We start from the raw sequence: 144,179 nt of genomic DNA, 5'->3' as shown, positions 1-144,179 counted from the left end.
CAGAATGGGGATTTCCTTAACAGGGAAGGATACCTGTTCTGCACAGGTATGCATCAATCATCGGTCTACCTGTTTTGGCATCACTGACAGTCAAGCCAGCTGTTCTTCCCATGGCAGCTGAAGGTTGTAGAGTTACAAACCCTTCCCTGGAGGCTCTTTTCATTGGGAGAATCAGCCCTTTACCTTTGCTGCCATAGGTACAATTTTGTTTCTAGGTCACCTTTGGGAGGGCTTGCAGAAGGTATGTCAGATCCCTGGCACATGACACTGGAAGCTACCGTGTAGAGAGTAGCTTTGTTGCTCTCATGCATCCAGTAGGCATGTAGTGGGAGGAAACCAAGGGGAATGGAGTTTCCCTTGTCTCTCTGCTGCAGCATCTTGATCTCTTGGGCAATGATTGGATCTTCCTGGCTACACATGGATTCTGGAGAGGACAGAATTCCCCCAAGATGTCATCCAGGTAAACCGATTGCTGAAAGCATGAAAAGTTGATATCCTGTGTTCAGAACTGGAAGTTCATCTGGGAGTCCATCTTCTCTCTGGGTGATGGTTTTACAACGGTTGCGTCTTGTCCTCTCTATTTGTCCATTCAACCTCAGGAGCTGGAGGATTAACCTGCTGGCACTCAGGAGCCCCACAGATGCTCAAAAGCAGCAACAGGCACTGTTACCCGATGCCGTTCCCTGGCAAGAAGTTGGTAATGAAACTGAAGGGATCACAGCAGGCAAGAATCTCTTTCTTTCCATTATAATTCTTCACATTCTTCCCATTTGCTTGTACACCCATTGTCAGCATAAATTTGGGGAAAAAAATAAGGCATTTCTGCTGTTTACCACTAGGGGGAGCATTGGTGATATAGATCCTCCACTTTAATCTGCGGTGGAATCTAAAAAGGATTAGACAAACTAATTCTCTTGCCTGGAATGAAAGCAGGAACCTGATGATGATGATGATGATGATGATGATGATGATGATGATGATGATGATGATGATGATGATGATGGGGGGGGGGGTCTCACCAAAAACAATATAACAAATTGAGGATTTTCGTAGAACTATAGTATATATAGTAGAGCAGCAATATTTATTCCTTCCAGTCAAGTTTTAGGGTGTTCTCAATTTGATTTTATTCTCTCAAGGGAACTATGGAGCATATGTTGATTCCCTCCCCCCCGCTCCAAAAAAACTATTTTCAAAATATCAGTGGCAGTTGCTCTGCAGACCAGTGGAAAAGAAACAGTAAGAATTCAGTACATATGTCCCTAATGTATCTATGGGGCAAGAGAATTAGTAAAGTAAAGTAAAGTAAAGTAAAGTAAAGTAAAGTAAAGTAAAGTAAACTAAACTAAACTAAACTAAACTAAACTAAACTAAACTAAACTAAACTAAACTAAACTAAACTAAACTAAAGAGATCTGCAAGATGCTAATCCCAGTTTGCTGATTTAAGCATTCATTTTATATTTTCATCTCATTTAATTCAGGACCATGATGATATATTTCATCCAGAACTTTACAACATTGAAATCATTCCTCCTTTTTCTTTTCTGTCTTCAGTCCTTACCCTCTATTCTCTGTCTCTTGCTGTCTCACTGGGACAAACCTCCAATTCTGAAGTTTTGGGGGAAATCATCTCATACTGTCACCCTAATAATGAGTGATTATCAGATTCTACTGAGTGATTATCAGATTCTACTGAAACTACTAATTCTGAACAAATTAACACATAAGACTGGACACCAATTTTTTAATGACTTTGCTTAATACTTTCCAAATTTGTAATTCATTTTTCTTGATGGTGAGAGATTTCTGGCTCTTTTCCCATCTTTGCATTATCCTCTCTGGCCAGCAGGAGGAGCAGCACCTCTGTGCAGATGTTGTTCTGCACTTGACAGAAGGGGCTGAATTATTTTTTCCAGACATCAAAGAGGTTTTAAAGGACGCTTGAGGAATTATGGGAATGGTACTGCCAGATCAGATGGACTGCTTATAAGGAGAAAATAGGATGGGACATAGTGAGCAGGACACAACTGGTTATCAGGATAAAGGTGAGAGTTGTATTACCAAGTGTCTGATGTGGACAGGTTATACCTGTTGAATTCTACTTGTCACATAGTGCATGTAGGTGCAGAAGGTGTCAGAAAGTGAAAGAGAGAGAGTGGTCCTATTTTTTTGAGGAGTGTAGGGTTATGAACATGGAGAATGTACAAACAGGTTTGAAAATGTGGCATAGTTTGAGTTGCCAAATGTCTATAAAAGGATCACCTGTGGCTTTAAGTTTTATAACTGGCGGGCTTTTCTTTTTTTTTTTAATGAAATAGAGACATGCTCACCCTCTAATGGCTGAATGAACTCTGCATCCTTTTGTTAAAGACCACAGCTGGACAGAGGGTGACTAAAGCATTAGCAGCTGTAAAGACAACGCAGGCCTTGCTTCAGGATGAATACAGGTAATTTTCACTGACCACAATTGGGATCAGCAACTCCACTGCTTAGCAGCACAGTTGTAAAGTGAAATGTCATGTGACCACACCCAACTTACAATGGCAGTTTGTCAGTTCCAGCTGTGGTTAAGTGAATCACCTACGGTCATTAAGCACAATGTCACATGACTGCGACTTGTGACTTCCTGCTGGCTTCCCCACTGACTTTGCTTGTCGGAAGCTGGCTGTGAAGGTCACAAATGGCGATCACGTGTCCATGGGACACTGACGGTTGTAAATGTGTGTTGTTTTCAAAATGCCCAAATTGCAAACACACGACTGCAGGGACACAGCATTGGCTAAAACTTCAAGGACTGTCGTAAGTCTCCTTTCTCAGTGCCCTCATAACTTTGAACAGTTGCTGAATGAGTGACTGGTAAGCGAGGACTACCTGTACAGTAAGCGTGCATGTAATCTCTCCTCCTCAAACATGCACACTGAAGAGGATACATTTATACCTTCTGTGCACTCAGCGCAAAGATCTGGAAATACATTTACAGGCACCCATGCTGAATGCATGAAGGGGAAGCACGCTTTTGTGGCTGAGGAGACATACTTGATACGAAGGACAGGGAAACGATGCCCCAAAGCCTGGGCAAGAATTTTTGGTGGCTTTTTTTCTTAGTCATGTTTGAGCTAGTAGGAATTCTATGCCGATTTTAGAGCTTTTGCAAAAAGTTTTGCATGAATTCTGCCTGAAATAGCAAGAAACCTTGAAATTCCAATAGTGGGATTCACTGCATGAGATTCAGGGACTACATACAAGTAATCACAGTTGCTAGCTTCTGATGTAGAAATTAGGGGAATGAGCTTGCCATCCTCATCCTTCCTGCAACGTTCACATGTGCAAGTGAACATCTGCACAGAATGTAACCTAAGTTACTATTCAATAAAGCCTATCAACAGATCCAGGTTTTTGGCTACATTCCCACTACCCAAGTCTTCATTTTAGTATTACTCAGTCCAGTTCTCTTGAGTTTGCATGACACTTTGAGTGATGAATGAGACAGACTTGGCTAGACTATTATGGTTACATGCACAGCATCTGTGGGCTGTTATATTCTGAATGGTTATATGGGGAAGGACTCTGGAATGTGCAACTTGGTTCTGAAGTGGTATGTATAGATGGATGAACACCTCAGAACAGGAGACGTCCTGTGCCTCCTGTTCAAAAAATGATTTCATAGAAAGCCAGAGTTGACATGCCATTGAGTTTGAACTCCCTGCTCAGTGCAGGAATCCAATTTAAGCATCCAGACTAAGGGCTGTTGAGTTAACATTTGAACATATTAAATGACGCTGAAAGTTGCCGGCCAGAAATGGCTGACGCTTCAGCAGTTTGAGTCCAGCCTTCACGTTAAACAGGGTGAGCTCCTGTTTCCTCCCCAGTTCCTGTCAACCCAACAGGTTGAAAACTCACGTGAGTAGATAAATGGGTACTCTCACTCCGGTGGGAGGAAAAATGCTGGCGGCGCCTTGCAAAAGGGAGCAGTTGCCGGTAAGCGCAAAAAACCGCGCTCACCCAAAAAGGGCGCGAAGCAACGGAAACCCTGCCTCCTGCGCTTGCCAGCTGGGCTCTGCTCTAGGAAGGAGGCTCTGGCAAACCACTTCCGAAACACCTTGCCTTGAAAACTGCAAGGACTTGTCCAAGTAGTCACTGCAGAGTCGGTAATGACTGAGCGCAGATTAAAAAAAAAAAAAAAAGAGGTCTAATGCATGTTGGCAAGCTTGTTTTCCATGCCTAAGGCTTTCTTGTCCCAATCAAGGTTATTTAAGGTACTTCACAGAAGCCTTCCCATGTGTTCCATTCTTCCTACATTCATATAATGTTCTAACCCTGCTTTTTAATTTTTTTCCCCCAGTGTTGTTATATGCTCTATATTATTATTGCAATGGTTATGTTAATCACTTCTCAGCTGTCTGGAAAAAGGCATTACGGTACTTAGACCTATATATTCGTTCATGTGTGTGTATGTGTGCATGTGAAAAGTGTGCATGTCTGTGTGTTTTGCTTTATTGGTGCAGGGCTGTAGGGGTGGATTATAGATTTATAGCCCACATAGTCCTTTGAAGAAGCCTATTGTTAATCCTATTGTAGCCCTTTTTTATTTTTCTTGTCTTTTGGGATTTCTCAGATCCCATGAAGCTACATCATTTTAGCTTTTCCTTACTCCCACAGGTATCATATTCCCCATCTTCCTCTTGTACCTCTTCCTCAAAGTCACTCAGAGCATATGTACATTTTAGAAAAGGTAACACTGAGGTTGAGTTGACCTCAGCGTTATTTCATGGGTACACTGTGTGCTTTTCTTAGTAATTATATGGAAAGTGGTCTGCTAGTGCCTTCTTCTGTATGGTCTAGTCCACAGTATTATTTCCTGATATTCTCCTACCCAAGAACTCTCTGATCCTGATCCTGCTTAGTTCTGAAGCCTAGAAAAGTTCATCCAGATGCCACCAGCTGGAGAATTTGGATTCCCAGCTACTCTTGCTGAACTACAACACTCTCCTACTTATAGATCATCAGTCTACTTTGTTCTGCTCAAACAGCTGTTGCATTTCAGCTCAGGGGAGGGCTAATCTCAGATTCTTCCAAACATTTCGGACTCTAACTCTTAACATCCTTGATCATCAGGTATGCCAGCTGGATTTTGTGGCAGTTAGAATCCAAAAATCTGAAATCTGAATCTGCCTACTCAAAAGCTAGGACATTGTAGTTCCCTACCCAATATAACCTAGAAACCTTGCTGAAACTAAACTGGACTGGGCCTAGTCACTGTTTGGATGGAAAAATACCTAGGAACCTTGTAGTACATTGCCTTGAATTTTGTATGGATGGAAGATAGGATGAGATTAGCATGCATAATTAACCAGTTAAATTATGGTTTCAGAGGTTGATGGTGGAAGTCCAATTTCTGCTAACAGTGGAGTCCACTGATATAGCTATTTCCACCAAAGTGCAAATTTGTAAGAAGATGCCTAATAGAACTGATGCACACATCCACCTTTCCATATCTGTCATTCTTCATCACCTTCCTGTGTTTTCTGGGATTTGAGACATTGGAGGAAGAGAGCCCTCTTGGTCTATGCTAGCCAAAAATAAGGAGGAGTCTGATTTCACCTCTTCTGACTAACAATTTTTATTAAAAGACATCAGCTTTTCTGAGCTATAGCTCACTTCATCAGATGTATAGTAATGCATTATAATTACAAACTGGTAAGGTACTTGTAATCTGTCTCACATGTAACCTGCATCTATATAAAAACTTGTCTTCCTCTCCCTTCCCCCCACCATCCCAATTAAAATCCTACATCAGTTTAGCCACTCCATGCATCTGCTGAAGTAAGCTGCAGCTCATGAAATCTGATGCCTTTTAATAAAATTTGTTAGTCAGAAAAGGTGAAACCAGACTCTTTCTGGAATTTGAAGGAACTCAAGGGAAGGTTAGCATTTTGGACATCTGCTACTCTTTTCTTTTTTCCTTTTCCACAGATGGTTGAAACGTACACAATGAAAGAAAAATTAAAGCAGAAGTTTACAAAATTCAGCAAAGAACAGATTGGAGGAAAGGGAGAGACTAATCTGAAAATAACTTTAGAAAAAAGCCAAAAGATTAATGGTTTCTAGAATTTTGGAGAGTCTGATATTAGAATGGGGTAGAGGTGGAACAGATTTCTATTGCTTGACTACTGTGAGTTGAAATGGAGAGATTTGCACAGCTTTTGGAGCTAAAGTTTCATTGCATTTCACTAAATCATAATTAGGTCTGAGGGCAAAATTGAAGGATGGGGTTTGCAGGGAAAGAGATAGGTTTGAAATTTGGGCAGAACATGATAGACTAGGATCACAGGAGTAATAAAGACTGCTTAGAATTTGATAGTTCATGGCCAGATCACTACATGGCTAAAGCAGACTTTGTAATATCCAGAATGTTCAGCTGAGAATATTAAGAAGGATGTTGTGTGGGATGGAGGTGCGTGCGGGTTAAATTCAGAAAAAGAGAGTTACTTTGGATTGATATTGCCTGAAGTACCATTGTGAAAACTGTGAAACTGTGAAAAGATTTTGGGTATTTCAGAAATAATATTAGTTGAAGTTTTGTGAAGTTTGGAAGCTGAAGTGTTACCCCAAGGAGACTTAAATTAACATTTCCAGTTAGCTCCAAAGCTTAGTTCACCAAATTGAGTTTGGATCTTTTTTAACCTCAACTAACCTCAGATGGTAATTGTCAATGTAACATGCTGGTTGTGGGGAATCTGGTCATCCAGGAAGATGATGGTGGTGGTGGTAATGGTAATGATGATGGCTTAAATAGTTGAGTTGTGAGTTAATTAACACTTCCCTTTCTCCCTTCCTCACCCACTTCTATAATGCTTCCATCCTTCCTCTTCCACCTCAGGATCTGCTCTCATAGTCCATGTTTGCAAACCCAAGAGAAACATCTTTGTGACTCAGCTCCTTCTGAAGAAGCAGCAGGAGCTAGTCCAAGAATGCAATGAGTCATTTCAGGGTGACAAGCCAGTTCTGGCCAGTTTCACCTCATTGTTGAAGTCCCAACTGCAAGATGAAGCTGAAGTTTTTCTGAAAAACACATCCATCATTACAAATCTCCCATTTGCTTTAGAAGCCATTTTGCTAAGCATTAGTACTGGTACTACATTTACCATAGGGACTATGGGAGGTGCGAGCACATCTGCATTGTGAGGAACAGCATTGGGGAACTTGAAGGCTCAGAAGGCTAAGAATGTGGTTGAAGAATATTGCACGGTTGAAGAAGATGATAAGATGTCAAATGAGAAGAGTCTCTTTCTCTGATGGGATACATCTTGAAGGTTGGCAGAGTCTGGAGCCTACACCTTCTTCTACAGTAAGACTGTACCTCTTCTCTAGCCACAGATATCCCAAAGGGTAGGTTATGCATGAACTCCTCTATCCTAACAACTATGAAGAATCAGTCCTTTATTGTACAACAGCTAAGGAATAGCAACAAAATTACATGCTTTTCAGCATCAAGATTTGGATATGCTGGTGATGATAAAGACTAGGGCAGCATGCTCCCTCTAGTGGTAAAGAAAGACATAATGCTTTCACTGAGTCCTTCCCTCCTTCCTTTGACAGGCACTTGATGAATTGCCAATCCTTTTTCATTACATGTATCTTTGCTGTAACAACTACCCTAAGTTAATAAGCAGAAAGGAGGGGAATAGGAAATCTCATTCTTGGCTGGCCTCTAGTATCAGCGTAGCCATGGAACTATTTGCTGACATCCGTTGCCTTTCCATGAGAAATCCATTCTGGGATGAATTGTTTTAGGTGCAAAACTAAAGCAGTATAAAGTGGGCATACCTGTCATCTCTCAAATTGCATTGTAAGCAACTCCCTTATCCTTTGTGGAAAAGAGATGCACTATGAAGTAAGGAAATCAGAAAGACTCTAAAAGTGTGGAATTTGGTTGTACCCTCCTCTCTCTCTTTCTCTCTCTCTCTGTACCTCTTTTCATCTCTTTTCAAATGATCAATAACGTGCAAAAGACACAACTGACTTTTGACAATTCCCTGCAGATTCAGTCTTTCAGTTGCAGAATGCGAGGTAAACTGCAATTCCCAATTCTGTTTGGATAGCAGCATGGTCTGCTGGGAAATTTGCAGCGACTCATGGGAACAAAGCCTCTCATCTCATCCTCAGGGAATTCTTCCTTCCTTCACATTCTCATCAAATCTGTTTCATTGTGCCCAGAAACAAAGCAAGGAAGACATTACCTTCTAAGATTCCAAATGCATCTGTGTTTCCTGCATTACATCCAAGGGCCTTAATTTGTATAGTTAGTAACGCCTTGCGTACCTTACCTCTTGCGTAATCTTGCTGGAAATTTATTTATTTATTTTATTTAGCCTTTTGGCTTGGATTTTCTACCCCGCCCCCGCCCCCCCCGACTCGCCTTCATGGACTACAGACTAGAGACTCAAACCTTCACTGCTGTAGGTCTAACCACCAATTTATTAATCTCTCTCACAACATGCTTTTGCAAGATCCAAACTGATTTCCTTGGAACATGCAAAAGAACATCAGGTTTTCTGGGAGCTCTGCCCATTTCAGTACTGTAGCCTCAGGTGTCCTACGGACTTAATTTCTGAGAACAGAATCCAGATGTTGAACAGGCTGTAGTCAAAACAAATCTATTGGCAAGACACGAGAGCAGGCTAGAAGGAGGATTTCCATCTTCAGACTTTTACTTTAGAACTTGGACCATGTCACTGTCCAGACAGATGCTGTAGAAGCAATTTGATGATTGGGTAGATGTATGGGTGTGGGATTTGGCCCAGTAAGGGTGGCCTTAAAAGTCTTTCTACTGTTAACACTTCTACTGGTCTCTCAATTGTCCATCATTGGAGAATGGGCTTTCTTAAAATTAAAAAACCAAAGAGATATAAAGAGGAAAATTGCCGTCACTCTTCTTTGATTAGGAGCTTTTTTCCTGGATCTTACAATACCTGTTCCCATGATTGTTTCATCTGTAGTCTAAGTGGAAACCTATCAAGCTTTGCCAGAAACTTCTAACTGGATATGTCTTCTCTGAACATTCTTAAGAGTTTCCTGAGTTCTGTCCTAAATCCTCTGTTCCCTGTAGTTTTGAGCATTACAAATCCTTTGTTGGAGGATTTATCTAGATCTGGGAGGGGGGGATGGGCAGGAATCTGGCTTAGATGACCCATTCTCTCACTTCTCTCAATACACTCTATCTCAATATCATCAATTCAGGCAGGCAGATTAGCCTGGGACACTACTGTAACCACTACCAGTCTCCTCCATTTTTTCCTACTGAGCTGCTGCAGAGGAGCAGTCATCTAGAGATGGGGTCTATTTCTGGTATGTTTCTAATGCAATGCTTGGTCTTGGGCATTTCATTTTGGGACATTAAAATGGCAGGGACCCAATAAAAGGAGGTGAGCTGGGCTTATGGATCCATGAACAGTAATATTGCTGCTGGTGAAACAAGCCTGGGTTTCCTGGAAGAGCAGGGAGATTGGTGGCTACCATAACAGTGGTAATTAGTGAGATCCCTGGCAGCATGGGGCATCAGTGACTGTCCAGTAGTGTTGGATCCCAATAATGCAGGGCCTGAGAAATGGGTTTCTTTATTGAGAGCTGTGTTCTCTGAGGGATAATTTGGTGGAGGCTGCATGCTAATGGTAGGAAAACAGAACCAAAATAATGAAATACATTAATAATTGGAAATTCATTCTACATCAAGATTCCAGTGGCTGCTGAAGTAGAAGAACAGGAAGAGCCACCAGCTGCCTTGGGTCTCAAACACGACGTATTTTCATCTCACTTCTCTTGAGAGAATAGTAGAAGCCTTTCCATTGGAACCAGTTAATGCCATTGGCATAGGACAGATGGGGTCCACCAAGGTAGAAGCCATTGAGGTTGGAAAAATGGCAGCTCTTGAACCACCAGGCACCTGATGAGAGGGCTGCACAGTTCTGTACATAAAGGTCTTGGTCACGGTCAAATGTGGAGAACTTCTGGCCACTGTGATAGGACAATGAATCACCTGGTGGGATCATCAAGAGAAATAATGGTAAAAATGGAGACTTCAAAAAGCCTTTAAGAATAAAGAATAGTGTCCTTGGGGTGTCTATTTGAGAGTAAGTTCATTGGACCCTAAGTATTCTGGCCAGGGACTGCAGGCCCTGGGATGTTTTCCTGTGAATGGGCACACCTCATAATTTATGTTTCAAGATTGGAGGGAACATGCTGTAAAAATCTTTTAAATGGCTTCTGATTTTCCCAAAAGAAACTCTGATCCCATATACAAAGGTGCAGAGTAAAACACCTGTCTTAGGGAGAGAGAAAGAGCTGGCTGTAGATACCTCTTGAAGACACATATTAGTATTTGGACCCCCATGGCCAAGTAGGGCTTTGGAAATTATAGACCCAATACAACAGAAGGACACGAAGTTGGGGATAGTTGATCTATATATTAGGCTGGGGACAAGCACCATCCTAATATTCAGAATACCACTCAGTTCCACATTAATTCTATCCAAATCCCTCATTACCAAGTCTGAGACAAGGCAATACCTTCCATCTTAAAAAAAAAAAAAAAAAAAGTCAGATGCAAATGCATCATGACTGTCATTTTGTAGGATTTCCTGCCTACTTTTGAGACCCAGTCTTACTCCATTTGGTACTCAAATGGGACTGGTAACCTGGGGCCCCTTACCTGCCCCTCCATCAGTAAAGCCAGATACATGGAGCGTGTAGCCATCCTCTTCTGCACTGATTGCATTTGGAGAAAGTGAGAAGTCAGCATATTTGGCAAAGGCTGTATTATTCTCAAAGTCTTCCAGCTCCACACGTAGTTCATATTTCTGCTTCAGGGTCAGGAGGTGGATATTTTGCAGTCCTGGATCAGGTGGGAAATAGAAAACAGCTAGTGGGCACATGGCTCTGACACCTTGGGAAAAAGTCCAAAACACCTCCATTAATTTTTCTACCCTTTGGGGATGACCCCCATTCTCTTGACAAAAAACTGCTGGCCAGACAGAAAAGCCAGAAAGTTCTTGGCTGGGCTTGCTGGCCTAGACTCACAATAAACACAGCAATTGCACTTCATGCTGTAGTTTTCTGGCCCAGTTTTCAGCTGCTTAGGGGAGAAACCCAAACATTTTACTTTCCAAAAGTTTCTGGCAAAGGGAGATGTCTGGATCAAGAGATGCATAGAAGTATGGGACTGGGAAGAAGCCAGTGAGGGAAAGGATGGGAAAAATCAAGGGCCTTTGGCAGAGAATTTACAGGATCCTCAGAAAAGAGGAGAAGGAGGAGAAGGAGAAGAAGGAGAAAGCAAAAGGAGGAATTTCCTTGTACCCATTCATATTTACCCAGCCAATATTCACTGTCTGCTCTGCCAAAGCCAAACTTGTAGTCATTCCATCCCCGAAAGAAACTGATTGACCCATTGAAGCGTTTCTGGAAAACCTGGAGAGCAGAGTATAAGAGTTGTGGGGAAAGATAATTGTTAAATTAACATCAATTTGTCAAAAGTTACCCTGAGGTCAACACCATGGAAAGGAAGTAATGAAGGAGGTTGCACATTATGCTAAACTATATTGCTGAAACATGGTTCATTGAACAATCCAAAATGGCAGGATTCATACACTACGTTAAGCCTTACTCTAGCAGCCTTGGTTTTAACACACACACACAGTTCAGCACCTTCCTATTTGTACCTTCCTATTTCAAATATATATTTGCTTCTTCTACTTCTGGCCTTTATATCCCACTATTCCATGCTGTACACTATCTCACTTCTACATTGGCTAACAAAACAAGGAATAGTACTGAATTATCAGATAGCAACAAACATTAACTAGAATGACAGCTAAATCAGGAATGAGAAACAAGATCTCATTAGATCAGCTAGGGACAGAATTATCATAACATAGCTATAAAAATCCAGATGTCTGCTGCAGGGTAGCAAAGGCTTTGTGTTTTCTATATTCTATCCAAATTTTTTGCAGCCTGGATTTTAGAAATCCTAAATTGGAAGCATGAGAGAGTAACAAAACTATCTCTGATAGAAAAATATCTGTAGAAGTATGGGGTTCTTATGTGATTTTGTGGCATTGTTCCATAAACAGGGAGACACCACAGAAAAGGCTGAAAAAGCATTTAGGTTGATCCTAAGTGCTTCTGACATTCAAATTAAAGGGTGAAAAGATTCACATGAGACACAGATACCTTGGCCCCATGAGAAAGAGTGACTTAGGACCTGGACTGGGAAGATCCAGGTTCATGTGGGGACTTGATATTAGAGCTCAATGAGTTATTTTGGCCAATCCCTCTCTTCCAGACCAATTTACCTCATAGGGCTCTGTGGGGATAAAATGAGGGGAGACACCTTTCCATATTTGCTCCCTTGAACTCCCAAGGGGGGAAAAAAGTTAGGATATGGAAGCTACAAGGTTTCTGAAAGCTTTATATTGAACAACACCAGCACCACAAATTATGCCTGGAAGTACAACTGGAAAGCAGGCCAGGATCAAAGAAAACAAGGTTATGAGAACTTCCACACGACTAGCACTGAACACCTGCTACTAATCTAGCCCAGTCCTAGGATTTCTAGTGCCCTTAGGATTTCTAGTGCCCTTTGTTTTCTTGGATCCCATTCCAAGGACTTCATTACCGTCCATTTTCCATCATCAGTGGTCATGTCACAGTACACAGGAACGGGGACATTGGGACCTGCTGGAAAGATGAGGTACACGCCATCTGTCTCTGAGCCTTGATCGTATATATCTTCACAGTCAAGTGGAAAGGAATCTTCTCCACATGGTTGTGGTTGCTGAGCTGTCCCAGTGGAGGAAAAATATATTATTTTAAAGTTAAATAACCCATCATGCCTAGAACATTATTTTGGCTTCCAACTGACCATTCCCTTTTAAAACAGAGTTAGTAGTCCAAGACAGTAATAGTGAATCTATTGTTGTTCGTGTTATTTTACAAATATCACAATTATTTTTTTCAAGGTCACCTTCTATTTGGACAAAACAACAACAACAACCATTCAATAAGGAAAATTGTTTATAAAATCTATGTACCTTTGGGGAAATGTTAAAAATATGTCTAAATCTGGACATGTAATGAAATACATATAAATGCTAATGTGAAGTTTGAAGGAAAAAAAAAACAAAGTTTCAATGAACAAAATGTATGACTTGAATTTTATTTATTTGACTGCGGCCTCAGCTTTTAAAGCCATTCTCAGAAACACCATGGTTTCACTTCACATTAGCATTTATATGTATTTCATTACATGTCCAGATTTAGACATATTTTTAACATTTCCCCAAAGGTACATAGATTTTATAAACAATTTTCCTTATTGAATGGTTGTTGTTGTTTTTTTGTGGGGGGGAAGCATATTATTTTCATAAATATATGCACTTCAATACAGTCTTTTCCATTACACACATTTATTTTCATTTTGGAGATTTGGGGGCAATTGTAAAATTTTGGGAATGGTAACTTTTAAAGTACAGTACAGGTTTGTTACCCTGAAAATGCAAAATTAGATTGTTTGTCATTCAGAAATGATCTAAATGAATTTCTCCCCAATTTGTAGTCTATGTTATCTGCTTGAGATTCATTCAGAAGAGGTTAATGATTATTTTTAGATAGCTTGAACCTATGAAGTTTCTGAATGTTATGTATCTAGACTCCCATTTTCTATTCTAGACCATTCCAGACAAAGATTATACTCAGGTACCAGGTCAAAACCTACCTAAATCCACACTCCAATGCCTAGATCAATGTTCCTATGTTAATCAGTCACTGTAGGAATCACCTGATAAGGTCATCTAAGACACTGATTGGGTGAGTTTGAATGCCACCCCCTTTCTTCTTCACCCACACCTTTCTCCAGGCATAAGGAATAATGGTTTTCCTTTCTGGATAGATTTCAGCCATATAAGCATTTATCTTGGCTTCCCATTGAAACAGGTATTCATAGGTTATGGGGATTGTACATATGTGCATGTATGTAGTAACTAATAGTCACCAACCATAACAAGCCCTCAATATTCATATAAGCAAGCACCTTCTAGCCAAAAACACCTATTAAGGAGCTGTTTTAGTTATTAGTTACGTCAAAGGCCATGTTTTGATTCTGTGCAGGCATAACAAGTGTTGACTTTTACACTGTAGTAGCTTCCATCAACTAAAATTTTTCCAGAAATTCTTCCATACATGGGAAGATATGTGTTCTGCCTTCCAGTGCAGATTAAACAATATATGTGGGGGAAAATCCAGCAGATCTTCTGCCCATTATAGTAGGATCATCTGACATCGCTTGAGCCTCATGAATATGTAGAAATATCATCCTCTATATTACTAACAGAATTGTTATTGGGAAGGAAGAAAACAGTGGAAGGCAATATCCTGAAAGAGCAGGCTGGCCAATAGTAACCCTAAAATATTTTGTTACCAAGGGGGGACTGTTCAGTGTGCATGCCACAAAGGCTACATGTTGCCTACTTCATTCAAATTCTATTCTTCCTCCAGTAAGATGAGATATTCTGTTTTATCATCCCAACAGATTACTGATGTCGTGAGTGCAGATGATAATGGACAGAAATTTTCAATCCATCTTCAGTGCTAAGCAAGGATGTGATCACAAGGCTCCATAGCTCAAGGCTGGTGCAGTCTATTATACCAGGGCTGGGCTTTTTCAGTTCTTGCAAATCAATGCACCTGAGCAACGAGATCACTGTTTAAGGTCCCTTCACCATCTGAAGTATGAAGGCAGTAAACAGCAAGAGGGCCTTTTCCATCATGGTACCTAGATGGTACAGCGCCCTCTTCAAGGAGACCTCTCTGATTCATCATTAGTGCCCAGTCAGCAATCAGAAACAGGATATTTCAAAAGACTTTCAGATAAAGGCAAACATGTGGCTTAAATGCTCCCCATAACGCTAGCTTTGTTTTTTCCTATTAATTTCTCCTAACCCCAGGTGGGTTTGTGTGGGTTTTTTTAAATAATTGTTCAATTGCTGAATTAGCACTCTTCTGAAGTATTGGTTAGGAATTTTTTAGATATAAAGATGGGATATACATATTGTAACTGTACAAGGGATCATTGCAGAAGCTATGGGATAGGAGAATCATAGCTCAGCTAAACAATATCTACATTGTGTGAAAGAAAGGCCCTGACTGTTTCAGCTCTAGGTATCTCCAGTAAAAAGGCAGCGTATGATCACAAAAATCTGTCCTTGGAAACCTGGAACACTGCTCTCAAAGTAGCCATTTCTGGACTAGATGGACAATAGACCTGGTACTTCTTGTGTATTTCAAGGTTCTCTGTATTGCATTGTAAAAATAAAGGGACAGCCCTTCCAAGAAAAATTATTGTTGGATATTTTGGATATTCCAAAATATTTAACTATGGTGAAATATGATCCAACAATCAAAGAAGCAAAAGGTAAGCCGGGCAATTCTCAAGCCACGTATGGCCTCTCGAGCTGAGACTTTCTGGCTTGTGGTTTTCTGTCTCAATTTGATGGCAAACAGCTGTTCAGAAGCTGAAAAGATAATTTAAATGCTTGTTTGTATCTTTTGTGCTGTCTTGAAAGCGGACTACCTTTTGATGTTCTTTATTTATTGTTAAAATCATGGCTCAGTCTGCTCTGAAGCCTGGCCCTAGCCCAGATAAAAACATGTATGCAAAGAGCAGCTCTGGGCAAGGAAAGTTTGTCTGCCTAGAAATGTTTTAACAACTGGACTTGGCTGATCTCAGAAGCTATCTAGGGTCAGCCCTGATTAATATTTGGATCGGGACTATTACGGAATGCCATGGCTGTTAGTTAGACTGGGAAATCAAAGAAACCACAATGCAATGTCAAACTTTCATAATGCTGCCAAGAAAACTTGGCCAGTTATAGTCACCAGGAGTTAAGCTTGAGTTGAGGGCTTCTCTACTTTTTAGCACAAGTGATATATTTAATAGTAGAGGAAGATGCTTTATACTGAATCGTGCCAATGACACAAATACACCTGAGGCAGGGGTAACTGGCCCTAGCTGTAAGAGCCCCTGTTTGAACCAATAAACTTTAGAAAACAAACTTGGTTGTGGTCTGCTATAGGGCTGATATACAATCATAAAGGTACTGAAGCATTTGCCAGGGGATGTATGATGGGTGGGGGTTCCATGGCAGACAATACACAAACTTAATGTGGGCTGGTTAGGGCAGTGACTAAATGACAGGAAAGAGAGAGCAGCTTGGGTGTGCAAACCCCAGGCTCTGGAACACATGAAGCCTTGAGGTCTTTAACTGATGAATAAAGTTGGAATGGAGACCCAGTCTGGTGTAGTGGTTAAGGCATCAGGCTAGACACTGGGACACTGTGAGTTCTAGTCCTGCCTTAGGCATGAAGCCAACTGGGTAACCTTGGGCCAGTCACTCTATCTCAGTCCTAGGAAGTAGGCCATGGCAAACCACTTCTGAAATCTTGCCAAGAAAACTGCAGGGACTTGTCAAGACAGTCACTAGGAGTCAAGATTAATTTGAAGGGACCAAAAAAAAAAAAAGTTGGCATGGAGGAGGGGCATCTGAGAGGCTTGCCTCAGGGCCCAGAGAATTCTACTTATGCCCCTGAGTCATATCATTGGTCCATCAAGCTCTGTATTGCCTACATTAAATGCAAATCTTCATGGTCTTAGATAAGAATATTCCTGTCAAACCTGAAGATGGCTGAAATTCCTTCATGTAAAGTAGGTGTTCAACCACTGGCTTCTTTCAGATGGCATAGTATGGAAGGAGCATATAGAGGATTCTGAGTATGTGACATAAATCAGCCTCAAGGGCATTTACCTGAGTTGATGGCCTGTCCTTGCAATGTTGGCAGCTGAATTAGGAAGAGGAGGAACAGAGAGATGGGCAGGGATGAAGAGGTCTGAAAAAGCTAGAAAGAAACACCATGACTGAGGAACATACTGAGGAAAGAGGTATCATCATCATCATCATCATCATCATCATCATCATCATCATCATCATCATCATCATCACCATCATTGATGGTACCTTTAACTCCATCAAACAACAACATCTGCCTATCCCAGGTCCTTGGGAAGGACTTGATAGGTGGATAAAAATGCCAAATCCAGTCTAAACAACTGGCTGACTGTGTGACCAACAATAATAATAAACGTATACACTGCCTGATTCCCAGCAACTCTTGCTGGCTGAGACACATTGAACTGATACATTTCAAATTCTCTACCAAGAAAAATAAAATAGAAATAGAAAGCTGCCATGTGTGCTTAACTTGCCCAGGGATTAATTTGTGCTGAACTCTTCCTTTTCACCATTTTCACACATAAAATATTACCATGGCAAAAGGTAAAATCATACTTTGGTGTCTCAAATGAAAAATGTGGATTCAGGGTTGGGCAACCATCCTCGGCTAGCACCCTCAGTGAGGGACTACCTTAATGTGGTTGTGGGGCTTGCATGTTCTGAGGAGGATGAGAAAACTATGTCAGAGGTTCAACCATACTGGACAGGTTTCATCAGAGGAGCCAGATGAAGGGTGCCTTTCCTATAAACAATATGATGAGACCTAATTTACAGAAACCTATACCAGATCAGTTGTCACCCAGGTCAACAATGACTACACTAGGTGTTCTAGTTTCTGGATATCTGATGACAAGCGGACTACAGGACTCAGGACTGTTGACTGAGCAACCAGGGCCAGCAGCTGCAGGACCACTGGAAGAAAGTTGTTTACCCATTGCAAATATACAAAGACTGAAAACAAAGAAATAATGGCCTGCAACTACAAATCAAGTCCAACAAGAAGAGGATATCTGAAAAAAAAAAATGCACCACTTCTGGAAAGAACAACATCTAGAATCAGAAATAATAGAACAGAAGCTAGCAGATCAATGTCAATTTATAATACAAAATAAAGTATTCACAGAAGTAGAATTGGATGAACTGCAAAGGTCTACCCAGGGCAAAGAAATTGAAGCCTTGCCAGAAATAATTCAGACTATAGAGGGAAACCAGGGGGAGTCCCCAGTAAAGGAAGCCAACATGACTAAGGAATCATTTTCTTTCCCAAACCAGGCACCTTCTTCTCTGCCTTCTCCTCAGAAAGAACAAAGCCCTCTAACTAAAACGCAAGAGGAATTAAAACAAAGAATAACTGAGCATCTAGAACAGCACAAAAACAACAGAATAAGGTTGCCCACATTGAAGCTTGTTACAAAGAAACAGCTAGCACAAGCAATAAATGATACCAAAACTATAATATCAAATATAAGCACCAGCTCATGGCAAGAAACAAACCAATTAATGTACAGCACAACTGCAGTTATAACTGAATTCCTTGGATGCAAAATCAACAAACAAGAAAAAAAGCCAAACAGTGCACCACCAAAATGGAAGATCAGGTTGGAAAATGAGATCAACATGTTAAGATCAGATGCAAGCAAGCTACAACAGATGAAAGAAAAGTAGCTGAAGAACAAAAAGACCAAAGTTTATGTGATCAAGAAATATCACCTAGAAACAAGGAAGATCAAGGAAGCACTGGTAATTATAAGGCAGCAAATAGCAGCCATATCCAAGAAGATCAGCAGATATGAAAATAAAATTGCACACTACAGGCAGAATCTCCAATTTCAGTCAAATCAGAAACGTTTCTACCAATCCACTGATATTGCAATGAACTAGTCAACATCTGACAAGGAAGAAACAGTGCAGTTCTGCGTGCAGCTATGGACAACCCAAAGAAATACAACAAGAATGCAGCTTGGATAAACAAGGTAGATAAGAATAAAAAAGAAGCTGAAATGAAAAAAAAAAAAACTTGTAATAACAGCAGAAATGGTGGAAAAAGGGACAAGGAATATCACGAATCGGTCAGTACCAGGTGAAGATGAACTGCATGGTTTTTGGTTGAAACATCTGGCAAAACCTACCTGATAATGAAAGATCCAACAAAATGGGCAACACCAGGCAACTACAAGCCAATTACCTGCTTACCAACATTTTTCACATTGCTAACTGGTATCCTAACTGATGCAGTCCCATAGCATCTGGCTGAAAATGAGCTTTTTCCATCTGAGTAGAAAGGAAACTGCCCAAAGAGCGGAGGAACAAAATTTCAGCCCCTAATTAACAAGTTGATTTTGGAAAACTGCAAAATAAAGGAAGACAACCTAGGTGTAGCTTGGATTGATTACAAGAAAGCATTTGACTCCCTACCACATGATTGGGTAATCAAGTGCCTAGAAATGACAGGACTCAGTAGAAACATCAGAAGCTTTGTGCAAAGTTCAATGGCACAATGGAAGACAGAGTTGTTGGTCAATGGTGATAGATGTTACATTACAAGAGAAATCTTTCAAGGAGACTCCCTACCACCACTACGTTTGTCATTGCATTGATTCCTCTGTCAACAATGCTGAACAAGTGAAGCCATGGCTATCAAACATCAAAAACATCTCTCAGACTATCCCACCTCCTTTACATGGACGATCTGAAACTGTATGGAAAAACACAATCTGAAATACAGTAGAATTGCTGTTCAACACTGTCTGAATATACAGCCAAGATATTGCAATGGAGGTTTGGACTGGACAAATGTGCCACCCTTACCATCAACAGGGGAAAAATAGTGAAAACTGAAGGAATCAAGTTGTCCTATGGAAATAACATCAAGAGTCTGGAAGAAGAAAATCGCTATAAATACCTGGGCATCCTCCAAGCTGACATCAAGCACACTGAAATCAAGAAGAAGGTTAGTAGTCAATACATCATGAGCGTGAAGAAGATCTTAAAGTCCAAACTCAGTGGAGGAAATACTATCAAGGCAATTAACACCTGGGCAATTCCAGTCATTAGATATACAGCTGGAATAGTGGACCGGACTCAAGCAGCACTAGAAGCCCTGGATAGGAAGACCAGAAAAATAATGACCATGAATCATGTCCTTCATCTATGCAGTAATGTTGACAGACTCTACTTACCAAGAAGCATAGGTGGGCATGGAATGTTGCAATTACACAAGACAGTTGAAAAAGAAAAAGGGCATTGGAAGAATATCTGAAGGACAGTGAAGAAGATGCACTGAAGCTACTACCCCATTAAGGCTTACTGAATATGAAGAGACCAAACTGGCCTACGAAAAAACTAAACGAAGAATAGAAAAGAGACATGGCAAGGCAAAGTATTACATGGCCAGTACACACACACACACACACACACACACACACACAAAACTAGCAGGCAAAGCAGGTAACAAGACTTGGCAATGGCTAACAGCAGAAAAGTTGAAGAAGAGACAGAGGGGCTAATTCTGGCTGCATAAGACCAAGCCTTAAGAACAAATGCATAGAAAGCCAGAATTGAGAAGACAGCAACAGACAGCAAATGCTGCCCTGTAAAGAAGCTAAAGAAACAGTGGACCACCCAGTCAGCTGCTGCAAGAAGATCGCACAGGTTGACTACAGACAATGGCATGACAAAATAGCAACAATGGTGCATTGGAATATCTGCAAGAAATACCATGTGCCTGCCAGCAAGAACTGGTGGGACCACAAGCTGACAAAGTAATAGAAAACAAAGAAGCTAAAGTGCTCTGGGACTTTAGAATTCAAACAGACAATCACCAGCCACACAACACCCCAGACTTAACAATTGTTGACAAGAAAGACAAAAAAGTCTGGATAGTGGACATTGCAATACCTGGAGACAGCAGAATAGAAGAGAAAGAACTGGAGAAAATCACAAATTATAAAGACCTGCAAATAGAAATAGAACAGCTATGGCAAAAGAAAGCAAAGATAGTACCAACAGTAATAGGTCCCTTAGATGCAATCCCAAAACATCTGGAGCACCTCTTGAACACCATCGGCATTGACAAAATCACCATCAGTCAATTGCAAAGGCAGCTTTACTTGGAACAGCTTACATCCTGTGATGATACCTTTAACACCATCAAACAACAACATCTGCCTATCCCAGGTCCTTGGGAAGGACTTGATAGGTGGATAAAAATGGCAAATGCAGTCTAAACATCTGGCTGACTACGCAACCAGCAATAAATGTATAAGCTGCATGATTCCCTCAACTCTTGCTGGCCGAGACACATTGTCCTGACACATATGGCATTCTCTACCAAGAAAAATAACATAAAAATAGAAAGCTGCTATGTGTGCTTAGCTTGCCCAAGGCTTATTTGTGTTGAACCCTTCCTTTTGGCCATTTTCACACATAAAATATTACCATGGCAAAAGGTAAAATCATAGTTCATTATCTCAAGTGAAAAATGTGGGTTCAGGGTTGGACAATGATTTTGCTGCCAGGAACCTTCTTTTTCATTTACTGATTTTTGGACTAGCAGGAACCACAGTAATCTCAATGGAGATGGCACAGCTGGAATGCTCATCTCTCCATTTTGGGGAATGCACGTGTGAGGATCTTTCCATGTTCTAGTTGCTTAGTATTTTTAAATACAATATTTATGTACTATAGTCTGCTGTTATTGTTGTTGTTTGTTTGTTTTTAAAGTTTTGTGTGGTTCTTTGCATCCTATTTGTAGAACAAAATAGGTATGTATCTGCTTTTTGTTTAAGGACATAAGTCAAGCCCAGCCATATCAGAAGAAAGGTCTGTTTCATTTAGCATCTTGTTTCCCTACAATGGCCAAACAGAATCCCTCAAGAATCTTCTAGGCAAGTATGTGTCACAGATATCATAGATGTGTATTAGGAGGATATATTTATTTATGTGTTAATTTTATATCCTGCCTTTTCTCCAGGAATTCAAGGCAACCCACACAGGGATCTTCCTTCATTTAATCCTCACAGCAACAATCTGGTGAGATAGGCAGGGCCCAGAGAAAGGGACTGGCCAAAAGTTACCCAGTGGGATTCCATGTCTGAAGGTAAACATGAGTCTCCCAAATCCTAGTCTTAGTCCAACACTTTAACCATTCCAGCATGCTTGGTCTCAGCTTGCACACTCAGCATCATACCTAAAAGCTACTGAAGCTGGCTTTCACCATTTCTTTTGCCTGCAAATCCCATTCATCACACCTGACACTGAAATAGACCATTACAAAAGTCAATTTGATTGGGAGTGAGGAGAAAATATCAAATTCCAACTGAAAGAATCAAACCTTAATTCACAGCCTAATTCACCTCCCTTCCACAAATATCTGTTGCCCCACAACTTCGGATTCTTCACTGACTTACCTTCATGTTCTTTTGTACTTCCTGAGCTGTCAGTCTTGTTGCTTTGTATATAGGGCTTTCCTTTTTTATTTTGAAGCTGCTTCTTCCACTCTCCTTTGCAGAACTTTAGTTGTACACCTCCCACTCACACTGCTGTCTGCCCACTAACGTCCCCCAAAAACCAAGGAACAGACACGATGTGTAAATCCTGGATTTATAGCCCAGAGAGAAGTCACAGAATGAGGGGGGAGGAATGTGTTATAGAAAATCAAGACAGGAAATGAAAAGTTGGAGAGAAGAGGGGAAACACAGAACAAGCCAAGAGCTAGATGCTTTCCAGGGCTGTTGGCATGAATGTAATGCTGTTATACGCCCTTCTCACACACGTGCAAGAAGGTCCCCCCCCACACACACACACACACACAATCTCTCTCTCTCCCTGTGTTTGTGTGAGCATATTGGAAAGGGTGTTAAATTCTAACTTTGGATGGGAGAAAATATTCTTCAGAGCCAGAACATTTGGGATGTATTCTGGGAAGTCCCCAAGGGAGTTTCCAGTAAAATAAAAACTGGTGGTCTTGAAGTTAGGATTCTTATATACTGTGGAAGAAGAGTGTGACCTAGTAACGGCAAGAGCCACAAGACCTAGGGTTCTTGCTCACCGACAAGTTAAAGGGAGCTGGTAGAAAACTATACCAGCATAACATGTGTTGCCCTCACTGGTGATCCCTAACCTTACAGAAGCACAATTCCAACACATGTTGCTTCCTTATTTTCAGAGTTGAACGGATTCGCCTGGCTTTGTTTCTTTTTCCTCTCACCAAATGTTATGAGCCAGGAGGAAAACATCCATTAATCACTCTCTTTAATGTAGGCTGGGGCTGGGGAAGGAGATGAATTTTAACAGATGGCTATAGCAGTGGATTTAGCTATCTGTCCAAAACTGCACTCATTTCCCATAACTGCTCTTTTGCAAAGCACTCGTCTAGAAGAGGGGCGCCATAAACCCATATCTAAAAGTGATCTAGCTGATTATCAACTAATATCAGAAAATCACTAAACTTGTTGTGCTGTGAAGCAGCAGAGAGAGAGACTCACCCCTTCTCTTCCTCTCTCTCTTCACTATTGCTGGTCAGCTACTCTCAAAGCTGGTTCAGATCTCCAGCTCAGAGTTTGCATGGAAACATCTGCCATGTACCAGGGTGGGGTTGGAGTTTGAGACAGAAAGAGAGATGGACTGGTTTGGAAGAACAGGATTGTTCAAAGCAGAAGGGCCTTGGAAAACAGTGCCATGGGACTGGAGGGAAAGGAGTGCTCCCACACCAGCATAAAGTGATCAATATGTGCCAGATTGACCCCACCTACAAGAGTCATCTGAGTGCACCACCAACAGAATGGTCAATGAAGCAGATCAGACTGTAACTGCAGTAAAACTAGAGGCAGGAAAAGGAGGAAAACACTAATGCTATATAATTAAGGAAGACTTAAAAGCTGCCTCAGCTGTGGGTTGGAGATCAGGTGAAGGCAACATCATGAGGGACACTACTGAAAAAAGAGGCTGCTGGGGGCTTCTTTGTACCCCAGGTATGTGAGGAAACACTCTTCTTTTTCACTGAACCCCCAGCAGTTAAACAGCAGAAAGAAAAAGGATCATCTACTGTGGCCCCACTTTTGCAAAACAGAATTGTTTTAAACGCTGTATACTGGGGCAGGCCAGTGACCTGCAGCCTGACTTGGAAAACTTTGCAAACAATTCAAGCTTCTGACAAGAATGATCTATCCCTATAAGATAGGAAGAGATAAGGAAATCTGAGAGAGAAAAACAGATGCAGAAATAGAAACAATAAGTGACTCCATGCATGTTAGCTCTGGATGAACCCACTGTCTCCTTTGCCCGTTCCACATATGAGCATGGTTTCACCCTTCATCCCAAGAGATAGAAGATCTTGTTGTTTCATTATGATCATTTTTAAGCTACCCCTGCCCAGTTTCAAAATCATTATCTTGCCGGGGGGGGGGGGCATTCTCCCTCCACTTCATCTTCCCCACCTCCAGGATCAAACTCCAATTGTATGATGAACTAGATTGTACTACGCCAAAGTTTATTTCATAATAAAATAAGATCAGTCAATTTTTAAGATGTTACAAGACTCTTTCTTTAGAAACTGAAATCTTCCACATGTACTACAGTTACTCTCCATTGTCATCTAAGAGGATTTTTTCCCCAGATGCAATTTTGAACTGAAATTGGGAATGGGAGCATTTTGTTTCCCAAAGGACGTGGATTTCAATTCTTACCTTTTAAAATAATAGTAGTAGTAGTAGTAGTAGTAGTAGTAGTAGTAGTAGTAGTAATCACAACAACAACAACGCCAAAAATTATCCATTATGCCACCAAATTTGAGGGATGTAATCTATGGCACTGGGGGAGCATCATGAGTCCTGTGGGTGGATTTCAGGTCTTTTTATGTTTATATCAAATTAAGATAGAAAAAAAAATAAACAATTAGGAAACTAATCAAGATTAGCTGGATACTTATTTTCCTAGGATGATGAGCCTATTGGACATTCTCAGAGAATAAGAGAAGAGTCCTCTTCTTCACATTAAAATCCAAAAATGCATTGCAGGGGGCTAAGGATTTGTCAAAGCACAATGTATTTTACAAATCAAGCCCATGCAGTCAGAAGTGAGCATCAAAATACTTCCGGTGGAGTTTATTCCCAGTGAACTGCACAGGATTGAAGTCATGCTGGTATTATTATCTGCTGCTTTTTTCATGTCTGGGCATGTACATGCTGTTGCTCTGAGTTCCTGAACACCAAAATGTACAATAAATTTACCTTGATTCTTTTCAGTTCTTTTCTAATAGCCCCTTTCAGGTATATGTCAGAGCCAGATGAGTTACTGGTTTCTCTTCACAACCAATTCACCTGAAGAAACACTGCTTCGCTGGCTGAAGTCACTGAAATCTGGGGTCCCAGGGGACTTCCACAGGTTCCAAGAGAATCCATCACCTTCTTTTCAGAGGAGAGTTACTCTAATCTTCCCTTCACTGCCCAAATGTATTGTTAACAATTGGCATTCACAAGGCATCAATTTCAAATCTAAGCTGGAAAGACAGCCCAGCTAGCACGTCCCACCTTTGGATCGCTCTACATTTTCCATCTGTTTACAACATTTATTTACTTAAAATGCTCTTCTCCCAACTTCTTGCATGCTTTTGGAGGCTTGCAATAATTATAAAAATCCTAGGGCTATCATAAATTGGCTGCTCTTGCTGCTGTTATGATTCTTCTTATAAATGTTTCCTTCCAGCTTCATCCTATAGATGTTTTTACAAAAGATTTCATTACAGTGAATAGGGATAAAACTCTGGAATATGGCCAAATGTAGCAGATTCCCTCTTCTATGCCATATCTGCCATATGGCTACCCTATCTGGGTTGCCAAAATCCAGATAACCACTAGTTGGTAGCAAAAAGATACAGAAAGTCTTTTCTGCCATCTAGTGATCAACTGGATTTTCGCAACTCATTCATTTAGTTGTTTATTCAAACATTTCTATACCACCCTACTTCCAAAGACTAAAGGCAGTTAGCAATATAGTCAAACGGAAATATACCATATACATGTGAGAAAAGTAGTAGATGTTAACCCTTCGGGGTAGTCCAGACAAGAAGCACAACCATGAGTACTAAACTCTATCTTTTTTGTAAGATTACATTAACAGAATCTTGCAAGGCTGAAAGTATTTCTCCCCTCCTCTCCTTTTACTGTCTGGAAAACTAGGAAGGGTCCCTTCTGAAATGCTTCCCATGCCTCCTCTCCTTCCTTCTGTGGGCCAAGACATCTTTTGCATGCTGGTTGTCCAGTCTGTGGCTCTTCCTCCTGTCTCCCAAGGTCATTCCCACATACCATTACAATTTCTTGTGCAAAGCCTCCTGGACTGATTTGCTACCATCTCCATATCTGGCTTGGAGAGATACCATTTTGAAGTTCTGGAGAACCACGGCTTAACAAATAAGTGGTAGGCAACCAACAAATGGCTTGTAGCCCATCAGGCCTTTTTCTTCTTCTCCTTTTTGGGGGGAAGAAATAGCAAGCAAAATAGTAGGCTTAGCCTTACTTGAAATCATCCTGAATGCTCAAAGAGCAAAAAGGGAGGGGAGATGAATGAACCCACATTTTAGTAATGTTTCCACATCAGTAACCCCTCTCCTATGGAGAAGAGGGAATAATGTAGTCCCTGAATGAGTGGAGATTCCTGGTTGGCTGGGGAATTCTGGGAGTGCAAGTCCACATATTTTAAAGTTGCCAAGGATGAGAAACACTGCTCTGAGTGATGCATATCAGAGTGAAAGTATTTTACCTATGCAGATATCAAGAAAAAAATTCATTAAATATAAACAAAGTATATAAAAGCTACCCACATTCAGTGCCAATGTCAGTCTCCAAAGACCTTCCAAAAAAGCCAGGTTCTTACAAGCGCTTGGAAGCCCTGATAAACTGCTGACAACTGTTGCTTTGGAGACAAGCTTTCCAAAGGGAGGGAGTTCCTGTAGAGAATGCCAGTTTCCATGACCTCTCCCATCATACCTCATGATAGATGAGGACTCTCAGCAGGCATTCTCTGTTTGTTCTGACTGAGCAGGCAGACTCCATTCAGGAAGTCTCGCAGCTATCGAGGCCCTTAGCCCTGTGCTTTTCAACCTATGTGATCTATCACTATGACTATTGATGGGTGTTATTATGTGGACTCACCCAGAATATTGAACCATAAATTGTGGTTTCTAAACTGTATTCATGGAACCCACCTAAGCCAGTCAACCACATTTTGCCTTACTGCAATATGTGAAACCAGGCACTGAGAAGCTACCCTAAAATGCAGTGCTAATAAAGGCCTCAGTAAAAGGCAGCATTGAAAAATAAAGTCTTCAAGACTCAGCTGTCAAGGCTGGCTGAGAAGTTGGCTGTCCTAACTGTTGTTGTTCATATTTACTTGCCAACAATCTATCCTATATTAACTGTTGAAACGAGGCATATTCATACATTGACCATCAGAGTTTCCTTTTTATGGTCCATTTAATTATATAGTGGAATTAAGCTAGGACCTGCTTTTTTTTTTTTTAAGTCATTTGCAAAGCAATACTACCTAAGCAAAACAAGGACAAAACTGGGACACTGGTTTGCCAGGGACTGTTACCACTTCCAAAAACCACAAAACAAAACATGGTAATATCCGATGAAAAGATTGCTTCATCAGGCATGTCCATGGATCCATTGCTACCCAGCAGCAGCCAAATCACTGGCTTGTAGTTCTGGAAGAGAAGGAAACAGGACTACCCTACTAGTTCACTGAGAATTAATTCCTCCCTCTTTTGATGGCCAATTTGATGGTAAGATACAGTTTTGTTATTGGTCTTTGCAAACTGCTCATGAAGCTCCTTTGGCTAAAGAACATGGCACAAAATAATAATCCAACTATGATATAGATCATAATTGAATTGGCATGTTTCCCTGGACAACAATATCTGAGGCTCTTTTATGTTGATTGCATAATGGTAGGCAGTATGCAATGGCCAACTATTGGATGTGCTTGATCCTATTAATATCTCAGCTTCTGCTAACTTGATTCTTAACATCAATGGATTAATGTATGTGTTTTTCAAAATATGTGACTTTATCTTGCATCTCCCCACCTCTGCCTTTATCTATTATATTTGTGTAGCCAACATCCAAAATCTACTCTGTCTGCTTTGTTCACCAGACAAAATAATCCTTTGCCAACTAGCTCTCACACCAGAAATATGTTTTGACAGAAACGTCATGCAACAATACTGTGCTGTGTGAAGAGTGAGGATCTGCAGGTATAGGAAGAAGTGTTGTTTGTATTATCACTGTAAAAATGACAGCTAGTAGACTGGATTTAGGTATCAATTGGTATTTTTCAAGGTTTTTGCTATGTTTTGCATGACATACACATGAACACATCACATTTTAATTTATCTCAGTCCATGTGGTTAATGTATGGCTCAGAGAATTGTGTGAATCCAGAAAATTTGGTTGAGTAATCCATGGTTAAATTAACCATAGTTAATTTATATTGTATAACCATTGACTTTGTTTCTATTCTTATAGATAGCCAGGTAACATTCTGACTCTATATTTCAACTAAGATGTATATTGGGAATAAATCTTGAATGCAGGAGAACTTATTTCAAAAGCATTAGATCATGCATCACTCCTTTAAGGTATCATAAGACTATAAACTGGAAACCTTTTGAACCTACTGAAAATTTGTTCAGTCATTGAATGTTGTGAAGCGAAAACCCATTGAAGAGTATAAACTGAAGACCTACGTATTAGGACACCAGTGAAAATCTCCTGAGAGAAGGCAATAAAAGACTACTCCAAATGAAAACATTTTTTCCCTGAATTTTTATCCTTCTCAAATTAAAATCAGTCATATATAATGGTCATTCTATTACAATGAAAAAGGTAGGTTTTAAGAGGTGCTGCCTCAAAACCAAGGGAGATGGATGACCTTCAACCTTTCTCTCCAGATTTCTAAAATAGAAATACCCAGATTTTATTCCTCCATAGATATAAATACATCCATGCTTTCCAAATAGGGCAGGGAAAAAAATTCCAAAATATTGATGACTATAAATTGAAAACTTGAATTAACTGAAAGGATCTTCAATTAACAGAGGCCAAATACTGTTCTAGTTATACCCTTCCTAAAGATGAAAGTGTATAATTATATCATACCCTTCCTAACTATGTTTATTCTTCGTTTTTCATGTTCTGAGTAGTAAATATGTGATCTTCTGACTGAAGGTGTCCAGTTCCAGTCCATCTCAATTTGCTGATGCCTAAGATGTCAGTGTGTAGTCAATTCATTTCATCTTTCACTATGTTGAGCTTTCCTACAGGAAAGCTTACATAGTGAGCTTGGAGTCTTACATTCCAAGTTCCCACTTTAATTCTGTCTCTTCAGCTTCAGATTACATTTTCCTGCATGGCAACACCAGCCATTACACATCCTGAAGCCTTTAATCTAACCATGTCATAAATACTATTAGTATTCTAAAAGGTCCTCAGCTTTTCCTCAGTCATATCTTCAGTACCAAGTAACCTGAAGGCCTCATCATCTGGCACTATATTGTCAATCATTTTATATTTTCTATCCATGTGGTTTTCTTGGTAAAATACAGCAGTAGTTTATTATAACCTTCTCCTGCACAGAATGAAATGTTGCCTTTGCTTTGTCCTAAAGCGATCATTCACCTCCAGCATCTTCCTATATCACTGCTGCCCAATAGAGGTGCCTGCTTGCTTTAGCTGAGAAGCTGGGATGACCTTCACACCCTGGAAAACCCTGCTGGGAATATATATTCTTGGCATATACTGTACTCCCAGAAATTTTGCTCATCCCTTCCAGGAATATCACCACCACCAGCATGATGAGGCAGCTGTATAGAGTAAGGGAAGGTGACCTTGATGGGGACATGCAGAAACCTTACCTAGGCAAAAGGGTTGAAGCATTTTTTAGGTCCAGAACTCAGAACTATGAGATAACATTCAGAAGCAGCTCAGGCAAATGTCTCCCTAATATCCTGAACTATATGTAGAAGGAGATACAGCAGAATCAGACTTGCAAGATTCTGTTATTGTAGCCAATCTCAATAAAAGTAGTTTTAGTTTTCCTGTGGAGTTGATTTCCTGGCCTGGTCTAGCTAGTGGGGCTGACAGCAGCACAGCAGGACTTAGTGGGGAGAAGGGGAGACATGTCCCTGCAGTTTTCTTGACAACATTTTTGAAAATGGTTTGTCACTGTCTTTTTCCTTGGACTGAGTGGGAGTGACTCACCCAAAGTCACCCAGCTAGCCTGATGCCTAAAGCAGGACTAGAATTCACAGTCTCCCAATTTCTAGCCTGGTGCCTTTAACCGCTACATCAGACAGGCTGCCCCACTGACTACAGAGGAAGCAAATGGATTATTTTTTGCACAAGTCCCTGAGATTGCTTAAACCAAAGCTCTTTCAATTATTTATTTAATTTATTTAAGTTGGTGAAATCTTTCATCAAGTTGGTTTCACCTCCTGATGAATCCATTGGCATTGGCTTAATATCTCAGTCTGTTTCCAGGAATAACATGTCGTTCTTCCAAACACAGTTCAATCAATCCGCTTCATCCACTGAAATTTTCTTGTTCTACTTTTTTCAACCTTTCCAGGTTTAGTCGTTTTTTTCAAGTCCATCATCACATACCTAAAGTATGTGAGTTTGATTTAAAGCATGCTTCATATTCAACTTTTCCAACTTTGTCTCCTTCGGATTTGTTGACTACAATTTCCAAAATTCCTAAACAAGACAGATTCTATATCAAGTTTCCAACTTTCTAATAAATCTATTTCTCCATCAAACATGCATATTAATAGATTACTGTAAGCATATTTTCCAGAAAAAGCAGTACTAGTTACTAATGGCTATTTGAGGTTTAGAAATACTCTTATCTTCTGAAGTAAGATAAGGAAATAGACATGATAGTTTGTTTATTGCCTTAAACATAATACAATACCTAACAGCAGTCAAATTTCCTTCCTTCCTTCCTTCCTTCCTTCCTTCCTTCCTTCCTTCCTTCCTTCCTTCCTTCCTTCCTTCCTTCCTTCCTTCCTTCCTTCTTCCCTCCCTCCCTCCCTCCCTCCCTCCCTCCCTCCCTCTTTCTTTCTTTCTTTCTTTCTTTCTTTCTTTCTTTCTTTCTTTCTTTCTTTCTTTCTTTCTTTCTTCTCTCTCTCTGTCTGATTGGGCTTGTAGGCTACTCCAATTATAAATGTCTTTGAATAGTATACCTTCCAACCTCTGTAAGTTGAGTTAAAAATAATGCAATAACAACGAAGCATATCAATAATTTCCAAAACACATGGAGAACACTAGTCAGCAACAGTATGATTGATAATGAAGATAAACACATATCCAAACCAGTTCATTTGTCCTGCTGAAAAAGAAAAAGGAGTATTGGTCTTTTTTTTTTTTTAACTTAGAAAAATATTGAAGTATTCAGGATAGAGATATGCATTTCAGTTTTGTTTCTCCAAATGGAACCAACTGGATGGATTAGTGTGTGTAGTAGTGTGTTTTCACCCATATCTAATTAGCTATAGGGAAGCCAAAGTTTACATAGAACTTGGCAAATGCTAATACGAATGTTTGTTATTCTTACGTATATTCTATATTCAAACAGATAATTAGAATAAACATACCAGCAATTCAGACAGAGAACTATTGCCATCACTTGTCCTCTAAGATCTTCTGAATTTCAGCAGATTGTTTCTGGGAATTTCTACATATATAGTATATGATATTAATCTCTTATCTCTTTTCAGATCAAATTAATAAATCAAAGGGACCTACTAGGACCTTACATACATAATGTTCTCTGCCACTGATATATATAGCTCCCTTATTAACTTTTCCCCCCTGTAATTCCAAATTGTTTGTCCTGAATCTATTGAATGCCTTGTTTTGCCAAGCAAATTAATTTTAAAGTGGAGCTGAACTTATAACAGAAGTTTAAGACATGATTTGCTCAATTTGGAGGCCCTTTGGAAAGGCAACAGCATGCAGTTTTCTCCCATCTTCTGTACACACGTAGCTCATAACAACCAGTCAACTAAATTTTGCAAGTCTTACTTTGCATATCATGGACTTGGTTTGATCAGAAATGCTTAGCGCTTGCTAATTTTTATCATGTCTTAATTGGCAAGAAACTTGTTTAGAAAATTTCAACAATAAAATAAATGTGAGATGAAACTGAGTGAAATGGCAACAAACCTGGAGGAGGTAGATTAGATGAAAAAGAGCTAGGGAGATAGGGATCTGCAATAATATTCAATATGTCATGCAACCCAATTGAAAGATTCCTTGCGTACATAGTGTCTAGGACCATGTTAGACTAGGTTAAAATGGGATTGGGTCATTTGTGGTTCACTGTGTAAAAGGATCCCAGTCATTGTCTTCATATGTATCAGGCCATGGCACTGGGCCATAACATGTTCCATTTCAATACAGCATATTATGTAGACACAACAATCATGATTTGTTAACTCAAGTTTAGGATTCAGGAAGTAAGGTGGACCCAGCCAGTGTCTCCACATGTGGCTTTTGCATAATAAGCAAACTTCCTTAACATGCAGAAGCAATAAACACTGAAGTATATGGAGATGTGTGTACATGAATATACAGAAAGTTACATAGGTACCAATCAGCTGTATTCATTCTAATGTTGATATAACTTGGTTGTTCTATGTTTTCTATAAAACTTTAAGAAAGGAGGATATTTATGTGCTTGAAATCTAACTCTTGCTAAAGCCTTCCTGAAGCAGGGGCAATCATGACTTGGAAGTTGTAATTCATGGCCAATAAAGTCATATATAAGGCCACTAATCCTGCAAGCTTAGCACCCTCAACTTTCCTTTCCCAACCTTGAACTGTCCAGATACAATTATAGTTATAGTTCTTGATACAGTTATTATAGTTAATTTATTTGAGAATGATAGACATTATGTTTCAAGACATCAGTGTGGCCAAGAATTTTGTCTAGACCACAGGTATAATAAAGAAGCCAGACCATTGGATACTATAGCTTTATCACTCAATAGCCACTCTTTATGGTTATTGTGCATAAAGGAAGAGAGTCTTTCAGAAAATATGCAGTGATTATAGTACCCATTAATTCAGGAATGACTGGGAAGTGTGCAGGACTACATGAACAGGCATATAGACCTACCAAAAGGACTGCAGAGTGTCACATAGCCTAGGTTTGCAGGATCCAACAGGATATAAATTATGTTAAATAAATAAATAAAATAACTAAAGTTGCCCACCTTTAGTTTTCCCCTGGCACTAGCTCTTCAGAGTTTTAGAGTGGTTTTCTGCCCATACAGAGAAAACCACTGTGTATGAAAAGTAGGTGCTCCATCACAGAGCCAAGACAGTTCCTTAGCTCTTTATAACGTCCTAAAAGAAACTACTGTATTTTTCTGACTATAAGATGATACTTTTTTCTAAAATCCTTACACTAAAAATTGAAGGGCGTCTTATGCAAGGAAGTAAGCCGAGGAGAGAACTGCGTGGTTGCAAAACTGCCCATACTTTGTCTCTGCAAACAGGCTTCCTCCAATCACGAGCCTCCAATCACGAGTGAAACTGCCCATACTGTCTCTGCAAACAGACTTCCTCCAATCACGAGCCTTATGTAACTGACGTCAGCTGATGCTGAACAAACCAATTGGAGGAAGTCTGTTTGCAGAGACAAGCTATCGGCAGTTTCACTCGTGATTGAATGTAATCAGTTATGCAAAAGAGCATGGAAATAGAGCTGCAGAGAGACAGTTTGGACCTCCTCCCACCAAGTAAATGTTACCTAATTACTAAATAAAAAATGTGTTCTGCACTATCTTTAAAATATTGATTTCTTAATTTTGGGTTGGAAAAGTGGGGGTTGTCTTGTACATGGGGGCGTCTTACTGATGGAAAAATACGGTACTTTCATCATCTGCTTGGATCTGCAAAAATGACATATGTGACAAGTGACAACCACATTTAGCTTAGCATGCCACCATGGCCACTTCACTATTGTTGCTTTATACGTTATTGATTTGTTTTATCTTTGTAATGTTATATTTTGCTTTTATCTGCTGGTAAACTGCTATGGTTTAGCAATACACAACTATAATAAGAATCAATGAAGGGCTAGGTTAAGAAGGAACACAAGCACCTTTTGATGCACAGGTTTCATTGATTAATTTCTTTCCTGGTTAGTTCAGACCCTTTCCTTCTAGTACAACTCCATCATAGCACTTTCATCTATGCCAACCTTTCCCAATATAATACCCTCCAGATGAGTTGGAGGGTATTCTAAAGCTTCCACCATTTCCAGCCAGCATGGCTGTTTCCATCATCCTCTGCCAGAATGGTTATTGGCTATGGTGCTGGAATAATGGGAATCAATTTCCAACACATCTGGTGGGCATCAGGCTGGGAAAGGCTCATCTATTTTATGTAGTGAAACATATGTGCCTGGGAGGGGAAGGAACTGAATGTTAATAAAGATAAATTCCAGGGTGTTTTTTCTTCTTTTAGCTTTTTTCTTTTCTAAAAATGAAACCATGTTTCCCAATGAACTTTTAAAGCCAAATGCCTATCTCTGAAATCTTTACATGCTTACTAGCCTAGACAAATACAATATAATGGTTGAAGCAGATATTTCCAGAGAAGTTATTTCAGTGACAGGATGGAGTGAAGAAAAGGGTAGAAATTGTCCACACAATTTTGCAAAGATATGTTTAATTTTTTCCCCCTAAAATAGGAAACTTCCATCCATTTGCTCAAACATTAATTTAAAACTTGTGAGATGTGCCCAACTGAAGTTAAAGCTCAAATGTGCAAAATACAAATCCTTCACTGTTTCAGCTTTTGAATCCAATCTTCATGGAAAAAATTAAACCAGGGTAATACATATTAATAACATTTTAGTGCTTTTATATATAGGTGTGTATGTGTCTGTTTGGAAATGAGTGCGTGTGTATGTGCATGCGTGCATTAATAATAATGCTGACAACTCCAGAATGCCAGAACACAATTCATGTTCAGAAATGAGACTGGTAAAAAAGTTAAGATTTCGTTTTTTGTTTTGTCTTGTTTTAACTGAAGTTGAGTACATAAGAAATAACCAGCCAGAAAGCAATCCTCGCTTCTAGTCAAGTTGGAAGAATATAACTTTTAACTAGGTTTCTGGCCTTAAAATAAAAATGCTTGGAATCTAAGAGAAACTATAGTATAAAAACTTTCAACATATATTTGGTCTCTCATTTAAAAGAAGACAATAAAAGCTGAGTTATTTGCTACAGCTAATGCTGAACATGGAAGTGAACCTCCAAAAGGTGCATAAGGAAGCTGGCTGGTAATTCTTTCTCTTCCATAACCCACCAGGTCAATACTGTCTTACTATCTACTAATTATACAAAAATCAGTAGACACACCATCAATATCCAAGAGCTGGTAGTATGTGAGGAACTATGGTCAGACAAGTTAATCTTGCAATGTTTGGGGCCTTTGGAATCCTGCTGCCAGTTATGTGATTCATCACTATTGGGGTCTTTGATGAATTCAATATTTGGGATATAGCTGTGGATCCATTTTTTGTAATATGTGAGCCAACTGTACACGCCAGGGCGGTTCTCAATAGCACATCCTTCACCCCAGCTGATGATACCAGCCAAAGCCCATGACTGGCCCACCAGACAAACCATAGGACCTCCAGAATCACCCTGTCAACCAAGAAAATTGAAATGAATATTGGAATGGGAGGAATGCGGAGTAAAATTAAAATCCTGTAAACAGTGAATAATTTTCTGTGAGAGCAAAGGGAAGTAATGGAAAAAGTTGGAAACTCAACAATATCCCTGAAACCTAAATCCCACTATTGAATCTTAGTCACTGGATCACCTTGAATACCTCAGGTTTCATTTAAAAAATAGGTACAATAGCTTATAATTCCACTGTCCCTTTGGATCCTCAAGAAAAGTCCCATGCATTAAGTTCAGTCCTTCTTACTTTCACGCAAGTTATGACTTCCAGATTTCATAACCAGCACATCTCAAGAGCAGTAGCAGTTGAAGAAAGTTAATTTTAGCTTTATGTGATAACTGTGAAGATGTCAAAGGTTAGGATCTAACATTTCTGGATTTCCATCTAGGGCTGACCAGAAAGAGCTTCCTACCATCTTCTGCAAACATGGGGAGATACATTCTGTCTATTTTAAAGTCACCTGCAGAAACTCAGATAGCGTCATCCAAAATAGGACACCTTACAATCATTTTATCATCCAGAGAAAATAATTAAGCTAGAAGCTTCCTCCTTCTATATAAATCTCACCTCCCCCCTGCCCATTCCCCCATTTTAAACATCACTTGCCTCTTCTTACATGTGATGGCATTGGTCCTTCTCCATATATTACATATTTTGTGCTTTCGGGTCAGTTATTTTCTTTTGACTCCTGGAGACTGCCTGGAGAGGTTCCTGCAGTCTCCCGGTTTTAGCTTGATGCCTTAACCACTACACCAAACTGGCTGTCCGTAAGGGGGCACCATAACACTGTAATGTATCTGAGAAAGGATATTACTTACCTTGCAAGCATCTTTCCTGCTCTCTGCAAAGCCAGCACAGATCATATCATCTGCAATCACCTGTGGAGTCAGGCCATCACTCATGTTGGTGCGATAAAGTTCACTGCATGTCTTTGAGTTGATGATAGGCACCCTTAACTTCTGGAGAATTTATGGAGAGGGAAGATTGACTGCAATGACAACATTATGTGACACTGAAGCACTTCTTTTGAAACATTCCTCCCTCTCACACATACACTGCCATCTTTAAAGCCCTTCAGATCCATAATTTCTACAGATTATTTCACATTTTTCTCTGCAATTTCTTTCATAGTTTTTTTAGGTCAGGACATTTCTGGGACATGGAGACATCACTGTCTCATGTTGCATGACAAGATGGGTGTTAAAAAAAATTATCATGCTTTAAAAAAATGAAAACAGCAGCAGGCATCTCCTAAAAAATAGCCCAAATCTCACAATTTTTAGCAGTCTAACCTCCCTCACCCCAAGGTCTTGAAATGAAATTGGTCAATACATGTTTTAAAAATATTAATTAGTTTTGGGTTCCAAGATGCAGATCCTATATTCACTTGCAGATGCTATATTCATCAGTCAAATGTTTGATTTCTAGAATAAGGTACATTCTTTTTAATGCTTTGGGTATGTTATACTTTTCCTTAGTTCATTCTAAAAGCTCATGACATTATAGTTTGACTGAGCTCAGGAGAGTTCTCCATTCCATGCATCATTTTTATAACTTTTCTATCAGACAATCCCATTGTCTGCTTTGCTTTGCTTCATTGCTTCTTTGTCTTGCATATACCTGAATGATGCAGGTTGCCCCAGCCTGTGACCCAACACACTTGGCCTGGGGGGAAATTCACAGAGGTATCAGGCAGGCAAATGGGCAGGATCAGGTGTGAGTAGTGGACCTTCCTAGACAGCTGAACCAGAGCAATGTCTCCATTGCTGGTGTGACCTGCATAGGTAGGATGTACAATGACTTGCTGCACACCCAAGCAGCATGCCTGTGGGCCAGGATTGAAAAACTGGGTGACTCCCAGAAGGACTTGGTATTGTGAGAGGTCCTTGTACACAAAAATGTACTGGGGTGGAGGAGTGAATTCGGAGCAAGTTTTAAAGTAAGTGACCCTGGGAATTATGTCAAGGACTACTCCGGGGGAAGAAGGTAGGGAAAGGCAGGGTGGTTATGCAGATCAGGTTATATGTGAGACAGGTTACAAGTACCTTATCACTTAACAACAGTAATGTCTTAAAAGCCCATTATATTTGTTGAGACCTTCTATGATAGCCTGGAACCTTTTGAGGCATATGAATTCAGCAATCTGTCACTGAATTAAACTGTCAATGATTACTTTGAGATCTATAATGGAATGTCCTGGGAGGTTGAAATGCTCTGATATTACTTTACCTTTGCTTTTATATCAACATTATATCAAACTTATGTCCATTAATTATTTTAGCCTGTTTGTCCTATGTAGAATCCAGAACGGCAAGCTTCAGCACCTCTGGATGTTAATGTTGGACATCTGTGTTGGAGAATGCTGTACTTAGCTTCTGAGCTGCTGAATAAAGGCTATGTGGTCTACTATTGAAATACTCAGAACTACTTGTCCATGTAACCTAGTATGGTTCAAGGAGTTCAGTGTCACTGCTGAACCTTCATTTGTTAAACCTATATATTTTCATGCTGAGCTACATGGCCTGGTTTGTGTCTCTGTGTCATACACTGTTTATTTTTGATTTTAGACAGTGGGAAATTTTATGTCAGTATCCACTCAAAGCCAATGTGCAGGACTGAAAAGGTGCTGGAGTACTTTGGATCTAGCTTTTGTGTGTGCGTGTGAGTTTGATATGTCACCATGCCTCTACTTTAATTGCATTTTGACATTATCAGCTACTCTGGGAAACGAATTAAGGATTTTTTTTAAAAAAGTGAAGGCTCTTTGAGTCAAAATTGACTCTTGGTGTCTTCATAGAGACATCTGGGAGTATTGTTTTAATTTAGGGGGGTGGTTTACAAACATCGAAGTGATTTGCCATTTTCATCTTCTGAACTTCTCAAACTAGACTATAGCCCTGGGATTCCCTGGGGGCCCACAAACATCCAGATTTTTCAAGGTTGGTCAAAGTGGGCTGGACAATGTACTAATCTCTAAATAAATAAATAGGTTTCAGCAATTGCAATCCAATCAAAGTGTTACAGAACTCAGATACAACAGAGATCAATGATGGCTACATGGTCCTGCAAGGGGCTTCCCATGCACTTTTTGCAAAAACTGAGCCAATTATGGGCAAGGTTAGAGAAGTTTGTGCCTGGGCTCTTGTTAGTAGGATGCCACGCCACCCTGTCCACATGTCATTCACTATACTCACTGATAGAAACAATGGGCTGCAGTTATCACCCACTCTTCTGAAATTAGAGACCCTCCACAAACATGCTTTTGGTTTAATTGTAAACTGATTTGCCAGGGGAACTCGCCAGGGATGGTGTCCTTTCCTTTCACAATACGACTGAGGCTGACAAGAGGTTGTCCACAGGCTGCAGGGAAAAGCAGGTTTTCATTCAGAATGACTTGCGAGTGGGGTTGGGAAATCACTGAGAACATAGAGATCCTAGTCAACACTATGGTGGAAATAACCTGACCTAGTTACTGTATAGCGTATAGGTGCTACATAGGAAGAGCCAGAGCAGATACCTGTTCAGAGACTCATCAAGAAGCCTCCTTTGTATATGGATATTCCAAGCTCACAGGAAACTCTAGATTATTTAATATATTCATTTATTGCAATGTGCAGTTGGAAAATTAAATATATGGGTGAGTCCCACTCAGTGCTACTATGGGGTATTGGCTAAGGTATAGGATTAGTACCAAGAAGACAGAAGTTCAAGTTCATATTCATCCATTGAAACATGTTGGATGATTTCTGGCAAGTCATTATCTTTCAGACCAACTTACTTCACAAGATCATTGTTGGTAAAAAATGGAGGAAAAAGTGCTATGTTTACTGCCTTCAGCTCTTGTAGGTAAGGCAGGATATCAATCATCCAGGAAAAAAATCAACAACATTTGAAGAGAGAGAAATCAAATGCAAGTAGGGGGTGAAACATTCTCCCTTTTTTCTAATTATGGCTGGGGGAATATTTTAAGGATGGTGGAAATAAATCCACTGGGGCTATCAAAGCTTTCCACAGCTGGTAACCACCATTAGGGGTTTTCTAGAACTTGTAGTAGCAATGCTGTTTTGTGTATTCTAGGCAGACCACCATCATCCTGAGGCAGAAGTCTGAAAAAAATTGAGTGTATTCTTTCCTGCCAAATTCAGAGTAACTGAAACACCCTTCATTTTCACAAGAAATCAAAGAGGTTACCAAATCAGTAGAACCATTTTTCCAGCATTAAGAATATTATAGTTGGAAAGAAGGTAAAATAGGATACTTTTCCCTCAAAAGGGCATTCACCTAGGGAAGCCTCCAACATGAAGAATGGATGACTTCTTCAAGCATCTGCTACAGAGTACATGATAATGCTGAAGATGACTAGAACCCCAAATCCTGAAGCTCCAGCCTTAATGTAATGTAATATTGAGGAGATACTTAGTCTACTCCTGTTTCCTAACAATAAAGGAGTGGATGAAGGCCTGAGGACCTTGAAGCAATAGTTTTGCACAGAGCTGGTTTTATCTGCTCCAAATTTTCCCTTTGGAAAGGCAGGGGAGTTGAGCAGAAATAAAAGCCCTGAAGAGCTCTTTTTATGGTAACAAGATCACATGAAGTGTGGCTTCCCAAAAAGCCAGCCTCTGTACCCTTTTAATATCTCTTTGGTGAAGGTAAGGTGAAGTAAAACCCTTGAGGGAGTTATTGCTTGAAGATGCTGGAAGCTAGAGGTCCCTGTCTGAAAAATTAAATAAAAGCCCAGAAAAAAAACCAACTCAGGTTCTATCTTGAGAGAGGGAAAGAGGCTTGAAGAAGAGGAGAGGATGGGGTCTCACTGGAGTCTTTATGAGGGAGGCTTAGGGAGACAAATTTAGGTAATAGAGCATACGGTATGTTCTCCATTTCTGACCTACAATGCTACCTTCTATTCCCTCCATGGATAATTTTCAGAAAACATACATACCTGTAATTGCGTGAATCTCTTGCAAACCTACAAAACAAGAAGAAAAACAATAGGCTTCACTAGGCCTCAGTATTCTGGGCTTAATATCCCATTTTGACATCAGGCCTCTCCAAGGACCAATTTTTCTTCATCTTGAAAAAGTGTTCTTGCAACATAAAGTACTTGACAAAAGCAAGATGCTTTCTTCCATTCAATTTTCACTACAAGAAGACAACTATAAATATAACTTTCTGGACCCATCATGAGACTGTCACCAACTCCAAGCTTTTTTATCTCTGAAAGAAAACAGTTGGACTTCGTCATTTCAGTTAAAGAAATAAGTACACATGAATCAGATCTGAATGTAAATCAATGTAGGAAGTACCTACATTTCAGAAGATAAGTTTAATTTAAAAATAGGCAACTTTGGTAAAACTAAAAAAAGGGGGGGGGCAGATATCTCTCAGAGATAACCTGGAATAAACCAAGAAGTCTATAAAATAAAACAACCCTGTATCTATCAATTCTTGGCAGCTCAGATGTATCTTTTTAATAGGTCTTTATTGATGACCAGGGGACAAAAGTTATTATAGAATCAGAGAGTTGGAAGAGACCTCAGAGGTCACCTGGTCCAATCCCTTCCTTGGTGCAGAATCTGCTAAAGCATTAGATAATGCCAAGAATCTAGACTTCAACTACCAGAATTTTCCAGCCAACATGCTGGCTGGGGAATTCTGGGAGTTGAAGTCCACACATCTTCAAGTGGCCAAGGTTGAGAAACTCTGATCTAGATCAAAGGACTAGGAGACACAGTAACTGAGATTGAGGTGGATCAGCTTAGCCTCATTTCTTTACCCCAGAAACCTATATAGATTCATGCTACTTGTTGCCAATTACACCTAGGAAAAAATAGGGTAATCCTGCACAGTCTGGCAGAGCTACCTTATTTTGTCCCCAGACCTGTCCTATACAATGACATAGCAATTTTATTTCATCCAAGAGCTGGTAGAGTAAAGACAATCTCCCTGTTCAAAACTTACTTAGCAAAACCATAATTCACTTCCTTCCCGAAAATCTGGCAGTGCTCTGAAATCCAATTATACCATCATTGAAATCAACTTAAACCAAAATCAACTACATATTGGTGCTTTTTTTATTTGGTTTTAATGACCTTTCCATGCCAGCATTATCTGATGCAGACGGTTAGGTGATATCATTACCATTGTTAGCTCCTTTTGAAAAAGGTGGAAGAAAAACCACAGATGTTCTCAGGCAAACTTTTTCGTATAGGCCTTGAGTTCTTCTAAGGAACAAGAAGGAAATGCCCATTTAATTCTCCCAATCAAAACCAGGGGAATATCACATGCAGGTAGAAAATATTTCATGATCTTCTGTGAGGACTTTAATAGCTAAAATTACCAAAAAGATATGAGAACTTTTGGCCAGGGCATTAGTATCGCATAACATGAGGAGACTGATAGGACTAGCTCTATTATTAGACAAAATGAGGTGCCTGCCTTGGTCAGAATATTTTAGCTATCATGCAAAAACATAATGCATGCGTGTGTCTGTGTCTGTGTGCATAGAGAGAGAAAAAGAGAAAGCAAGCAAGCAAGAAGAGAAAGACAGAGTCATTTGTTCATATCTTTTAGATATACCCTGTGAAGCTTAAGATTCCATAAAACTTACATTTATAGTTTTAATCATATGCGTGTATGTGTGTGTGTGAATATATAGATATATAGATACTGTCCATCAATTCCATCAATTCCGAGAGGACAAGACACAAGGCTCCCAGATCCAGACAGACAGGCAGGTACTGGCCAATCAACCAGACATCATGGTAGTAGATAAAGACCAGAAGACAGCAGTAGTGATAGATGTAGCAGTGCCAAGTGACAGCAACATCAGGAAGAAGGAGCATGAGAAGCTGGAGAAGTACCAGGGCCTGAAGGAGGAGCTAAAGAGGATCTGGAAAGAAAAGGCCAAAGTGGTCCCAGTGGTGCTAGGAGCACTCAGGGCCGTGACTCCTAAGCTGGGAGAGTGGCTCCAACAGATCCCAGGAACAACATCAGAGCTCTCTGTCTAAAAGAAAGCAGTGCTAGGAACAGCTAAGATACTGTGCAGAACCCTCAAACTCCTAGGCCTCTGGTAGAGGACCCAAGATTGAGGAAGACACGTACCACCCAGGGGTGAGAGGGGAATTATATATATCCAGATTCGAAAGGCAATAAAAATGTATTCATGTATGTGTGTGTGTGTGTGTGTGGAGAGGGAGAGAGAGAGAGTTATCCTTCTTATTGCCTTTCTAGTTTTCATTTCTATTCTTTTTTATGTATTTTTATGTGGGGTATATAATTTAGTTCTAATGACATGTAATTCTAATTACTTGGATATATATATATATTCAATTACTTGAAAATATATATATATATATATATATATATATATATATATATCTTCCTTCCTTCCTTCCTTCCTTCCTTCCTTCCTTCCTTCCTTCCTTCCTTCCTTCCTTCCTTCCTTCCTTCCTTCCTTCGGACTAAGAGGCTAAGATCCTGTGAGACTTCCAGATCCAAATGGACAGGAAGGTACCAGCCAATCTACCAGACATTCTGGTAGTAGATAAGGACCAGAAGACAGCAGCGATGGTAGACGTAGCAGTGCCAAGTGACAGCAACATCAGGGAGAAGAAGTATGAGAAGCTGGAGAAGTACCAGGGTCTGAAGGAGAGAGAATGTGGAAACTAAACGCTAAAGTGACTCCAGTGGTGGTAAAGTACCTGAGATTGAGAAGACACATACCACCCATAAGGGTGAGAGGGGATTTTTTCATATATGTATGAAAGTACTGTGAGGAATAGTTATTTAGCCTACAGAAAAGACAACTGAGGGAAGATACAATAGCAGTTGTCCGACATGTGAAGGGTTGTTACACAGAAGGAATGAACTTATTCTCTATTGCTCCAGAGGGTAGGACCAGAACTAATGGGATAAAATTATAAGGAAGGAGGTTCAGAAAAGACATCAGGAGGAATGTTTTGACTCGCTGTTAGTCAGTGGAACAGGATATCACATTAAGTGGTGAGTTCTCCGTTATTAGAGATTTTCAGACAGTCATTTGTCAGAGATGTTGTGGTGGATCCTGCACTGAGAGGGTTGGATCAGATGACTAGGCTTCTGTGAAAAATTGGATATTTCAGTGATTTTTACCTGGATTTCTTGAAAGCTCAGCTAAGGTTTTCTAATGAGAAACTAGGTATTGAAGAACAAGCTATGCAAAATACATATGCTAGTTCTTGGGGCTGTTCTTGATTTGGCAAAATGCCAACTGAACCACAAATGCAAGTTGTCCAACTATAATTAAAAATATCAGTATTTATTCTCAGTAAGGAAATGCTTGTTTTAGTTTAATCTATATTTCTTGTGAAGATATCTTAGCTGATGGATCCTGTTAGACTCCCGGCTGAGCTCTTCTCTTCAAACAGACTACTCAGGAGTGTACAATATTTGCTTGCTTGTGCCCTCAGTTTTAAAAAAAAATAAATCTATACAGGTAGTCCTCATTTAGCAACTGCCTTGGACAGTGACCATTTGCAGTTACGACTGTGATGAAAAAGGAACTTTGCAATCAATGCCCACATTTATGACCTTCACAGAGTCTCTATCTCAGTCATGTGTTCACTGTTATAGTCAGTTAGTACCATTCTCCGTGCCTGACCCATCTTTTTTCTCCCCCACCTAACAGAGTAGAAAGATTGCCTAACCAAGCTATCTTTTCCTGAGCTGCTTTTCTGTGCAGAGTCCCTAAAAAGTGCTAGCCACAAGTTAACAAGCTCACCTCTGTGGCCTTAATTACCATAGTCCATTAGAACTCTCTGGCTGGTTGGCACTTCTGCCTGACACTGACAAGTCCCTAATCAGCTTCACACAAAAGGCTTTTGTTTGTCTCCTAAGGGCTTGCAGCCATAAGCGCAGCTGGCACTAGCACATTCCTTTCGATGTGTATTCCCCATTGTGTGCCTACTTACTCCCTTGTATTCCCTTCCTCTCCAATGAATGTAAATACGAACATAAATTCTCTTCCTGCTAATTATCCCAGCATTGAGGTGAGCATTCCAAAAGGTGGGGAGTTGGGAAAAAAAAGCTATAAGATTTGCCCTTTTACCTGGCTTCCTCATGAATCGAGTTTTGGAAATCTTCCTGCCATTTGGGCTCACCCAGGGTCAGTCTTTCTGATGTTGTAAAACAAAAGGAAGCTGAAGTAAGATTGTAAGCACAGTGCAGTCACATAATTTTTACTTAGCGACTGCTTTGCTTAATGACTGAGTCAACAGAACCAATTACAATTGCTAAACAAGGACTACCTGTAGTACTGATCTGATTGTCAGGTATATCCTTCTAATATATTTAACTATATAGTGCTGGGAAATCAGGATGTTTTATTTCATTAATCCATTATAGTGTGTGTGTGTGTGTGCGTGTGTGCGTGTGTGTGTGTACATAAAAAATATACATACAATAAATTTTTGGCTAAATATATAAACAGAAACAGAAATAGGACTGAGCAGGACTTGTGGTCATTAAAATGGACAAAATCACCCATCCTTTTTCCTGAGATTTTTATGGAATAGCATCTCTAAAATAGAAGCAATATAAAGTTATAATGTGGATATGCTAATAAAGTTGAAGTTGAGGCTGTTGTGTTATATTACATTTAGCCAAACGTAGATAGGAAGAAAGGAAGAGCATATTCCCACTGCCATTCTTTCAGAAATAATTTTGTTAGTAATCAACTTTAAAAAACATCCAGTGGCAAGCAGTTCCCAGAAACAGAAAAAAATGGTTTCTGGAATTCATTCAAGCAGAGGTGGGTTAAAGAATAATAACGTTAGACAAAAGAATATTGCCCTGCCTGTTCTTGGGCTGTGTTCAAATAATTGTTGGAACAAAGCAAAGCTATTTACGTTTTGGGGTAATTGTCCCTAGCAAATTTGTATCTTTTTCATGCATGGCTGGAAGAATGCTTTAGATGATGTTGTTGATCTGAGCGTTAAAGTGACCATTCTTCAAGGTTCCACCCTCATTCTGTAGAGTTTAAATCACTGCTTCCAGGAAATTTTGACATACAGAACAATTTAAAAATTGAGTCTACTGGTTTCAGTGTCACACAGTATAATATAGTTTGCCACTTTCTCATTTGGGTCCTTGTGCAGAACAAAACTAAAACCTGTAATCGCAGGTGTGATCTGGCCGCCTTCTAGCAATGATTAACCTACTTGAGAATCTAAGAACCCATGTGATATAGTGATTAGAATGTCAGACTAGACACCAGGATCTGAGCCGGGCTATGAAAAAATTCTGCCTGGGTTCCTATAGCACACTAAACTATAATGCGTTTTGTTTCGTTTTAATGTAACCTATTGGGAAAAATCCATGCATTATGGATTCAAACCACACACTATGGCTTAATATGATGTGCAAATCCAACAAATTATAATTTGTTCAACACAGCATGTTTAAGAAAAGCCTGGAATCATGCAATATGTGGGCCCACCTGGGGAAAACCACTCTTTCTGACCCTACTTTTCAGATGCTCAAGAACAAAAAAATTCCACTGCTCGTGCTTCTTTGTGAAGCAAAGCTGTGTAGAAGAGGACCTTTCAAAAGGAATAATTTCTAATGCTGACATTTGCCTTCCAAGTGTATATTAAAGGTATAGAAAAGAGTCTCACAAACATTAGGAGGAGGAGTTCTAAGAGTTTGTCTAAAACTTGCTGCTAAATGATAATGTTTCATGGGATAGATGGAGGAAATCACTCTCCGTATACAGAATTTAATAATCAAATTCACTGTATTTAATTCAATGTAATATTTGAAGTGAACTAAATCAGATTATTTGTTGGCTTCACCCTCTTTTCAAAATCTGTTTCTTTTCCAGTATGCCATCAAAGGCCAAGTGTGATCTTTGACTCCGCTAAAATTGTATCCCTTGTTGTGGGAACCCTCTTCTCTTTTGCATGGGGGTCATCCTGTCTGTTTCCAAAGGTTGTTGTGAAGATAAAACATGTGTATCTGGGGACTATGCCTATGCATGTATACAGCCCTGAGTTCCTTGGAGGGGGGTGGGAATGTAAACTGGAAAGAAACCATACAATGAAAAATAATCATCAAACCATATTTTTTTTAAAAAATCATTTGGCTGAGCAGTGAAGAATCTAAGTTTGTGTTGCTTATAATAACAACCAGCTATGATTAGGGCACCAGGTAGGTAGGCAGTTCCAAAGGCACTGATTTGAATTTTTACAAAGCCACAATCTTGTTAAAATAATTAACAAAAATTAAAGGGTGGGAGGAGGAGGAGGAGGAGGAACTTGAGGGATGTGTGGAGACATGAGGTATGGTGACTAAATGATTTAGTTTCTGCAAGGGGAAAAAGAGTGTTGTTAGGTTTTTAAATATATCCTGGAGCATTAAGAACAGTCCAGGAAAAAAAAATATTGGCTGAAATGAAATTCTAAGACAGTCAAAATGTTAAAAGAATTGAGGAAATAAGGTAGGTGAATTAGATCAAAATGCACCAAAGAAACTGGAAGCCCAAAACAAAGTTTACCTGCAAGTAAAGTGATATTGAGGTCAGTTCATTAAGAGGAAAAATGGAAAATTGAAAGAAAAGCAAACAAATAATAGTTTGACACAGTTAGCTTTTTCCCTGAATACAAAGACAAACACACAGGACTGTGATTTCAAGATTGGAACCATCTGGTTGGGCTTTGGAGAGATGAGGTAATGTGGTTTTCAAAATACAGCTGGTTGATATTTGTAAATTATATTCACAGAAACATTCAGAACTAGACCTGGGGTTTAGAAGGGATACTGAAGCACAATTTATAGAGAGACTAAAAGTTATTTGAACACTACCAAGACATATTTGTAAAGGCAACTAACTTCTAGTATGCAAAAATATTGGCCCATCCAGCATATGGGCTAGGATTAGTTTTCTTGGACTTGTGACAGATGTATTTCAACCACTCAGAAACAAAAAAGAAGGAATAAGCCTAAAACTGTTTGCTTGAAATCTTGTAGTCTATTCATATGGTACAGTCCTTCCCATGTAGTGCTGCTGTGGTATGAGTACAACAGATTCCAAGAGTTTGTATTTTAAATCTGATCACTAAGGTTAAACAAACTTATGACAAAATTCCATTTTCCCAGTTCTGTTCCCTAGTCTGAAGCAAACAAATCCTAAAACAAATCCAATTGGACAGTTCAAGGTTTAGCAAGATCTCTTCATAATCAATAATCAGTTGGTGAAAAGGTCCCAGATGTTTAGGTGAGAAATGCCATCTCATGAGAGAAATCTTAGTCAATCAATCATAGAGACGCAACTAATTAATGTACATAATTTTATAACTCATGAAACAACGTATTTTCCATGTTTTAAAATGCCAGCGAAGATTTATTTAGTCTAACATCCTGATTCCTGTGATGACCAACCAGATGACTTTGAAAAGTCCACATGCAAAATGTGAAAACAATAGTTTTCTCCCTTGGCTATTCTTCAGTGACTGATTCAGAGCAATAACCTGATTTTGGAGCTCACCTGTTGCAATCATGACTAGCAACCATCTGAATGTGTCTATATTAGCAATGGTTATCCCAACTTGTGGTAGTGAATTTCAGAGTCTCATAGTAAGGACAGAATTAAATTTACTTACTTTTGTCGGTTTTGACTATCCCTTCAAGATGATATATTTATAGTAATCCTTGATTTAACAGACCTTAACTTAACAGACTTTGGATGTAGCAGACAAAATATGAATCTGGACATCCCCCCAAAATAACAGAGAAGTCAGTTAAATCAAGGTTTTATTGTTTCTGGGAAGGGAAGATAAGGATGTATGGTAGAAGTAGGAAGGTGTTGTAATGATCAGGCGTGCACAGGCCAGTGCAAAGTTTTTATTTATTTATTTATTTATTTATTTATTTATTTATTTATTTATTTATAAATTTGTATGCCACCCATCTCCCCCAATGGGTGACTCTAGGTGGCTCACAATAACAAAAAAAAGGAAAAAACACCAATCCCTCCAACAATGGGTAAAATCCATAAATAATTAAAAATAGAAACATGCATTAAAAATGTCCTAAAACCCCCCCTATAAATTTTAGCCCTAAAACCTTCAAGATGCTGGGGGGGGCAACCCATCACCCCACCAGCCCACAGATGCGAGCCCCCATCTGGCCCCCAGGCCTTCTGGCAGAGCCAGGATTTAACCCCTTTTCTGAAGGCCATGAGGGAGGGGGCACACCGGACCTCGGGAGGGAAGATGTTCCATAGGCCAGGAGCCACAGCAGAAAAGGCCCTCTGCCTAGACCCCACCAATCGAAGTTCCTTGACCGGTGGGGTCTGCAACCTGCCCCTTCTGCTGGACTGAGTGGGGCGGGCTGAAATAGCCGGGGTGAGGCAGTTCCTCAGATAACCTGGTCCTGTGCCATGAAGGGCTTTAAAGGTGATGACCAACACCTTGAATTGGACCTGGAAACAAACTGGTAACAATGCAGCTCACGCCACAGCGGTGTTATATGTGCCCTCCTAGGGGCATTGAGGACTGTCCGCGCCGCCACATTCTGTACCAGCTGTAGCTTCCGGATACTCTTCAAGGGTAGCCCCATGTAGACCGCGTCACACTAGTCCAACTGTTATCCAGGCACAAAAAGGCAAATAGGCTTTTGCTATGCATGTGCAAAAGTACTTTCAGATTTAACAGACACTGCTTTCCCCATATAGTCTGTTAAATAAAGGAAAAAGATCAGGTTATTCAGTTCTGGTCATTGACTGTAATGAAGATTGTGTTTGCTTTGAGCTTGTGTTGCTATTGTAAGAGAATGCAATAAAGATCACAAGAGACTTGATGTAACTATTGAGGCAACATGATCGTATGTTGGATGTAATAAAAGATCATATATTTTCTTTGTTTCAAAACTTAGTAGTAGGATTTGAGCCTTTTTAATTTTAAAATTAAAATTAAAAATTTCTTGTAACTACTTGTAAACATTTGCTAAGAAATTGGCAGCTCCTTATGAATCCAGTGGGGGGAGATGTTTACCCACAGGAAAAAATATACTATGCATTTTTGTCTAAACAGAAGCCTGAGATAAAACTGAGGAAAAATAGAATTTTCCATTCAAGCCTTTAGAAGATAAGCTACACAAAAAGCTTTCTAGATAGATCAAAATCCGAAGTAATTTTGGTATATTTATATAAAATAAAAAGTGTGTAACTGCTTTTTCAAATTCTTATTCTTATTCTTATTACAGACAGTTTGGGAGAGTATCTTCAGAATATAGAACTGATTCATTCAAAGGTGTCACACAGCATGTAGCTTGCCACTTCATACTTTACAGCTTCTGAGTTACATGCTGAAGTCTTGACTCCTGATGACTGCCTGGACAAGTTCCTGCAGTTTTCTTGGCAAGATTTTGGAAGTGGTTTGCCATTGCCTCTTTCCTAGGGCTGAGGGAGAGGGACTGGCCCAAGGCCACCCAGCTGGCTTTGTGCTTAAGCCGGGACTAGAACTCATGGAGTCCTGGTTTCTAGACTGATGCCTTAACCACTACACCAAACTGGCTCTCATTATGGCGGTATTATGTTTATGGTTATTTACCTGCATGGATTAGATATGAATTCTGTCAGAAAGCAAAACTGAGTTTAAAGAGAGAAGGTTTTTATGAAAGTTAACTTAAAATCCAGACCTGAACATAGGGGAACTGCAGCAAAAGCAGGATCTTGCATTGCACATTGATTTATTATATTCTATTGTATGGAACAGCAGAAAAAATAACAAGGACATTAGCAATGTCACCCGATAAATGCATTGCAGTCACCGATCTAAATTTGCAATTCCTGGACTTAGCTTTATCCTCACGTATTAACAATGAACTGATGGTGACAAATCCCACTTCTGAATAGGTTCTTCTGAGGAGGCTCCTAGATGGAGGACTGTGTTGTTGGTGTCTCCAAAACACTGCAAAAGATCATCCATTTTCTTTTCTTTTTGCAAAGGGATGCAAGTATGCTGTTCACAGCAAAGCAATAACCAAAAAAGAACTAAAGCAGCAATATTTTTGTTTGTTTGTTTGTTTGGAAGTAAAACCTACTGATATGAAGGCGCTCATTCTGGGATAGATATGTGAAGGATTTTGCTATACCTGGTTCTACACCTGTTTTAACACCTGGTGTCTTTTTGTTTTAGTTTTATGGAGCTGGTTTGCTTGCTTAGTTTGATAATGTTAACAGGAAAAGAAGAAAATGGTAAGTTTCCTTACCTATTAATGCCAGCAGAAGCAGGAGCTGATGAGCTTCACAGAAGGCCACAAGGCCATGCTGTTTGACTACTTGCCAATCTTCCATGGTGGACTGCACTGGTACCAGGAAATAATTAAAAAAGAAGAATCCAAATCTTTCAGGATGATTGGGAGAGGCTGACCGATATCCAATGAAAGGGAATAGAAGCCAACTGGCTTATAGTGTATACCTGTCAAAAGAAATTGGGTTGGGCGCTGGTCTAGAATGTTAACCATGTCCAAGTGATCTTAGTAACTTCTTCACATCTTTTCTAGAATCTGTGATGTAGCCAATTGTCCAGATTGCCATGAAAATGGGAAAGCAACTAAGAGGACACCCCTGATTCTTCCATGCTCAGTCTTCTGTCCTCCTCATTTTTTTTCACAATCGGGTTTACATTCACTTTATGTCTTTGTCTTGCATTTGGGAGTAGTAATCTAAGCTGAATTCTGAGCTCCTGGAAACAACTTGTTAGGACAACACTATAGTGCAACAGTATTTCAGTAGTGTCAATATTTGACAGCTTTATGATATTCCTGACAGAGTAGGAAAAAAAAACCTGTTGCTCTTTGCCCTAAATAATGAATTAGTAATTTCAAACTATGGGAAGAGATCCCTATGGGGCTTGAAAAGAAAACAGTAAAGGAAAGAAATGAAATTGAGGAAAGGCTGTATATTTTTACTATAGCAACTACTTGTAAAGTCTCTGCCATATTGAGTTTGACTCCTGGTGACTACACATCTATGTAGTTCTATTGATAATGCTATAGAAGTGATGGTCTAATTTACAGCTCTTGGATTTGCTGGTGATTTTGCACCCAAGTAGACACAGATATTAGCTAAGTACTGCCACCAGCTGTGACTTCCAGTTGCATACAAAAGTTAGGCACCCCTGGTCAAATTGTATGTTGAACATTCCTCTGGTGTACTGCCTATGCATCAAGGAATACTTCATAATATGTTTCACACATGTTCAGTTCAGAGCATTAAGCTCTGCTAGGAAAAAAGACAGAGTGCATTGAAAGAAAATTGCATCTATGATCTGGAAGGTCATTCTATTATATTTCTGCTATTGGAACAGAGAGTTCTTGCTAGTAAACAAAAATACAAATTTATTAGTTGTTATGAAATCCTGGCCTCCATTTGTTCTCTTTAGTGTTGTGTATTTATGCTGACTATTAAGCTGTTTGCCACAAATTACTCAATTGTTAAGCTGTTTGCCACAAATTACTCATATTAAGGATATTACTTAATTACCTTAACCTTGACAGCTAAATGCTTGAGGCGTGTGTGTGTGTGTGTGTGTGTGTGATATATATATATATATATATATATATATATATATATATAAAATCTACACACACACACACACATACACTACACACACACATATTCCCTTGTTTTCATCTACTGAAATTAATGTAGTTGCAACGAATATTAAAAAAAAAAGAGTCTATCAGGATATCCTATTCCAGATGGACTTTATATGAAGATGTCAAAATGCTTTATATGAACTGTCAAAATGAAGAAGAGAGAAAGATGAATTCTTGAAGCAGATTTAAAAAACACACATTGCAGTTTTGAGCGTAGGCAGCCTTCCTAGAGCCCTGATGGACTTGGATTATCTAAAGACTTAAACTGTGACCCCTTTAATTGATTGATTGACTGATTATGTGCCACCAAGTCATTTTTTTTTACTTCTAGCAACCACATAGATAGATTTTCTCCATGATAATCTATCCCTAACCAGGTCTTTCAGGTCTTCCAATGATACACACATGTAAATCCTAGTGCATGCAGAATCATAAAGTTGGAAGTGATCATAGAGGTCATCTAGTCCAATCCCCTCTGAATGCAAGATCCACTACTCTTCCCAGCCTCTGTTTGAAGTCCTCTAGTGAAGGAGAACTCAGTGTGTCATGTGACAGCCTATTCCATTGGCTGACAGCTTATCTGATGTCTAGCATTAACTTTCTTCCATATAGCTTTAACCCATTGGTTATGGTCCTGCCTTCTGGTAAGTCCTGCCTGGTGGTAAGGATTAGGTCCAGGATAGAAGATCCTTTATTCTTCTCTGTCAACGTTCTGACAGCTGAAGTTGATACTGTAATGAGAGAGGACAAGTATTTCATAGAACTGACTCGTGGCTGAATTAGATTTCCAGTAGATGTCAGGATAATTGAAATACCCCATTGTATGCATGTTTGAAAGACTGGTCATTTGATTCAATAAGACATCATCTGTATTTTCTGCCTGTCTAGGTAGTCTATAATAAGCTCTCATATCACTTTTGTTTCTCTCTCCCTTTATACTTACCTAAATGCTTTCAACAGGATTTCAATGCTCTTGAATTTTTGTACATGTATATATTTTTATTTACATACAGTGCAATACCCTACCCTTTCTATTGGCTTTTATAATTTTTGAATGGGTGCCAGTCATGAATATCATCCCACTAAGTTTCAACCCATCACATCATATTGGTCTTCCTGGATTAGGATCTTTAGTTCTCCTTATTTGTTTCCGAGTCTCCTATTTTTTTCATTGGTGTCTCAAAACATCTGAAGTTTAAGTACCACTTACTGGTGTCTCTGTTGTAGTGTCCTTTGAAACTCTGAGTCCCCATCCTGGCCTCCTGCTTCTTCCTTTGTGTTCTGCTTTCTTTGTCCCAGTCCTTGGCTTCATATTCAGTTCTGGAGTTTTGCCACCCTTCCCCTTTTGTTCTAGTCCTGATGAGTCTGGTGGGGTGCCTGCCAAATATTCCTTCCAGTTTTGCAAGATGCAACCCATTTCTTTCCTGGAGTTCTTCATGAAGGGAGCATAGGAAATTCCAAACCCTTCTAAGTAGCACATATGACTCTCAGGACTTTTTTTTCCCTCCCTCTTATTGTGTTATGATTCTTAGCTAGAAAGACTGATAAAAAATGTTACCAATGTTCCCAGTTCCTTCACCTTCCTGCCCAAGGCATTGTAGACTCCAGATTCTTTCAAGGTCTCTTCTGCCATGTCATTTGTCTTCACATGGATCAAGCTATTAGTGGGTTTGAATAGTCTTTGTAAACCTTTCCATCACATCCTGTATATGGGATGTCTCCTGCAACATCTTATTGGGTATGCAGAGAGCCACCTTGCTTCCCTTTAACAGGAAGTGACCCACTTCCTGACACACCATTCTCAAGGTGGGTCTTAAATATTTTTGACCCATGGGACACCAAGTGTCTTTTACAATGTTCTATATGATTTGCTCAGATGTTTGTTGATGATTCTCTAGAGGGAGAGCCTAGTACTAGCACTGAACGCCTCCTGATTGTCTTGCTTTTGAGTGTCATATTCTTTCAAGTGTTTGCCCCTGAAAAAACTTATTTTTTCCCCCATTCTTTGATGTTCCCTTCACTTCTCTGTCCCTTCTGGAAAGCTTCAACCTCTTATTTTTTTTCTGGTGCATTTCAGTGTAGCAACTCTCTCCTCAAGTTCCTTCACTTTATCCTTTCATAAGGAAACAAACTAAAGAGAGATTAAAGTTCTGGTAAGAGAAGGATTGTGAAATTCACTCCTATATGCCCTGGAGACTACACCTATATTAACTATAAGATATGGTATTTTTAGGCAATTTATTTGTTCTACATCACATGTGCTCTGGTTGTCTGATGGATCTTGAACAATTCCAATAGCTGTAGCTTTCTAAATAAAATCAGTATGATCACTTGGTCAGAGTTTGAATCGTTCTTCAGGATTCACCTTCCTCTTCTATGACTTTTTTTCTATACATTCGGTCACTGAATGGAGATAAATAATCTACATAAATGGAAGTGTGTATATATCAGGAAACAGAACAGAGCTTGCAGACCGGCATCTTGCCTATATATATTTAGAGTTGCTCATGGCATCTTCATTTCAGTTCTGTTTTCCACATAAAGGAAACTATGAATTTAGCTTAGGGCAGAAATACAACCTGAATACCAGCTACATTGTATATTCTCTAAATTGTGTTCTTTATCCCAGCATTTATTTATAATCCTAGACACAATTTAAAACAATCTCAGCCTAATTTCAATGTCCAGAGAATACAGATTCGATCCATTTTAAGGCCGCAACTAATTGCAGATCTCATCACTTAAACAACTTCAATAACTGTTTTCCTTATAAATCTCTCCCCTCCTTCCTTAGTTTAAGAGGGTTTTGTTTTCTTTTTGTTTTTGATGGAGGGTTGATTTGTTCTGTTGCCAAAGAAGAATTCAGGAGAACTCCAAAATTCACACAATTTTTTTTTTTTTTTGGTCTTAGTTGGCCTATTAAAGTTCTTGCCTAATATGTTTCCTCCCCCCTCCCCATAGCAAGCCAGTTTGGCTATTATGTCACTAGCATGGCAAGTCTCTTTTCCAGCATATTTTCAGCCAAAAGAACATTCACTCCCTTGTCTTTTGAAACCATGTGGGAAAACAATTTAACATGCAAGAAAACATTCAGGGAAGCTGAACAGAAGTTTTGGGTTCTGTTCCTAAAATCCCTAACATTCTGTCTTTTTTCCTCACCCCCCCCCCCCAATTTTTAAAATAAAGAACTTATAAATAACAACAAATACTTCTGCCAGACACTCAAGAGAACTCTTTCCAATTAAGGTAGACAATACTGGATGGCAAATAATCTTATCTGGTTTAATCCCTATAATCAGCAGACAATGAACACAGAAGACTCTTCTATACCACCTTTAAAATAGGCATATGTTACAATCATGACCTTGTTTTCATCTGTGAACACTTGAAGAGTAACTACTGACTTTTAATTTTAAAAATGTTTAAATACTTGGGAAGTGGACATAGATCAGTAATAGAAAGTTCCATTTGTATCCAAAAATTTTGGGCTTTTTTACATGTCCACCAAACATGGTAAAATGTCCCTTCATGTTGTTCACATTTCCAACAAAGATTTGAAGTACCTTTATCCATTCTAGACAATTTCTCTGGTGACAAACACCAATGATAAATCAATTTATAAAAATTCTCTTTAAAGCTAGAACATCATGTAAATGTCAATTGTTTCAACCACATATTTTCTATTTTCCCATTGATCCATTTGTATATTTGTATACATTTGTATATTGTATCCAAAAAATTTCAGAAGATTTTAAAGGTTAAAGTGCAACTGAAACCAGAGACTTTCTTTTCTTTCTTCTTTTCTTTTGGGACTAATGGACAGCAATTAGGAAAAACAATCACGGACCTTTGTTTTTATATATGACAACTGCAGCAAGACTATTATTTGCTCAAAAGTGGAAAGATTCGACAATGGAAGAATAGCTGGTGAAGATGATGGAACTTGCAGAGATGGCTAAATTAACCTCCTTGATTAGAGGGGAATATATATATATATATATATATATACACACACACACACACACACACACACACACACACACATATTTATCTACATATATACATACATACATATATATGTGTGTGTGTGTGTGTGTGTATATACAGTGGTACCTCGGGTCATGAACTTAATTTGTTCCGTGACTCTGGTCGCGACCCGAATTGGTCGCGACCCGAATCAAATTTTCCCATAAGGTTCAATGTAATTACGGTTAATCCGTTCTGAACCATATGTATTTTTTTTAAAAAACCACAAAAATATGATACAAAATACAGTACAGTGCAGTACGAAGAGAGAGAACGCTAACCTTGCTCGAGGCGACTTCTGGCATGGAGGACAGGAAGGCAGGTGGGGAGGCGGTTATTGCTTGGAGGGAGAGTCCCCCTCCCTACAGGAAGCCACGACCACGTGTCACGGCAGGGAAAATGGCCGCGGATCCTGTTCGTCACCTGATGCGGAGTTCGTGGACGGAAGCAAAATTTTGTGAATGGTGCCGTTCGTGACCCGAATTGGTCATGAACAGGAGCGTTCATGACCCGAGGTACCACTGTATATATATATATGCATATCTACATACCTCAAGCATGGGGATGGCTAGCCCCATAGAGGCCTTCTGTCTTCAGCCTCAGATTTTTCATTTTCTTGGACTCTCCTTCCCCTTTTTTAGAAATGCTTTTAAACTGATGTTTTATGTATTTATATATATTTATGTTTTTAATGTTCAGTGTGAGTCGCCCAGAGTTCCCCCACTGGGGAGAGATGGGTGGGTGAGAGATTTAATAAATAAATAAATAAATAAATTTATCCTAACTACTCCCCCCCCCTTTTGAATGCTGACCCCAGCACTGGGTAATTAACAAGATGGGAATTAATGTTTGTATTTACATTCATTGGAGAGGAAGGGACTCCCACAATGGGGAATACACATCGAAAGCAGTGCAGTGTCTCTGGCAGTCACAAGCACACTTGGCAAACAGCCTGTGTATTCCCCATTGTGTGCCTGCTTACTCTCTTGTAATCCCTCATTCTCCAATCTTTCTGCTCTGCAAGGGGGATGGGGAACAACAGGCACAGAAGTAGCCCCAAATCTTCAGTAGTTGCACAAGTTACAATCTGAATTGAAAGGGTGCCAAGCATTGGACAATCGTGTAGTATAAATGGATATACTAAATACATCATCTAACAACTTGGATTCAGAGGTGGGTATCTTGTTGGATGTTGACATGCTGCACATCATTTTTTTTAAAAAAGCATCTATAGGCATACAGATATCACTTCTTTTTTTTCTCCCATTCCCCCTCCCCTCCAGAGTGGAGAGATTGGAGAAGAAGGGATTGAAGGGAAAAGCACATTTAATGAAAATATATATATATATATTTAAATGATCTGCAGCATGTCAACATCCAACAAGATACCCACCCCTGAATCCAAGTTGTTAGATGATGTATTTAGTATATCCATTTATACTACACGATTGTCCAATGCTTGGCACCCTTTAAACTCAGATTGTGACTTGTGCAACTACTGAAGATTTGGGGCTAGATTTGCTGTGAAATTATTTATCAATCCCATTTAATAAGAAATCAGTCTATAACTTTCTGAACCTGCAGGTTCTTTTCTAAGATTCAGAATTATAAAATTAAGCTTTGTTAAGCATTGGTGTATAACTGATAAATGTGATGAAATAGCATTGTTGCTGGTCTCTTCAGATGAAATAAATTCTGCCTAGTTTCAGCTAGACATCTCTGAGGTCTTCACTAGGAGGCATTTATGAAATATTACCCCCTATTTTGGGAGGCAGAGCAAGAATGAGGGACAGCAGAAGTGCCGCCAATAAAGACCTAGGTTTTGCTGAATCAATGCAGAAAGTACTATACCCTACGTCAAAACAAATAAATAATGAAATGTCAGGTCTCATTCTTTCACTCAGTTTTCTGCGATACAAAGCTTGGAATTACCATTAGCATAAAACACAGGAACACACAAACAAAAAAAGGAAGGAGACATGGAATCCTTGAGAAAAACAACAACTACTTAAAATATTAAAAAGACTAGGCACTGAAAACTTCAACAAAGATCTTCACTAACTCTGGGTGGCTGTTAAGGAGGATGTTGTTAGGTTCAGCCCAAGGAACTCCACGAGACAGTACAGATTTAGTTCTATAGCCTTTATTAGCTTTCACCTTCAAGACAGAATCTTGCCAGATTGAATCCAAAATTCCCAAGCCAGCAAGCAAACACTGCGAATTCCTTAGGGTGGTGCCACTCTCATCCTCTTCACCTTCCCATGCTCTTTCTGGGGGCTAAGCAAATGCTTATCTCCTCGAGCGTAGCCTTCATCAACCCATTCCATCACAGATGTGGAACTGACGTCCCTCAGAAGAGTCTCTTAGAGGCTTCCATTGCCAGGTTTGGAATGACTGGTAATGTCCTCTTACTGGATGATGTTTTTTTGTTCTTTCTTTCTTTCATCACTGGCACACTGGCATTAGATAGGAGACAAAGGTCGGCAAGGACAGTCTTCATCCCTGACAGGCCTTAGTTGCTTCAGGACTGTGGCTTCTTGGCAATATTTATGTAATTTAGTTACAGTTAGTTCATTAGAAAATGCTGCTGAAACAGGCCAGCACATGAATATAGATTGGATCCAGACTAGCATGCTAACATTTATTGGCTGGCTGATTATATCAGTGCCTGAAAATCCTTCATATGGCAGAGGAGTTCTAGATTTTCCATCCACAACCCTTTTGCACCATCCCACACATCCTTTAAAAAAGAGAGGACTGATGCCAGGAGAAAATGCAAGTCTTTTATTAGGCATAGTGAGGTTAAGGAATGAAGTAAGTTTTAGAGAACTTACTTATATATATGCATGAGTGTGTGTATGTATGTGTGTATGCGTGCATGTGTGTATAAAACAAATGTAGATAAATGTAGATAGACAGACAGACAGGACAAAATAGAACTCAGAACACAAAGGCACAGACCAAATCAAACCATCATGAAATAATTCACCATTTCATTAGGTTATTTCAAGTACATTGATATTTTTCACAGACAGAAACATTTTTTGAAACTTGTAATGTGTAAATTGCAGTTAGGAAAATTACGGTTTAATTTTCCACTTTTTCTGACTTAGCATTCAACATTTACATTAACTACCAGTTTTGTCTCATAATGGAATTGCAGAATTCATCTCCCTCTTGGACCTAAGTTGAAAGGTATTATTTAAAGTCACTGCATTTTTGTCCAATATGGGAAACCTTCTTTTCTTAGGGTTCAGTTTCAAGGCTTTTTCCTAATACAGAAAAGTGAATATGGAAAATATTAGACTCTAAATATAACCATATAAAAATAACTGTAACAATTTCAGCCATGAAAATATGGTACTGTGGAGTCCTTGGTGCTCATCAGCACTCATAGCCATACTCAGAGAGCACCAAGGACTCCACAGTTCAACCATGAGCTACATGTATTCTCTTCTACTGAAATATGGTACTGTCTGATAAACCAAAATTAAAGATTGCAGATAAGTCTTTGGGGGGATTAGCAAATTGGTTTTTACATATGTACTACCTTAGTTTAGATGAAACTTTTTCATATTTTTCAAGATGTTTAGGGCAGTTTCAGAAGCTGTCAAGGTCAGCCACTTTATATTTGTGGAGTCACACATTTCCTCCACATCCTGCATAACAAAGTTAGGGCTAGGGTTATGCTGAGGGCAATCAGCAGAGGTGAGCTTGATGAAAGAAGAGTCTGCTTTTACAATTTCAAAAGAGGAGCTTGGTGTGTGCTCCTTAAGGGTTCTAAAGAATCTCTTATGAACAGCCCTATAAAAAATTGCTACATTGTAAAGTATAGGAAAGGGTATCAGAGGATAAAGTCATCACTTTTTTCTCTTCATTAGGTGTTCCCTATTATTCAAATCAGGCCTCAAGACAATTATATAACATTTGGGAAGAAAGATGCAGCCCAACAAACCGCCACTAGAGGCCAAGATGGAGAATATCTCCACAGCCACCGTGTATTTCCCCTTGGTGCTCAGATAGGTTGGAACAAAGGAGAGCCAAACACTGCAGAAGACCAACATGCTGAAAGTGATGAACTTGGCTTCGTTGAAAGTGTCAGGTAACTTCCTGGCCAGGAAAGCAACCATGAAGCTAATAACGGCCAGGAAGCCCAAATAGCTTAGGACACTGTAGAACATAGTCACAGAGCCTTGATTACACTGCAGGACAATTTCTTCAGCTACTGAATCCATGTCAGCATCTGGGAAGGGGGGAGAGGTTGTCAGCCATGTCAGGCAAATGCCTACTTGAATAAGAGAGCAGGAAATGACCATGCAGTTGGAGACTCTCTTTCCCACAAACATTCTCATCCTGGATCCTGGCTTGGTGGCCAGGAAAGCCAGAAACACGGTGACAGTTTTTGCCAACACTGAAGAAACACCCACTGCAAAGATGACCCCAAAAGTAGTTTGTTGCAGGAGACATACCACCTTCTTGGGATGACCAATGAATAGCAAAGAAGAAAGGAAGCACAGGAGGAGAGAAATGAGGAGAATGTAAGTGAGGTCTCGATTATTGGCCACAACGATGGGAGTGTTGTGGTTCTTGATAAATATTCCAAGCACCATCACTGAAACCAAAGAAAAGAAAAGAGCAAAGAAGGCTAAACTGATCCCCAGAGGTTCTTCATAAGACAAAAACGTGGGAGTCTTAGGGATACAGAAATCATGATTCTTGTTTGGATAGGTTCCGTCTGGACACAAGTAACAATCGTTTGTATCTGAAAAAGAACATGTTGACTTGATTTGAAGACCATCTCAAGAACATAAACTAAAGTACATCTCAGTAGTATTCTTTACATATTTTAAGATTACTTAGAAAATTTTTATTCCCACTTCATTAAATACTTCAATATTAGTCTGTACATTTCAACTATGCTCTATAATACTTTACACAATCTGTTTAATGTTGATGTTGTATTTTAATTACAATATTTTAACATGTAAAGACTCGTTTAATTGCATAATTAGAATTCTAATTTTAATTCTTTATATAATTATATAATTCTCCATATAACCTTGGCATTTGAACTAGATAGGAGAATAATAGTCACCTGCTTTGTCTTCAGCAAGCCCTAATACTACAGGATCTCAATCTCATTCAAAATATTGGGCAAAATACTGGGCAAAAGGAGCCTTCAAGGGAACAAGGCTGCATTTGGAAGCTGCTATCAGTGGGCAAGATAATTGCAAACAGAATATTTCTTACCCTCCTTCTCTGAAATCTTCCCATCTGGGCAGGGGATGCAGTCATAGCAGCAAAAGGGCTCCCCTTCCTTCATTTTCTTCCTGGAACCAGGCCGGCAACTCCTAGCACATACTGAAACAGGCTGGGACTGAAGCAGAAATGAGAAGAGAAGAGAAGAGAAGAGAAGAGAAGAGAAGAGAAGAGAAGAGAAGAGAAGAGAAGAGAAGAGAAGAGAAGAGAAGAGAAGAGAAGAGAAGAAGAGAAGAGAAGAGAAGAGAAGAGAAGAGAAGAGAAGAGAAGAGAAGAGAAGAGAAGAGAAGAGAAGAGAAGAGAAGAGAAGAGAAGAGAAGAACTGTTGGAATCTAGAGTGCAATGATCCTGGAGATTCTGGGGAATCACATCAGTCTGAATTAGGATAATAATTAGCATGTTATTAAATTTGTATGCTGCCTGACTCCACAGCTCACAAAAACCAAACAAAGGAATTACAATGAGATTAATATGCCTTTAATTTAGAAAGTTGTTTAAATGCTACCTTCTACTTATTTAGGCACTAGTCTACTACCACAGTACTGTCTATAGAGAGATGCATCAGATTTCCAGCACTCCCGAATGTAGAGAATTGCTACTGTGACAATCCATTGTGTTCCACCTTACAGTTATCTTTAAAGAGGAACTACAATATGAAGTTGCTTCATTGACCATTTTCAGATGCATAAAAATGTGTGTTTTTTTAACCTACAGCAAGTTGACAATATACCCACTGTTATTATGAGAAAAGCCGAAGCAGCAGTCAAATAACTGTAGATGGGTCACATGACCAATCCTTTATCAGGGTGTCACATGACTGCTTTTTCATTTTCTTGCTAGTTCCAGGATGGCAACTGTTTGGTGCATCCTGAAACAGGCTGGGGCCAAATGCAGAAACAAAAAAGAGCAGTTGGAATTAGAGTGTAATGAGCTTGCCGATTCTGAGAAGTCTTTTTAGCATGAGAGATTTTAAGAAGCATTCAATTAGCAAGTTATGCTGGCTGCAAGTTATACTGATACTCCTTCACTGCCTTACAGAGATAGGCATCAGATTTCCAGCACTATCGTGTACATAAAATTCATTAGTTCTACTTTGCAGCTATTTTTAAATGTGAACTGGAGCAGATATTCATAAAGTTCTACAATGGCCATATTTGGTTGCTTTAAAAATGATTTCTTAATTTACACAACAAGTGCATACAATGTATAAAACCTCATTGGTTTCACAATAAACCAATTGGCATCATGAGAAAAGTAGAAATAATGATCTGGGAATTCTCCATTTCTTTCTGGTTCTTTGCTGATTTCTCAAAAAAATGTTGCTCCATCAGTTCTATTAAATTTCTCAGAGAGTTATTTGGCACTTATTGGCTTCACAGGCTATGATTTTAATTTTTCACCTTGTGGTCTGCCACAGCATTTCACATCCACCTTACCAACTAAAATTCTATTTTAATATGCCACTATTCAAATATATAATTCCAATTTAAAAATTTTGAAACATGAAGATTGATTATGTGTCATCAAATCAAGTGTCAAGTCTTAGTGACTCCATAGATAGATTTTTGGATTGGATAGACTCAAACAGAGATTGGCTTCTTGTTTCAACCTCCTGGGTGTCATGTCACAAGTGAGCCATCCAATTCCCATTTGAATTAATATCCATCCAAAGGTAGTTAAAATAAGCTTCCCTGTTCAATTTCTTCCTTTGTGCAGAAATTGGGGTCTTTTTGAGAACACCATAAACTTGGTATGGTTGAAATTCAATTGTAAGTGTTGGTCCAAAAAGGACCTTTTTTGTGTGTGTTACTGAAAATGGCCAAAGATGCAGATTCAAATAAGTTTATCCAAATCATCCCATTCATTCATTCATTCATTCATTCTATAATTTATATATTAAAAATTGAAGAAATGCAAGTATGACAGACCCACATTTATACAATACAAAATTTAAAAAGCAAAACTTCAGCTATTTGGCTTTTCTTTTAAATAATTACTGTGATCTTAATGGTTAATTATGGCAAGTCAGCATGAACAATACAGTTGAAATTTTTATCTGTGGAAAAGCAAGTTCTAGTATTGTTTTTTAGAAGAACTTGAAATATTTTCTTCCATCTTATTAAACAATGAATTCATAAGAAGCACAACTAACACAATAACATTGTAGGCATTATTGGTTGCATTAAATTACAAGTGTTTATCTCAACAGGCCTGAATTATTCATTTTATGTTTCTTGCCAAAAAAGTAATCAACTGAAAAGTAGATTTGTTACAAATTTCAGGAAGCAGGAACCCACCTGATTAAACCAGCTGTGCCAGGTTATGACATTTTCATTTATGGTGAATATTTGGTCTGAATAACCTGCAGGGTTTACCCTCCCAACCTTAATTCTCATGAAGGACTGGTTAGAAGAAACAATCCAGTTCAATACATCATATCCAGCTAGTAACTCTCCATTGTAGTCAATGGAAACCTGATCCCCAGCACTATTATTAAATGAGAGACCTTTCAAAAAGGAGTGCAGCTAGATGGAAAAGAAAAGATAAAAGATTAGAAGGTGCAGTTCAATTTGGGGGAAAAGGTCTAAGAAGAATATGGTGCAGTGGAAGTCATGGCTGATCAAAACAAAGAAACTTATATCCTTTCTAGAGGTGGGAAAAAAGATCAAAATTAATTCCTATCACTGATATTTAATGATAGAGATATGGGGCTCATTTTCCTTTATACAAATAATGTTCTTCTTCAAGATGATGTTGAAACCATTACCTGCCACGAATCTTGATTTTGAAGCTTCAACCTCCCTTTATTTGCCATTGATCTCTGTACAAATCTGGATGAAATCATGGCATGTAATGCATGGGCTACTGCATAAATAGAATTATAAATACTGTAGCTGTGACCAGTCATCCTCTTTTCAAAAAATGTCCCAGGAAGATTTTCCAGTTTCTCTTCTCCTGTGCATATATCACCAGCGACTTCATCTACATTTGAGGCTTTAAATACACAAGCAAAGGACTGCTGCCAATAGTCCTTGATAAATCCATCTTCTGTCATGGAAGGATTTCTACTTCCAATAAATGATTGGAATCCTGGTGGATCATTGGCATGAACTGTGAAGGACAGAGCACCATTGATTATTTCGGTATCCCAGTCTCTTTGAATGACCTGTGAGCAGAGCTCCACCTGTGCTGTCAATATCCACACTTTACCTTTGACAATATTTGTTATGTTTTCTTTTTTTGATAAATATGGTAACCATCTCAGCTTTATCATGGCATCAGATTCTCCATAAAATATCAGAACATTAGCACTGCTATCCATAATTTTGTCATGTATTTGTGCACCATCGTTCAACAGCTCATTAATTTCATTGACAGATGTTATTTCAGCAAATCTCTCTATAAATGAAAAACAGAGGCTGTGCTGGGAAAATAATGGAACAATCATATCTAGAAACCTTTCTCCATTATCATTAGCCATCACTAATACCCCAATCCATGTCCACTTGAAATGGAGAAGCAAAGATAGAATCCCTTCATATTGAAGCTTTTCCAGAGGGCTCATCTGGAAGAAGGAGAGGCCTGGAGTTTTATAATTCATGACTGGACTAGAGCCATAGATGAGCTGAATAAAGATTGCGAGCAAAGGGAAGAGATGGAGAGAGTCACATTTAATTGTTATTTTCAAGTTTTTAAAATCGTGTTATCCAATAATAAAAGAAATGGATATGCTTACGTGAATAAGAAAAAAATAGCATTACTGAAGTTAGAAGGAAATGACAAAAAAGAGACAAAATAACCACTGCTAGAGAGTTAAGAGAAGTCCAAGGAAGTGTCCTTCTTAATAGGAAAGGACAGAAGAAAATGGATAATGTGGCAGAATTCAGAGAAAATTCCACAAATAAGCCTGTTTGGGGCAATTGTAAGAGCAGGGTAGAGCTATCAGTTTAATGGATGAATGAACTGTATTTTATGATAAGTAACTATGTCTGTTAGATTTAGGCTTTAAGAGAAGAACTTCAGAAAATGTTAGCTAGATGATATTCTGACTACGGTAGTTTTTGTATGCCAGAAATATGTGGGAAAGTTTTCTGTACAAGCCTGTAAGAATTATCATGGTCCAGAACAGTCCACTTCCCTTTTTGTCATTCTGAATTTGGTTTGAGGATTCACTTTCATGAAGGACTCCAAATGGAAATTCCTGAATCAAATCTTCATCTTAAGGTGGCCCTTGATTTTGCAGAAATCTTTGCAGATCTTTCAACATGAACTCTGAGCTGTTTTGGACAGCTGATTTCATTTGACTTGATATTTCCATCTTCCTTTATTCTTGTTTCTTTGCATTGTTGCATTACTTGTGCTTTTATTATTTACATTGCATATGGTTTATGTTGTATTTTTCTACATAAGCCACCAAGAGTAGTTTTGATTGTGGTGCCATAGAAATACATTTAATCAATCAATACAATTATTTTTATTTATTTCCTTTCTGCAGGAGCTGTAAGGGGTGTATACTGCACTTTCTTCCTCATTCACATTTTCTGGAACCTCTTCCTTATCTAATTTGGGTTCTCATCTCTAGAATAATATCATGTACATAACCAAAGTTTATGTGATGATATGTTTGTGAGTCTAAATTATGCCAGAAGACTTTTTGTTATTTGGGCTACACAATTCTAACATGACTGTTCTTGAAATATTTCCCTGTCATTTAATCTGAGTGCATATTTTTCATTCATACTAGTATAATCATTTTTTTTTAATTGGGTTAAAATGTTCTAGCTTGTCATTGTCCTTAAAAAATAAAATGGGGTAAGAGGGTTTTGACAGGGAAGAAGCACACAAGGTACAATGTTATTTAGAAGAATCCCAATTTCTGTCTCTAATGTACAAATAGAAATTGAGAATTTCTAAAAAGCCAGCCATACTCTGTATCGGATGTATTTTACCTGTGGGATCTTATAGATATCCAAGAGATTTGCAATGTCAATGGAAGTTTTGGAGTCGAGTCCCCCGATCACTGCAGTCAGATGATTCTGGATGCCACAGATGTAGTTGGGAACAAAGCTCTTCATTTTGTACATCAGCAACATTGTGGCGTGATAAGTCCTCTGGGCATTGAAGTGACTGTCATAGATGTGGAAGCCAAGAGTGACATTGGATAAGATCTGAGGGATTTTATTGATCTCTTTGATTGTGAATGCCAGGGCCACAATATTTTGGTAATATTTAGGCACCAATCTGCAATGGAAGATAAATTCAATGCCAGATAAACATTTATTTATTTATTTATTTATTTATTTATTTATTTATTTATTCATTCATTCATTTATGAAAAAGGTACCAAGTTTTGCATCTCATTATTACAAGCCTCAGAATATTATTTTTATTAGTATATGTTAATACACGAAACTAATGCAGTTCTTAGTTGTTGACGGTTTTCACCAAGCAGTTACTTCATACAGTATAATATATGGAAAACTTAGAAAATGTCCACTTATTTATGCAAAACACCAACTTTACTGCAAATCACTATGTCATACATGCATTTGTATTTTTCCTTTATGTTTGGAAACCACTCTGATTCTTTGATGCAGAATAATATATTCATAATGTATATCAATAACAGCTGTTCACATCAGTTAAAAGTATGAACAAATGCCACATTTTACAACAATTATCTCAATGGTGTAGGAACCAAAAGTGAAGAAAATCACAAGGAAGTATGTATAAAATTCTCAGAGCAGATGCAGATTGTTAAACTTTGCCAGATGTATCTATATATAACAGCAAAGATTTTAATGAATTTTTCCCTTATTCTAATGTATTTTATTGCTTTTAAAATAATAAAGAGAAAGGAATAAAAGACAGAAATAATTATAATGCAGATACATATATTCTCACAAAAGAAATGTATAAAAAGTGCTTTAAAAAGTGAAAAATACAACAGAAAAAAGGGAAAAAAACAAACTATCTTCCATATATACTTATCTAATGTAAATATTATTCAAGTACATATATATTTATTTCTAATACACTTGTATAACTATCATTCTTCTTTAACCTACTGTATTTTGTGTCAATGAGTTCCATATTTCATTATACTTGTCCGTATAAAGTCTATGTCTGTATAATTTTCCCCCCTAATATTCTCGCCTAGACCTACCATTAGCAATTGGATATCTGGCTGGTAGAAAACAGTAAAGCCCTTGCAAATTTCCAGTGCTTTCATACAATTTTGAACAGAGTAGATTAACTGAATTATGATCAAAGAGCAATTTATACAGTAAGTAAATATGGAACTAAGCATAAAACCTTTATACAAGACTTCAGACAAGTTAAAATATAAGCCAATGCCACTGGCCTTGGATTCATCTCAGTGATATATTAGTCAAAGGAGAAGAAAATCATGAGAGAGAAGGTATGAGATTTATAGAGAAGAGGATACTTGTTCATGTTGGCCAGATGTGTCCGGATATCACAAGAAAGTTTTAATGAAATACTTTTATGGTGTGTTTATTTCTGATAACTTTCCCTTAACACTCCATTGCAATACTTCTCATTAGAAATAAAAATTGAAGGGGGAAAAAAAAAGACCTTAATGACTTTTGTATTCAGCCTTTTAATAGTTGGAAACAAATTCAATTATCTTCAAGTTAGGCTAATACAACAAGATTTAAGACCATTTAATCTTCTAAGAAAACATATGAAGCCTAACATAAAATCCTTACACGAGGTCTTCAAGTAATGGTGGTGGTGGGACTTTGCTGAACTTTATGACAGTGTGCAGGAAAGCAGCTAGAGTGACAATGCCACCCACGATGACGTCACCTGACTGATGGTACATATGATGGGGATCATGAAGACTTTGAAGTTTACATTTGACATTATGAGACTTAGAAGGTTGGAGCAAAAATAATACTAGTGACAAGATTATTAAAGCTAACATACTTAGAGAAAAGCCAAATCTTTCCCTGACACCCAGATTCTTCTGATTTCCTTCATGACAGTGAAATTAGTGTTCTGGTAATGAAACATATTTACAATGCAAAACTTAGAAAAGAGTAAGAGACTTCCCCAAATCACCCTGTATAATCCATGTCTGTTTTCATTCTGCCTACCTAAGATGAAAAATGTTGAGATATTTATAACATTCCTCATGCTTTGTCCTGCAATTAATGTATGAATCCCAGAAGAATTGAAGAAGAAAACATGTTTTGACAGATGGGACAAAACATTTCTGTCTCATTCGAAAAGAAGACAAAATGAACGAGAATAAAAAAAGTAAAAATAAAAATAAAATAAATTGCAATAAATTATAAATAAATGAATAAATCATGTAAAAAAAAAAAAAAACACCTAAGATAGTCCTTCCTCAAGCTTGTACTCTCCAGAGAGGCTGGATACAGCTTTTAGCTGTCCTGTCCAACAGGTTGCACTAGGATGCTGTTGACGTAAGACTGCTGACCTGCATGATCATGAATGTGACTCTAATATTTCGGCAGTAGTATAGCTCAAAAGTCATATCAAATGGACTCAGACTGTGCCATGTTCTCCATAAATAGAAGCTGATAGACCTAAGCACAGCCCACTTACATCTCTCTTCATCTGTCTTATGCTGATGTCATGACAGACCCAAAAATCCTTGTTCCCCAAAATCTACAAAAGGGCTCTGTTCATCCTTGAATGGTGGGGGGGGGGGTGTACTGCTTTCAATACTGTCCCATTTTCTTAGGACAGTCAGAACAATTGCATGAGGTGTTGTCTATTATTTATTAATCTGAAAGTTTTCTTTCTGTCATGTGCTCCATAGACTTCTGGACATACTATACTATCAACAAAATACAGAAGGGAGACATGAAATTATTGATTAAAAAGTAGAACTATTTAAAATATTAAAGCTATAGCATCTGAAAAACATCAGCAAAGAACTTCAACAACTTCTGGATGGTTATTAATAAGGAAATGGATCTGATCCTCTCAGAATTTTCTTTTAAGATTTAGAGAGGCCATCATGCCAGGCTTGGAATGGGCATTAATGTACTCTTAAGAAATGATGCAAGTTTTTTAGCTTGGAACATTATATTTTGTCAGGTGAAAGAAGTCCTTGTTGACATGGTCAGGCTCTACTTTCAACAACTCTTCATCTCTGACATGAGTTGGTTGTTTCAGGATTGTGGGTTGCTGGCAATACCCATGCAAATTAATTACAATTAGTTAATTAGTAGACAGAAACAGTCCAAGATATCCACATAGATACCCATAAGACTGCTTTGCTGGGGAGTGGCTTTCATAGTCTTGCCAGTCCTAGCCATTAAGCACAGGTCTTGGCTAGGCCAGTGCCTATGTTAGCTTAGCATCTATTTATTCACTGACTCCAAGAGTTTGAAATCTACCTCAACTGTGGAGCATTTAAAAGTACCAATTGACCCAAGATTGCATGCTGGACTGCTCAGTCTTGGGACCATATTCAGAATGATGGGAGCTTAGCTGTGCTCTTGCTTGTCTGGGCAGGTCTAGCATAGAAGTATAACCTTCCATTTGCACATAGAACAGCAAAATTAAGAATCAAATGGATTAGGATAGGATGATTATCCTATTAATAACAGGAGGAGGAGGAGGAGGAGGAGGAGGAGGAGGAGGAGGAGGAGGAGGAGGAGGAATGGGAGGGAAGGAAGGAAGGAAGGAAGGAAGGAAGGAAGGAAGGAAGGAAGGAAGGAAGGAAGGAAGGAAGGAAGGGAGGGAGGGAGGGAGGGAGGGAGGGAAGGAGGGAGAGAGTGCTGCTGATTCCAGGAGAAGAAACAAGTTCTTCCTTTTTTTTTTTTTTTTAATAGAGGCAGGTTAAATAACGAAGTGTTGTTAAATGGGAGAAAAGGAAAAAAGAAAATACTGAGGCTCCTGCTGACCATTCTTCCAGCCATAAAAATCTGATATTATACCAAATTAAAGATTGTAGACAAATCTTGATGGGGAGTAGTATTTATTTATTTTATTTATTTATAAATAAAATTTATATTCCACCCATCTCACTATATAAGAGACTCTAGGTGGCTTACAAATAAAACAGTAAAACATAAAAACCGGAAAAATCTTACAAAAATATACAAAGTTAAAAGATGGAGAGAGCATCCTCAAGCCACCTGCCACCCCCAGTTCTGCGAATCCCCATTGGATCCCCATGCTAGTTGGCAGAGCCAAGTCTTAATGATCTTTCAGCAGGCCAGAAGAGTGGGGGCCAACTTCACCTTGGGGGGCAAGATATTCCACAGGGCAGGGGGGGACAGCAGAAAAGGATATCTTCCTAGAGCCTGCCAATCAAAATTCTCTAATCAATGGGTTCTGTAACATGCTCTTCCTGCCAGACTGGATGGGACAGGTTGATGTAACCAGGATGAGACAGTTCCTCAGGTAACCTGGGCCCATGCCCTGAAGGGCTTTAAAGGTCATAACTAACACCTTGAATTGGACCTGGAAACAAACCAGCACCCAATGGAGCTCAACAGCAGACGTGTTACATGCACACACACTCTAGAGATGCCCATAACTGCCCATGCTGCTGCATTCTGCACCAGCTGCAGCTTCTGAATAATTTTCAAGGATAGCCCCATGTCGAGTGCATTGCAATAGTCCATATGGGAGATGACCAGGCATGAGTGATTGAGAGAAGGGCTTCCTGATCCAGGAAAGGGCACAACTGGCACACAACATGGAGTTGAGCAAAGGCCCTTCTAGCTATGACTTCTATTTGCTCCTTGAATAGGAATCGTGAGTCCAGGAGGACCCCCAGATTGTGCACCAGGTCTATCTGGGGCAGTGCAATCCCATCCAGAACCAAAGATGGTAAGACCCCAGATACAGAAGAGTCCTGAACCCACAGCCACTCCATCTTACCAGTTGCAGCCTGTTGTTCCCCATCCAGACCCCCACAGCCTCCAGGCACTGTGAAAGAACATCCACTTAATTTATCTGGGATGGAGATGTATAATTGAATATCATCCACATACTGATGATACCTCATCCCGTGGTGACGGATGATCTCACCCAGTGGCTTCATGTAGATATTAAAAAGAAGCACAGGGAGCACCAAGCTTGCAGCACCCCACAAAGCAAGGGCCATGAGCTGGACTTCTCACTCCCTATCAGGACCAGCCTTGGAGGAAGGAGGTGAACCAGCACAAAACTCTTCCCCCTGCATCCCCAACTCTTGCAGCTGACCCAAAATGAATCCATGGTTGATAGTATTGAAAGCCACCAAGAAGTCAAGAAGACCCAGGATGGATGCATTACCCCTGTCCTGTCCCGCCAGAGGTCATCTAAAAATGTGACCAATGTAATTTCTGTTCCATATCCAGGCCTGAAACCTGACTGGTAGGGGTCCAGATAATCTGTTTCATCCAGGATCCTCCGGAGCTGCAGCGCCACCACCTTCTCTATCATTTTCCCCAAGAAGGGGAGGTGAGAGATTGGATGAAAATTGTCTAAAATGGTGGGGTCCATCATTGGCTTCTTGTGGAGCGGGTGAACCAGTGCCTGTTTAAACCAAGTGGGAATACCCCCTCCCTCAAAGATGAATTAACCATCCCTCAAAGCTACCCATATGTCACCTCCCAGGTGGCCTTGACCAACCAGGAATGGCATGGATCTAATACACAGGTAGTTGTGCTTACAGACCTGAGGACCCTGTCCACTTTCTTGAGCTCAACAGGATCAAACTGTTCCCAGATAACTGATCATGCCCACTCCCCAGGTATCTCTAAAGGACCTGCACCACACTTGCCTCCAACTGGGAATGAATCCAAGTGATTTTATCCACCAGACATTTAGTAAATTCTTCTGCATGCCCCTGAAGGTAAACCTCCAAGCCGCCTTTGCCCAGGAGGGTCCAGATAACCTTAAACAGGTCCATCAGGCAGCACTGTCCAGAAGCAATAAGAGCGGAGAAATAATGGCACTTATCACCAGGAGATAGGCCTTAATAGCTGCTCTAACTCATGTCCAGTCAGATTCGTCCCTCATCTTCCTCCAGCGGTCCTCTGGATGTCTCTTGATCCTTTTCAATTCCCTCAACAACTCTGAAAACCACGGAGAGTGATGGGAATGATTGGTCAAGAGAGGTTGCATGGGCACAATCCTATCTAAGGCCCCAGTTGCCTATTCCAGGCAGTGGCCAATGCCTCAGCACGACCATGCAGCAGAACCTCAGGGACAACCCCCAGTTCCATTTGGAACCCCACCAGCTGCATCAGTCACTGGGGATGGACCAATGGAATAGGCCCTACCTCTCTGCAGAGGGGTCCAGCATGAGAGAATCTCAAGGTCACCAGGGTGTGATCTGACCATGACAGAGGGGAGAAAGCTGTCTCCCTCCTCAGATCACATTGCCACTGCTCCAACAAGAAAACCACTGAGTGTTCACTGAGTGTCCACTGTTTCAAGTTGGGCCATGAATAACCTGGGATAGGCCCATGGCTGCCACGGTGGCCATGAACTCCCAAGCTGTTCTGAGGCCAGCCCAAGGGATGGCAAGCTGAAGACCATAAGCCTGGGGAATTCCATAGCCAACCCCAAAATGGCCTCTAGCAGCTCAGGCAGGGAGGATGCTATGCAGCAGGGAGGTTGGTACAGTAGCAACAATCCCAACTGATCCCATGAGCCTATCTTCAAAAATAGGGTCTCACAACCAGCAACTTGGGGAGCAGCACCCCTGAAAACCAACAGAGATTCTTGGATAACAACTACTACACCCCTCCCCTGACCTGGAGTCTCAGCTGGTGCCATATCCCAAACCCAGCTGGCACAATTCAGAAAGGGGAACCCTCCCTTCCAGCCCCAGCCATATCTTGGTAATACATGCCAGGTCGGCCTGCTCATCCCTGATAAGGTGACAAATAAGGGGAGATTTATTATCAACTGACCTGGCATTAATCAGCAGCAGCCAAAAGACTGGGCCCCTGTGGGTGTGCTGCTCAGGACCTGGGTCTGAGTACAGAGGGTGGAACACAACACTGGTACAAGACACCAGAGATATCTTCCCCTGGAGTGGCCTGCCCTCTGTCTCCTGTCAAGAACATCCCATGCCTTCCCCTGGATTGACCTGCCCTAATCCCCCTAGAGTATTCATAGCCATCCAATTCTGGTCTTCCCATTCCCCTAGCTAGGGATTGCTCCATGCACTCCTACCCAACAAATATCCCCTACCAACTAAGGGGAGTAGTGGTGAGCCCCTGCAGTGCTTCAGCAAGCACCCTCAGCACCCTCAGGAACTCTAAACCACCCAATTTCACTCTCATCCAGCTGTGCCACCCTAACTGGCTTCTCCCTCTAACTGGGAGGGTGTTGCCCAATCCACTGCTCCCCTCTCCCAGACTCTCACACAGGCAAGAGAGTACACTCTCATCACACTCACTTCCTCAGGCAACAAAGCCTGACTCACTGTCTCTCAAGGCCTACCTCCCAACTGGTTCTCACTCTGGGGAGAAGGACCACTCCTACCACACTGGGGAAACCCCCAGCCCAAATCTGCCTTCACATGGGGACCCTATCCAGTTGGTCCCATAGGGGGCTTGGGCAAGTGGCCTCTACTCCAGCCACTGATTGCCATTTGCCACTCTCTGCTCACTGATTGCCAAACTGCTGTTGTCCCGGCCACAGCTTGTCCCGGCCACAAGAGCGCCATGGCCCACAAGGCTCACAAGGGCCACAAGGCCCCAGTATCTGCCACCACTCTCACCAGTCTTGCCGCTGCTCACCATTTGTCAGCTCCTACCCAAAAGCTTCCTGCAGCCAGCTCTTGCACCACAAGGGCTCCACTGCAAGGGTACCCACTGGCCACATCCTCACCAGGCTGGCCAACTTCTGCCAGCAACATTCCTTCTCATAGTTCTTGCTGTTCCCACCCTCACAAGGGGTTCCAAACTGCAACCACAACCACCAGTTGGCAACATCGGTCACAAGTCCCCCCAAGTCCTGGTGAACTTGTACAACAGGTAAGGCCACCAGGGTTTCCTCCCCTACATTCAGCATCACATTCATAGGTAGGAGCTAGGAGCCTCGCACTGCACTTCTGTTCCTGTCCACCATCTTGTTCATTAGTTCGCCATCTGCCATCTTGTTCATTAGTAAACGGTTTCTTACACAATATGATTATTTCTGCTAATTTAGTTTTGATGGAGCTTTTTAAATCTTTTTCAGAATGGCTTGTTCCACAAACTGCTGAGGTTTCACAAGCTTCTGAGGACATTTGGATTATGTTTATGCAGGAATACTCACTTTGCTCCACATTTTGAACAGCAAAGTAATGCTCTTAATCATGCATAGCCAAGCAGAAACTAATGCACAGGTATTTTCAAAAGCAACCACGCAACCCTAACACTAGAAGAGGTGACTTTCCCAGTTTGAAAATGGGTGCTTTCTATGTGCTCCTAAGTGTTAAAAGTACCCCTTCTGAAAGTTCTCTTCTGAACAGCACTGCAACAGCTGCTTTATCATAAAGTACAAGAAAGGGAGTCGTTTCTTAATGTAATCATTTCTTTTTCTTCATCAGGTGTTCCCTGTTGTTCAGGTCAGGCCTTAAGACAATGACATAACATTTGGGGAGAAAGATGCAGCCCAACAAACCGGCACTAGAGGCCAAGATGGAGAATATCTCCACCACCACCGTATATTTCCCCTTGGTGCTCAGGTAGGTTGGAACAAAGGAGAGCCAAACACTGCAGAAGACCAGCATGCTGAACGTGATGAACTTGGCTTCGTTGAAAGTATCAGGTAATTTCCTGGCCAGGAAAGCAACCATGAAGCTAATAATGGCCAGGAAGCCCAAATAGCTTAGGACGCTGTAGAACATAGTCACAGAGCCTTGATTACACTGCAGAATAATTTCTTCAACTACTGAATCCATGTCAGCATCTGGGAAGGGGGGAGAGGTTGTCAGCCATGTCAGGCAAATGCCTACTTGAATAAGAGAGCAGGAAATGACCATGCAGTTGGAGAGTCTCTTTCCCACAAACATTCTCATCTTGGATCCTGGCTTGGTGGCCAGGAAAGCCAGAACCACGGTGACGGTTTTTGCCAACACAGAAGAAACAGCCACTGCAAAGATGACCCCAAAAGCAGTTTGTTGGAGAAGACATACTGCCTTTTCAGGATGACCAATAAATAGGAATGCAGAAAGGAAGCAGAGCAGGAGGGAGGTGAGAAGAATGTAAGTGAGGTCTCTGTTATTGGCCACAACAATGGGAGTGTTGTGGTTCTTGACAAATATTCCAAGCACCATCACTGAGGCCAAAGAAAAGAAAAGAGCAAAGAAGGCTAAACTGATTCCCAAAGGTTCTTCATAAGATAAAAATGTCACAGTCTTAAGTATGCAGAGACTGTGATTCTTGTTTGGATAGCTTCCTTCTGCACATGAGGAACACTCATTACTATCTGAAAAATAAAATATGTTTTTGATTTGCAGAACATCTCAGGAATTTAATGTAAATCTCAGTAATGTTATTTAACAATAGTATGAACACTTAGAATATTTCTATTAATATATTAAACAGTTCAAAATTATTGTAAATTTCAACAATACTATGTAATAATTAGGCAAAATTTACCATTAATATTTTATTTTGATTATATAATATGTTACTATTTTCGTTATGGAATATGTCTAACGGTGTTTTTTTATGCCTTATTTAATTTTTTTTCTATTAATAATGAAGAAAATATAAGACCAGAATGCATACGTAACCATCAAGTTTCACTGTTAAATAGATGGAGTCAATTCTGCCTAATTGCACAGACTGGGTGAAAATACAGAAGAATGACAGTGCTCCAGATAACCAGACCTTATGCCATGATATGAGAAGAACCACCACAACACTGTCCCTCCCATTCCCAAACCCCATTTCATCTCCCAGGAGTACCCTGGGATTGATATGAGGCCACATAGGAAGAGTCAGGTCCAAAGCCCTCATCACCTTCCTATTCCAGGCCATGGCCAGCTCCTGAGCCAACTGCCCATCAGATCCAAAGGAAAAAAACAAATTCTCTCTGGAATCCCACAGGGTCCATTGGTCATCAGGGGTGGACCAATATAATAGGTCCTATCTCCCTGCAAGAGTGGTGGTACCAGTAAACCAAACACAATAATCAGAGTGTGATGGCAATGGTCTAGTGCTGATACTCTCCACACAGATCATGTCACAACTGCCCCAAGACAAAAAACAGATATTGGTGTGGAATCAAAACACATGACACAAAACCAAAAGAATCAAGGCTTCACTGCAGTGTTTATTAGACAGTACGTACTGTAGGGGGACCCTGCCAAGGGTTGGTGGGAGACACTTCCCCTGCAGGCAAAATGGATGCCCTGATATTTATTCAGTTCTAGAAGAAGGGGAAGGGAAAAAGAATGCATATTCATACATATTCATATGATGCAGGCATACCTAAATGAGCAATACTTCTCTAGTTGCTTTCTGCCCCTCTCTTGGGGCAGCTGCTCTCTACAAGGAAAACAATAGTGTCAGAGAGGAAGAAACAAATTAGTTCAAGGTATCAACTGCCAAGAAGAAGGCATATTGCCTTAAGTTGCTATGGGGTTGTTTGTGATAAGGAATTTACAACCAGCCTAGTTCACACTACCTTCAAGGGTGCTGCACATTCCTTTATCTTTCAATTTTATGAAGGCCATACCATTCATCTGAGGCATCTAAAAACTTGCTTCTTTCACCCAAAGGTGTACTTTCCTCACATTGGGTATGATTTCTGATACATGTTGAGCTCTCAATTATTTGGATCAGGTCCGTGGAAATGGTAGCCATGGTGGGCACGAACTCCTGAGCTTCTGCTGGCTCAACACTACCCAGGGAGAGATTAAAATCCCCAAGCATCACAAGCTGGAGTCTAGCAGCTGGGGCAAAGAAAACAACTGTTCCCCAGAGCCCCACTTCCATCAGATCATCTGGGGTACCTGTGGAGCAGAACCTCTGAAAGCCATCAAGCCTTCCGGTTTACATTTGCTACATCGTCTCCCTGTCCTAGAGTCACAGCTGGTGTCAGACTCAAAACTCAGACATCGTTCCATAATGATGAAAAGGAATAACGTGTATAAGTGCTGATTTGTGGATAGCATTTTCATCATTTTTAACTGATTGATTATGTGCCATCAAGTTGTTCTTGACTCCTAGCAACCACATAGATAGATAATCTCCACATGATCTATCCCCAACCTGTTCTTTCAAGTCTCCCAATGATATACTCCTTGCCACTGTAGCTCTGGGTTGGTTTTCATCATTATTGTATCGTAAATTCTTATCCCCCTCAATTGGATTTTTTCTACCACTCCTAAATGTGTACTGATTCTTCCATTCTCAGCATTCTTTCAACTGTTTTCAATCATACAATTCTTGCATTTCCCAAATCATATGCAGCTACCATGAATGTTATCCTTAGTAAACAGGAAAATCTTTATAGCTATGCCATACCATTGACGTTGCCACCATCATGGATGCTCAGTGTTCATACATACCAGAATCTTTAGTCTTCAGCAGGTCTGATTACTGCAGGTTTTCCATCCTAGGTTGAAAACTGATAAAAGGAGCCTTCAGGGGAACAAGGCTGCATTTGGAAGCTGCTACCTTTAGGCAAGATAATTGCAAACAGAATATTTCTTACCCTCCTTCTCTGAAATCTTCCCATCTGGGCACTGGATGCAGTCATAGCAACAAAAGGGCTCCCCTTCCTTAATTTTCTTCCTGGAACCAGGCTGGCAACTCCGAGTGCATACTGAAACAGGCTGGGACTGAAGCAGAAATAAAAAGGAACAGTTGGAATCTAGCAAATAATGACCTTGGAGATTCTGGGGTATCTCACCTGGTTAAACCAGCTGTGCCACATTATGGCATCTTCACTGATGGTGAACACTTGGTCTGCAACAGCTTCAGGATCTACCCTCCCAACTTGCACTCTAATGAAGGACTGGTTGGAAGAAACAATCCAGTTCAATACATCATATCCAGCTAGTAACTCTCCATTGTAGGCAATAGAGACCTTATCTCCAGCACTATTATTAAACGACAGACCTTTCAAGAAGTGGTGAAGCTAGGAGGAAAGGAAAAGATAAGAGATTAAAAAAGGGTTTCGGTAAAAAGTCATGGCCTTCTGGTGTTGTTATTAGAGGTGAGAAAGAAACCTAAAAATGAGTGGATGCAAATATACTCAGTGTACTCTGGAGATATGGGTCTCAAGTTTCATTTCTACAAATAATGTTTCAGATGGCATTGAGCCCCTTACCTGCCATGAAATTTGATTTTGAAGTTTCAACCTCCCTATTTCTACCAGTAACCTCTGTCTGTATCTGGATGAAAACATGGCATGTAAAGCATAGGCTACTGAATAGACAGAGTTATAGATATTGTAGCTGTGACCAGTCATCCTCTTTTCAAAAAATGTCCCAGGAAGATTTTCCAGTTTCTCTTCTCCTCTGCAGGTATTTCCATCTACCTCATCCTCATCTGCAGTTTTAAATATGCAGCTGAAGGACTGCTGCCAGTACTCCTTGATAAATCCATCTTCTGTCATGGAAGGATTTCTACTTTCAATAAATGATTGGAATCCTGGTGGGTCATTGGCATGAACTGTGAAGGACAGAGCACCATTGATTATTTCGGTATCCCAGTCTCTTTGAAAGACTTGTGAGCAGAGCTCCACCTGTGATGTCAATATCCATACTTTACCTTTGACAATATTTGTTGGCTTTTCTTTTTTTGATAAATACGGTAGCCATCTCAGCATGACCATGGAATCAGATTTGCCATAAAATACTACAGTGTTAGCATTGCTATCCATGATTTTATCATGTATTTCTGCACCATGGGATAATACATCATGAACTTCATTGACAGATGTTATTACAGCAAGTCTCTCTATAAATGAGAAGCAAATGCTGTGCTTTGAAAATAATGGAACAATTGTGTCTATAAACCTTTCTCCGTTATCATTATCTGTCACAGCTACCCCAATCCATGTCCACCTGAAATGGAGAAGCAAAGACAGAATGCCTTCATACTGAAGCTGTTCCTTAGGGTTCATCTGGAAGAAGGAAAGGCCAGGAGTTTTGTAATTCATAGTTGGAAAGGAGCCATAGATGAGCTGAAGAAGGATTGAGAATAAAAGGGAGAAATGGAGACAGTCACACATAATTGCTATTTTCAGTTTTTAAATTATTTCTTACATTAATTATCATAATACAGCAATATGAGAAATGAATAGGCTTGTGTGAATGGAGCAAAAGTAGCATTGCTGCAGTTAGAAAGGAAAAAATGAGAGAGAAAGCAATGGCCAATAATGGAGAGATAAGAGGAGTTTGAGAAAGTTTTCTACTAAACAGAAAAGGACAGAAGCAGACTAAAATGTGTCTGAATTCAGATAAAATTCTAAATTCCTCTTCCACATGAAATGTCTCTGTGTTTGTGTGCGTGTGTGTGTGTGTGTGTGTTGAAGCTCATCTCTTCATCCCCAAAGAAGCCTGTTTTGGGCAATCATAAGTGTCTTCTAGTGTTATCAGTTGAATGGCTGAATGGATTGTATTTTATCATGAGTGAGTGTAAATATTAGGGTTATACTATCGAGAAGAACTTCAGTAAATGTTAGCTAGATGATATTTTGATTGCTGTATTGTTTTCTATGCCACCAATATGTCAAACAGTTTTCTGTATAAGCCTTTGAAAAGCCTATAGGATTATTACGGTCCAGCACAGCTCCATTCCTGGTCACTTTGCATGTGATGTGGGGATCACTCCCACAGAGAAGTGAGGGCAGGAATAATACTGAATTGCATGTTTGTCTTAATGTCACTCTTGACTTTGCAGAAATGGTCTCCCCACACATCCACCCACCCACCCACCCCTTTTTCTCACAGATACATTTTTCAGATCAGCTCTACATACTCTCTAATATCTTATTTTTCTTCAGACTGAGGTAAGGTTATTTTTCACTGCAAATTCAGCTCCCTAAAATGCAGGATACATGCATATTTGTATAAAACCTAATTTTAAAAATATTACAAAAATATTGTACATTTTCAGAATAGCAGATCAGCATTTTTTAAAGCTATCTAAATGAGGAAATCAAATTGCAGGATGTGTCATTCATACAGATCCATTTTGCAGACCCTTATGAAACTCTTTTCTGCATTTATTCATTTTGTACCAACATATGTAAGCAGCACTCACCTTGATGCATTAGCAAAGATTGCCATAATCTTAACAACTCTGGAATGAAACTTTAAGCTGGAAGAATTTGAGTGGAGTTCTGGTTATTATGTAGTAACTGATAGAAATTGGCAATTAAACTTTAAACCAGGTATAAGGAATTGTTTCCCTTTGTCATATATGGAGGAAATATATGTTTATTTTAAGCACATACGGACTTACTTTTTTGGCATGATATACTGTTAAGTTGGGCTATGTGAGGAATACAGAATGATTTTGGAAAAGCAAAATGCCTTTAGTATGTTAAGAGTTTGCTTATTCTAGACTCTTCTGCATTTGTCTGTAACCTTTGCTGTAACCCTTGCTGATGATTATTATTACAGTTATATTTTTATTTTCTACAAGAGCTGTAGGCACTGGATACTGGGCTTTAACCCACCATAACCCTTGCAGTAGCATCTCCTTCTAGCTTGGGTTCTCATCTTCTCTAGCAAATATTGTATACCTCATGAAACTTTATGTGATGATACATTTGTAAGGCTCTATGGTGTTAGAACATCAGCAATCTTTGAACATCAACAATTTTCGATATGCTGATGACAAAACTCTCCTCATAGAAACCAAAAAAGACCTGAAACGTCTGATCAAAAGGAGTAAAGGAGAAAGCAAGAAATTTGGCCTCTTCCTGAACATCAAAAGACCAAGCTCATGAGCACTGCGAGGAATGGAAATGTCAAAATAACTATTGACAGTGAAGAGATTGAATACATGCAACAATTCACTGTCCTAGAACTATAGATTGATCAAAGCAGTGAATGCAGTCCAGAAATAAAGCGTCAAATCACACTGGGTCACCCAGCAATGATGAGCATCGAGTATGGAAAAGCAAGGACATCAGCCTGGCAACTAAATACCAATTAATCCACACTGTCATGTTTCCCAAAGCTCCCTATGGTTGCAAAAGTTGGACCATGAAAAAACTAGACAAGAAGAAAATCGACTCATTTGAGCTGTGGTGTTGGAGAAGCCTCCTGCACATTCCTTGGTTAGCAAAGGTGACAAACGAGCAAGTACTGGAGTGTACAAAACCAGATAAATCACTGGAGGGCAAAATCACAAAATTCCACCTTACTTATTTAGGTCATGTCATTTGATCAAACTCACTGGAAAAGGCAGTTATGCTCAGAATGGTCTGCGGTAAAAGGAAACGAGACCACTAAAAAAACACGGTGGCTGGAGACCATCAAAGCTGACACCAGCCAGAGTATAAAACAATTAAAAGAAGACGTACAAGATCGGAAAATGTGGAGACAGAATCACTAAGAATTGGACATGATTGTACAGATATCATCATCACCATGGTGTTAGGAGTCTCTTTGGTGCTTTGACTATGCAATGCTAACATGACTGTTACTCTGGAAATATTTTCATTTAGTTTATTCAGAATATGTGTTTTTCATAGTCATTGTTACTTCAATTGGATTAAAATTCTCTCTGTTTCTTAATCTTTCTGAAAACTGTAAATTTGAGCAAGAGGGTTTTGACATAATGAAGCACACAAAGATGTAGGTTTGCAAAAGTTATGTTTTCTACCTCTGATTTATAAAATAAAATCTAGAGGTACAGGAAGGAAGGAAGGAAGGAAGGAAGGAAGGAAGGAAGGAAGGAAGGAAGGAAGGAAGGAAGGAAGGAAGGAAGGAAGGAAGGAAGGAAGGTTGGTTTTCTATACAAAACCACTGATCTGTGAGGCTGATATTCTTTACCTGTGGGATCTTATAGATATCCAAGAGATTTGCAATGTCAATGGAAGTTTTGGAGTCAAGTCCCCCAATCACTGCAGTCAGATGATTCTGGATGCCACAGATGTAGTTGGGAACAAAGCTCTTCATTTTGTACATCAGCAACATTGTGGCGTGATAAGTCCTCTGGGCATTGAAGTGACTGTCATAGATGTGGAAGCCAAGAGTGACATTGGATAAGATCTGAGGGTTTTTATTGATCTCCTTGACTGTGAATGCTAGGGCCACAATATTTTGGTAATATTTAGGAACTAATCTGCAATAAAAAATAAATTCATTTTGTGATGAATACTTAAGGTCACTGTGTTTTGCATCTTTCTTCTTGTTACAAGTATCCAAAGATTTACCTTTATTGTATATAACGGTGATGCAGTTTTTATTTGTTAACTATTTTGATAGGGCATTTTCTTCATACAGTTTACAGAAAACATACATGGCTCTGTTTCATACATGTTTGATTTATTTATGCAACCTCCCAATTTCACTACAAATCATTGGGTCACACATGTTTTTGTATTTTCAAGCCATTTTATGATTCTATGGTGAAAAGTAGTAAATATTACTATAAATCAATAACTGGTATTCACATCACTTAAAACATAAACCAGTACCACTGATCACTGGATTTACTCAGTGATATATTAGCGAAAGGAGAGAAGGTATGAGATTTATAGAGAAGAGGATACTTGTTCATGTTTGCCAGATGTGTCCAGATATCACATAAAAGTTTTAATGAAATACTTTTATGGTGTGTTTACTTCTGATAACTTTCCTTAACACTCCATGTAATACTTCTAATTAGAAATACAAATTCTGGTTGAAAAAAAAAGGCCTTAATAACTTATCTGTGCAGCCCTTTAATAGTTGGATACTAATTCAATGATCTTCAAATTACCCTAATAGAACAAGGTCTAAGACCACTTAATCTTCTAAGAAAACATAGGAAGCTAGACATAAACTACACACATGAGATCTTCAAGTAACGGCGGTGGTGGGACTTTGCTGAACCTTATGGCGGTATGCAGGAAAGCTGCTAGAGTAGCTATGCCACCCACTATGAGGTCACCCGACTGATGGTAGCTATGATGTGGATCACGAGGACTTTGGATTTTACATTTCACATTATGAGGCTTAGCAATTTGGGGAGAAGATAGTGATAGCAACAAAATGATGAAAGTAACCATTCTTAGAGGAAAGCCAAACCTTTCTCTGACATCCAGCTTCTTCTTGTTTCTTTGATGAAAGTGAAATTAGTGTTCTGTTGATAAAAACTTCCTTTGAAAAAAGGAAGAACCTACTATAAATCACCCTGGGCAATCCCTATCTGTTTTCAAACTATTTTCCTAACTTCCTAACTCAAATTATTATTTTACTTAAACTTTATATATGTATGTATAACCTTTTCACTTTGTCCTTGGGGACTGAAATTGTGTAGGACTTTGAACCAACATAAACTAACTGGCACCCTTTAAAATAAAGAAGTATGTAATTATCAGTAGAAATCCCAGTAGAATTGAACCAAAAAACATGTTTTGACACACAATGATGAGGGAAGGATGGAGGGGGGGAAGGAGGGGGGGGAGAGACAGAGAGAGAGAGAAAAGAAAGAAAAAGAAAGAAAGAAAGAAAGAAAGAAAGAAAGAAAGAAAGAAAGAAAGAAAGAAAGAAAGAAAGAAAGAAAAAGAAAGCTTTTAAACATCCTCCTTCCACAACCTGCTGCCATATATGTTTGGGCTCCAACTCTTAGGTATTCATCCCAACATGTGTCACCAGCATGGTGCTCAGAAAAGTCTGCTTCTCTGCCTGATGGTGGAAGTTGTAATGTCCCATTTCACTCCCTGGGTTTGTGTTCATTGGAGAGGCAGAACTTCCTTTTGTGTGCCTAATGTGATTCCCACATGGGCACAGTAGCAAAGCTCCCAGGCCCATATTGCTTAGCCCAAACTCCTTCATAGATTCCTCAGATGGAAGCAGGTGGATTTAGGCTTGATCTGCCTTATGATCTCTCTGCTTTTTAAAATGATCTAACAATCTTTTTCTCCAATATTCATATAAGAGTTTCATTCATCTTTGAATGGGTTGAGCATTCTCTGTTTAATGCTTCCTACCTTTTGCAGGTCAATGACAACCTGCAATTGGAGTTTTATATATTATTTTCTAATCTGAAAGGCTTCTGTCTCAAACTGCTCCACAGGATTGTACAGTAGGTAGCTCATAATATGGATAAAACATCTCTCTCTCTCTCTCTCGCTCTCACTCTCGCTCTCGCTATCGCTCTTGCTCTTGCTCGCCGGGTTGTTTTAAAAAGGAGGCTTGAAATACTAAAGAAAATATTCAAAAATTTAAGTGTTAAAACTGTAGCAGCTGAAAAACGTCAGTAAAAGTCTTCACCAACCTTTGGGTACCTGTTAATGAGGACACATGTTAATGGTTATCCTGCATTCTCAGTTAGTCAGATCTTAGGAGTTAGTGAGATGCATTATTCTTTTACTTCTTCTATTGTAGCTCAACCATCAGGTCACAACAAAACTTCCTTTTCTAAAAATTAAAGCTTCCCACAATATAACATTATTTTACTCTTTTTTCCTTAAAATTTCAGCACAAAATTTATACAAATAGATACCTGTATCTATTCTACATCTTTCATCTGTTACTATGTCTCATTTATGTCTCATTCATATCTATCTATCTATCTATCTATCTATCTATCTATCTATCTATCTATCTATCATCTATGTATCATTTTTCTATCTCTTCCTTCCTTCTGCATTTTCTTTTCATGATGCATTTGGGAAGTGTATGCTTTAGTGCAATTCCACATTATTTTCTAATTTTTCTCAGAAACGTTTACATAATGTGAGATTACCATAGTCCATTCAACTTTCTTTTTTCATGGATGTATCATTACAGCTGAATTAATTATGTATTAAACCCTGGCCCTGGTGATTTTTCAGCTGATTTTTTAAAAAGTATATTGGTACATCTCTTGTGCTGGAGTGTTACACTTAAAAATCGTCAAACAGACTTCTACCTTCTCATTTCAATAGGCTAATATTGTAATCCTTCCTAAGCCTTGCAAAAGTCCTATTATCTATTCCAAAGATAAATGTATAAATCTCTACAACCTTTGCTTGTAGATTATTGGTTGTGAAGATTGTGCCTCCAGGCCTTTGAGAGTCTCCAGACCTCTCTAAGGTCTGACAGAAGTAGATTCTTAACTCGTCTAATTATTTTGATTCAAAATAGACAGAACAGATCAGGAACTTTCTCTCTTAATCGAATGTGATTAATGCATGAGTTTGGAAGCCATTCTGTTATTCTATCCACTGGAGTAAATTCGGGTTGAAGTCATTTGGTCTCAATAATCATATAAACATGTTTCGGGAGTGGGGTTTTAGGGAGTGTTCTGACTCATTTTTTCTTCATATCAAAATTCTTAGGAAGTAAAAACAAGCAACCAAAGCAAACACACAAACAACCACAATACAAACTCCAGGTGCCCAGGGCAACCCTTTCCCACACATCAGCCAGCACCTTTCTCCACCTTCATTCCACCCCATTGCTTGTCTTCAAGGCCTTCTGGAAGGCAAGGAGAGTAGGGGCCTGCTGGATCCCTGGGACAAGATCTCTGAAGAAGGGTGTCCCACAGGGCCGGGGCAGCTACAGAGAAGGCACCCTTCTTAGGTCCCACCAGATGACAACATTTAAAGGAAGGGGCCTGGAGCATGCCCACCAAGATATCCTCCTCCTCCTCCTCCTCCTCTTTGTAAAATGGCTGTTTAATAATATTCTTATTTTCAACTATCGGAAGGAAAATCTGGGGGATCCAGTTTAAAGCCTGTACCCCAAATAATTTCCCCAACTATAGCTGTTGAATTAGGCAACTACCCCTTTAGACACCTGTTAGCCCAAGGAAACTAATCTGTCAGCTTAGCCATAAAAACATTCAGAAGACCAAACAATGATGATAAGGTAGAAAAAAGATCTTGGGGGATGAGGAGAGCTCTGGAAGAGCAAAAGAACATAGTCCCCTTGAAAAAACTATGTTCATGGAATATTGCCTCTTTTTCTTTCAAAACCCTAATGTTTTGGTAGTCCTGCCCAATTGCCTCATAGTTATGCCCTAATGGCCACCTTCAGAACATTAGGGACATAACCCAATCAAATACTTGCTCTTGTCTATCCCAAATCAATAACCTTACAAGTGAATCTGTTCACATATATATGCTCATTTGCAAATCCCTGTATAAAGGAATTGTAACCCCACCCCTCTTTAAGCCTGTCTTTGACTCTAGGGATGTTCATAGACCAAACTGTGCCCTAAAGCAATGTGTTTTAATCTCTGATTTAAATGGGGCCCCTTTAAAGGCAAAGATAACTCAGTATGAAGGAGCTGTTAAAACATTTATGGAATATGCAGTATATCCATTATTTATTTCAGAGTAATTCTTGAAATACCTTTTTAAACTAAAGCAATTCCTTTTGGGATAATTTTATCCTGTTGCTTTTCAGTTTTTAAATGTCTCAGAAATTTAGTGGAAACACAAGACAGAAAGCAATTTTCTTCAAGACAGAAAGCAATTTTATGCTACTGCTAATGATTTCCATTAAATGTAGACTAACAAGCCTGATTGTCTTTTCTTGCAAATTAATTGAGGCTGCTTTAAATAAAGAACTGTAGGCTCTCTTTGCTATTAAATTAATGTTCAAAAACTATCTTATATTACTGTTTGACATCATAAGGAACATTGAATAAGTGGTTGCAATTTTCTTGGTGTAAGAAAGGCAACATAGGTGTGAGAAGATAAGCTCCCACCATAGTGTGAATTTGTTATTCTGTTGCTATAAATGGGGTGAATATCCATATGATTGCTAACATACGTTTAGGCTGATCATTGTGAGTGAAGACAGCATTTAACTTTTTTGCTGTAATCCCAGGAATAAAAATTAATCCAGACTTTAAGAACTGGGAGATGCTCATAAGAATGAAGAACCATCAATACATAAATCTATACTTGATAAAGAAAATGAATTCCAAGTAGGTGTTACTTATATATTTTTTTTTCCCAAGGAAGAGCCAGGAAAAGAAGAGTTTTCAGCAACTTGGTCAACATTTTTGGAAATTCTTTGTTTTTATAATTTATATAATTCTTCAGGATTTCCTTACCCCATTTTCCCTATATTTTTATGTTATATCACATTATGAACAACATCATACAAATACAAAATTTCCTATTTGTTCAGTTTAATAAAGAAATAATTTAAAGATTATATTGAACTGCATGCAAATAACTATGTCTCTGCAAGCCCTTTGCAGGAAGTGTTTTGGACTGCGGAGGGTAAATTGGACAAACGTCTTGTTCCAGTTATTCAGTCCATCTTTAGGGATGCAGGGCTGTGTCAGGGGCTGCTCCTGCTGCTTCCTTATGCTTAGCACAGCCACTTTGCTGCAGCACATTTCCCACAGCGAACTGAATGCCAGCCATGCCAGCACATGCAAGCAGGGAGTGCAGCAGTTTCCAACACAGCCTTATCACTCTGGAGGAAGATGAAATTGTTTTCACAATTAGAAAGTACAGCAAAGAGCACCATGAATTAAAATCATCACTTTTTTCTCTTCATTAATTTTTCCTTGTTGTTCAAGTCAGGCCTTAAGACAATGACATAACATTTGGGGAGAAAGATGCAGCCCAGCAAGCCAGCACTAGAGGCCAAGATGGAAAAGATCTCCACAGCCACCGTGTATTTCCCCTTGGTGCTCAAGTAGGTTGGAACAAAGGAGAGCCAAACACTGCAGAAGACCAACATGCTGAAAGTGATGAACTTGGCTTCATTGAAAGTGTCAGGTAATTTCCTGGCCAGGAAAGCAACCACGAAGCTAACAATGGCCAAGAAGCCCAAATAGCTTAGGACGCTGTAGAACATAGTCACAGAGCCTTGATTACACTGCAGGACAATTTCTTCAACTACTGAATCCATGTCAGCATCTGGGAAGGGGGGAGAGGTTGTCAGCCATGTCATGCAAATGCCTACTTGAATAAGAGAGCAGGAAATGACCATGGAGTTGGAGCGTCTCTTTCCCACAAACATTCTCATCTTGGATCCTGGCTTGGTGGCCAAGAAAGCCAGAACCACAGTGACAGTTTTTGCCAACACTGAAGAAACAGCCACTGCAAAGATGACCCCAAAAGTAGTTTGTTGCAGGAGACATACCACCTTCTTGGGATGACCAATGAATAGCAAAGAAGAAAGGAAGCAGAATAGAAGGGAGATGAGGAGAATGTAAGTGAGATCTCTGTTACTGGCCACAACAATGGGAGTGTTGTGGTTCTTGACAAATATTCCAAGCACCATCACTGAGGCCAAAGAAAAGAAAAGAGCAAAGAAGGCTAAGCTGATTCCCAAAGGTTCCTCATAAGACAAAAAGGTGAGAGTCTTAGGGATACAGAAATCCCGATTCTTGTTTGGATAGCTGTCTTCTTTACAGGGGTAACATTGATTACTGTCTGAAAAATACAGTATGATCTTGATCTTAGGAAAAGTTCAATAATACACTTCAAATATCAGTGCTATGTTATAACTCTTCACAGAAATAAAGTACCTTTATCATTAGAAGAGAATATATGTAGCTCAGGGTTGAACGGTGGAGTCTTTGAGGTTCTCTTAGCTTGGTTGTTTGCTTGCAAATGTTTCATTACAGGGCTAGGAAACATCTTAAGTGCACTCTGGCATTTACTTTGCACATCCTCTCTAGTTCCCCCTTCATGTCCTGATATTTTGCCAACATCTCATACTCCTGCTTCCTGATGTTGCTGTCACTTGGCACTGCCACACATGTCACTACCACTGTCTTTTGATCTTTGTCTACTACCACAATATCAGGTTGATTGGCCAGTACCTGTCCATCCTTCTGGATCTAGAAGTCCCACAGGATCTTAGCCCTGTTATTCTCCATGACCTTCTGTGGATTCTCCCATCTGGACTTGGGAGGGGGTAGCCCATACACTGTGCAAATGTTCCTGTAGAGAATTCCAGCTATTTGCTTGTGTATATACTGTAAGCTGTTCATTTTCATTTGATTCAAAGGCATAGAAGTCATGGTATAAGAATACAATTACATACATATATACATACATGCATACATACTACAAAGTTGTAATTACTGAACAAAAGTATCTACAAACTAAGTTTTCTTTCCATATTTCTTTAGATTGCCATGATTATCTTTGATAAATCCAAGCAGCACATTTCTTACCCTCCTCCTCTGAAATTTTCCCATCTGGGCACAGGATGCAGTCGTAGCAGCAAAAGGGTTCCCTTTCCTTCACTTTCTTGCTGGAACCAGGATGGCAACTCTCACTACATACTGAAACAGGCTGAGACTTATTTAAGTATGAAAGAAGACAATGGCATTCATGAGGATAATGATCTTGCATTTCTTCAGAAACTCTTTTTTTCTAACATGTGACTGGGCTCCACAGGATGTGCTCAGTTTATTAATATGTGTTGCTCTGTTTATTTACTGAAATAATGAAGATGATACTGATAGTATTGGAAACCTGTGGAACATAGTTTATAAACTTTTGTTCAGGCAACGGTTTTTCTGTTTATTCTGCTCTGGATTACAATGACACATTTTCAAACTGGGATTTTTCTGACTCAGCGAAGCTTTGCCAAATACAGAACATTATCATGTTGTGACAGATATGTTCCTCCTTGAGGGAGGTTTAAGCTTTGTAAAATCATGGATCCTTGATAAAGGAGACAAGAGTGAAAAATTTAAACTAATTCATATGTTTCATATCAAAACAATAATAATAATAACAGAAACAGCAGCAATAGAACTATAAATATAAATAAATATAAACAGAGGTGGACTATTTATAACTATGGGACTTGGTTCACTCTGCTAGGCAACTTTGGCAAGGAACCACAATGTGACTTCAAGGATGTAGTATTTGGACAATCAATGAAAATAAGGAAATTAGGAAATAGTCTTATGAGTCAGATCCATTGATTCATGGTTTCCAAAAACACATGTATGAAATTTTGAAAGCAAATGTTCAAGAATCAATTATTATTGCACTATTTATGGATCAAAGGCACTTCATGCTAAGAAACAAGTTATCTACAGACATTGAACTTAATTAATTGGAGTTATCATCATCATCATCAGCTTCATCATCAGCTTCATAACCAAAAGTTTGAAACTGAAAAATACAAAGTATGCAGTAGAAGAGCAAGTCAACGAAAATAGCCATTTCAGTGCACTCATGAACATTTTCAACAGCTGAATTATCTTATTGAAACAGAACTACAAGTGTCTGAATATCCACAACAGCTTAGAGAAAAAAAGTTTTGGAATACAGTAAAATAAATTGGAAGACAAAGATTACCTCCTTTGAAATCTACTCAAATAAAACATTTAAATGAAATTTGTTATGATGGAAACATGATTATACTATCGTTTTTTACAAAGCCTATCAAAGAGTCAGCTCATGTATAGCCTTGCAAGAGTAACAGCAACAGGGCCAAACTATAAACGGGAAACATGCACAACTAAAAATTAGATGTCAAGGTGGAAAATTTGATGGGAAAGTAAAATAAAAAAATCCAACCTATAAATTTAAAGCAACAGTATTTGCAAAATTAGAACATACAAACAAGTTTGAAAAAGCAATCAAATTGTGTAGCAAATTGACAGGAGAAATCATGGAAGAATGAAAACAGAGAGAGATGCAACTTCTAAGAAAATTGAAAGACTTGAAAGTCAGAGGAAGTAGGAGCAAACTATTCTAGCTAAAGAGGGAATTTTAAATAAGTCAAGATTTTTAATGATTAACTGAAAATGCAAAACCAACTGACTGTGATGGAATGGTTTGATGAAGGCCACGCTCAGGGAGATAAGCATTTCCTTAGCCCCCAGCAGGAGCGTGGGAAGGTTAAGAAGATGAGACTGGCACCACCATAAGGAATTTTTGGCTTGCTGGCTTAGGAAGTTTAGATTCAGTCTGGCGAGATTCTGTCTTTGAGGTGGAAGCTAATGAATGCAACAGAATGGTATCTGGACTTTCTCGTGGAGCTCTCTGGGCTGAACCTGACACTGACGTCCCTAAAAACAAGGAAAACTCCTGGAATTTTGGAAAGAATATTTGGGATAAATAAAGTATAGCAAAGTGGTGAAGTAGATATCTGATATAGAAGTACAATTTGATTTGATTTGAAAGACAAGCATTTCTCAAGAGTGTTCGAAAATATTTAGAACCAATCATTTAGTATTTTAAATTAATAAGAAAACTAAAATGTTTTTAAATAATGGAAAACTATACTGATTGCAAGCACTGAAAAATTTGGAGAAATAAAAAAAAATTGGCAGAGGAATTTTTGAAGGAAACTGTTTCCATTGCTTTTCAATACAGTTAGGCTTTTGAATAAAATACCATCAAGCTATGAATTATAGAAGCAAAAGACAAAAATTTCACACTTGTTCTACAACAATGATTTGAAACTACAGGCAAAATCATCTAGAGCATAGTAATCACATTCAGATGCAATTCAAATCTTTAAGGATAACATCAAAATTTGTATTGGACGTGTGCACAACACTGACAATAAAAAAAAAACAGAAAAATTGAGTGCTCAGAATTGAACTACAGAATGGTGCTCAAATCAAAGCATTGATAATGAAAGAAGAGTACAAGTATTTGTGTAGTTTAGAAGCAAACAATATTTTGCATGCACAAAAATCAGTGCCAGATATGTAACACAGGTTACAAAAGTTGTAAAATCAGATCTGAAATCTGGTAATACAATCAAAGCCATTAATATTTGGACTGTAATGAGCTACACAACAGGTATTGTGACTGGATACATGTTGAACTAGGGGCTTTAAATCACAGGACCCCAAACCTATGATAATTCATCACACATTAAACCCAAAACATGGCATAGATCCTTTCTATTTACTGAGCAAAATTGGTAGTCATGATTTGTTGCAAGTGAGGCAAATGGTGGAAAATAAAATCATAGGCTTAAATAATCGCAAAAAACAAGCAAAAGAAAAAAAGCCAATAATGGTCTGCAAGGAAAACATTTTGAATGTGACAGAATCCGAGGTGGCATACAAAACTGAACAGTTATAGCAGTTATTTAGAAAAAAAATGAGAAGATGAACTTCTGCATGATCAATACCCAAAGGGAAAGTGAACAGTAATAAAACTTGACAATGGGTTCGGATTGGATACATCAAGAAGAAAAGAGAAGGATTAATGTTTGTAGCACAAGAACAAGTACTAACAACAATTAAAAAAAAAAAAGATAAAAGAAACAACAGCAAATTAGTCAAAGAAAAAAAGGGGACTGTTTTGTCACCCAATAAACAGTGAAGCAATATTGCCAGAGAGATTATAAAACAGGAGAAGATCATGGGGAAAAATGATATACCAGAATTTATTCAGAGTGTGGATTTTGTCCCAAAGCATTGGTATGACCAAAAGATTGAAATAAATGGAATAAACCAACAATTTCCCTTCCATCATTAGAAGCTGTAAGTGTAGAATTAAGAGCTGAAAATGTTAAAAAATAATAATTATTATTATTGTTGTTGTTGTTGAACCTCACCACACTCAACCTACTGTACAGACAGGTTTCGAGAGAGCACTGCAGAGAGAATGCATAATGCTTTAAGAATCTGGTGAAAAGGGATGGCAAATATTAAAACCCACACATTTTCATAAATGGTTGGATTCTGGATCCTACCTGATTAAACCAACTGTGCCAGTTTATGGTACTGTCATTGATGGTGAGCATTTGGTCTGCAGGAACTCCAGGATCTACCTTCCCAACTTTCACTCTAACAAAGGACTGGTTTGAAGAAAAGACCCAGTTCATTACATCCAGACCCACAACTAACTCTCCATTGTAGTCAAGGGAAAGCTGGTCGCTGGCGCTATTATTAAATGACAGACCTTTCAAAAAGTGATGCAGCTGGAATGAAAAGTAAAGGGACAGCTGAGAAAGAATGCAGTTGGGTCACTTGGAATGGATGAATGACAGCAGCTTGAATGAAAAATACAAATTTGGGTTATTACAGAAGATGGGAAGATGGAAAGGAAAGGCCAAGAGTTTATGATGGCCATTAACTATCAACATTGGGGCTATATCTTGTTTGCATTAAAGTAATGCCCTCCCTGTAGGGGGATTGAACTCTTTACCTGCCACGAAACCTGCTCCTGAAGCTTCAGTCCCGCTCTCCCTGCACTTCCTGTGGGTCTACATTTAGATGAGAACATGGCATGTAAAGCATGGGCCACCGCATAGACAGAATTATAGATGCTGTAGCTGTGGCCAGTCATGCTCATTTCAAAAAAACTTCCAGGAAGGTTTTCCATTTTCTCTCTCCCAGTGCAGATATTGCCATCTACTTCATCCACATCTGACACATGAAATGCACAACAGAAGGCCTGTTGCCAGAAATCTCTGATGAATCCATCTTCATTTGTGCTGATAGGACTTCTCCTTTCAACAAATTGTTTGAATCCTGGTGGATTGTTGGTATGAATTGCAAAAGAAAGAGCACCATTGATTATATTTGTATCCCAATCTCTTTGATGGACAGTTGCAATAAACTCTAATTGGGTTGTCAATATCCACACTTTACCTTTTGCCATATTTGTAAATTTGTCTTTGTTTGATAGATACGGTAACCATCTCAATAATACCATGGAATAAGATTCTCCATAGAAAACCACCACGTCAGTTTTAGCATCCATGATTTTATCATGAATTTTTGCGCCTTTCTGAATATTAGACATTTCATTGAGAGAATGTGTATAGGTAACTCTTTCTATGAAGTCAAAGCAGATGCCATGTGGGGAAAAGAGTGGAATTATCATATTCAAAAATCTTTCTCCATTAGCATTATCCATGACAGCAACCCCAATCCAAGTCCATCTGAAGTGGAGAAGTAAAGATAGAATCCCTTCATATTGAAGCTTTTCACTTGGGGTCATCTGAAAGAAGAAAAGGCCTGGGGTTTTATAATTCATCACTGGAGGAGAGCCATAAATGAGCTAAAGAGAGAATGAGAACAGAGAGATAGTAACTGTCACACTGAATTATTGTTTTCCAACATTCAATGTTCTTCACATCTTTAATGAAAAATCTTACAAGAATACCCCATCATATCATTCCACTATATTATGTGGTAGCTTTGAGTCAAGCCAATAGTTTCTGCCTTTAGGTTTCTTCATTATGTTAGGACTTATGCAGTAACTTACTATTTTTTTTAAATTTACTTCTAACAATGAACAATGTTGAAAGGAAAATATTTCTCCTTTCCTTTCCTTTCCTTTCCTTTCCTTTCCTTTCCTTTCCTTTCCTTTCCTTTCCTTTCCTTTCCTTTCCTTTCCTTTCCTTTCCTTTCCTTTCCTTTCCTTTCCTTTCCTTTCCCAATATTAAAATCAGTGTTATATAAGCTTCATAAAATGACTCTGGTAGTCTTCCCATTTTAAATGCCATTTTATAAAGATCCAGTAGAAAAGGGAGCCGGAAGACCTTTGAACTCCTTATTCCACCCTACAGGAAATAAGTCTGGGCCAGCAGCTTTCCTGTTTTATATCAATGGCAATATCTCATAAACCTCATTAAGACTTTGAATTTTCAAGATAGTGGTTGAAATTAACTGAGACCAAAAATTCTCTATTAACCCATTGTCTATAGTATTTACAGTAGTATATAATTTCTGATAATACTGATAAACTGTTGTAAATGTCTAAATTATCCATTGTTTTCTGGCCCTTATCCAATAAAATTTCTGCTGTATTATTTGGCTGTGTTTTATTTTAGTTAATGTGCTAATAGGTTACCTTTTTTCAGGGGGGGGGTGTCAAATTCCCAATATTGCATTTTAAGTCTCTTTAAGCTAAATTCAGCCTGATCTCCATAAATTCACTCAAACCAATGTTAGCCCGGACATTTTTGTTATAATTCAACTCTAAAGGTTTATTAACATATATGAGGGGAAAAAAGTTTAACCTCATATTCCAAACTGTTCTAATCCATTAATTTTTTTTTTCCTAAAAGCAGGAGCGTAAAAAATAATATATTCCCTTATATAAGCTTTATATGAATCCCAAACCAGTAACAAATTAGTTCAATTCAGATTAAATTAAAACAATGTGTTGTCTTTTTTAATATAATTCACAAAATCTTATTGCAGCGCTATATGTATTCATATACAACCTTAGGTTTTCAAATAAAGCACCCTGAATGTTAAGTATTAATGTCATGGGAACATGATCAGAAATAACTCTAGATTGTATATTAGAGTCTATAACACAATGAAGAAGAAGAAACAAAAGAATAATCTCTTTTAGAACAAACTTTATGAGCATGTGAAAAATATGCATATTCTGTGTCGGTTGGATATTGATATTGCCATATACAATCTCCTAACTGAAATTCTTTAATATAAATTTATAAAACCTTTTTCTTAAATATAATTTTGATTATATCTCACCTTTTTTGGCAAAATGTTTCTATCCCTCTTTATTTCTAGAGATAAATTTAAGTCTCCACCAATTATGAAGTGATCATACGCAACATTAAATAATGTTGACATACAATTGTGAAATTCCTCAGGAGTGTTTGCTGTAGGGCCATAAATATTATCCAGCCCAGTGTACACATTCATTACCCTTAAACCCAAGATAATATAGTTACCTTTTGGATAAATAATTTACCAGCCCACGGTTACTGAAAAAGTTTTCATAATTCATACCATTACACCAGCTGTGTTGGTACTGATTTTTAACAAGTTGAATATGCAGAAAAGGCACTGAAGCGCCTCGTAAAAATCTCATTCTTTACCTTTCATTCACAAGAGAAATCTGGAAGGTCCAAACAGATGAAGAGGAAAATTTGAATTCCTGTAGTCAGACATACACTGCGGCCATATACTCTACCTGTGGAACTTTATATATATTCAAGATATTTGCAATGTCAATGGAGGTTTTGGCATCTAGTCCCCCAATCACTGCTATAAGATGATTCTGGATGCCACAGACGTAGCTGGGAACAAAGCTCTTCAGGTTGTAAAGCAGTAACATTGTGGCATGGTAGGTCTTCTGTGCACTGTAGTAGTTGTCATAGATCTGGAAGCCCAAGGTGACATTGGGCAAGATCTGAGGGTTTTCATTGATCTCCTTCACTGCAAATTCCAGGGCCAAGACATGCTGGTAATTCTTAGGCAATAACCTAGAATGAAAGAAATAATTTACGTGAGATGGATAAACTTTTTTTAAAACAATCATTCTATTTTCCATCTTCCATTATTCTGTGCTATATATTTTTAACAACTAGCTCAATTATCTAAGGAGACTGGACAAATAAATATATATTTGTGAATATATTTTTCCATGTGTATACTGTGGAAAATTTGTGAGCAAAGCAATAAGGAATAAATGAAGATCTAAAGTATTAAGGGTAACAGTGGATTATACAGAAAAATTACAAAAGAACCTGCTTTACTACTGAAGTCATAATGCACCCCCCCCCAAAGTCTGAAAGAAATAAAAGCACAGCATATTGAAATACAATTAAAATAAATGAACACTTTTAAGATGATTAACATGCTCTAAACAAGTCTGACACATTTTTTGATCACAATTTCTAGAAGGAGCTGTTTATTATTAACATGTTTCAAATGCTAAGGCAGTTAGATGTATTCTTGCCATTATTGCTTTACAACTTGTTATTCCTTTATTAAAATATAGAAATTAAATAAAAGTCTTTACATAAGATCCTCAGGCAATGGAGGTGCAGACAATTTTGAGAAGTATTCAAAATCTTGCAAGAAATTAGCTACAGTGGTTATACCACCAGCTATGAAGTCTCCGGACTGATGGTACAGATGAGGTCCAGTATGAAGAGTAGGAATTACACATTTCACATTATCATACATGTACAGTGCAGGAGAAAACGCTGCAGATAGAATGACTTCTAAAACCATCATCCAGAGCACAAGCTCAAATCTTTCTTCAACATGCAGAATCATCTTTTTGGGGCAGGGGGCAATCTGAATAGAGTTCTTGTGATAAAAAAACTGCTCCCAGACTTTGTTTTTAGAGAAGCAATTTGAAAAAGATCCAAGCCTGTTTTGTTATAACTGGTCTGCTGTAGGATCCATGCCTGATTCTTTTTCCTATCTTCCTAGCTTTAACTTCCTTCACAGTTTTTATTATTGATCTTGCCATTGGACACTGAACTCCATGGGAGATTTACCCAAGAGAAGCAATAAATTACTGGGTTTCTATAATTAAAGATTAAAGTATTTATTAGTTCAAATCCTTGTACAGTTGAAACAAAGAGAAAATATGTTTTTCTCTTACTTGAATACCCTTTTCTCTCCCACTTATTTAGAAAGAAGAAACTTTTTTGGAATGACCACCAATGAAAGTAAGACATTGGTCATATTTTAGTCACCCTTTTACAATTAGATGTCCATTTTATATACAAGAAGAATAACTCAGAGAATTCAAAGGCCAACATAACTAAGTAGCCTGGGAATGTTGAAAATATTTTAAATTTATTGGTATTGCCCATTTCTTTTATAGACACAATCCTATCTCTTTTAGGACTCTTATCTTTTCAACCAAGTTTCCCCATTCCTTTTTGGAAAGCTGCACTTTAGAGCTACTTTCTCACCCTTCACTGGGCTGAATATTCTTTCTCAGGTTTATTGGCGAGTCCTAGGGAATTTGTGAGGCCAGATTCTGAATGCCTTCCATTTTGCTTTCTTTTAAAGAACTTCCTTCCAACGCTGAGTTGGTTCAAATGCATCCTTTCAAACTACCATGGATCTGAATGCTGGTTACAGTGCAAAGCAATCTCGTCCTCCAGTGAGTGGATGTCAGCATCTGGGAATGGGGGAGAGTTTAGAATGCCGTCTTGAACTTAGAAAATTTAAGGAATACCCTGTAAATCTCACTGGTATTCTATAACTATTTGTACAAACAAACTTCACATCTAATGTGATGAGGTACATTCAGTATTGATGTTGTGAGAGGACACAATTTCATATTATTAAAATCTTCTGGCCTCCCCCTTAGATTTTCATAATTATTCCACTTTGTATAGAATCTAAAGATTATTCAGTGACTGTGTTAACTCTTTTTTTTTAAAAAAAAAAAAGTTTTAAAGGAATTTTCTTTACTTCATTGAATGTGTTTGAAGGAATCAATTTTAAGTGTACAGCAGTCTCAGTGAATGGAAAAAAAACGCTTTTGATCCTGGTAAGTTTCAGCAGATTTACTTCTATCAATATCCAAATTATCTATAAAAATGAGGGAATTAGAGACATGTATGATGATTCCATTCCTTCTGCTATGTGTATTCACAGTCAATATTGTTGAGGGAAAGAAATATCTAAGCCTTGTATACTTCAATTTCAGGGGTCCCAGGGCTTGGCCCTATGCTGCATACAGGTCAATATCCATATGAAGTCCCTGCAGGAAGTCATCCATTAGCACAGGTGGGAATGAGAAGGTCATTGAAGGCACAAACCTGAACTACTTTTTGGATGAAACTAAAATGCAATTCCTAATTGGCAAATGAATGAGAATGCAATCAAGCAGATGCACGACTGCAAAAGCTAAGAGTCCTGTGACAGGCCTCATTGTCCTTAGTTGCCAGTCTGTATTGTAGTTGGTAAACAAAGACTACCTTTATTTCCTTCCTGGATGCCCAGTTCTGTGCTTTGAGCTATAGTATCTCCCTTTCCTCAGGTTTTGAAAATCCGTATTAATTTTCGTTCTTTCTCCTGTTGTGGAAAAATAACCATCCACTAAAGTATGAACTGAAACAATAGAGATGTGAAACAAAGTTTTCTTTTTTAAAGACCCAACAGCAGCAGTCTCTGGGCTCATAGGCAGTAAAGCCAGAGCCCTGATAATAGATTGTGAAAGGTTCATAGAGGAGATAAAAGAGGTGCCTCGACAGTCATGAATAATCACTTTCATTACAAAGAGAGCAAAAGCCCCCACTCTATATTGGCAATAAGGTAATCCATCAGACCTAGCCTGGAGACTGGGGCTCAGTCTTGATCTCATTTGTATTTGACATCTTTTTAAAACCAGAACATACACAGTCCTTTCACTATTATGATAAGATGGGCCTTTTTCATGCTTCACTTCCTCAAAATGCCAGTCTGCCACTGGTTCTCTGCCTTCTACTTTGTTATTCAGGGTCAGCTTGGACTGAAATGGAATGCCAAGTGGCATCCCGAATCCCAGTAACATTCTCATTTCTACAGAATTGTGATTTTTATTGCCAACACATTGAAACATAAAAATCAAAGCCTTAACTAAGAAAATCTGCTTTTAAAGAATTTTAACTTTCAAGCATCACATTCATTTTATATATCTTTATTTCTTTATTTCTGACTGCTGGCCTTATGGATGTAACAGATAGAGATTGAGCTCCCTTTTTAAGTTTTTGTCCTCAGAAAAGTGAGGGGAAAAAGAGGGAAGGCTACCCCATTCCAAGATGATCAAAGTGTGGCTATTTTGTATAACTTTGAAGACTGATTTGCGCTTATGGTGGACAGATGCAAGAGGAGAGTTGAGCCTAGGGTCCCTAGATGTACAAACTGATTGTCCTTTCATATGGGAACTTCATGGCACATTTGTGGGTGGAATCTGAAACTGGGATCTCCACTATTTTTAAAATCCTATCCAAATATAATCCCTGCTCAGTGAAAAGCAAAAAACAAATCAGGAGTAAAGCACAATCCCCAAAAAGCCGTTTAACAGATCCAAAAACAGCATTGGATCTGACCATATCCAGAACTATTAGAATAACTTTCTCTGATTCTTTGTGTATGACTGGGAATTCTGCAAGCTGCAGTGTCTACATATCTGGAGGGAACCATGTTGGACAAGGATGGTCTAAGTATTTCCACCATCTTCTTTTTGCTGTTGGATATTTCAAGTGTACAGGTGTTCTTGCTAACTAAGTTGGACAGAAAAGTTCGTTCAAAGGTGAAGAAAACATGTTTTTCTCAAATACTCTGGGGATTGAAGTGGTACTGTAAATATCTCACTCTTTAATTATGCCAAGACTAGTAATTAATGCTTCTCGTGATTCAATCTCCTTTGGATTTTCAGTTTCTAACTACAAAAGAAAGTGAACAATTTTTAAACACACAAATATATATCTGAAGTGAAGAAAGAATGAAAACAGATGTGGACCTTTCAGATGGATTTGTGATAGGTTCTTCTTTTCTATGGCCAACTCCTATGAGCAGGTGTTCTTCTTTCTTTCTTTCTTTAATCACAAGTGGTTTAATTACATTTCTGTCAATTAAATTCTTGTCAATTAAATAAGAATCCTAATGTAGAGGAAACATTTGATTTGCACTGAAGATGGTGCTTGTAGTACCTTTGTTGGTAGCTCTGTCCTCTCCTAAAGTATGCAAGGCTTATAATGCGAAATGTAAAATTCATACTCCCCATAAGCCACAGCATACGTATCATGAATCGGGAGATGTTATAATTGGTGGCATAGCAACTTTAGCATCTTTCACGGAGAATGCCAAAAGTTTCAGTGAAGAGCCCCCACCATCACTGCAAGAAGACCTTAAGTAAGAGCTTTTAATTTCATATATTTTCTTAGACGATTTAGCCATCATAAAGCTGCAGCCTAAAGAAAGATTAATTAGCTTAATGTAGAAAATAATCACAGAATCATGGATACTGAAGAAATGGAGCTCCTTCTTCCGCAGTGAATGTGCCACATCTAAGACTGTGTGAACTCTGATTGCATTATGGAACTCAGTAAGGCTTAAATATAAGTAAAGTGATAGGATCTCCCAATTTGTCTAATTACATTTTCAGAGTCTTCTAATTTTCCATGTTTTCTTTCACTACTTCCATATTAAAACAATTTTTCTCAGTCTCAACTGATATTTCACTTTCTGATTTAATTCCTGTACCTTTTATTTCTTTACTCAGTAGTTTTGCATTACATATGTGAAGGGCTTGTTTGATCCTATATGTGCCAGTAGCTTCCTTTTTTTTTTTTTTTAATGGACCATTTTTGACCATATTTGAGGTACAGCAAATAAGGAAACATGTTAAGGTCCCACTTTTCTTTTTATTATCTTTCAATTTTATATATATATACAGTAAGTAGCTGGCATGGTGTACAGAAACATCTGCACAGCGTATGGGCTAGATCCTCCCAAGTCCAGATGGGAGATTCCACAGAAGGTCATGGAGAATAATAGGGCTAAGATCCTGTAAGGCTTCCAGATCCAGATGAACAGGCAGATACTGGCCAATCAACCAGACATCATGGTAGCAGACAAAGACCAGAAGACAGTGGTAGTGATAGATGTAGCAGTGCCAAGTGACAGCAACATCAGGAAGAAGGAGTATGAGAAGCTGGAGCAGTACCATGGCCTGAAGGAAGAACTAGAGAGGCTGTGGAAAATAAAGGCCAGTGTTGTCCCAGTGTTGGTAGGAGCACTCGGGGCTGTGACTCCAAAGCTGGGAGAGTGGCTCCAACAGATTCCAGGAACAACATCAGAGCTCTCTGCCCAAAACAGTGCAGTCCTAGGAATAGCAAAGATACTGCGCAGAACCCTCAAACTCCCAGGTCTCTGGTAGAGGACCTGAGATTGAGGAAGACACAGACCACCCATAGGGGTGAGAGGGGAATTTATTGATTGAGGATTATTAACACTCTAATATTTTGATAGCTTGGACTGTTGAGGTTAAACTACAGATTGCATTATCAAGGTATTTGTGGTACAATAAAGGATTCATTCTTAAACTGATTATTTAGTATTAAGGTCTCCATTGTATTGTTACTTAATTTTTTTTAACATATTGCTAAAAGAAAAAAGTAGATAAACAAAGCAAGTTTGACAACAATTAAAAAACCAAAAAATAAGGGAAAAAGAAAAAGTAAAAAGAGAAAATCTATTTTGTTTCTAACTTCTCCCTTTTTGTACGTCTTCTAATTTACAATGTTGATAAATATTTGAGGCCCCTTAGAAGCCAGACTATAAATGATTATACTTGCCAAGCTGCATGATGTATTGCCTGTATAAGAATCATTCTTGCTTGAATTGCTGTTGTGAATATATGCATTTAATTTTGCCATTGCTGCATAAGCAATCCTAGGCGTGGCTGGAGCCTTGAAGATACTCCCCAAGTCTAATAACTTTGAGTTAACATCAGTTCCTTGGAAACTATTTCTTGTTGTATTTTAATGTATTTAATTAATATTTATTCTATTTTAATTAATAATTATCCTTTTTACTGTAAACTGCCCAGAGTCGCTCTACAGTGAGATGGGTGGTGACAAATATTATATATATATATATATATATATATATATATACACACATATACATATACATATACATATACATATACATATACATATACATATACATATACACACACACACACACATACATAAACTCCAAGCTTATGTTCCCAATCAGATATTCTCGATGAATTAGATCTTTCTTTCACTATTGGGCAAAATTTATTCTTTGTGCTCTGAGCATCTGTTTTTTACAATAAATTGTGATGTTTCATGTATGTTTGTTTGTTTTTCTGAAGTTATATGTAGTAAGAAAAGTTATGATTTCATTTCAAATTTAAATTCCAAAATGTTCTGCACTGTACTATGTATATCTTTATAGTACTTTTATATATATATCAACCACATGTAGTAAAACGTTCCATCTGTTTCATAGCATTTCCAACATTTATTACTGTATGATTTGGCTATCTCAGATATTATTGATGGTGGTGCATGCCATCTGTAAAACATTTTAAGGTCCCATTTTTCTAAAACCCAGAGTTGAATCCAAATAGAATAAATTCAAGGCAGAACATTGGGCTAAAAGTTTATCACAGAAACTTTAGACTCTCTTGACTAATTCTATTCAGTACTGGAATCATTAGGCACCTTTTTAAATTCCCTCAGTATTAACTTCAGTCTTCCTTTTTTCTCAGTTTTCCAAAAGCTACCTTGTATGCAAGACTCTCTAAATTTATAGAGTTTCTTTTCATAAACTAAATCTCTGATTCATCTCCTCCTACTGGGATGAATTCAGAAGAAATTTTCTTTTTCCAATTAGATTATCACTTTTTAATGTCAGGATAGAATTTGGGTCCTTTCACTAACAGTATGTGTATTTGGCCATGAGTTATGGCCCTAACACCTATAATCACTTTTGGATCTGATTTACCTTAATAAATATTTAGAAAGAACTTTAAAATATGAGCACAGCATCTAAGGTGTTTTCTTCAACCTTTATAGATAAGCTTAATGGAAACATCCAAAAATGTGTGGCTTAAATTTCAAAAAATATTATCTTTGAAATTCTTGTCTTTCTAAATGAATAATTAAATTCACCTTTGATGTCCTATTTCTATTATATTTTGGCATGATTAATTTTGAATGTAAGTCAAACCATGTTTTGATTCTTTCTTTTGAGAATTAATTTTGTTGTACTTTCACATTTATTTCTTAGAAGATACTCTCTGATTTCCTAAAATACTAGGCTGTAAAGTACAGAATTCTACATTAGAAAATAAAAATGCATTGGAATAAAGTTTTATTTCTCCTTTTTAAAATAACATTCATTCCTTTTTTTGCTTTATGTTATGTACATGCTAACTTTCAAAGTATACATACAAATATTGGCTGTATTTATATTTAATTTTTTTGTATTGGTTTAAATGTTGACTGTTTTTAGAGTCACTGGTCTGAGATGGGCAGCTATATAAAATGAATGAATGAATGAATGAATGAATGAATGAATGAATGAATGAATGAATGAATACATACATACATACATACATACATACATAAATAAATGCTGTGTGAAAACAAACAAGTTAAAAAAACCATGAAACTCAATTTAGTAAACTTTTTATCATATCATATATAAAGTTCTGTGGAAGCCGAAAGCAATAAAAATGTGGCAGATTTATATCGCAAAATAATATTTGGAAGCTTGCAAACATAACTGGTAAATAGATCATAGGGAAAGAGAGTACTGAAGATTAAGAAAACTCTACTCTGTCTTCATAGTCTGTCCATGAATTTGGCCACTTTAATAGATAGTTGAGTTCTCTTTGGAAGGATTTCTGCCTACTCAGAAATACTATTAGATCATGCATTCCTTATACTAGAGTTTTAGATGGAACATAACTTGCTTCTCTCCTTTAGAGGTTGTTCTTTTCCACACTCATATCCATTTCTTCAGTGATATCATATTACCTCCTAAGATACTAGGTTCCAATGAAATATATTATTTAATGGAAAACAATGTATAATTATTTATTTTATTTATCATTTATTACATTGATGCTTGTTATTGATGTATTTCATTTAGAGGCTATCTTAGCTATAGAATTGTAGAGTTCTTTGCAGAAATAAAACAATGGGGCATAAGACAGTGTGTTAAAATATCTATCACATTAAAACCCTCAAGGAATAAGAAATGGACCAGATTTTTCTAATGTTAAAAAGGTGTGCTTTGGCGTCTGCAACCTTTTCTAATTGACACTTTTATCAAGAAAATAGGGAATTAACTTTTTATATTCCTCATTTCTGATGTACGAATATTGGCTCACTCAGGTAATGTAATCCCTTTCAGAAAGTTATATAAATGTATTAAAAATGCAATTACAAGGAAGTGGCAAAGCTAGGTTGGTTTGGTCCTTTGGTTTCCTTTCATGAAAGCTATAAGTATTTTCACATAGAGGGTTTGTTTCTCTTTGTTTGTTTGTTTGTTTCTTTGTTTGTTTTGGTATTGTAGTTTGCTGGCTAAGAATTACCAACACATCCTGGCCTTGGTATTTGCAGTGAAGGAGATAAATGAAAACCCTCACCTTTTACCCAATCTCACCCTGGGCTTCCACATCTATGACAGTTACTGCAGTGCACAGAAGACCTGTCAGGCCACAATGTTCCTGCTTTGCAACCTGAAGACCTTTGTTCCTAATTACATTTGTGGCATCCAGAATAATCTGACAGCAGTGATTGGGGGACTCGACTCCAAAACCTCCATTGAAATTGCAACTATCTTGGATATCTACAAGGTTCCACAGGTAGAGTCTATCAGCCTCAGACTATGTCTAACTCTTGGAGCACAATATTATCTCTTTCTTCTCTGCATCTTCATGATTTTTTAAAATCTGGAAATCAGAGAAAGCCAATGGAATTTTTATTAGCAGTATTTGCACATTATATATAGTTCCTCATTACCGTTTAAAATCTACTTTATAGTATTTATAGCCAAAAGAAAGCAAGTGCAAATCATAGTACCAATGAAAAGCATTGTTTATGATTTACTGAAATGTCATGAATTCCACTGGAGCAGAAGTTAAATCTTGTGCAGCATCTTGTGTAGCATCTTAATGGCTAAGATAAGATAACTGAATAAGGTTGGTTTTCTAGACACAAACTGTTGGAGGATAGGAAAGCCAAGGGGAGAGGGAAGCAGAGGAGTTGCCATGCTCGCTGCTCTGAAAAAGCAGTTGGGAGACCAGTTTGCATTCTGCCTTTTCCTCTAGAGAAAGAGAATGAGGCAAAACTAATGAATGAATGAAAAAGGAACACAGAGGTACAGCAAACTGAATGGCTATTTCTTTTAAATTGTTTATATTTGCATATTTGTAAATTAAACTGTGCATAATGCATATATCCCTAAATTGGAAGCTCATCTAGCTTTACTGTAAATATATCTTCCCATCCATTCATATTAATCAAGGGCATTTCTTGAAACCATACTGAGCAATCTGCTTCCATTACAAACACGGTAAAAAGTAAGACAACACCTTTTCACCGTGTTTTTTGTCCAACTACACCTTCACCACTTTCCTGAGACACTGCTTAAAAGTATAACAGTTTACATTGCTGCGTGAAGAATAACTCAGATGTAATGATTAGATTAATGCACAAGATCAGATTAATTCACAATTTGGGGCTTATGGCCTCTTTGAGGGATAAGGTAGTGTACAGAGTATTCTCTGGAAAAAGTGGTGGTTCAGAGCAATACGTTTAAAAGAGGGGGACATCTCTGCAGGGTCAAGGTGCACCTTCTGGTGAACAACATCCCTATTGTACAATTACTTCCATCCCCAGAACTAAGCGCTCAGACAGGTTTAAAAGGGATCTCTCTTGAGTTCATGCAGTGGTTACATCAGCAATATTTTTCCTGCGGCAAGTGTTACATACAGTAATTGTAGTGTAGCTCACATACAAATGAGACTAGGAATTTTTTGCAGATAAAGCATTGTCTATATGACCATTGTGCAAGTTCTTCAGTAGCTGCTGTATAAACTAGGAATTCTAAATAGACATTTTCAAATAAAATCATAATTATCCATAGAAGAATTCCTTTCATTAATTCATCTCAACCATATCACTATACTGTAATTATATTAAATCTCCTTCAAACTGAAATCCATCTAGATTTCTTGGCAAAAAGATAAATATGTTTCTCCTTTCCTATCTTGTTTTCCATTTCCTATTCCAACATACAAAAAAACGTTAATATGTTGAAAACTGTATTTTTTAAATGTTAAAATCAGAGTGGAGAAATGCAACAAAATAATAGATGCAATTAAAATGAAACTTTAGTAGATTAATGGATTCCATTAATCCATGTAAGTGTGAATTCATGACTTTCAATTCCATCTTTATCCCAGTCTAGGTTTCACTTAAGTAATTTTAGGTTTATTAATTCCTTTGGGGAGATATTTCTGCCATGAATTTTCACACAATGGAATTTTTAGCCTGTCAATATTCATTTATGCTATGTTTGACTAGGCTTGGATAGAACTTTTGATTAAAAGGTTCTTCATATTACCTGTGGAAATTTATACAATACCTGACAGTGACTCCTTAGAGAAGCTGAATCTCTTCCCAGAATGGTAGAGCTACTCTTCACAGAATTCTAGGATTAAGCTTGTGAGATTCCAGCCAAAATGTGCCCAAACTAGCCTGTGATACCTCTAACTTTGGCAGGGATTGATTGATAGATTGATTATAACTTGTTTGATAGATTATGTCCCATTAAGTCATTTTCGACTCCTAGCAGCCACATAGATAGAATTCCTCCATGACAATCTATCACCAACCTGTTCTTTCAGGTCTCCCAATGGTGACCTCATCAATACTATAACTGGGTCTCTCCACCTTGCAGCAGCTGGTCATCCTGTTCTTCTCTTTCTTTCCCTCTTTCCCAGCATTAGAGCTTTCTCCAGAGAGCTAGGTCTTCGCATACTGTGTCCAAAGAAGGATAATTTGAGCCTGGTCTTTTGTGCCTTGAGTGAGAATTCTGGGTTGGTTTGTTCAATATATATACACACACACACACACACACACACACACACACACACTTGATTCCATAGCTTCTGAGAAAGCCAGATGAAAACATTCCAGAAATATCATTGAAAAAACATCAGGAGCATTGTTAAAACAGCACTGAGGGAGTCTCAGAGTCCCCAGATCTGTTGAAATAGTAGAATCTTCATAACCTTCCTGAACTTCAAAAGGAAGAGGGCTTTCTGGAAGTTAACTCTTAGAGATAACTGATAACTTAATTTACTCCTTCTCTATTTTATTAATAATGAATAGTCTTTATTACAGTCACTGACCAATATTATATACTGTATATTTTTACCATTGAAATTATAAAACTCAAATAAAAATATAAACTTTCCATAAAATAGCAGAAAATAAAATATAAAGAATATGCCAAAAGTGAGACAATAAACACACAAACACAAACACACAAAAGAAACTAGGAACTAAAATGGTGATCATATGGAAACAAGGGATGAGCTTGAGGGATAATTATGAATCTGAATAAAAGCAATCTGGGGGAAAAAATCTATTAAGTGACATGAATTTTACATCTGAATTGTTTTAAGAGACATTCAGCGCTGTCAAACAGAAAAGTAGATTTTAAGCTCAATAAATAAATGAATATACAAACAATAATATATATATATATATATATATATATATTTATATTTCCTCAGTTTCACGTGGTCATTGTAAAAAGTGATCTTAAAATTAAGCAAGTTCCTCACACAGAAATAAAATAATTACACAGTCATAGTTCAGAAACTATTATATTGAATCAGTCCTATTTGACCAATACTAGATAATACAATGGAATGATGTCAATGGTGTTCTCTGATGTAAGAAATTAAGCTCAGAGAAAGCTGGAAACAATTAATTAAATGTCAAGGTTTTCCCCTTCCTCCCTCCTTCCCTCTCCCTCCCCCCCCTCTCTCCCTCTCTTCCCCCCCCCCTTATTTCACCCTTAAACCTACTTCAGCTCGTGTATGGCTCTGCTCCAGTCATGAAGTATAAAACCCCAGGCCTTTCTTTCTTCCAAATGAGCCCCAAGGAAAGAATTCAGTATGAAAGGATTCTGTCTTTGCTTCTTCATTTCAACTGGACGTGGATTGGGGTGGTCATAATGGATAATGATAATGGAGAAAGACTTCTAGATATGATCAAACCATTATATTCTAAGTATGGCATTTGCTTTGCATTGACAGAGAGAATTAATTATACAGACTCAGTTAACGAATTGTCTTCTGTATTTGAACAAATTGCAAAAATACATGATAAAATCATGGAAAGCAAAAGCAATGTGATGATTTTCTATGGAGAGTCTGATGCCTTGATTTTCCTGAGATGGTTACCATATCTGTCAAAAAAAGAACATGATACAGACACAGCAAAAGGGAAAGTATGGATATTGACATCTCAAGCAGAACTTGTATCAAAAGTTTATCAAAAGGATTGGGATACACAAATAATCCATGGGGCTCTCTCCTTCACAATTCACACCAACAACCCACCAGGATTTAAACCTTTTCTTGAAAGCAGAAATCCTCTTAACCCAAAAGCGGACGGCTTTATCAAAGTCTTCTGGCAACAGGCCTTCAGTTGTGTATTTCAAACTTCATTGGTTGACAAGGTGGTTGGAGATCTCTGCAGTGGAAGAGAGAATATGGAAACCCTTCCTAAAATTGTTTTTGAAATGGCCATGATTGGTCACAGTTACAGCATCTATAATTCTGTCTATACTGTGGCCTATGCTTTACATACCATGTTGTCACCTCAATTTCGACACAGAACAAGAGTAGATGAAGGGAACTTAAACCTTCACAATCAAGTTGCCTGGCAGGTAAATAGGGAGAACATCCTCAGGTAATCCGGAACTGTAGAACATAATATAAAGGAAATTATAAACCATCTCTGGTTTCATTTCTATCACTGTTTCACACCAATGATACTGATAAAAGATGTTGTTTCAATCAAGCTATAAGTTCCATATTGCTCCTCTGGCTACTAGATTTTTTCTCTGAAAGATACAACTGTGTCTTTCTAAACCTCTCTTTCATTCTAGGTGCATCACTTCCTGAAAGACCTTTCATTTAATAATAGTGCTGGGGATGAGGTTTCTCTTGATGCCAATGGAGAATTACTAGCGGGTCTGGATGTCATGAACTGGATTGTTTTTTCAAATCAATCCTTTGTTAGAGTGAAAGTTGGGAAGGTAGATCCCGGAGTTCCCACCAACCAAACCTTCACCATTAATAAAGATGCCATCACTTGGCACAGCTGGTTTAACCAGGTAAAATTCAAAATCAGGGCATTTTTGAAAGCTTCTGCTTTTTCACCAGCCATGAAGTCCTTTATCACATGCAAGTAATAATAAGAATAATTCCAGTAAGATAAGGCTCTGCATGTTACATCAACTTTTCCTGTCTTTAGGAATGTATAATTTTAAAACCGTACCTTAAAACTGTATATTTATTTTATTTACGGTCTTTTAGACTAAAAATGTGATTTCTAGAGCACTAACCATGATGTCGTACTGTTTCTGTCTAAGAAGAACTCATCATTAGTCAGGACATGGCACAACTATATAGATGGCAAAGTCTGCCAATAGTTCTCCTTTAAGCAGGTGGAATTTTAACATCTACTGTCATCCAGTGTTGACCAACAAATAAACAATGCATTTCCTAAATGGAAGAAGCTTTCTAAAATCCTATGCAAAATATTGATTCTTTCAATAAAGAAAAATAGTAGCCTCTATTTAGGAGCATGTAGTTGAGCCCATTCATATGTGAATTGTCATTGGTTTTTCTCTTTCCTTGATTAGTCTCAGCCTCTTTCAGTATGTAGTGAGAGTTGCCCTCCTGGTTCCAGCAAGAAAGTGAAGGAAGGGGAACCCTTTTGCTGCTACAACTGCGTCCTGTGCCCAGATGGGAAGATTTCAGAGAAGGAGGGTAAGAAATGTGCTGCTTAGAGTTCGCAAGGAAAATAGTGGCACTCTATAGCAATGTGGAAGGACCATTTGTAAGCAGGGTATTTTCCTTTTACAAAGCTAAAAGTGCTGAAGGAAGTCAAAATATGAATACTAAAGCCTGAAGGTTGGCCACCCCTATTATATCCCAAATATAAAAACGTTCCAACTTGGGTCTGCATTCACCCCACATATATCTAGCAGCGTACTGGTGAAATGTACAGTGCTTTATGGAAAGGTTTCTAAGATGAAGCCTGCGTTGTTTGTCTGTTCATTTTTTTCAGATAGTAATGAATGCTACACTTGCAAAGATGGAAGTTATCCAAACACCAATCGGGATTCCTGCAATCCTAAGATGGTCATCTTTTTGTCTTATGAAGAACCTCTGGGGATCAGTTTAGCCTTCTTTGCTCTTTTCTTTTCTTTGCTCTCAGCCTTTGTGCTTGGAATCTTTGTGAGGAAACACAACACTCCCATTGTGGTAGCCAATAACCGAGACCTCACCTACGTTCTCCTCACCTCCCTCCTGCTCTGCTTCCTTTCGGCACTCCTCTTCATTGGCCGTCCCAACACGGTGATCTGTCTCCTCCGACAAGCTGCTTTTGGCATCTCCTTCTCCGTGGCTGTTTCTTCAGTGTTGGCAAAAACGGTCACTGTGGTTCTGGCTTTCCTGGCCACCAAGCCAGGATCCAGGATGAGAATGTTTGTGGGAAAGAGATTCTCCAACTCCCTGGTCATTTCCTGCTCTCTTCTTCAAACAGCCATTTGTATGTCATGGCTGGCAACCTCTCCACCATTCCCAGAGTTTGACATGCACTCAGTGGTTGAAGAAATTGTCCTGCAGTGCAATCAGGGATCTGAGGCTATGTTCTATAGTGTCTTAACCTATTTGGGCTTTTTGGCTGTTCTTAGTTTCATAGTTGCTTTCTTGGCCAGGAAGTTACCTGACACTTTCAATGAAGCCAAGTTCATCACGTTCAGCATGTTGGTCTTCTGCAGCGTGTGGCTCTCCTTCATTCCAACCTATCTGAGCACTAAAGGGAAATACACGGTGGCAGTAGAGATATTTTCCATTTTAGCCTCTAGTGCTGGTCTGCTGGTCTGCATCTTTTCCCCCAAATGTTATATCATTTTGTTCAAGCCCAACCTTAACCGCAGGGAACACCTAATGAATAGAAAACAGGAATGAATTTAAGAGGGAGTGTCCTTTGCTGTAATTTATGAAGTCTTAATTGTGTGTTGTTAATGTAATAATAAAAAAGTTCATATTTGTTTTTGCTTTCCGGTGTGGATGCTGATTTCAATCATCTTCCTCGCAGCAATGTGTTTTTCTCCAAAATATGAAACGGTGATATAATGTAATCTGAAATCATCCATCCCTGAGACTTTATAGCTGATGGTGGAGTTCTGCTTGACCTCTTGATCTCCTTCACTCTTACTAGTAACTTTCTACTTTTTTCATTTGAGATCAAGAGGAGGAAATGGTCCCAGTGTTTCAAATATGCAGTCGTTAATGGATCAATTCAGATAGTGGGCAGAGTCCAGCAAAACCTGAAAAATTCAAACTCCAGAACAGCTATTCAGAGCATAAAGTTTTCCCTCCCACTCTTTCTCTCTCTCTCTCTCCTGTGCACTTTTAAAAGGGAAAAGGGAGAACCCCTTTTTTTATTTCATATCCCTTATTCTATAGGTCCTGACCTACAGCTGGGAGGTTTTTGGCTTCATAGTACAGGAAAACAGACTTATATTAATTTTAAAAAAAGTGATTGTAGATTTACAATCCTTGTGATTCTGTGACAGTTCTGGACCCTGTAATTTGCAGCTTTTCCTGGATTTATATGGAAGAATCTTTCTTGATGAAGATAGCCAGGTCAGGAAACAGACTTGACAAAATTTAGTAGAATTCTCTTTCATTTATTTTAACGACAATAACAGAATCTTGAAGGACTAACATACCAAAAAATGTCAAGGTAAAGACAGAGAATGTGTTTTTTTCGAATGTGTTCTTCCTGTACTGAGATTAAATCATGTTTCTGTAACAGTCATCACATACCCTCATCAAGGTCATTTTTGTGGTTCTCTACACGTTATCATAGCTCAACATATCTCACAGAATTTTTGTTGTGAAAGAAAAGGACAGTGAAGGGCATAGCGTATGCTATCTTTTGCTCCTGAAGAAAGGAGGAACACAAATCTAATCAATTAGAAATAAGAATAAAAGGGCTTGAGAAGATGTCAGAACCTGGTAAAACTGTGCCTTTCTGAATGGAAAGGTGAAAGTGGTGAACTTTCTCCTGCTAAGGAAGAAGAGGATGCCATGTGCTGGCTTTGATGGTTGTTGTTGTTTTTATTGTTCCCATTATTTAATAAAATATAACTGTTATATAAGTTTAGCTGTTCGGTTTGGTCTGATTGAAGTAGCACAGAAGTCCTGAAATAATTAAGATATATAAATAATAAATTGGAGTTAATAAAAAAAAAATCAGCTTGAAACTTTCAGACTGATGGCACAGTAGTGAGCCTGATAGGGAGGAAGCTCATTTGTTTCTGCCTCAAACAAATTTGCCAACTCAGTATTTTCTGGCATGGCAAGGAGTCAGCAGACTCCCCATGCATGTCTGAAGGGTGAGTGTGGAAAGCCTGCAAATTGGTGCTGTTGACATGTTGGGGACAGAAGGCTCCCAGCGCACATTTGGATTCTGTCTTTGTAGCCAATGGGGACTTGTAAGGAAACAGCGGCAGGAACGTTGTGTTATCTTTTACTGTCAGTTAAAAGGGTGAAAAAGAGGAATCAGTTAGGCTAGAGGATGAAACAGGAAAAGGTGGGACAGAATCGGTCACCACCAAGGCTCCCTTTTCCAGTGTTGAACGAAGACCTTGTGAGATGCAGAAATCACACCCCTCTGACATCATGCCTGAGTCTACATGTCTGACATACTTATCTGCTATCTGAAAGCCATGATTCCAGATCCTTCAGTGCCAGTTACACCTGAATTAAAATATATCATGCCCAGTATAGACTTAGAGGACTAATGAACATCACCTTTTAATCAGTTTCAATCAACCTAAATGATCAGAAGATCATATGCCCATCTCTAATAAAATCAAATCTTTATTATGGTCATAGACCAGCATAGTGCATGTCTCTATATTCTTGTCAGAAAAACAGAAATTATTTAAATGTGCTTGAGTGTAGATTTCTTCTTTCAGAATGCTTTCTCCTAATCTTCTCCATCCCGCATTGGCTTTTGGGACGGTTTATAGGAAAGGTCCTGCCAAAGGAATCAGGCAATTAAAAGATGCAGCAGCTTTATAGAACAATAAGCTTCTCAGCTTTTTGGCTAAGATCACGTGCAACATCTGTTCTTTTAGTGTAAAAGTATGCTTTTAAATTTGCAGTCTTCTTTGAATAAAATAAATGGCCAACATACAGAGCGGATTAGGTTTTGATATCCCTTAGTTCTGTAATATGAAGATAAGCTACCTCAAGCAAATTAGCCATTGTAGGTAAGATAGAAATAATGTCAAAGAATATAATCTGGAAGATGTAAATGATACTGAATTCAAAAGCTTTGAATATCCTTCTCACATGCATTTTATGTTTCCTGTTAGTTTAGTAGCTAAGAATTACCAACATATTCTGGCTTTGGCGTTTGAAGTAAAGGAGATCTTGTTCTTTGTCTAAAGCTACTGTTCAAGTCCACCTACAGAAAATGGCAGCTGGTCCTAAGTCTGGATAAAACAGGGGGGTTGTCCTCTTGCCAGCACACCAGGAAACCAGGTGTGTATCCATGAAGAAGAGGCAGATCCAATATGGACATGCTACTGCATTCAGGCCAACTCATGTATCGAGCCTCAGGGCATTAACAGAACCACAGTACCAGTGAAAATGTGGCCAAAGAATTGATTTCAGAACAAAACAGATACTTTTGTATCAAAATTGGACACCATGTCAGTCCAAAGCAAAGCATCGCTCAAACATGATCACATTACAAAATTTCAACAATGGCCCTGTCTGAACTGAGATTAACTGACTCTGTCTCCACTGATCACTCCCTTGTGTTAGCAGGCTGAGTGATTCCAGTTGTTCTATATGGTGGCAATGTTGTGATTTTGTCTGTCTTCTAGGAGGGAATGAGAAGGGCATTGAAGGCTCAAAACTAAACTATTTCTCGATGAAACTAACATACAATTCCTGATTGGCAAACTCATAGAAATGCAGTCAAGCAGATGCATGCCTGTAACACCTAAGAGTGCTGTCGCAGGCCTCATTGTCCTAAGTTGCCAGTCTCCATTGCAGTTGCTAATGAGGACTACTTGTATATCCTTCCTGGATACCCAATTCTGTTTTTATCTATAGCATCTGCCTTTCCTTACTTTTTTAAAATGCATATCAATATTCTTTCTTTTTTGTGTTCTGGAAAACTAACTATCCACTAAAGTATGAACTGAAACAATAGAGGTGTGAAAAAAAACCCACCTTCTTTTTAAACAAATGACAGCAGTAATCTCTGGGCTCATAGCCAGCACAGCCAGAGCCCTGATAATAGATTGACAAAGATTCATAGAGGAGATAAAAGAGGTGCCTCAACAGTCATGAATAATTACATTTCATTTCAAGACAGCTAAAGCCCCCAACTCTATATTGGTAATATGATAATCAATCAGACCTAGCCTGGAGACTGGGGCTCCATCCTGATTTCAACTCTATTTGACATTTTTTCAAAACCAAAATATAGACATTCCTTTCAATATTAAGATGAAGTGGAACTTTTTCATGCTTCACTTCCTCAAAATGCTAGTCTGCCACTTTTTCTCTGCCTTCTACTTTGATCTTCAGAGTCAGCTTGGACAGAAATGCAATGCCCATTGGAATCCTGAACCCCAGTAACATTCTGATTTCTATAGAATTGTGATTCTTATTGCCCACACATTGAAAGACAAAAATCAAAACCTTAACTAAGAAAACCTTCTTTCAAAAACTTTAACATTTAAACATCACTTACTTACTTACTTATTTACTTATTGATTTATTTATTTATTTATTTCTGACCGCTGGCCTTATGGATGTAACAGATATAGTGTAGATTGAGCTCCCCTTTTAAGTTAGTTAGAAGGAAGACCTGTAGACCTGAAATATTCAACAGCAAAAAGAAGATGCTGGAAATACTTAGATCATCCTTGCCCAAAATGGTTACCTCCAGATATGTAGACTCTACAGCTTGCAGAATTCCCAGTCATGCACAAAAAATTTCAGAAAGTTATTCTAACATTAATGTTCTGGATATGGTCAAATCCAATGTCCATTTTTGGTTTCTGTTAAAGACATTTGGGGGATTGTGTTTTTCTCCCCCCCCCCCTTTTTTTTTTTTTGCTTTTAACAAAGCAGGGATTCAATTTGACAGGGTTTAAAAAATAGTAGAGATCTCAGTTTCAGCTGGGCCCAGAACTGAGCCATAAAGTTCCCAGATGAAAGGATAATCAGTTCTTACGTCTTAAACCCTAGGCTCAACTCTCCTCTTGCAACTGTCCACCATAAGCACAAGTTTCTAACCCTGAAAGATACACAAAATAGCTAACCTTGGATCATCCTTGAGTGGGATGGCCTTCCCTGTTTTCAGTCTTGCACCTCACTTCTCTGAATCTACTGGGATTCAGGATTCAGGATTCCAATTGTGTTTTCAAACCAATCCTTTGTTAGAGTGAAAGTTGGGAAGGTAGTTTCTGGAGTTCTCACAGACCAAACTTTCACAATTAATAAAGATACCATCACTTGGAACAGTTGGTTTAATTAGGTAAGGTTTAAAATCATGGCATTCTGGAAAGCTTCTGTTTTTTCACCAGCCATTAAGAACTTTATCACATCCAAACAACAACAACAACAATAACAACAAGTGGGTCCAGGCCAGTCAGATGTTTCAACCAAAAACCATGCAGTTCATCTTCACCTGGTGCTGACCAATTCTTGATCTTCCTTGCCCTTTTCTCCCCCATTTCTGCTGTTATTACAAGTTCTTTCATCTCAGCTCCTTTTTATTCTTATCTCCCAACCACTGTTGACTGGTTCCTTGCAAACTCTCCATTGATGGATTGGTAGAAACATTTCTGATTCGACTGAAATTGGAGATTCTGCCTGTCGTGTGCATTTCAATTTTTCTATCTACTGGTCTTCTTGTCTTAGGCCAAGAAGATCTTCTTGGCTATGGCTGTTATTTGCTGCTTTATTATTTCCAGTGCTTCTTGAGTTTCCTTGTTTCTAGGTGATATTTCTTGATCAGATATTCTTTGGTGTTTTTGTTCTTCAGCTTCTTTTCTTTCATCTGTTCTAGCTTGCATGAACCTTAGCATCTTAGCATGCTTATCTTATTTTCCAACCTGATCTTCCATTTAGGTGGTGCACTGTTTGGCATTTTTCCCCTTGTTTGTTGATTTTCCATCCAAGATATTCAGTTATAACTGCAGTCTTCTGTACATAAACAATATGGGAGAGGTACTTTACAAAAACCTAGACTGGATCAGTCATTGCCCTGGTCAACAAGGATTGAGCTAGGTGTTCTAGTTCCTGGACATCTGGTGACAAGTAGGCCACAGAACTCAAAACTGTTGACTGAGCAGCCAGGGCCAGCAGCTGCAGAACTACAGGAAGAAATGTTGTTTACCCATTGCAAATATAAAAAACTAAAAACAAAGAAATAATGATCTTCTATTATAAATAAAGGTCCAAAGAGAAGAGGATATCAGAAAAGAATGCACCACTTCTGGAAAAAACAACATTCAGAATCAGAAATAACAGAACAGAGGTTAGCAGATCAATGTCAATGTATAACACCAAATGAAGTATTCACAGAAGTAGAATTGGAAGGACTGCAAAGATCTACCCAGGTCAAAGAAATCGAAGACTTGCAGGAGTAACTCAGGCAGCAGAGCCTTCCCCTTGGAAAAAACAAAGCCCTCTAACTAAAAAACAAGAGGAATTGAAACCAAGAATAACTGAGCATCTAGAACAGTACAAAAACAACTGAATAAGGTTGCCTGCATTGAAGCTTGTTACAAAGAAACAGCTAGCACAAGTATTAAATGATGCCAGTACTGTAATGCCAAATATAAGCACCAGATCACTGCAAGAAACAAACCAACTGATTTACAGCTGTGCAATTCAAGCTTTCTATCTGCTGATCTTTTTGACTATGGCTGTGATTTGCCGCTTTATATTTTCCAGCAGTTCTTTCATCTTCCAGAAACAAGGAAGATCAAATAAGCACTGGAAATAATAAAGAAGCCAGTAACATCCATAGCCAAGAAAATCAGCAGATACAAAGCTCAAATTGCACACTATAGGCAGAATCTCCAATTTCAGTCAAATCAGAAACATTTCTACCAATCCGTCAATAAAGAGACTGCAATGGACCAGTCAACACCTGACAAGGAAGAAACAGTGCAGTTCTGGGTGCAGCTATGGAACAACCCAGAGAAATAGAACAAAAATGCAGCTTGGATAAAGGAGGTGGATAAGAATAAAACGAAGCTAAAATAAAAGAACTTGTAATAACAGCAGAAATGGTGGAGAAAAGGGCAAAGAAAATGAAGAATTGATCAGGGCCAGGTGAAGATGAACTGCATGGTTTTTGGTTGAAACATCTGTCTGGTCTCATCCACTCATTGCCAAGCAGTTTAACAATATACTGCAAGAAAGTGAAATTGATGACCAGTTAACATCTGGCAAAACCTACCTGATAATGAAAGATCCAACAAAAAGGGCAACACCAAGCAACTACAGGTCAATTATCTGTTAACCAAAACCTTTCCAATTTCTAACTGGTGTGGTAGCTGATGCAGTCAAATAATATCTAATTGAAAACAAGCTCTCCTCATCTGAGCAGAAAGGAAACTCCCCAAACAGCAGAGGAACAAAAGATCAGTTCCTAATTGAAAACATGATTCTGGAAAACTGCAACAGAAGGAAGACCAACTTGATTGTAGCTTGGATTGATTACAACAAGGCATTTGACTCCCTGACACAAGATTGGATAATTAAGTCATTGGATAATGAAGTGACTAGAAATAACAGGAGTCAGTAGAAACATCAGAAGTTATGGGCAAAGATCAATGCAACAATGGAAGACACAATGGTGATACACTGGGGGAGGTTAATATGAGGAGAGGAATCTTTCAAAGAGACTGTTTGTCTGTCCTACGTAGTGTTTGTTACAGTCCTTACACTGTATGTTGTAGATGACTCCTGTTTTTCTTCACAACCAACGCAAGCTATGAAAAGGATCACACTGCCACACATAAGAAACATCTTGGAAACCACCAATAGACTATTACAACCATATTACAATCCCTCTGGAATTGGGGCAGTTTCCTTTCTGTTCTGATGGGAAGAGCTTGTATTCAACTAGGTGCTGTTGGACTGCATCAATTACTACACCAGTTAGCAAAGTTGTTGGCAGTCCTGTAGTTGCCTGATGCTTCCTCTTTTGTCAGATCTTTCTTTATCAGGTAGTTTTTGCCAGATGTTAACCAATCTTCATTTCCCGCTCTTATTTTTAGTATTAGTATTAGTATGAATATAAGCTATGTATCTGTTTTATACAAACACACACACATATGTGTTTAATTATAATTGAATATATTTATTATATGAGTAAAAGCATAAGGAATATACAGGGCATATTATAGATAGCCCCCCCCCATATATCTAGCAGTATATTGCTGAAATGTACAGCATTTTATGGAAAATTCCTAAGATTAAGCCTACATTTTTTCCTTTTTTTCTTTTTTTTCAGATAGTAAAGAATGCTACACTTGCAAAGATGGAAGCTATGCAAACACCAATCAGGATTCCTGCAATTCTAAGACTGTCATCTTTTTGTCTTACGAAGAACATCTTGGGATCAGTTTAGCCTTCTTTGCTCTCTGCCTTTGTGCTTGGAATCTTTGTGAGAAAACACAGCACTCCCATTGTGATAGTCAATAACCGAGACCTCACCTACGTTCTCCTCACCTCCCTCCTGCTCTGCTTCCTTTCGGCACTCCTCTTCATTGGCCATCCCAACACGGTGATCTGTCTCCTCCGACAAGCTGCTTTTGGCATCTCCTTCTCCGTGGCTGTTTCTTCAGTGTTGGCAAAGACGGTCACTGTGGTTCTGGCTTTCCTGGCCACCAAGCCAGGATCCAGGATGAGAATGCTTGTGGGAAAGAGACTCTCCAACTCCCTGGTCATTTCCTGCTCTCTTCTTCAAACAGCCATTTGTATGTTATGGCTGGCAACCTCTCCGCCATTCCCAGAGTTTGACATGCACTCAGTGGTTGAAGAAATTGTCCTGCAGTGTAATCAGGGATCTGAGACCATGTTCTATAGTGTCCTCACCTATATGGGCTTCTTGGCTGTTGTTAGTTTCATAGTTGCGTTCTTGGCCAGGAAGTTACCTGACACTTTCAATGAAGCCAAGTTCATCACGTTCAGCATGTTGGTCTTCTGCAGCGTGTGGCTCTCCTTCGTTCCAACCTATTTGAGCACTAAAGGGAAATACATGGTGGCTGTGGAGATATTTTCTATCTTAACCTCTAGTGCTGGTTTGTTGGGCTGCATCTTTTTTCCCAAATGTTATATCATTTTGTTCAAGCCCAGCCTTAACTGCAGGAAACACCTAATGAATGGAAAACAGGAATGAGTTTAAGAGGGAGTGCCCTTTGTTGTAATTTATAATGTAACAAATGAGTGTTGTTAATGTAAAAATAAAAAAGGTACTTTTTTTTTTTGCTTTCCACTGCAGATGGCGATTTCAATAATCTTCCTGCTAGCAATGATTTTTTCTCCCAAATACTGTATGTAAGGCTGATAAAATATAATCTGGAGTCATCCATCCTTGAGCCTTTAACTGGCAGAGTTCTACTTGACCTCTTTGATCTCCTTCACTTTTAGGAATAACTTTCTACTTTTCGTATTTGAGATCAAGAGAAGAAAACAGACCCAGTGTTTCAAATATGAAATCATTAATGGATCAATTTAGATAATAGGCAGATTCCAGCAAAATCTGGGAAATTCAAATTCCAAATATCCATTCAGGTCAGAAAATTTCTCCCCTCTAACTCTCCAGTGAGCTTTTAAAAGAGAAAAGGGGAGAACCCCATTTTGCCTTTGTTTTATTTTTTTAATTGATATCCCTTTTTTTTTTTAGGTCCTGAACCAGAGCTGGGAAGTTTTTGGTTTCATAGTGCAGGAAAACAGGCTTATATTAATTTAAAAAATTGACTGCATATTCAGAATCCTTGTGATTCTGTGACAGTTCTGTCATTGGGTGTGGATGGCATTGTGCTAAACCAACCTTGCAATTTGCAGGTTCTCCTGGTTTTATACGGAAAAACCTTTCTTGATGAAGATAGCTAGGTCAGGGAACAGACTTGACAAAATTTAGTGGAACTGTATTTCATTTTTATGAGTCAAGGTAAAGACAGTCGATGTTTCTTTCTAAAGTTTTCTTCCTGTGCTGGGCTTAAACCATGTTTTCATAATGGCCATCACATACCCTCAACAAGGTCATTTTTGTGGTTCTCTACACATTATCTGAGCTCAGCATATCTCACAGGATTTTTGTTGTGAAAGAAAAGGGCAGTGAAGGGCATAGTATATGCTGCCTTTTGATCCTGAAGAAAGGAGGGACACAAATCTAACAAATTAGTACAATAAAATGAAAATAAAAATAATAAGGCTTGATAAAACATTAAAACCTGTTAAAAAGAAGCCTGTCTGAATTGAAAGGTAAAAGTGGTGACCTTCCTCCTGGTAAGCAAGAGGAAGGTGCCAGATGTGCTTGAGTGTGGATTTGTTCTTTCAGAATGTTTTCTGCAATTCTTCTCCATCCTGCATTGGCTTTTAGGACAGTTTATAGGAAAGGTCCTGCCAAAGGAATCAGGAAATTTAAAAATGCAGCAGCTTTATAGAGCAATATAGTAAAAAGGTATGCTTTTAGTTTTGCACTATTCTTTGAATAAAAATAAATTGGCAACATACAGAGAGGATTAGGTATTGAGATCACTTAGTTGTGTAATATGAGGATAAAGTACCTCAAGCAATTTAGCCTTTGCAGGTATGATAGAAATAATATCAAAGGGTATAATCAGGAAGATGTAAATGATAGTGATTTTTAAAGCTTTGAATATCCTTCTCACATACACTTTATTTTCCCTTTTATTTTAGTAGCTAAGAATTAACAACATATCCTGGCTTGATCTTAACTCTATTTGACATTTTTTAAAAACCAAAATATAGACACTCCTTTCAATATTATAAGATGGGCCTTTTTCACACTTCACTTCCTCAAAATGCCAGTCTATCACTCGTTCTCTGCCTCCTTCTTTGTTCTTCAGAGTCAGCTTGGACTGAAATGCAATGCCAAGTGGTCTCATTAATCCCAGTAACATTCTTATTTCTATAGAATTCTGATTCTTATTGCCAACACATTTAAACATTTCCAGCATCTTCTTTTTGCTGTTGGATATTTCAAGTCTACAGGTCTTCTTTCTAACTAAGTTGGAGAGAAAAGTTCATTCAAAGGTGAAGAAAACACATTTTCCTCAAGTACTGTGGGGATTGAAGTGGTAAATATCTTACTCTTTAATTATGCCAAAATTGGTAATTAATGCTTCTCTTGGTTCAATCTCCTTTGGATTTTCAGTTTCCAAGTTCAAAAGATAATGAACACTTTTTAAATCCACAAATATGTATTTGAAGTGGAGAAAGAATTAAAACAGATGTAGATCTTTCAGATAAATGTGTGATAGATTCTTCTTTTCTAAGGTCAACTCCTATAGGTTGTTTGTTTGTTTGTTTGTTTATAATCATAAGAGGTTTAAGTAAATATCTGATAATTAAATTTTATGTCAAATAAGTATCCAAATGCAGAAGTAAGATCTGACTTGCACTGAAGATGGTGTTTGTAGTACCATTGCTGGTAGCTCTGTTCTCTCCTAAAGTATGCAAGGCTTACAATGTGAAATGCAACATTCATACTCCTCATAAGCCACAGCATATGTATCATGAATCGGGAGATGTTATAGTTGGTGGCATAGCATCTCTAGCATCTTTCTTGGAGAATGCTGTAAGTTTCAGTGAAGAACCCCCACCATCATTGCACAAAGACCTTATGTAAGAACTTTTATTTTCATACATTTTCTTAGAATATGTAGCAATCGTAAAGTTGCACCCTGAAGAAAATTTATTTAGCTTAATATAGAAAATACTCATACAATCACGGAACTGAAGAAATGGAGCTCCTTCTTGCAGACTCTGCGGAGAGTGAATGTGCCACATCTTAGACTGTGTAAACTCTGAGTGCATTATGGGACTCAGGCTGAATTCTAAGTAAAGTGGTATCATCTCCCTAGTTCCCTAATTATATTTTCAGAGTCTTCTGGTTTTCCATGTTTTCTTTCACTACTTTTATATTAGACCGATTTTTCTTAGCCTGATCTGATATCTCACTTTCTGACTATTCCTGCACCTTTTATTTCTTTACTCAATAGATTTGTGCTATGTATGTGAAGGACCTGTTTGATCCTATATGCACCAGTAGCTTCCTTTTTTTTTTTTAATGGACCATATTTGACCATATTTCAGGTACAGCAAATAAGGAAACATGTTAAGGTCCCACTTTTCTTTTTATTATCACTTAAATCACTTTCAGAAAGTTATATAAATATTATCAAAATACAGTTATAAGAAAGAGGCAAAACAAGACTGGTTTTAGGTTTTTTGCTTTCCTTTTATGAAAGCTATAAATGTTTTCACATAGAGCTTATTTTCTATTGTAGTTTGCTGCCTAAGAATTACCAACACATCCTGGCCTTGGTATTTGCAGTGAAGGAGATCAATGAAAACCCTCACCTCTTACCCAATCTCACCCTGGGCTTCCACATCTATGACAGTTACCGCAGTGCACAGAGGACTTGCCAGGCCACCATGTTCCTGCTTTACAACCTGAAGAAGTTTGTTCCTAACTACATCTGTGGCATCCAGAATAATCTGACAGCAGTGATTGGGGGACTCGACTCTAAAATCTCTGTTGAAATTGCAAATATCTTGGATATCTACAAAGTTCCACAGGTAGAGTGTATCAATGTCAGAGTAGGTCTAATTCTTGGGGCACAATATTCTTTCTTCCTTCTCTGTATCTTCATGAAATTTTAAAATCTGTAAATCAGAGAAAGCCAATGGAACATTTATTCACAGTATTTGGATATTATATATGCTTCCTCATTGCTGTTTTTTAAAAAAGCTTAAGGCAATTTATACTATTTTTAGCCAAAAAAAAAGCACATGCAACTAAGGTTACCAATGAAAATCTTAGTTTATGATTTACTGAAATGTAATGATCTTCACAGGAGCAGAAGTTTAAATCTTGTGCAGCATCTTCTGTAGCATCTTTATGGCTAAGATAAGATAATCGAATAAGGTTGGTTCTCTAGACAAGATCTGTTAGGGGATACGAATGAGTATTGAAATGAACAGCTGAAATGAATGGCTACTTCTTTGAAATTATTTATATTTGGATATTTGTAAATTAAGCTGAGTATAATGCAAGTATTCTTAAATTTGAAGCTCATCTAGCTTTAAAGTAAATATATCTTCCCATCCATTCATATTAATCAAGGGCATTTCTTTAAACCTCCAACTAGTGTACACCATCACCATTTTCCTGAGACTCTGCTTAAAATAATAAAATAGTACATTGGTGCATGAGGAATTCTTTCTCAGTGTAGCTCACATAGAAATAAGGCAAGGAATTATTTGCAGATAAAGCATTGCATATGTAACCATTGTGAAAGTTTTTCAGCAGCTATTCTATAAACTAAGAATTCTAAAGAGGCATTGTCCAATATACTATACAATAACTCCCCATATAAAATATCTTTCATTAAATTATCCCACCCATATTAGTATATAGCAATAATAATGAAATCTCCTTGAATATGAGATCCGTCTAGCTTTCTTGGGAACAAGATTGATCCATTTCCCCTTTCCTGTCTTCTGTTTTCCATTTCCCCTTCCAGCCTACATCCCTAAGGATTTTCTCAATGGTCTTAAACAAATCATTAAAAAAATATTTAAAATACAAAAATGTTAATATTTTCAAAAATGTACTTCTACATTTTAAAATCATAGTGTAGAAATGCAACAAGATAATGGATGCAATTAAAATGAGAATTTAGTAGATTAATGGATTACATTACTTCAGCACTGTATGTAAGTGTGAATTCATGACTTTAAATTCCAACTTCATTCCAGTCTAGGTTTCACTTAAGACATTTTAGGTTTATTACTTCCTTTGGGGAGATATTTCTTCCATGAATTTTAACACAGTAGAATTTTTAGGAATAAAACTGTCAATATTCATTTATATTATGGTTGACTGAGGCTATGCAGAGCTTCTGATTAAATGCTTCTTCTCATTACCTGTGGAATCTTATACAATACGTGACAGTGACTCCTTAGAAAAGCCGAATCTCTTCCCAGAATGGCAGAGCTGCTGTTCACAGCTGCAGAATTTTAGGGTTAAACTGGAGGCATTCCAGCCAAAATGTGTCCAAACCAGCCTGTGTTGCCTCTAACTTTGGCAGGGATTAATTGATAGATTGATTTTTGACATTTTTGATTGATTTTGTGCCACCAAGTCATTTTCAAATCCTAGCGACCACATAGATAGATTTCCACATCACAATCAATCCCTAACCTGTTCTTTCAAGTCTCCCAATGGTGTCAACATCACCAATGTAAGTGAATTTCTCCACTTTGCTGCTGGTCAACCTCTTCTTCTTCTTCTCTTTCCTTGCCCCTTTCCCAGCATTAGAGCCGTCTCCAGAGAACTAGATCTTCACATATTGTGTCCGAAGTAGGATAATTTCAGCCTGCTCATTTATGCCTTAACTGAGAACTCTGGGTTGATTTGTTCAATGTATTAAAAAAATTATACCCCATCTGATTCCATAGCTTCTGAGAAAACCACATGAAACCATTTCATAAATATCACTGAAAGAATGTCATGAACATTGTTGAAACACCACAAAGGGACAACTACCTAAAAATTGTTCCTCACTCAGATGTTACCTAATTACAAGTTCATAGTCAAGAAAGTATTATCTTTGATCAGTCCTATCTAATTAGTAGCACATAATTCAACAGAATGATGTCAATGGTGTTATTTGAAATGAAACTCAGGGAAAGCTGGAAACAATGAATTAAATGTAAAGGTCATCCCCTCCTCTCTCTGTCCCTCTCCCTCTTTTTTCTTTCTTTTTTTCCCCCTCCCTTAAACCTACTTCAGCTTGTCTATGGCTCTGCCCCAGTCATGAATTATAAAACCCCAGGCCTTTCCTTCTTCCAAATGAGCCCCATGGAAAGACTTCAGTATGAAGGGATTCTGTCTTTGCTTCTTCATTTCAAATGGACATGGATTGGGGTGGTTGTAATGGATAATGATAATGGAGAAAGACTTCTAGATATGATCATTCCATTATTTTCTAAGCATGGCCTTTGCTTTACATTGACAGAGAGAATTAACTATATAGGGTCAGTTAACGAATTGTCTTCTTTATTTAAACAAGTTGCAAAAATACATGATAAAATCACGGACAGTAAAAGCAATGTGTTGATTTTCTATGGAGAGTCCAATGCCTTGGTTTTCCTGAGATGGTTACCATATCTGTCAAAAAAAAGAACATGATACAGACACAGCAAAAGGGAAAGTATGGATATTGACATCTCAAGCAGAACTTGCATCAACTGTCTATCAAAAGGATTGGGAAACACAAATAATCCATGGGGCTCTGTCCTTCAGAATTCACACCAACAGCCCACCAGGATTTAAACATTTTCTTGAAAGCAGAAATCCTCTGAACTCAAAAGAAGATGGTTTTATTATATTCTTCTGGGAACAGACCTTCAATTGTATATTTCAGATTTCAGTGTTTGACAAGGAGTTTGGAAATCTCTGCACTGGCAGAGAGAGTTTGGAAAACCTTCCTGAAATGGTGTTTGAAATGGACCTGACTGGTCACAGTTACAGCATCTATAATTCTGTCTATGCTGTGGCTTATGCTTTACATACCATGTTGTCATCTCAATTTCAACACAGAACAAGAGTAGATGAAGCGAGCTTGAACCTTCATAATCAAGTTGCCTGGCAGGTAAATGGGGTGAGCATCCTCAGGTAATCAAGAACTGCAGAACATATTATTGAGGATATTGGAAACCATCTTTGGTTCCATTTCCATCACTGTTTCACACCAACAGTAATGATACAAAAGGTTGTTTCAATCAAGCTCAGAGTTCCATATTGCTCCTCTGGCTACTGGACATTTTCTCCAAAAGATACAAGTGTACCTTTCTAAACCTCTGCCTTTCCCTTTTCATTCTAGGTACATCACTTCTTGAAAGGTCTTTCATTTAATAATAGTGCCGGGGATGAAGTTTCTCTTGATGCCAATGGAGAATTACTAGCTGGTCTGGATGTAATGAACTGGATTGTGTTTTCAAACCAAACCTTTGTTAGAGTGAAAGTTGGGAAGGTAGTTTCTGGAGTTCCCACAGACCAAACTTTCACCATTAATAAAGATGCCATCACTTGGCCCAGCTGGTTTAACCAGGTAAGATTCAAATCATGGCATCTTTGAATGCTTCTGGTTTTTCACCAGCCATGAATCCTTTATCGCATGCAAATAATAGTAATAATAATAGTAACAATAATAACAACAACAATAATTCAGGTAAGATAAGACTGCATATTTCATGTTCTTATAAATGTATAACTTTAAGAGTTCAATGTAAAACTTTATTTTTAATTTATTTACTCTTTCAGAGTAAAAATGGCATTTCTAGAGCATTAACCATGATGACATATTGCTTCTATCTAAGAAGTACAGACCATTAGTCAGGATATGGCACAACTATACAGATGGCAAAGTCTCCTTCGAGGTGGTGGGATTCTAACATCTACTGTCACCCAGTGTTGACCAATGAATTGATCAATGCACTTCCTAAATAGCTTTTTAAAATCCTATGCACAATATTGATTCTTTCAATAAAGAAAAATTGTAGCACCTGTTTAAGTGCATGCAATAGAACCCATTGTTACATGAATAAAAAGAATATCTCAAACTATGCCAAATGATACACTGAAGAATGCCATTGTTTTTTCTCCTTGCTGGATTAGTCTCAGCCTCTTTCAGTATGCAGTGAGAGTTGCCGTCCTGGTTCCAGCAAGAAAGTGAAGGAAGGGGAACCCTTTTGCTGCTATGACTGCGTCCCGTGCCCAGATGGGAAGATTTCAGAGAAGGAGGGTAAGAAATGTGCTGCTTGGATTTAGCAAGGAAAATGGTGGCACTCTAGAACAGTGTGGAAGGGCCATTTGTAAGCAGGGTATTTTGCTTTTATAATTCTAAAAGTGCTGAAGTGAGTCGAAATATGAATACTAAAGGTTGGAGGTTGGCCGTTCTTATTATATCCCAAATATAAAAACTTTCCAACTTGGATCTGCCTTTACTTATCACTGAGATTAGGAAACATTGCGGTGTCATGAAAAGCAAGAATTGCAAACCATTCTTACAAACTTGACGTCTTTCTCTTTAATTATAGAAGGCATCTGTTTTTTTAGTAGATGTTCCTTAGAATTTGTGGTGGTGATTAGGTGTTTTAAGAGATACATAAATTGGAAGACATGAATTTGAGACAATGGCCACAATTATGTTGGGAACATGATTTTATTGACATTCCATTATGGATATCAAAATTGAACCCTATCACGTTACATCACACCAGGACCATCAAGAACACCAGCACTGAGCAGATGCTACATTATGGTTGGTTCCACAGTTAGCCAAATTGGATTTGGTATTTGTATCCACATACCGAGTCCTTCCCAGTGACCTAGGGTAGGCAGACATTGTTGTTTGACGGTATTAATGGTACTGGTGAAGGATATAAGCTGTTCCAAGGAAAGTTGCCTTTTGCAATTGACTGATGGCGATTCTGTCAATGCCTATGGCATTCAAGTTGTACGCTAGATGGTTTAGAACTACACCCAAGGCCTCTATTACTATTGGTACTATCTTTGCATTCTTTTGCCATAATCATTCTATTGCTATTTGCAGGTCTTTATATCGTGATTTTCTCCAGTTCTTTCTCTTCTATTCTGCTCTCTCAAGGTATTGCAATGCCCACTATCCAGACTTTCTGGTCTTTCTTATCAACAATTGTTAAGCCTGGGTGTTGTGTGGCCGGTGCTTGTCCGACTGAATTCAGAGAGCTTTAACTTCTTCATTTTCTATTACTTTGTCTGTTTTGTGGTCCCACCAGTTCTTGCTTGCAGGCATATCATATTTCTTGCAGATATTCCAATGCACCATTCCTGCTATTTTGTCATGCCATTGTTTGTAGTCAGTCTGTGTGATCTTCTTGAAGCATCTGACTAGGTGGTCCACTGTCTTTCTTACAACAATTGTTGAGTCTGGGGTGTTGTGTGGCAGGTGCTTGTCTGTTTGAATTCTAAAGTCCCAGAGGACTTTAGCTTCTCATTCTCTAATACTTTGTCTGTTTTGTGGTCCCAACAGTTCTTATTTACAGGTAAATTATTATTATTATTATTATTATTATTATTGGTATGAATATAAGCTATGTAACTATTTTGTATGTACACATACATGCATGTATAATTACTATTTAATATTTTAATTGTTATATATGTAAATAGATAATGAATATACATTCCATAGTATGGATACCCCCCACCACCCACAGAAACATATCTAGCAGCATACTGCTGAAATGTACCGTGTATTATGGAAAGGTTGCTAAGGTGAAGGCCATACGGATTGTCTGTTCTTTTTTTCAGATAGCACAGAATGCTATAATTGCAAAGATGGAAGGTATCCAAACACCAATCAGGATTCTTGCAATCCTAAGAGTGTCATCTTTTTGTCCTATGAAGAACCTCTGGGGATCAGTTTAGCCTTCTTTGCTCTCTTCTTTTCTTTGCTCTCAGCCTTTGTGCTTGGAATCTTTGTGAGGAAACACAGCACTCCCATTGTGGTAGCCAATAACCGAGACCTCACCTACGTTCTCCTCACCTCCCTCCTGCTCTGCTTCCTTTCGGCACTCCTCTTCATTGGCCGTCCCAACACGGTGATCTGTCTCCTCCGACAAGCTGCTTTTGGCATCTCCTTCTCCGTGGCTGTTTCTTCTGTGTTGGCAAAAACAGTCACCGTGGTTCTGGCTTTCCTGGCCACCAAGCCAGGATCCAGGATGAGAATGCTTGTGGGAAAGAGACTCTCCAACTCCCTGGTCATTTCCTGCTCTCTTCTTCAAACAGCCATTTGTATGTCATGGCTGGCAACCTCTCCGCCATTCCCAGAGTTTAACATGCACTCAGTGGTTGAAGAAATTGTCCTGCAGTGCAATCAGGGATCTAAGGCCATGTTCTATTGTGTCCTCACCTACATGGGCTTCTTGGCTGTAATTAGTTTCATAGTTGCTTTCTTGGCCAGGAAGTTACCTGACACTTTCAATGAAGCCAAGTTCATCACGTTCAGCATGTTGATCTTCTGCAGCGTGTGGCTCTCCTTTGTTCCAACCTATCTGAGCACTAAAGGGAAATACACAGTGGCTGTGGAGATATTTTCTATCTTAACCTCTAGTGCTGGTCTGTTGGGCTGCATCTTTTTCCCCAAATGTTATATCATTTTGTTCAAGCCCAGCCTTAACCACAGGGAACACCTAATGAAAAGAAAAAAGGAATGAGTTTAAGAGAAAGTCCCCTTTGCTGTAATTTATGAAGTATTAATTGTGTGTTGTTAATATAATAATACAAAATGTCCAGTTTTGTTTTTGCTTTCCTGCATGCATGGTGATTTCAATTATCTTCCTGCTAGCAATATTTCTTTCTTCAAAATCAGTAAGGCTGATCAAATTAATATCCCTTATTTGATAGGTCCTGACCCAGAGTTAGGTGTTTAGCTTCATAATACAGGAAAACAAGCTTATATTATTTTAAAAAGTGTTTGTAGGTTCACAATCCTTGTGATACGGTGACAGTTCTGTCATTGGTTGTGGATTGTACTGTGCTAGCTCAACCCTGCAATTTGCAGGTTTGCCTGGATTTATATGGAAGAATCTTTCTTGATGAAGATAGCCAGGTCAGGAAACAGACTTGACAAAATTTAGTGGAACTCTCTTTCATTTTTATAAGCTACAGAAACTGAATCTTGAAAGCCTAATAGTATTTTCCTTCCCTCCATCCCTTTGATAACAAAAAGAGACAAGGTAAAGCCATTTGATGTTCCTTTCTAACATTTTCTTCCTGTACTGGGCTTAAATCATATTTTCATGACAGCCATCACGTACCCTCAGCCAGGTCATTTTTGTGGTTCTCAGCTCAACGTATCTCACAAGATTGTTGTTGTGGAAGAAAATGACAGTGGAGAGCATTTTGTATTTTGCCTTTTGCTCCTAAAGAAAGGAGAGATACCAATCTAACAATTAGTACACTAAAATGAAAATGAAAATAAAAGTTCTAGATAAGATGTCAAAAACTGTTAAAAATATACCTTCCTGAATGGGATGGTGAAGTAGTAGTGAACTTTCTCATGGTAAGCAAGAGGAGCATGCCATGTCGTGACTTTTTTTGTTTCTTCTAATTATTATTTAATAAAATATACTTATTGTATAGGATTACAGAAACTATTCAGTTTGATCAGATTAAAGTAGCATAGATGTCCTTAAATAAAGGATATATAAATAACCAATTGGAACTACTGAACAAAAATATCAGCTCCCATCTTTCAGGTTGATGACACAGTCACATGCCTGAGAGGGAGGAAGTTCATTTGCTTCTTCCTCAAATTCATTTGCCAAGTCCATCTTTTCTGGCATGGCAAGGAATCAGCAAACTCCACATGCATGTCTGAAGGTTGGGTGTGAAAAGCCTGGAAACTGGTGCTGTTGACATTCTGGGGACAGAAGGCTCCCAGGACACATTTGGATTCTGTCTGTGTAGCCAATGGGAACTTGTAAGGAAGCAGCAGCAAGAATGCTTGTGATCTTTTATTGTCAGTTAAAAGGGTGAAAAAAAGGAATCACTTAGACTAGCTGATGAAACAAGAAAAGGTGGGAGAGAATCTACCACAACCTATGGTTCACAACCACAACCCTGTTCCAGTGTTGAATGAAGACCCTGACAGGTATAGAAATCACACCCCTCTGACATCATGCCTGAGTCTACATGCCTGACATAGATATCTGCTTTCTGAAAGCCATGGTCCCAGATCCATCAATCAAAGGTTTACCTGAAATAAAAAGTATCATGTGCAGCATAGAGTTGGAGGAGTGATTAACATGACCAGTTAGTCAGATTCAATCCACCTAAAGGATCAGAAGATCATATGCCCAACTCTAATCCAATCAAATCTTTATTACGGTGAGAGACCAGCCTAGTGAATGTCTCCACATTCTTGTTAGAAAAACAGAAATTAGTTAATTTAAAGGTACTTGGGTGTGTACTTCTGTACTTCTTTCAAAATGTCTTTCCTATCCTTCTCCATCCTGCATTGGCTTTTAGGACAGTTTACAGGAAAGGTCCTGCCAAAGGAACCAGGAAATTAAAAAATGCAGCAACTTGATATAGTGTAAAAGTACTGTATGCTTTTAAATTTGCAGCCTTCTTTGAATAAAAATAAATGGCCAACATAAAGAGTGGATTAGGTTTTGATATCCCTTAGTTCTATAATATGAGAATAAACTACCTCAAGCAATTTAGCCTTTGTAGGTATGATAGAAATAATATCAGGAAGATGTATTTGATAGTGATTTATCAAGCTTTGAATATCTTCACATACACTTTATGTTCCCCTTTAGTTTATACCTAAGAATTACTAACATATCCTGGCTTTGCCATTTGCAGTGAAGGAGATCTTGTTCTTCCTCTAAAGCTACTGTTCAGCTCCACCTGTAGGAAACTGCAGCTGGTCCTAAATCTGGATAAAAGAGGAGGGTTGTCCCCTTGACAGCACACCAGGAAACCTGGTGTTTATTGATGAAGAGGAGGCAGATCAAATATGGACATGCTACTGCATTCAGGCTGTCATGGAATTTTTGCCAAAGACAGGAGCACAACACTGAGGAGAAGAACCATGTTTATTGCAATTATCATTGGGTGCCTGCTTTCAAGAAAGTGGGACCCTGAACAATAGAAAAGCATAGAATTTATACACTTTTGAGGTTGAGGGACAGGAAATCTGAAGGATCTGATTTGAGGATAGGTTTGGATAGGTGTTAAATGGGAGATAAATGGTTTTTTTTCAAGAGATAAGAACCATGGCAAACCGTTGAGAAGACAGGTGATGGCCCTCCCATTGTTTCAGTATGATAGTGTTAAGACACTTCTAGTGGAGGACAAATGGCGGAAGGTCCCTCCGGCTGAAGCTCCTCTGAATCTGGAGCATTGAACGTGGTTAATTCAGTGTCTCAGGAACTTTTTCTGAGATACAAAACATTCTCCAGGCAAGGGGAAGCCATCAAATTGTGCCATGTATCTTCCAGGCAGCTATAGCTTATTGAATGAATGCAGGTCGTGAACGGATGGTGAGCAATTGACTGGGAAGTGGGCAAGTCAGCTTGTCAGTGCCGTGTTTAAAGCCTCTTAAAGAGACATTACTTCTGACCACCCCATCTCTAAAATCACTTTTGCTGTAAGTTATTTAAAGAATTTAAAGAGGCTATCTCCACTACAGAAATATTTCTCTTGGTTGGACTTTCATTATTTTTTGGGACTTTTAAGGTGTGTTGTATTGGATTTGAAGGATTGAAATAAGAGCATGCAATCTGGAAGTTTTAATGTTTTCAAGGAAGTTTTCTACATTTTTAGGAGACTGTTTTTATCTATATTTTACTTTTGCTTTTGAAAAGGAAGAATTTTACATAAGGTTTTTTGGGGTTTTTTTGTGGAATTGAGAAAGATTTATTCTTAAATGCTGTGGGAAAGTTTTGGTTTGGCAATTTTCTCAAGTTATGATTGGTTGCAGATTTGGCCCTCTTTGGTTTTGTTGCTAATTTGTGAAAAAGCAAAATCTGCTGATTTTTCTAAGCTGGGATTGGCTGCTGATTTGCCCCCTCCTTCCCCCCCCATCTTGCTGTTTGTTGTGGCTATCCAGTTACGCTTGCATTTGGGAAATATCACTTTTGGCCACAAGAGGAAGTGAAAATATTAAATTGGAAACTATTGAAAGGAAGAAAAAGCTTTCCTTTTCTCTTTTCTTTAATTTTTAACTAAGGGTGGAAAGAAGCAGAAACAGAAATAATGGCCACCAGAAAGCATATAAGGCATGGATTTGGTGAACTTGACTGGATGAAAGGCATGCTTGAAGAATATACTCTCAGAATTACACAAACCATTATTCAAAGTGTTAGCCAAATATTTGATTTAAGATTTGCTGATCTTGACAAAAAGCTTGACCAAAAATTGGACAAAATCGAAAAGGAATTGGAAGAAGGAAATAAAAAAGTTAATCACACAGTCAACTTGTTGGAAAGTGAGAGGGACAAAAAGCTGGATAAAGCTGTACTGCTAGAACTGAGAGATAAAGAACTTTGTTTAAGGTCCAGGGAAATTTCTGAGATTAAAGAAGAAAATTTAATAAATATGATGGATGAAATAGAGAAAATTCTTTGTATAAATTCTAAGTATGCAACTGTATATGCTAAATTAAGAGATGTTTTGGTCTTTCAAGTACACTTTGATTTTAAACTTAACACCGAAAACATGGATATAACTGCCTAAAGAAATATCAGTAAGGATTTCAAGGAAAGGAAAGGATTATTCTGTTTTGACAGATACTTTGAAAAAGAATAAAATCCTCTTTTGTTGGGAAAAATTAGAAGGGTTAGGGTGAATCAAATTTTAAAATAAAAGAATAGTTAGAATTAGAAGGCTTTATATCTTATTGATCTACTTATATGCAACAGTTTGAATGTTTTTGTATAAATGATGAATACTGTATGTTATTGTTAAAATGTATAAGATGTTGTTATAGATGAATCTGGAAGATGAACAAGCCAAGAAAGATGGAAGGTCCCACAATTAACTACAGCAGAAGAATGGATTATTAAACTAATGGACTTGGCTTAAATGGCAAAATTAATAGTATTAACAAGAGATAATATTGTTTTTTAAATTCATCTCCTTATGGCAACACTTCTTAGATTACATGCTTGTGGGGGGGGGGGAATGAAAGTGTTGATTGTGGGTTTTAATAATTAGGTGGTTTGTGTTGATAGAAATAATGTGAATTTGGATTTAGCAGTGGTAAGAGATTAACTTTCTCTTAATTTGTATTTATATCTGTATGGGAGATAGTCAGAAGTCGCTGTCCGTTCTATCTTCACTATTTCAGCTTTTGTCTTTTTTCTTTTAGTTCTATTTTCTATCTTTATTGTATTTTCTTTTTTGTTTTTAATTGTATTCTTAATATAATATAATAAAGTTCTGATCAGTATGATAGTGTTAAGAGGGCTATTTTTGGCAGTGAAACACAGTCACTCTTGTGTAATGCAATAGCCTCGAGCTGATCCTGTTTTGCATGAGCAAAGAATGGCAGAAGGAAGTGGAGAAAAGATATTGCAGGAGAGGCAAGGGGGGGGGGGGAGCAGAAGGAAAGGCAAGGGGGAGGGGGGAGTTTCCAGCTTTATTTTATTATTTTTCCATCACAAGGCCAACTGATGTACTGAGCCTCAGTGGATAACCAGAGCCCAAATGCTGGTGAAAACTTGGCCAAATAATTGGTTACACAACAAAACATAAAATTTATATCAAATTTGACACCATGCCAGCCCAAAGACAAGCATTGCTCAGAAATGATCATATTAAAAAATTACAACAATGGGCCTGTCTGAACTGAGGCTACCTGACTCTGTCCCCACCAATCACACGGTTGTGTTAGCAGGCTGAGTGATTTCAGTTGTTGTATATGGAGACAATATTGTGATTCTGCCTGTCTACTAGGTGGGAATGAGAAGGGCACTGAAGGCACAAAACTAAACTCCTACTTTTTTTTTAATAAGAAGGTTATTAATTTATAAAAAGCATAAAGATGAAAACAAACAAGAACTAATAATCAGAGAAATAGCAAACAAGTGAGTTAGAAATAATGAAAGAATACAAAGAAAAATTATTAAAAGAATGACTTCCGACTTCTTATACAGCAGATATAAATAAATCATAAAGTGTACATCCTAACATACATGTTTTGTATAACTTATTATTTTAATTAATCATCAAATCCATATATCATAATTTCATTTTTTTTTCTGTCTCTTGCAAAAAGTCCAAAAGGGGCTTCCAACTGACATCAAGGTTACTCAAAGTTTTTTCTCTAAGCAAAGCTGTCAATTTTGCCATCTCGGCTAACTCCATCATCTTCACCATCCATTCTTCCATTGTAGGTAATGTCGAGTCTTTCCACCTCTGAGCGTATAGAAGTCTAGCTGCAGTTCTCATATATAAAAACAAAGGTCTATGAGCCTTTTCCAATTGTTTATCTGTCAGTTCCCAAAAAGGAAAGTCTCTGGTTTTAACTGTATATTAACTTTCCAAACCTTCTGAATTCATATACGAATTTGGGTCCAAATTTTTTAGCCTTATTACATGTCTACCAAAGATGATAAAAAGTCCCTTCTTCTTGTTCACATCTCCAACAGATGCTTGAAACCCCTTTGTACATTTTGGATAATCTTTCTGGTGACAAATTCCAACTACACATCGTTTTATAGAAATTCTCTTTCAAATTATAACACAGTTCAAATTTTAACCCTTTCCCATATTTTCCCACTGTTCTATTTGTATAATATATCCAAAATTTTTGGCTCATTTTATCGTACAGTCTTTAACTTATTCATCTTCTGTTTCAAAGCTCATTTCTTCATCTTCTGTTTCAAATCTCTAAACTCCTACTTTGTGGATGTAACTAACTTACAGTTCCTAATCGGCAAACTCATGGAAATGCAATCCAGCAGACGCATGCCTGCAACACCTGAGTGCTGTCACCGGCCTCTTTGTCCTTAGTTGTTGGTCCGCATTGTGGTGGCTAAATGAGGACTCCCTGAATATCCTTTCTGGATGTCCAATTCTGTGCTTTTATCTATAGTACCTGCCTTTCCTCAGGTTTGGAAAATTTCTATCAATTTCCTTTTTCTTTTGTCCTGTGGAAAAATTACAATCCAATAGAGTATGCACTGAAACTATAGAGGGGCGAAACAAAGTTTTCTTTTTTAAGACCCAACAGGAGCAGTCTCTGGCCTTATAGCCAGCACAGCCAGAGCCCTGATAATAGATCCGGAAAGGTTCACAGAGGAGAAAAAAGAGGTGCCTCAACTGTCATGAATATTACATTTCATTTCAAGACAGCTGAAGCCTCCAACTCTATATTGGCAATATGATAATCAGTCAGACCTAGCCTGGAGACTGGGGCTCAGTCTTCATCTCAACTCTATTTGACATTTAAAAAAAACAAAACAAAATATGGACATTCCTTTTGGTATTATAATAAGATGGGCCTTTTTCATGCTTCACTTCCTCAAAATGCCAATCTGCCACTGGTTCCCTGCCTTCTACTTTGGTCTTCAGAGTCAACTTGACTGAAATGCAATGCCCGGTGGCATCCTGAATCCCAGTAACATGCTTATTTTTATAGAACTGTGATTCTTATTGCAAACAATTGAAACACAAAAATCAAAACCTTTAAGAAAAACTGCTTTTAAAAGATTTTAACTTTTAAACATCACATTCATTTTATAGATTATTATTGATTTCTGATTGCTGGCCTTATAGATGGAACAGATAGAGATTGAGCTCCCTTTTTAAGTTTTTGTCCTCAGAGAAGTGAGAAGTAAAGCAGGGAATGCTGCCCCATTCCACGATGATCAAAGGTTAGCTGTTTTCTGTATCTCTGAAGACTAGTGACTTGTGCTTATGGTGGTCACATGCAAGAGCAGAGTTGAGCCTAGGGTCCTAAGATGTATGAACTGATTATCCTTTAATCTGGGAAATTTATGGCAGTGTTCTGGGCAAGTCTGAAGCTGGGATCTCTACTATTTTTGAAATCCTGTCCAAATAGAATCCCTGCTCTGTGAAAAGAAAAAAACAAAACAAGAGGAAAACACAACCCCCAGAAAGTCTTTAATGGGAACCACAATGGAGCATTGGATTTGACCATATCCAGAACACTAATGCTAGAATAACTTTCCCCAATTATTTGCATATGACTGGGAATTCTGCAAGCTGTAGTGTCTTCGTATTTGGAGGGAACCATGTTGGGCAATGGTGGTCTAAGTATTTCCAGCATCTTCTTTTTGCTGTTGGATATTTCAAGTGTACAACTCTTCTTTCTAACTAAGTTGGAGAGAAAAGTTCATTCAAAGGTGAAGAAAACATGTTTTCCTCAAGTACTGTGGGGATTGAAGTGGTAAGTAACTTACTGGTTGATTATGCCAAAACTGGTAATTAATGCTTCTCTTGGTTCAATCTCCTTTGGGCTTTCAGTTTCCAAGTACAAAAGATAATGAACACTTTTTAAATGCACAAATACGGATATTTCAGATAGTTTTTTCTCAGTCCCACTCTCAGTCCCACTCGTATGAGCAGGTTCTATTATTATTATTATTATTATTTATCACAAGAGGCTAATTACATTTCTGTCAATTAAATTCCTGTCAATTAAATAAGAATCCCTATGCAGAAGTAAGATTTCACTTGCAGTGAAGATGGTGCTTTTGGTACCATTGCTGGTAGCCCTGTTCTCTGTTAAAGTATGCAAGGCTTATAATGCAAAATGTAAAATTCATACTCCTCATCAGCCACAGCATACGTATCATGAATCGGGAGATTTTATAATTGGTGGTATAGCAACTCTGGCATCTTTCATGGAGAATGTTATAAGTTTCAGTGAAGAACCTCCACCTTCACCACATGAAGACCTTGTGTAAGAACTTTTACTTTCCTATATTTTCTTAGAAGATTTAGCAGTTGTAAAACTATAGCCGAAAGAAAGATTAATTAGCTTAATATAGAAAACACTCATAGAATCATAGATACTGAAGAAATGGAGCTTCTTCTTCCAGTCTGTGGAAGAGTCTTCTTCCATTCACTGTGGGGAGTGAATGTGCCACATCTTAGACTGTGTGAACTCTGAGTGCATTATGGAACTCCATAAGACTTAATTCTAGGTAAAGTGATATGATCTCCCTATTTATCTAATTACATTTTCAGTCTTCTAATTTTACATAATTTCCTTCAGTACTTCCATATTATACCAATTCTTCTCACCTTCATCTGATATCTGGTGATATTGTTTTGAATTTTTTACCCAGAATTTAATATAATAATTAAAAATATATAGAGATTCCATTATTGAAGTATTTGTGGTACAATAAAGGATTCATTCTTAAGCTGTTGATTGAATATTAAGGTCTCCATTGTATTGTTACTTAATGTTATGTTAGCACATTGATAAAAGAAAAAAGTAGATAAACAAAGCAAGTTTGACAACAATTAAAATACCAAAAAAATGACAGAAAAAGATAAAGAAAAAAGAGAAAAACTATTGGGTTTCCATATTCTCCTTTTTTACATTATTCGATAATCTTAAAGAGAATTTTTATACAATGATCTATCAATGGTATTTGTCACCAAAAAGATTCCCAAAATGTATAAAGGGAGTTCAAATATATGTTGGAAATGTGAACAAGAAGAAGGGAGTTTTTATCATCTTTGGTGGACATGAGATTAGGCTAAAAAATTTTGCACTCAAATACACATACTAATTACTAGGATTACTATACAACTGAAACCAGAGACATTCCTTTTGGGGCTGATGGACAAACAATTGGAAAAATATCATGCAATTTTGGATGTTACATATGGTAAGTGCAGTGAGGCCTTTATATGCACAAAGATGGAAAGACTTGATATTAACTACAATGCAAGAATGGATGGTAAAGTTGATGGAGCTAGCTGAGATGGTGAAATTGACAGGTCTGATTAGAGAAAAGACATTGACTAATTTTAATGCTACTTGGAAGCCCCTTTTGGACTTATACTGGAAAACAGTAGAAATGATATTATGATGCATGGATTTGATGATTAGTAAAATAATTGATTATAGAAAAATGGATGTTAAGTTGTAATCTTAGAGTAAGCGTTTAATGTATACTTTTTTTATATTTGCTGTACAAGAAGTGGAATGTTATTCCTTTTTTGTATTTCTCTTTTTTTCTTGTTTTTTTCCCCTGTAGTTCTGATTTCCTTCTTTCTTTTAACACTTTCTTTTCTTCTACTCTGTTTCTCAATTATTAACTCTTGTTAGTTTTACCTTTGTGTTATTAAAATTTAATAAAGCTCTTATACATAAAGAAATGAAAAATGGATGACATTTGTCTAATATTAAAGAGGTATACACTAGAGTCTACAAACTTTTCTAAATGATATTTTATCCAGAAAATTGGGAATTAACTTTGTATATGCCTCATTTCTCCTCACTTTCCAACAGTTATATAAATATAATAAAAATACAGTTTTAAGGAAGAGGCAAAACTAGGTGGGTTTTGCTTCTTTTGTTTCCTTTCATCAAAGCTATAAATATTTTCACACAGAGTTTATTTTCTATTGTAGTTTACTGCCTAAGAATTACCAACACATCCTGGCCATGGTATTTGCAGTGAAGGAGATCAATGAAAACCCTCACCTCTTACCCAATCTCACCCTGGGCTTCCATATCTATGACAGTCACTATAGCGCACGGAAGACCTGCCAGGCCACCATGTTCCTGCTTTACAACCTGAAGAGCTTTGTTCCTAACTACATCTGTGGCACCCAGAATAATCTGACAGCAGTGATTGGCGGACTCGACTCCAAAACCTCCATTGAAATTGCAGATAACTTGGATATCTTCAAGGTTCCACAGGTAGAGTGTATCAGCCTCAGAGTATGTCTAACTCTTAGAGCAGCATATCAGTTCTTATTTCTCTGGGTCTTTATTTATTTTTATTTTTTTTAAGAACAGTAAATCAGAGAAAGCCAATGAAAAATTTATTAACAGTATTTCCACATTATGTATGTTTCCTCAGTACTTTTTTAAAAAAGGATTAAGGCAATTTCTAGTATTTTTAGCCCAAAGAAAGGAAGTGCAAATCATAGTACCAATGAAAAACATTGTTTATGATTTAGTGAAATGTCATGATTTCCACACGAGTAGTAGTTTAAATTGTGTGCAGCATCTTGTGTAGCATCTCAAAGGCTAAGATAAGATAATCCAATAAGGTTGGTTCTCTAGACACAAACTGTTAGAGGATAGGAAAGCCAAGGGGAGAGAGAAGCAGAGGAGCTGCCGAACTTGCTGCTCTGAAAATACAGCTGGGAGAGCACTTTGCATTCTGCCTTTTCCTCTAGAGGAAGAGAATGAGGCACAACTGATGAATGAGTGAAAAAGGAACACAGAGTTGCAGCAAAGTGAATGGCTATTTCTTTGAAATCACTTATATTTGCATATTTGTAAATTAAGCTGAGTATAAGGCATAGATTCCTAAATTGGAAGCTCATCTAGCTTTAAAGTAAATGGATGTTCCCATCCATCGATATTAATCAACGGCATTTCTTTAACCCTCATTGAACAATCTGCTTCCATTAGCAACATGGTGGAAGGTATGGCAAGACCTTTTCATGACGTTTTTTGTCCAACTACACCATCACCATTTCCCTGAGACACTGCTTAAAAGAATAAAATTGAACATTGGTGCATGAGGAATTATTTCTCAGCTGTAAAGGTTAGATTAATGCACAAGATCAGATTAATTCACAATTTGGTGCTGATAGCCTGCCTGAGGGAAATGTTAGTGTACAGAGTATTCTCTGGAAAAAGTGGTGGTTCAGAGCAATACCTTCAAAAGAGGGGGACATCTCTGCAGGATCAAGGGCCACCTTCTGGTGAACAACATCCCTATTGTACAATTACTTCCATTCCCAAAACTCTGCACTCAGACAGGATTAAAAGGGATCCCTCTTGAGTTCATGCAGTGATTCCTAGTTACATCATTAAGACTTTCCTGAAGTACATGCAACAGAATTGTAGCATAAGTCATATAGAAATGAGACAAGGAATTATTTGCAACTAAAGCATTGCATAAATAACCATTATTAAATTTCTTCAGCTGCTAATGTATAAAGTAAGAATCTCTAAATAGGCATTTGCAAGCAGAAACATAATTTTCCATATAAGAATACCTTTCATTCAATCATCCCACCCATATCACATAACTATAATAATAAAAATTAAATCTCCTTGAAATTCAGATTCATCTACCTTTATGGGCAACAAGACTGATGCGTTTCTCCTTTCCTGTCTTATGTTTTCCATTTGTCCTTCCAGCCTACATCCCTGGGATTTTCTTAATGGTTTTAAATGAATAATTTAAAAAACCTTTTTAAAATACAATAATGTTAATATTTTGAAAAATGTACTTTTTAAATGTTAAAATCATACTGGAGAAATGGAACAAGATAATGGATGGAATTAAAATGAGAATTAAGTAGATTGATGGATTTCAGTATTTTAGTGTGAATTCATGACTTTCGATTCCAACTTCATCCCAGTCTACATTTCACTTAAGTAATTTTAGGTTTTTTACTTCCTTTGGGGAGATATTTCTTCCATGAATTTTCACACAAAGGTATTTTTAACCTTAAAACTGTCTATATTCCTTTATGCTATGTTGGACTAAGGTTGCCCAGAGCTTCTGATTAAAAGGTTCTACATATTACCCGTGGAAATGTATCCAATACCTGACAGTGACTCCTTAGAAAAGCCTTCTCTTTTCCCAGAATGGCAGAGCTGCTCTTCACAGCTACAGAATTCTACGGTTAAGCTTGTGAAATTCCAGCCAAAATACATCCATACTAGCCTATGCTACCTCTAACTTTGGCAGGGATTGATTGAGAGATTGATTATAAGCTTTTTGATTCAGTGATTGATTGATTATGTGCAGACAAGTCATTTTCGAATCCTAGCACCACATAGATTTCTCCATGACAATCTATCCCTAACCTGTTCTTTCAAGTCTTCCAACAGTGTCCTTATTACCGTAGTAACTGAGTCTGTCCACCTTGCTGCTGGTCATCCTCTTCTAATTTCTTCTGCCTTTCCCAGCATTAGAGCTTTCTCCAGAATGCTAGGTCTTCGCATATTGTGTCTGAAATAGGATAATTTGGGCCTGGGTTGATTTGTTCAATATATAAAGAAAAGGTATACCCCACCTGATTCCATAGCTTCTGAAAAAGCCACATGAAGGCATTCCATAAATATCATTTAAAAAAAAATCAGGAACAGTATTGAAACAGCACTGAGGAACAAGTGTTTAAATCTGTTGAAATAGCAACATCTTTGTAGTCTCACTGAACTTCAAAAGTAAAAGGGATTTCTGGAACCCTTAGAAATAACTGATAAGTTAATTTGCTCTTTCTCTATTTTATTAAAAATGAATAGCCTTTATTACACACACTGACCAGTATCATATACTATTCAGTCTGACTATTAAAATTATAAAGCTCACATAAAAATAGGAACTTTCCATTAAATAGCAGAAAATAAAACACAATGTATATGCTAAGAAGGAGACAATTAAAAAAACACACACATACAAGAAACCAGGAACTAAAATACTTATGCCTATAGGTGTTATCCACAAAGCACAATTGACCAAAGCTATGGAAAAAAGTGGAGGTCAATGTCTGTGGGCTCATCTGCTGACAACCATGGGAAATATAAGATTTCAAATTAGAATGTAACAGGAGGAAATAAGAAATAATATGAATTAAAAATGAAATGAAAGAAACACAAAGGTTTGTTCTGCACCAGTGAAACTAAGAGAAAGGGGAAGGATGTCACTGATTTGTATAAAGGTAGTCTGACCATGTAGAGTGGAGCTAATGAATACGTCTGGAGAAGAAAAGGTGTTGCTTGTTCAATAAAAAGGATGCAACTATAAATTAGTATTATCAAGGCTATAGGTGCATAGGAAAATTAGAATCCATAGGTCGGAGATCCAGTAGTTGCACGTTATGCTACGTTAATGGTGATCGGAGGGAAACAATAGATGACCTTGAGGGATAATTCTGCAACCCTCTGAATAAAAGTGATTGGGTTGGGGGCAATTCTATTAAGTGACATGAATCTTATATCTGAATTGTTTTAAGAGTC

The 144,179-nt window shown here is 38.3% G+C and overlaps 6 protein-coding genes and 1 pseudogene across 6 annotated transcripts; 2 read left to right on the top strand and 5 right to left on the bottom strand.

Annotated features, from left to right (window-relative positions):
* Positions 1 to 8,457: 8,457 nt before the first annotated feature.
* LOC103063445 (microfibril-associated glycoprotein 4-like) lies at positions 8,458 to 22,531 on the bottom strand. Its single transcript, XM_007438546.4, has 6 exons — positions 22,249 to 22,531; positions 16,856 to 16,946; positions 12,673 to 12,836; positions 11,369 to 11,465; positions 10,711 to 10,893; positions 8,458 to 10,038 (listed from the first exon to the last, which is right to left on the bottom strand). The coding sequence occupies exons 1-6, from the start codon at positions 22,252 to 22,254 to the stop codon at positions 9,791 to 9,793; spliced, it is 789 nt and encodes a 262-aa protein (XP_007438608.1). The 5' UTR covers positions 22,255 to 22,531; the 3' UTR covers positions 8,458 to 9,790.
* Positions 22,532 to 33,755: 11,224 nt separating this feature from the next.
* Positions 33,756 to 50,932, bottom strand: LOC112541928 (serine protease 27-like; annotated as a pseudogene).
* Positions 50,933 to 60,125: 9,193 nt separating this feature from the next.
* On the bottom strand, positions 60,126 to 74,392 carry LOC103061395 (vomeronasal type-2 receptor 26-like). Its single transcript, XM_088142436.1, has 7 exons — positions 74,274 to 74,392; positions 68,256 to 68,390; positions 66,474 to 66,765; positions 64,292 to 65,149; positions 63,822 to 64,049; positions 61,516 to 61,642; positions 60,126 to 61,027 (listed from the first exon to the last, which is right to left on the bottom strand). The coding sequence occupies exons 1-7, from the start codon at positions 74,390 to 74,392 to the stop codon at positions 60,126 to 60,128; spliced, it is 2,661 nt and encodes an 886-aa protein (XP_087998562.1).
* A 654-nt stretch (positions 74,393 to 75,046) lies between these two features.
* Positions 75,047 to 82,630, bottom strand: LOC103061633 (vomeronasal type-2 receptor 26-like). The gene is made up of 5 exons (XM_088142435.1): positions 82,487 to 82,630; positions 78,805 to 79,662; positions 78,385 to 78,612; positions 78,187 to 78,313; positions 75,047 to 75,948 (listed from the first exon to the last, which is right to left on the bottom strand). Exons 1-5 carry the CDS (start codon positions 82,628 to 82,630, stop codon positions 75,047 to 75,049), a joined length of 2,259 nt encoding a protein of 752 aa, XP_087998561.1.
* A 5,496-nt stretch (positions 82,631 to 88,126) lies between these two features.
* On the bottom strand, positions 88,127 to 99,801 carry LOC148215736 (vomeronasal type-2 receptor 26-like). The gene is made up of 6 exons (XM_088142434.1): positions 99,665 to 99,801; positions 96,487 to 96,778; positions 93,736 to 94,593; positions 93,281 to 93,508; positions 89,778 to 89,904; positions 88,127 to 89,028 (listed from the first exon to the last, which is right to left on the bottom strand). Exons 1-6 carry the CDS (start codon positions 99,799 to 99,801, stop codon positions 88,127 to 88,129), a joined length of 2,544 nt encoding a protein of 847 aa, XP_087998560.1.
* A 1,143-nt stretch (positions 99,802 to 100,944) lies between these two features.
* Positions 100,945 to 112,077, top strand: LOC148215735 (vomeronasal type-2 receptor 26-like). Its single transcript, XM_088142433.1, has 6 exons — positions 100,945 to 101,162; positions 105,369 to 105,660; positions 108,903 to 109,763; positions 109,986 to 110,213; positions 110,745 to 110,871; positions 111,173 to 112,077. The coding sequence occupies exons 1-6, from the start codon at positions 100,945 to 100,947 to the stop codon at positions 112,075 to 112,077; spliced, it is 2,631 nt and encodes an 876-aa protein (XP_087998559.1).
* Positions 112,078 to 122,821: 10,744 nt separating this feature from the next.
* LOC148215734 (vomeronasal type-2 receptor 26-like) lies at positions 122,822 to 130,683 on the top strand. Its single transcript, XM_088142432.1, has 6 exons — positions 122,822 to 123,039; positions 123,705 to 123,996; positions 126,849 to 127,076; positions 127,308 to 127,535; positions 128,102 to 128,228; positions 129,779 to 130,683. Exons 1-6 carry the CDS (start codon positions 122,822 to 122,824, stop codon positions 130,681 to 130,683), a joined length of 1,998 nt encoding a protein of 665 aa, XP_087998558.1.
* The last annotated feature ends 13,496 nt before the right edge of the window (positions 130,684 to 144,179 follow it).

This window comes from Python bivittatus, unplaced genomic scaffold (genome assembly GCF_059951505.1).
Source record: "Python bivittatus isolate LINGU-HERP-01145 unplaced genomic scaffold, Pbiv_v1 ctg000440_np1212, whole genome shotgun sequence".
Lineage (NCBI taxonomy): Eukaryota > Metazoa > Chordata > Lepidosauria > Squamata > Pythonidae > Python > Python bivittatus.
Note: the sequence above shows the minus strand (reverse complement) of the source record. Positions and strands in the feature narration are given on the sequence as shown.

What these genes read in the sequence shown, in the direction of transcription:
- LOC103061395 (XM_088142436.1), bottom strand. Translation starts at nt 74,392, where the DNA reads ATGTTGCTGGCAGAAGTTGGCCAGCCTGGTGAGGATGTGGCCAGTGGG. An exon ending in CCATTACTTGAAGACCTCGT is followed by an intron (nt 66,766 to 68,255) that starts GTAAGGATTTTA and finishes CTTCCATTGCAG; the next exon opens with ATTGGTGCCTAAATATTACC. An exon ending in AAAATCAAGATTCGTGGCAG is followed by an intron (nt 64,050 to 64,291) that starts GTAATGGTTTCA and finishes TTTTCCATCTAG; the next exon opens with CTGCACTCCTTTTTGAAAGG.
- LOC103061633 (XM_088142435.1), bottom strand. Translation starts at nt 82,630, where the DNA reads ATGTTGCTGATGTACAAAATGAAGAGCTTTGTTCCCAACTACATCTGT. An exon ending in AAAATCAAATTTCATGGCAG is followed by an intron (nt 78,613 to 78,804) that starts GTAAGGGGCTCA and finishes CTTTCCTCCTAG; the next exon opens with CTTCACCACTTCTTGAAAGG. An exon ending in GAAGATTTCAGAGAAGGAGG is followed by an intron (nt 75,949 to 78,186) that starts GTAAGAAATATT and finishes TTTATTTTTCAG; the next exon opens with ATAGTAATGAGTGTTCCTCA.
- LOC148215736 (XM_088142434.1), bottom strand. Translation starts at nt 99,801, where the DNA reads ATGCCACTTGGCATTCCATTTCAGTCCAAGCTGACCCTGAATAACAAA. An exon ending in AGGAGCAGGTTTCGTGGCAG is followed by an intron (nt 93,509 to 93,735) that starts GTAAAGAGTTCA and finishes TTTTCATTCCAG; the next exon opens with CTGCATCACTTTTTGAAAGG. An exon ending in GGCACAGTTGGTTTAATCAG is followed by an intron (nt 89,905 to 93,280) that starts GTAGGATCCAGA and finishes TACTTAAATAAG; the next exon opens with TCTCAGCCTGTTTCAGTATG.
- LOC148215735 (XM_088142433.1), top strand. Translation starts at nt 100,945, where the DNA reads ATGGTGCTTGTAGTACCTTTGTTGGTAGCTCTGTCCTCTCCTAAAGTA. An exon ending in ACAATCAAGTTGCCTGGCAG is followed by an intron (nt 109,764 to 109,985) that starts GTAAATAGGGAG and finishes CTTTCATTCTAG; the next exon opens with GTGCATCACTTCCTGAAAGA. An exon ending in GAAGATTTCAGAGAAGGAGG is followed by an intron (nt 110,872 to 111,172) that starts GTAAGAAATGTG and finishes CATTTTTTTCAG; the next exon opens with ATAGTAATGAATGCTACACT.
- LOC103063445 (XM_007438546.4), bottom strand. An exon ending in AGGACAGGCCATCAACTCAG is followed by an intron (nt 12,837 to 16,855) that starts GTAAATGCCCTT and finishes CCACTGGGACAG; the next exon opens with CTCAGCAACCACAACCATGT. An exon ending in CTGATGATGGAAAATGGACG is followed by an intron (nt 11,466 to 12,672) that starts GTAATGAAGTCC and finishes TCTGCTCTCCAG; the next exon opens with GTTTTCCAGAAACGCTTCAA.
- LOC148215734 (XM_088142432.1), top strand. Translation starts at nt 122,822, where the DNA reads ATGGTGTTTGTAGTACCATTGCTGGTAGCTCTGTTCTCTCCTAAAGTA. An exon ending in TCATTGCACAAAGACCTTAT is followed by an intron (nt 123,040 to 123,704) that starts GTAAGAACTTTT and finishes TTTCTATTGTAG; the next exon opens with TTTGCTGCCTAAGAATTACC. An exon ending in ATAATCAAGTTGCCTGGCAG is followed by an intron (nt 127,077 to 127,307) that starts GTAAATGGGGTG and finishes TTTTCATTCTAG; the next exon opens with GTACATCACTTCTTGAAAGG.